The sequence below is a fragment of the Urocampus carinirostris genome, chromosome 5 (assembly GCF_059441175.1).
Source record: "Urocampus carinirostris isolate Australia breed hairy pipefish chromosome 5, RoL_Ucar_1.0, whole genome shotgun sequence".
In the NCBI taxonomy this organism is placed as follows: domain Eukaryota; kingdom Metazoa; phylum Chordata; class Actinopteri; order Syngnathiformes; family Syngnathidae; genus Urocampus; species Urocampus carinirostris.
The window spans coordinates 15,612,148-15,713,526 of record NC_142353.1 but is presented as its reverse complement, the minus strand read 5'-3'; the positions used below and the strand labels follow the sequence as shown (position 1 = coordinate 15,713,526).

The 101,379-nt window shown below is 39.5% G+C and overlaps 6 protein-coding genes and 1 pseudogene across 14 annotated transcripts; 2 read left to right on the top strand and 5 right to left on the bottom strand.

Annotated features, from left to right (window-relative positions):
• The first annotated feature begins 434 nt into the window (after positions 1–434).
• On the top strand, positions 435–13,426 carry cfap73 (cilia and flagella associated protein 73). Of its 4 annotated transcripts, XM_088335051.1 has the most exons (8): positions 435–504; positions 625–759; positions 2,558–2,650; positions 5,201–5,446; positions 6,913–7,014; positions 8,001–8,222; positions 9,930–10,088; positions 13,178–13,426. In XM_088335051.1, the coding sequence occupies exons 2-8, from the start codon at positions 631–633 to the stop codon at positions 13,268–13,270; spliced, it is 1,044 nt and encodes a 347-aa protein (XP_088191177.1). In that variant the 5' UTR covers positions 435–504; positions 625–630; the 3' UTR covers positions 13,271–13,426. The 4 variants fall into 4 exon arrangements, with proteins under 4 accessions (XP_088191177.1, XP_088191176.1, XP_088191178.1 ...); XM_088335050.1 differs by lacking the exon at positions 435–504 and having other exon boundaries at positions 583–759; XM_088335052.1 differs by lacking the exons at positions 435–504; positions 6,913–7,014 and having other exon boundaries at positions 583–759.
• A 3,480-nt stretch (positions 13,427–16,906) lies between these two features.
• drc10 (dynein regulatory complex subunit 10) lies at positions 16,907–20,558 on the bottom strand. 2 transcript variants are annotated; one of them, XM_088335941.1, is made up of 5 exons: positions 20,396–20,558; positions 18,283–18,958; positions 17,982–18,203; positions 17,826–17,897; positions 16,907–17,471 (listed from the first exon to the last, which is right to left on the bottom strand). In XM_088335941.1, the coding sequence occupies exons 1-5, from the start codon at positions 20,410–20,412 to the stop codon at positions 17,175–17,177; spliced, it is 1,284 nt and encodes a 427-aa protein (XP_088192067.1). In that variant the 5' UTR covers positions 20,413–20,558; the 3' UTR covers positions 16,907–17,174. The 2 variants fall into 2 exon arrangements, with proteins under 2 accessions (XP_088192067.1, XP_088192066.1); XM_088335940.1 differs by lacking the exon at positions 20,396–20,558 and adding an exon at positions 19,037–19,192.
• Positions 20,559–20,632: 74 nt separating this feature from the next.
• On the top strand, positions 20,633–46,338 carry tpcn1 (two pore segment channel 1). Its single transcript, XM_088335938.1, has 27 exons — positions 20,633–20,906; positions 21,172–21,266; positions 24,579–24,715; positions 26,101–26,277; positions 28,288–28,401; positions 28,490–28,620; positions 31,168–31,256; positions 31,420–31,454; positions 31,563–31,621; positions 31,701–31,800; positions 34,996–35,112; positions 35,189–35,313; positions 35,384–35,432; positions 35,507–35,570; positions 36,670–36,714; positions 36,777–36,833; positions 36,911–36,964; positions 39,113–39,185; positions 39,251–39,358; positions 39,430–39,591; positions 41,041–41,156; positions 41,230–41,276; positions 41,344–41,412; positions 41,485–41,581; positions 43,916–44,055; positions 44,135–44,224; positions 45,563–46,338. The coding sequence occupies exons 2-27, from the start codon at positions 21,173–21,175 to the stop codon at positions 45,704–45,706; spliced, it is 2,493 nt and encodes an 830-aa protein (XP_088192064.1). The 5' UTR covers positions 20,633–20,906; position 21,172; the 3' UTR covers positions 45,707–46,338.
• On the bottom strand, positions 44,790–44,904 carry LOC148365563 (U2 spliceosomal RNA; annotated as a pseudogene).
• Positions 46,339–46,811: 473 nt separating the features above from the next.
• slc8b1 (solute carrier family 8 member B1) lies at positions 46,812–66,600 on the bottom strand. Of its 2 annotated transcripts, none has more exons than XM_088335937.1 (15): positions 66,171–66,600; positions 63,078–63,230; positions 61,669–61,721; positions 61,353–61,410; positions 57,326–57,431; positions 57,070–57,237; positions 55,499–55,612; positions 55,358–55,429; positions 54,127–54,257; positions 53,922–54,063; positions 50,196–50,317; positions 49,976–50,129; positions 49,818–49,898; positions 48,688–48,752; positions 46,812–47,607 (listed from the first exon to the last, which is right to left on the bottom strand). In XM_088335937.1, exons 1-15 carry the CDS (start codon positions 66,330–66,332, stop codon positions 47,425–47,427), a joined length of 1,764 nt encoding a protein of 587 aa, XP_088192063.1. In that variant the 5' UTR covers positions 66,333–66,600; the 3' UTR covers positions 46,812–47,424. The 2 variants fall into 2 exon arrangements, with proteins under 2 accessions (XP_088192063.1, XP_088192062.1); XM_088335936.1 differs by having other exon boundaries at positions 55,358–55,432; positions 66,171–66,599.
• Positions 66,601–71,061: 4,461 nt separating this feature from the next.
• Positions 71,062–81,180, bottom strand: LOC148365560 (acyl-CoA dehydrogenase family member 11). 3 transcript variants are annotated; one of them, XM_088335945.1, is made up of 15 exons: positions 81,134–81,180; positions 78,815–79,091; positions 78,508–78,731; positions 78,336–78,435; positions 76,092–76,209; positions 75,714–75,856; positions 75,487–75,639; positions 75,317–75,411; positions 75,142–75,241; positions 73,385–73,525; positions 73,218–73,310; positions 71,848–71,955; positions 71,607–71,778; positions 71,474–71,540; positions 71,062–71,399 (listed from the first exon to the last, which is right to left on the bottom strand). In XM_088335945.1, the coding sequence occupies exons 2-15, from the start codon at positions 79,085–79,087 to the stop codon at positions 71,273–71,275; spliced, it is 1,914 nt and encodes a 637-aa protein (XP_088192071.1). In that variant the 5' UTR covers positions 79,088–79,091; positions 81,134–81,180; the 3' UTR covers positions 71,062–71,272. The 3 variants fall into 3 exon arrangements, with proteins under 3 accessions (XP_088192071.1, XP_088192072.1, XP_088192073.1); XM_088335946.1 differs by lacking the exon at positions 81,134–81,180 and adding an exon at positions 79,959–81,084; XM_088335947.1 differs by lacking the exon at positions 81,134–81,180 and having other exon boundaries at positions 78,508–78,746; positions 78,815–78,958.
• A 1,986-nt stretch (positions 81,181–83,166) lies between these two features.
• morc2 (MORC family CW-type zinc finger 2) lies at positions 83,167–97,263 on the bottom strand. Of its 2 annotated transcripts, XM_088335934.1 has the most exons (28): positions 97,202–97,263; positions 96,620–96,742; positions 94,736–94,789; positions 94,619–94,653; positions 94,481–94,549; positions 94,271–94,361; positions 94,074–94,182; positions 93,737–93,896; positions 93,541–93,652; positions 92,906–93,031; positions 92,748–92,827; positions 92,585–92,667; positions 92,415–92,500; positions 92,189–92,329; positions 91,961–92,115; positions 90,258–90,386; positions 90,081–90,186; positions 89,850–89,982; positions 89,698–89,784; positions 89,295–89,528; positions 88,992–89,231; positions 88,687–88,761; positions 88,304–88,409; positions 88,036–88,174; positions 87,794–87,961; positions 87,462–87,555; positions 84,102–84,290; positions 83,167–84,005 (listed from the first exon to the last, which is right to left on the bottom strand). In XM_088335934.1, exons 2-28 carry the CDS (start codon positions 96,685–96,687, stop codon positions 83,937–83,939), a joined length of 3,138 nt encoding a protein of 1,045 aa, XP_088192060.1. In that variant the 5' UTR covers positions 96,688–96,742; positions 97,202–97,263; the 3' UTR covers positions 83,167–83,936. The 2 variants fall into 2 exon arrangements, with proteins under 2 accessions (XP_088192060.1, XP_088192061.1); XM_088335935.1 differs by lacking the exon at positions 88,687–88,761.
• Between the last annotated feature and the right edge of the window lie 4,116 nt (positions 97,264–101,379).

Genomic DNA, 101,379 nt, shown 5'->3' with positions numbered 1-101,379 from the left:
ATTAAAATAACTAACATTTGTTATATATTTAGCCATTGTGATCACAAAAATGTTATACTTTCAGTTTAGGCAACACGATAATTAAGCTTCAAAAAGCAGGAAACTGGTGCCAGGAATTAATTTTAAGATATTTTTGACAGACAGTGCGCCTCAAGATTTTTGTATTAAAAAAACTGTGTGCATTGGCTAAAAGGGTACAAAAAGATGCTTTCCTCATGAATCCTTGACGTACCAATAAGGGGTTAACAATCATGTGATTCGTTTATTTTTAAAGATAACGAACTGTAAATGTTACATTTTCACTAGAAGTCCGTAATTTAGAAATAATACGACTTAAATAAAAGTTGAAATACTGTTTTTTTAATGCACTGTTTATGGAAACACCCTTGCGACTGTCTACAGGTTACCATAGAGACAGCCGGAAATCCTTTGTGGGCTCAATGCTTATCCAAAACTTGAGACCAACGCAAACCAAAAAATCAGAGGTTTAAACTTGTAAACGGTGTGAGTATTTGACATATATAATAAATCATATGTGAGCTTCCCGCGGGATTCTTTTGACTGAAGTCGTGTGAATTACCGATGCTAATTAACGACCAGCAACTTGTGCCTTTATGTGTTAAGCGGAGCATGTCTGCGGTCGAGCGCTGCGTGGTGACAGCGGGGAGGTCTCGAGACAGGAGCGACAATTTTATCGAGTTTATGAAGCATCGCTGGGAGCTTGAACATCTCATGATCGGACTGGAGCAGCGTTTACAGGTCTGGAGCAGAACATTGAAGGAGGCAGGACTGTTGTTGGAATACGATTTTCTCTCATGCACAAGATGTAAAATACAGAACAGCACAACTCAATGTCTTTCACGTTTTGGGGAAAAAAACGTTTGAACGCCCTCAAATAAACGTTTCATTTGATGATCCATCCATCCATCCATTATCTGCACCGCTTATCCTCAGTAGAGTCGCGGGGGTGCTGGAGCCCATCCCAGAAATCATCGGGCAGTGGGCAGGGGACACCCCTGAACTGGTTGCCAGCCAATCGCAGGGCACACAGAGACAGACAAGTCCCTCGTTCATTCACACCTAGGGACAATTTGAACCGGCCAATTAACCTGACATGCATGTTTTTTGGAATGTGAGAGGAAACCGGAGTGCCCAGAGGATACCCATGCAACTACGGGGAGAACAACCAAACTCCACACAGGAGGTTCGATCTCATGACCTCAGAACTGTGCTGTACACGTGCTCACCACTGTTCCGCCGTGCTGCCCTCATTTGTTGATATTCAATTAAAAAATTAAAAAATAGCAACAATGGCATATTTTTGGCATGGACAGAGAGGACGTGTCGACACCGATATCGTGCAATCATTGTTCAGTCCTCACTAGTGGTGGGCCATCAGGGCCTGCAAGGCTTTCTCTGTTGGCCTAAATATCTGACACATCCATCTATCCATTGCCACATATCTTTATAGGGTTGTGGGATTGCTGGAGCCCATCTCAGCTATCTTGGAGCAGTGGGCATGCAGGTGACACCCTGAACTGGTTGCCAGCCAGTTGCAGAGCACACAGGGACATAAAACTCACTCGCTCATTCACACCTAGGGACAGTTTGGGCTGACCAATTAACCTGACATATGGGAGGAAAACCGGAGTGCCTGGAGTGAACCCACGCAAGCACAAGGAGAACATGCAAACTCCACATTGGAAATCTGGTAGCTGGATTTGAACCTATGACCATGAACCCATGAAGCACTAACCACTCAGCTGCCATGCCGCCCTTATCCAGAACATATGATTATGATTATATTTTGTCCATGACTTCTTGTAAATAATTCCAAATTGTCTGCCAGCTTCCTTTTATTGCTTTTCCTCTGGTGGTCCTTATTCGAGATGTGTGCTTTCACATATAAGCATTTAACCAATCACATTTCACCCATGACTTGTTGCCAGGGTCAGAAATCTACTGGGAGCCTTCACAATCAGCACTGCAGGCCGGGAGGCATAACATCAGTGTCACTAAAGCTGTTGGTTTAGCCAATGAGATTCCAAGTTGTTGAGTCAGCGCCTCACTAGCGGTTTTAGTTTCACAAACTATGAAGTATCACAGCAAAGATGAGAAGAAAAATACAGTATCCCCGTGTCCACTGCTTCTGTCAAACAGATATTTTCAACCTTAAATCAAATAAAAACTTATGCCAGAAAAACGACGGGACACGCTTGACTTTAAGCATTAGCTTCCATAGCGATAGAGAAGAACTACTTCATGGAACTGATTTTTTTGCTAGCAAAATATGGTTCTATTCCTAAATAATAAAAAAAATCTTATGAGGTCATTATTGATGTGTTATACATGTGTCACAGCCGTAGCTGCAGTAAATGGTTTATGGCCCTAAAATGATTCAGCCTACAGAAGGCCTAGATATGAATTTCACAGCCTGCCTCCAATATCACGTTTTTACTTTAAAAAATGTGCTACTTCCCCACCGAGACAAACCTACGCCCTTGTATAGCCACAATTCACACAATCACTTGTAATCTTGTGCTGTTTTTTTATCAAGAAGTTGGAGAGTTTGCGTCGATGTGCAGACGATGTACTTCAGGAAGCAAAGAAGACCAAGGAATTATTCTTGAACTTGGATTTTTCTGCAACGGTACAGTTATTTATTTCACAAAAAATCGTATTCTCCAAATAATATGTGTGACGTTCACATCCGACCATTGTCTCATCACCACTAAGAGCATTGCTTGTTGTCATTTTTTTGGCTGTAAAATACGAAAATAATTCAAAGCAGCAACATTATGTGAAAGATTAGTATCAAAGAAAAGTATTAAAATATACTGTACTACTGCATACCCGCCAACAATACCGCTTTATAGGTTCGACTACTGTACCGCGTTTCTCCCGTTGAAAACGCTATTTTAAAAACAAATCTACAGCTTCTTCGAATTTAAACGACAACATTTTTTGACTTCGTCACGGTTACCCATTGCCCTAACTTGGCCCCGCCCGTTTGGCGCCAGCTGCTGCTTGTTGCCTGATTAGCTTCCCTATTATTAAAGCTCAGTGCTCTCACTCACCTCTTGTCAGTCTGTCAACGAACCTCTCCACCCGCAAGACGTGTGGTTTGACTCTGTCCGGTATCCTGCTTGTGAATCCTGTCTGGTATCGATCCCGTCTGTCTTGTTCTGTCTGATATCTGAATCCAGTCTCCAATATCGGGTATCGATTCCCGTCTATCTCTTCCTGTTTGATATCTGACTCCAGTTTCCAGTGTCTGGTATCGATCCCGTCTGTCTCGTTCTGTCTGATATCTGAATCCAGTCTCCAATTTTGGGTATCGATTCCCGTCTATCTCTTCCTGTTTGATATCTGACTCTAGTTTCCAGTGTCCGGTATCGATCCTGTCTGTCTCGTCCTGTCTGATATCTAGCTACTGTCTCCGGTATCCGGTCTACATTCCGCCTGTCTCATCCTGTCCAATATCCTGCGCCAGTCTCCAGTATCCGGTATCGATCCCGTCTGTCTCGTCCTGTCTGATATCTGACTCCATTCTCCAGTATCCAATATCGATCCCGTCACTCTCGTCATGTCGAATATCTGACTCCAGTCTCCAGTATCTGGTATCGATCCTGTCTATCCCGTCCTGTCCGGTATCTGCTCGTGTATCTGGTATCGATCCTGGCTGTCCCGTCCTGTCCGGTATTGACCCGGTCCGTCTGATATCTGCTCATGTATCTGGTATCGATCCTGTCTGTCCCATCCTGTCCGATATCTGGTATCGATCTCGTCAGCCTCTGGCTACCTGTTTTTCCACGCCAGACCTTTGTCTTACTTCTTCCGCCCAGCGATCACCGAATCACTGGCGTTTGTGTTCACGCGCCTGACTGCCCCATTCCCGTAAAATAAAGCTTGTGTAAAAACGTTACGCATCTGGGTCCTCCTCCTGTTCTGGTTCTGACAGACTTGAGACTAATATTTTAGTCTTCGGCTGCTTTATTTTGATGTGAGACTGTCTTTGTGTGTGAATAAACTGCTCCAAGGATCTCATTAGAGTTTGTTTTAGTAAAAAGTACGAAGCACATGTTTTTTTACATTTCTATTTTTGATTTTCTTTGATATTTTGGAAATGGATTGTCAAAAGGTTGGCATTTATGTTACTGTCATACTGTGTATAATAAGCAGATAACTTGTATATACAGTAATAGTAGTTATACGCTGCCACCTACTGATATGAATGAATGTTACAGTTGATTGACCACTGGAAGAAAGCAAAGATGATAAACCATGGCGTGCTATTTTTGCAAAGTTAAAATTAGCAATTTCCTGCAGAATAATAGACTTGGCCTCACTGCTCACTAGTGTTCCCTGGCACACTGGTTGAAAAACACTACGGTATTTTAGTCACTGCTTACACTATTTGCTTGTTTTTCTAGCAAAATCGAAAATATCTGTCTATATTTCTTTGCTTAATATTATTATTACTTTGAATTTTTTTGCCTAACTGACGTCGTAAGTTCCAGCGAAAAGCAAGTGTTAAAATGCTCAAAGAAGAATACAAACTACGGAGACTTCAAGTGACCAAAAAGAACCATTATTCTTCTCATCGTTGCGCGAAGCCGTTCCAACATTTTTTACTTTTCGGACACCCGTAGAAGCAATATGGCACACAATTCTCTAGGTAGGTTCATGTTAAGTCAAATTAATAGAAATTTCTCGAGTTTTTGAAAAAAATCTACATTCATTTTATATTTCATGTATTTTTGCTCAGTATTTAACCCTCCTGTTGCCCTTGGGTCAAAATGACCCACCACTTTATTATTAGAAACACAATAAAAATTCCCTACATGATATTCTTTTTAACTTTAAATTTTATGACGTTTTCTAAGATTGGTCCAAAAAGAAGAATTTTTTTTTTATTATTCACATGTACACGTAAACTTTAAAAAGAAGTAAAAATATGTCCTTTGAAATGACAGCATCGGGAGGGGTAATTCAATATAAATATATTATTCTCAATTAATGACATTTTTACCGCAAGGGAGCACTGAATAATACACACTGTCCCTTTAAGTCCAACCCTAGCAGATAATGGATCTATTTATTATAAATTGATTGATTTTGATTTTCAATGTTTGAAATCTCATTTTTTGAAGGGAATTGAAAAAAAAACGAATATTTTTTGTGGCCCAACCTCACCCAGATCCTAGCTCCAGTGGCCACCAAGTCAATTGAGTTCGAGACCCCCGATGTAAAGGAACAAGATATGGATGAAAACATCCAAAAAACAGAGAACTGGAAAAAGGCAGCTCGTGAGGAAGCAGTTGGGTTGAAGATACTAAAGGAAGAGCACGCCAAACTGCAGCACCGAAAACAGCGGCTCCTCCATAACATGAAAAAAGGCGCTGTATATCAGGACTTCATGCAGGAGGTGCTCAAAGTCACGCAGGTAATATTATATTTCATTATACCAACTCGTTTTATTTGTTATGTTTATTTTATTTGTATTTCAATGTATATTTGCAACAGACCAAATGAGTTGAAATGAGAATTTTAGACACCCCCCTACTTATGACCATTCAACTTACGGAAAACGGTAGATACAAACCTTTTTTTCGGGATGTCGAAAAAAATATCCGGACATTGCTGTCAGATTTTGCACTTTTTTCAAAACATTACTGTAGTGCTTCTTTCCGCCGCTACCGGTGTGTGATGCTGTGAGAGCTCACCCAGCATCCACCCCGGCTTCCTGCTCCTAGTTCGTGTGTAAACATACAATACTGTATCTCCAGCGCGCAAAGAACTTTGACATTTTCAGTATGGTTGGTGTAAAGTGTAAACTGTAAAGAAAAGGCGAGCCGTTTCTTTTGAAATGAAAGAGGAAGAGGAAAGCTTGATGCGGTTAAGAAATGGTTGGATCTCTTTTTTTTCATCCACTCTTTACCATGGTGGAGGACCTCTTGAAGCCCATCTTCCAAGAGTAAGTTAAACTCAACTTTATTTATCTTTATAGAGCATATTGTTTTATGAAATGTTTATTTTTTTAGGACAAAACAATACAGGTTATTTATACAAGCCTTAAACATACTTATACAAACCTTAAACATACAAATTATAGCACTGAAGCAACTTACAAACAAATTCAACTTAGGAACGATCGTCCGGTACCTATCTGGTTCGTAAGTAGGGCAGGGTCTGTTTTTATCTGCCATCAGATAATTTTAATCAATTTATTTGGTATCTAATTTTAATTATCCAAGAAAGATAAATGTAAATATACACGTTTCCTATTGAATCATTTGCTTAGTTGAAGGAGTGATTTCTTATTTCACCAGAAAAAGTATACCCGTAAAAAAGGTTAGAAGAGCTGTGGGCCAACTACAGCCTGCAGGATATGTGCGGCCAACAGGCTTTTTCATCCGGCCAGCCAAACCAAAATATTAAAAAGAATTATTGATAATATGTATATAATGGTAAAAAAATATACTACAATTAAAAATGTGTTGATTTGGTGCCACTCTTGTCCCCAGCCGGAATCTCGAACAATAATATAGCTTGCCACATTTGTCTTTCCTGCTTTTTATTTGGTCATGTATGTATTTCATTGTGTTTCCGCAGTGCAGTGGTTAGCTCATTCGCTTAACATGCGAAAAGTCCCCGGTTTGAGACTGGGTGGAAACATTTGTTGTACTGGAGAGGAATGGGCGCCACCAGGCTGTACTTGCCCAATACACACCACAGGATATGGTGCTCCTACGACCTTAGTGGTTCAGGGATCCACCCACCCATGTATTTCATTATTAAGGCAAATTTAATTTAAAAAAAGCTGTATTTCATTTTGAGATTTTTTAAAGGGACATAATTTATTAATTTGCTTTAATTCTGAGCATTTAAAACCAATTAAATGTGTTATAGACCAGGGGTGTCAAACCGGCGGGCCGGATCAGGCACGCTAAGGGATTGAATCCGGCCCACGAGACAACGCTGAGGGAAGCGCAAGAGAAAAACGAGCTGCAGGTTGATATGTCCACTTGATGTTGTCAAAGCCAGGTGCCTCTCACAAACGCTGTACTTGTATTTCTTTCTCTTTTTCTCTCTCTCTCTCTCACTCTCCCTCACTTTCTCTCTCTTTATCCCTTTTTCTCTGAGTCTCTATCCCTCTCTCTGTATCTCTTTTTCTCTTTTCTTCCCTCTTTGTCTGTTTTTCTCTCTGTGTCTATTTACCTTCTTTTGCTCTCTCATACTCTTTTCCATTTCTCTTTCTTTTCTCTCTCCCACTCTCTCTCTCTTGATTTCCCTTTCTCTCTTTCTCCCCTTCCCTCTTTTTCTCCTTCTGTTTTCTCTCCTCCTCTCTTTCTATTTCTCTTTGGATTTTTTTCTTTCTCTCTCTTTCTTTCGCCCTCTCTCGCTATTTCTCTTTTTATCTCTTGTTTCTCACACACTCTCTCTTTTATCTCTTTCTCTCTCTCTTTTCTCTCTTTCTTTGTCCCACCCTCTCTACCTTTCTCTCCCTCTATTTCTCTTATTTCTTTCTCTCTTTTTTTTCTCTCTAATCTACGAGTCCGGCTTCCGAAAGAATGTTTGTTCCATCATCTGGCTCCCGAGTTAAAATGAGTTGGACACCCCTGTTTTAGACAAAAAAGAAATAAGAAATGTAGTGTAGATGATAGCATTTTATTTATTCATAAAAGCATGTAGTCGCTTCTATTTGAAAAATACTTTCCTCCATTTTATTTTTAATTTTTTTATTTTAGCCTGAAATGGATGTGAAAAGATACCCAAAACATTTCTTAAAATGCCCCAAACAGAGATTATCTTTTTCCTCATGCATTGCCTAAGGAACAGATACTAGACTGTCCAGCCTTTTTGCCAAATTATTTTACCCGATATGGCCAGCAAATCAAAATATTTGGGTACTGTACTTTGTGCTGCACTTACAACAATTTGCAATTTAGCTCATGAAATTCAATTTTCGCCGGTGTTGTGTTCGTGCGTGTTGACAGTTTGAAGACGAAGCATCCCTGGCGGGTCATCTGGAGAACCTTCTCCACGTCAGGGAGAAGCTCTGCCTGAAGCGAAAGTTGGCTGAAGAGCAGGTGGACGTGTGGAGGAAAGCCCTTCTGACCTTTAATAGCCAACATCACTTGCTGCTTCTGCGCCGGGGAAACCAGCTAGCACATCTGCAACAGGAACTGGACCGAGCACAACCTGAAGTGGAGAGCTGGGTAAGAGAAGAAGATCCTAATGGGGGAATGTTTAGGTCAGCCATGTAAAACATGCGGCCCGTGTGCCGTATCTGGCCAGTTGGATGATTCAATCCAGCCCGCAATAGATTTCTGTCAAAAAATAGATGCGACCTCTGGGTCAATGGTCTCCAACTTTTCTTAAGTTCAGAGCTTCTTTTTTTTATTAATCAATGAATTAATTAATTGACGCAAAGGGTAAAGAGCTTGATATGCATTTCTACATAACAATTTTTGTTATCACTGTGTCGTTATGTCATTTACATGGTAATTTTTGGACGTCATGTTAAATAGACTATAGCAGGGGTGGCGAACAAGTATGGCACGAAGAGCCGAAATTTTTAACCGTGAGAGTCAAAGAGCCACACCACGCACTGACCCACATTAGACGTAACCTACGCAGATGATTGGCAGTCAGTTGTGTCTGGACCAGCTTAAAGACAACAAATCTGCCAAATTCATTTCGAAATATTATTTATTATTTGTTATAAAACTCTGATGGATTTAAGTGTGTTTTAGAGGGGAAAAAAACTAAACATGAAACGAGGTAAAGAGCCACAGTACGTAGAAAATTTGATGGGGCAATAAGCCGCATTCTTATTGGCCAAGAGCCGCATTACTACAAAATCACAATGACCCATCACTGGTGGAGTACATAATAGAACAGGTGTCCATGGGCACCATGTTGAAGACCCCTTCTCTAGGTCATTTTTATCAAGAGTTATGATTTTTTTAAATCAATGCAAACCAAATGTTCTCTCCAGCCACTAGAGAACAGTTTTTATAGCGTGGTGAGTTGGTTCAGGTATGAAACTAAATTAGCTCAACAGTAAAAATGTAACACATTTAATGCCAAAGATGAAAATCTTTTACCCCATTTTGAATAAATGTTTAAAAAAGATCCCTCGTCATCTATGATTATGATATGCAGGGTAGGTTACTAATTTAGGCTGAAAGCAGGGTTTGTAGGTGCTTGAAATCCTTGAAAATGCTTGAATTGTGTTTTCCATGATGTACTTGACTTTTGCGTGAAGTACTTGTACATGATTGAAGTTGTTGTCATGTTTCACGAGTCGACTTAAAAATGATGATGACACTGCTCTCTGGTGACTTCCTTTTGCCATTGCATTTCTTACCTCGTCATTAACGGCAGCTGTTATTAGTTTGTATGGGATTGTCCTATAAAGCGTCATCGCCCCCTAGGGGTCGCGTCCAATAGAGCACCGAAAGAGGCACTATGAAAAGTGTAGTAGTGTCAAGATCACTTCCAACTGAAAATGCTAAGCTACATATTACAATGATTTTACTGACTATATAGGGAGAGATTTGTCTCAGAATATTTGCACACTGAATATTTTTGTGATTTACTCAAAGTCTAAAGATTATGTCTTGATAAATGCACAGGCAAGATTAAAAATGGCATATGTAAATTGCAGATATATTTGTTGATCTGCACACTGGATTTTTTTCTTTGAATGGTACTGGAGAAATTTAAAAATTGGCTTGGAAAGTCTTGAAAAAGTGCTTGAATTTGTCCATGAAAAAGGTGTACGAACCCAGTAAATGAGAAAGCTAAAAATTTGGAGTTGACATTCTTTTACCAATTCGGCAGAAAGTCTGGATTCGGCCCCAGAGCCAAACTGAGTTTGACATTCCTGATTTTGGTGGTTCATTGTGATCTTCATATAGGAGACAAAATGGAAACACATTCAGAAGACTGCAGCCAAGGAAACGCTCCTGTTGGGACTGATCAAGATGGCGGCACTCAACCTGTACGAGTTGACGGGCGGGGATGTGGATGGAGAGAAAGGCGTCCCTCTTGAGGACACAGACACACAACTGGATAAGGTTTGGGCCCTGACAAGTGTTAGATAGAGATAGATAGATAGATAGATAGATAGATAGATAGATAGATAGATAGATAGATAGATAGATAGATAGATAGATAGATAGATAGATAGATAGATAGATAGATAGATAGATAGATAGATAGATAGATAGATAGATAGATAGATAGATAGATAGATAGATAGATAGATAGATAGATAGATAGATAGATAGATAGATAGATAGATAGATAGATAGATAGATAGATAGATAGATAGATAGATAGATAGATAGATAGATAGATAGATAGATAGATACTTTATTCATCCTCGAAGGGAAATTCACATTTCCAGCAGCTGAGAACAATACAATAATAAAGCAAAAAGAATACAATATACAATTACCCAGTGTGACGTGCAAATGCCTACTGTAGCGTGTTATATAGAATAACTAAATAGTGCTACACAGAATACATATTGTAATAAGATTCGGTAATATGCAATGTAGGTGGTGTGGTTTACTGTGGGCTTTTACTCTGCCGGGTAGAGTTAAAGAGCCTCATGGCATGAGGAAGAAAAGATCTCTTCAGTCTGTCCGTAGTACAAGACAGTGACAGCAGTCTGTCGCTGAAACTGCTCTTCTGTCTGGAGATAATGCTGTGTAGTGGATGCGATGGATTGTCCATGATTGACCGCAGCTTTTCCAGTGCCTGTCTCTCAGCTACTGTTGTTAGGCTGTCCAGCTCTTTGCCCACAACAGAGCTCGCTTTCCTAGCCAGTTTATTGAGACGAGAGGCATCCTTCTTCTTGACGGTGCCTCCCCAACACGCTGTCGCATAGAAGAGGGCGCTTGCCACCACTACTGTCTCATAGAAGATTTTCAGGAGCTTTTTGCAGATTTTGAAGGAGGCCAGCCTTCTGAGGAAGTAAAGTCGGCTTTGCCCTTTCTTACATAGAGCTTCTGTGTTGGTAGTCCAGTCCAGTTTGTTGTCCAGCTGCACACCCAGGTATTTGTAGGTCTGGACAAATTCTACACATTCTCCTTTGATGGTTACAGGAACCGGGTGAGTTCTGGTTCTCCTGAAGTCCACCACCATCTCCCTGGTCTTGGTGGTGTTCAGGTGCAGGTGGTTTGCGTCGCTCCAACGGACAAAGTCCTGAATCAATTTCCTGTACTCCTCCTCCTGCCCATTTCTGATACATCCCACGATCGCAGTGTCGTCGGCAAACTTTTGCACATGGCAGGACTCAAAATTGTACTTAAAGTCCGATGTATATAGAGTGAATAGGAACGGAGAGAGCACGGTCCCCTGCGGAGATCCTGTGCTGCTAACCACAGTGTCCACGGTCCCCTGCGGAGATCCTGTGCTGCTAACCACAGTGTCCGATGTACAGCCCCCCTGTTTCACATACTGGGGTCTGCCTGTCAGGTAGTCAGTAATCCATTCTATAAGGTGTGAGCTAACTCCCATCTCTGTCAGTTTCCTACTCAGTAGCAGAGGCTGTATGGTATTGAAGGCACTGGAGAAGTCCAAAAATGTAATCCTCACAGCCCCCTTAGCCCTATCCAGGTGAGAGAGGGATCGGTGTAACATGTATACTATAGCATCCTCCACTCCCACCTTCTCCTGGTAAGCAAATTGCAGTGGGTCGATGGCGTGACGGACCTGTAGCCTCAGGGGGTGCAGCAGCAACCGCTCCATGGTTTTCATCACATGTGATGTCAGGGCGACCGGCCTGAAGTCGTTGAGTTCCTCAGGTCTTGATTTTTTTGGGACTGGGATGATGCAGGATGTTTTCCACAGCTGAGGGACCCTCCCCTGTTCAAGGCTCAGGTTGAAGATGCGCTGTAGAGGGTCTCCCAGCTCAGACACACAGGCTTTCAGCAGTCGGGGGGATACTCCATCTGGACCAGCTGCCTTGCTGGTTCGCAGCCTTCTCAGCTCTCCACACACCTGGGCTGCAGTTATTTTTAGTGGGGGGATGTCTTCAATGCTAGTGTCCAGAGGGGGAGGGGGAAGGACAGCTGCAGTACTCAGGGGTGAGGATGAGGCGGAGTGGTCAAACCTGTTGACCACTGTGCCTGTGCCTGTGTCAAACCTGTTGCCTGTGTTAGGCACGTTACTGAAAAAAAGTAATTAGTTACATTTACTAGTTACTTTATTTAAAAGTAATAGCATTACCCCCCTAGTTTAGTGAAGGCCAATTAACTATTTAGTTAGAAATTATCGTATATAATCACATTGGAGCCGCCCTCCTACAACTGCTTAGAAATAGCCACATAGATAACAAAATACAAGAAAATGTGTGCACCCACCTGTGGAGGTGGCGAACCATTCATATTACATGGCTTGTGCAATCTTGAGAGCTTGCAAATGATCACAGCCGAGACACTCCATATCCATTTTGTACCGTCCAACACGTTTTCTTTCTTTTTCTCCAGGCATGGTGTATTGCAAAAATAATTTTACAAATAAAAAGACCCAAATTCAGCACCCTTTTACGTTGATTCTATGCTCACATTTGCCCAGTTGATTTTGTTGTTCCTGTATAAGCCACGCCCATCACCACGTGTTACCTACCATTCACTACTGTTGACACACAACCAAATATGCACATATAAATTGATGCCCTCATTTCAGTTTTTTATTTTATGGTTGAAAATTTGGCTTGCATGTAAGTATAGACGGTAGGGAGGTTATCAGAATATCAGTAGGGAGAAATTACGCATTCACAAATTCTGTGCTTGAGACGTATTTTGTAGGTCATATAAACGTGTTCACTTTCTAATTTTTTATATTCTTTGTTGTGTTGCTGAAAAATTGAGGGTTACATATTACATTATGAGCGAAGGAAGAATCGTTAAAGAACAGATGCCATTTTATTTCATGGTCTCCTTATAAAAAGAAGCGGTGTAACACACCATGTTATGACCACAGTCGAGTTACAATATGTTACTAAAAAAGCGTTACAGTACTCATTACCGAGAATAGTAATTGCGTTCCGGGAACGCGTTTCTTAGTAACGTTTTACACCCAACACAGGCCCTGACAGATGAGCTATGGAACTAGGTGGAAAATCATCTCAACGCATCTGTTTTCTGCTTTGTAGATCAAGATGTTCCTTCAGGACCAAAAGGATTTTGTAAGAATACTGCAAATCGACTCAAACAGATATGATGAAGAAAACACTATTACCACATAACACCACCAGGCTGTACTTGCCCAGGACACACCACAGGAAATGGTGCTCCTTTGACCCTCGTGGTTAAGGGATCCAAACACCCACCCAACCCCCACTATTGGTACCAAAATGTAATGGTGTAAATTGTGCCATTCAATAAATGACTTGTGTGTTAAACTGCCTCAATTTTATTTATATTACTGAAAACATTTTCATTATGGGGCAAGATTTTCAAAGAAAACAAGTTCAATAATATAATTAATGGTGATTATTTTGTTTTTAAAAAAAGAGTTGACATGAGCTCATGTATTCTAAGCAATGTTAGGAAGTAATGAATCACATGACTAATTTTAACTTGATTTAGATAGAACCTTCCTGAGATTTCGATTTCATAAAATAATCCCTTGCTCGTCTCACAATCACATAAGGCGATATTCGCAGTTGACTGATTCCTGGGGGGATTCCCTCCAAGCCTTGGCCAAGCTACACAACCCAAAACATTTTTTTAATCAACATGACATGCGCTGGAAAAAACAGTTCAGTTTGATCAGAGACAAAATTATTATCATAAATTGACGGTAGTCAGAATAAGTTCTAATGAAAGTGTGTGTTTTAGTTGCATCATTATGATTTCTTAACGTTAGTTTTAATAAACAGTTTTATATTTTTGCATATATCCCCTGACCTTTAGTTACCTTTTAAAATTATAAGTGTGCTAAATAATACGTTCATCAAGCTGATCTTGGAAAAAAAAAAATTAAATCAATGCAAACCAAATGTTCTCTCCAGCCACTAAAGAACAGTTTTTATAGCGTGTTGAGTTGGTTCAGGTATAAAACTGAATTCACTCAACAGTAAAAATTTAACACATTTAATGCCAAAGATGAAAATCTTTTTTCCCCATTGTGAATAAATGTGTTTTAAAAAGATCCCTCGTCATCTATGATTATGATATGAAGGGTAGGTTACTAATTTAGGCTGAATTCAGGGTTTGTAGGTGCTTGAGATCCTTGAAAATGCTTGAATTTCAACAGTGTGTTTTCCGTAATGTAGTTGAACTTTGCGTGAAGTACTTGTAAATGCTTGAAGTTGTTGTCATTTTTCATGGGTCGACTTAAAAATGATGATGACACTGCTCTCCGGTGACTTCCTTTTGCCATTGCATTTCTTACCTCGTTATCAACGGCAGCTGTTATTAGTTTGTATGGGATTGCCCTATAAAGCTTCATCGCCCCCTAGGGGTTGCGTCCAATAGAGCACCCAAAAGGGCACTATGAAAAGTGTAGTAGTGTCAAGATCACTTCCAAATGAAAATGTAAGCTACATATTACCATGATTTTACTGACACTATATAGGGAGAAATTTGTCTCAGAATATTTGCACACTGAATATTTTTGCTATTTACTCAAAGTCTAAAGATTATGTCTTGATAAATGAAGATATTAAAACTAATGTGAAGAAATCATAATGATCCAACTAAAACACACACTTTCATTAGAACTTATTTTGACTACCGACAAATTTTGATAATAATTTTGTCTCTGATCAAATGAGCTAAATAATTTGTTCATCGAGCTGATCTTGGAAAAAACATGAATTAGTGCAATGAACGATGAAGATATTTGATAATGTCAAGATTCTGGGTATGTTATGTAAAGTGATTTATTTTCATATGCCTTTTAAGTAGTGTAGTACAGTATATTCGGGGCAGAGCATTACAAAGGTTACATGACACCATTCGCATTCTTGTACTGTCACCATGTGGTCAACAAAAAAACAGCAACGACTGCATGGCCTGATCATTTTCCATCCAGCAAGACAGTCTAAATGGACTATGCAAAGTCAGTAACTGCATGAAACGCGTTATCAGGAATATACAAACGTATTTTTACTGGGTTGTTTTCCCCCAAAACATCCTGGGATTTTCTTTAATCAAATTTTAAAACGGCTTAATGTTTTGACAAGGCTTATTGTGTTTAACATTGTATTTTTGTGGTCTGTATTTAGTCTATAGACTATTAATATTGAAGTAAAATGAATGCAACAATTTTGGGGACATTTTGTTAGCTGACTGATTCATAAATTTTGACAACATATTTCTTAAGAAAGGATTTAAATTCAAATCAGAGGGTTGGGTCAGAAACGGCATTCAGTGGAAAAACACATACAACCCACCGCAGTGACTTTCTGTGGTGAGCTCTAACAAGGAAGTTAGGGCCACGTATTATACTCGGAGAAAAAAAAATATATATATATATTTGTTATACTTATGGATAGTTGTTAACCCAATTTTCGATCAAAATCATGACTTTTGCATTTAAAGAAAATCCCATAATATTAAACACGCAAAATATGAGGAAATAGTGCACGTGTTTTGCTTAAACCTGTATGTATTTTATCTATACTATTATTATTTTACGATGATGACATTCCTGTCTTTGTCATCTGAGCTGTGACATCATCAGAGGAACACCAGGACGCTAGCCGGTCAGGAGCCATATTGTTTATATGTTAATTAGTCATAGACTTAACTAATGATTTAAGCAAAGTTTTGGTAGTTTTTGTGGAGAATGTATAGGTAATGTATATAACGAAATTGTGAATATGCTTGATTGCTGTTAAGATTGTCGAGAAGGGTTGTTCAAACCTCACATTGTTTGTTTGCTGCTATTAGTGTCAATAAATTTGTTCAAACCAAATCGGGACTGGTCAACGGAAGGCGGACAACCAAAAAACACTAAGAAGCCAGGCTATCCTGGAACCAACAGTGAAAGCACCAATAGCTACGGCGATAAACGCACAGCCGCCTGGGACTAAACCAATGGAGACGGCAAAACTGGGGCTAACGCCCGGATAGCCGCCAAACAACACAAAGTGGGCAGCCAATTAGTGCCAACCGAGAGCAAACAAACCAGGAAAGCCCTCGGCAGTCCTGACATCCACTGGGAATTAGCTGAACAAAATTATATTATAAAAACAAAACGAAAGGCCAAAATTGCTTACCCAAAAAGGAGACGAAGACAGGTTAAGTAAAGTTCCAATTTCTCCAAGCAGAAATGAGCAGTATGCAATCGCTGATCACTACAATCCTTGTCTGTTGTGCTAATGGGATTTGCCATTTGGAAATGTTTGTGTTCCTTCAATTATGTCACAGCTAAACACCAAACAAGCCAGATAGGTCAACTTTGAGACTATTTCTCGAGTACTCGACGCGTGGAATATTTTGCAACATATTTTCATAATTGTGGGGAGGAAGACTACACATTTCCATGCCTTATTGAAAAAAAATCTATTTGATAATACCTGGTCAGGCCAAGTCATGTTTATTTGTGATGCCCTTAATCACAAGGAGTCTCAATCGGCTGCACAGACAACAAATTATTGCAAACTACAGACTACACCATTCCCTGAAAACCTACATGAGGGCAAGGAAAAACTAAAAATCTCAACATAAGGAAAATGAAGAAACCTTGAGAAGGGACAGCACATGAGGTAATCCCCCTTCCAGGATGACCAGGCTGCAATGGATGTTGCAATAACAAATAATACACAGATATTGTCAACATGGAATATAGGTCATTCATATGCTATAGAATAGAAGTGTGTTTTAAGCCTGGATTTAAATACCTTTAAGAAATACCCATTTAGAATAGAATATAGAGTAGAATATACCTTTATTAACATTGAAACAAAATGGGTTGAACATATTGTGACAACGAAATCGAACACTGCACTCCAGGTCCACATTTGGTTCCCGGACTAAATTTGCAATTTGTGTTAAGTTTGCAGTTTGACACAAATTGGGTCACTTCTGACCCAGCAATTTGAAGGTGTATGATTAAAATGTGACAACATGAGTCTCTACAAATGCAAGTGAAACCTTGAAAAAAATCCTTTACAGAATGTTTTGATTTCAAAAGTTAGTCTACTTCTTTTTCTTGCCTTTACCCTTGCCTTTACCTTTACCCTTGCCCTTTTTACCCTTCTTAGGAGGCACAATAGGGTTCTCCAACAACATCTTGCGGGTGCAGTAGCCCCTCCACCATGACTGACAATGAAGAGCAACCTTAAGCTTCAATCTAGCGACTCGTTTCTCTTCCTCCACACGACGCTTCTCCATGATGCGGTTGTACTCCTGCTCTAGGTCAGCGTAAGGCTTTTCCAGTTGTTCACGTTCCCCTTCCTCCCTCTCAAGATCCATTTGGCATAGTTCCAGATCAGTCTGAGAGAAGAAGACAGTTTGTCAAGCAGATTTGATACATTTATGGATTTTTTTTGAACATGTTGATGTTGTCTACTCATGAAAAACCTCACGACTTGAGTTTTTTTTAAACACAGGTTAAAAGCTATCCATGTATGTTTACTGTTCTTAAGCATAACGTTAATGTCTGAAATTAATTTCAGTGAATAAAGATGGCTTGAAATACAATAGGTTTATAAAACAAGCAATGCAATGGAACTTTATTTTAAAGCACCACTATTTTAATTTTCGGGTACTGTGACCAATACAGATAATACTCCTTGGATACAGTTTAAAGAAGTTACATGAAACAACAAACGTTTTGATAGTTTGTACCTGGTGCTCTTGGATTTCATCATCAAATTTCTGGAGCAAGTACTCAATTTCCATCTCTACGTTTTCATTTATCTGCAAAAAGGGAAAAAAACATTGGATTTTATTTCATCACTGCCACATACGCAATGTCATTAAATGATCTTCAAGAGGTTGTACCTCTTGGAGCGTTTTCTCCCCCTCTCTGAATTTCAGTGTAGAAGTGACGAGGCGGATGTTGAGTCGGTCTAATTCCTGCTGGATGGTTGTTTGCTTCACCTGGGAGGTCTTAATAAGGGCCTGGCACTTTTCGTCAGCCAGAACCTCCCAGTCCACCACTTCTATCTGGTTCTCCTTAAGACGACGCTCCAGAACTTCGATTTCATCTTTCTTCTCGGAAATCTAAAAGAAAAAGTTGAGTTATTTTAATGAATCCTTAATGACTACTTTGGACACGCCACGTGGTAACTGAAGTGCTCACCTCAACATCTTTTTGTATAATAGCTACAGCCGTTTCTTCTAGTTTGACAATGAGTTCGGTGTCAGGTGCCACCGTCTCAAGTGCTAAAAGTATTTCCTCTTCTGGGGTGGTCTGCAACCTCTCTATCATATGCACTTGAAATTTCTTCAGGCCTTCAATGAGCGTGTATTCAGTCTCTCCGATTTCCACGCCAACCTCCGGTTTGAAACCTGAAATAACATCGGGGTGGGCACGGAACAAACGGAACAAATCTCTGACAGAGTATTTGTAATCTCTCTCTAGCTGTGCCTTCCTCTTTCTTCTGGCGCTTTCTTCTCCTGCCTGTCCATCTTTTATTACCTTGAAGTCACTTGAGGTTTCCACCTTTTCGGTTAATGTATAATGCACTTCAAGAATTTTATTGAGCTCCTCTTGCACGTCAACACACGGGGAGAAGAATTGTCGAACGGTGTTCAGCGATGCAGCTATCTCTAATTGACCAATGCAGGCTTCCAGAATGTTCGCGACGGTTTGAGCTTCAGGGGAGAGGAGCCTCTGCTGTGGCACCTCATTGGCAAGAGCAGCCTCCCAATCCTCATCTTGCTGTTGACTGGGGGATAAGAGTGGAGGGGAGCCTCCCTCTATCAGCTGAACATCAGATGTCAAGTTCTCAAAGGTTTCGCTGGCAAAAGTGTCACTGGTGAGAAAAAACAAGAGGATTTGAGGGCATTGCTTACGGATAGATTGAAATGACAGCGCCTGCTGGTTCGATTACGTCACATAATCCATGTTGAAATGCATTTTTCTCAGAGGTAAGATCGGGCCTAGAAAATCCAGCCCGACCTTATCCAGGCCCGCGGGTATTAAAGCCCGACCAAGCCCGAGCCTGACCAATAAACTTCATTTGCAGGACTGAGCCTAAAGCAGACCAGAAATTTCATTTGTGAGGACTTAAGAAGAGGAGAGATGATTTATGATAACTTATTAAAACTTGTCTTTAGTAAAGAAATCCAAGTTAAACAAGACTGTATAAATATTTACTCCGTTTACATTCATGTGTCTGTAAAGTTTACATTAACCTACAATTTTCCATCATTCACAGATTTTTTATTAAAGTTGATGGGAAATTTTAAAAACATTTTTAAGGCCGTTTGTCATTTTGACGGGTTGAAAATTGGGCCATAAACCACAGCAGAAGTATGTCTTTAAGAATATAGCGCAGCACTTTAAGATAGAGAGAGAGGCAGAGAAACAATTAGGAACAATGACGGCTGGATAATTTAAAAGAAAGGCAGAGAGAGATAAGTCCAGCCCAACCCGAACAAAATGACATTTTAACCCTGGGCTTAAGAGCTCACCTTCGACTCAGAACCGCTCATGGCGACGTCACTTAATCAATTCTCAAATATATTTTTCTGCATGTGTTCAACAATGTTTATTGCATTGTGCTCAAGCACCCCCAAAAATTATAGCATTTTTGAAACATGTTTTTCCCCTTAATAAAGGACTAATCAGTTAGCCACATTCTTATCATATTTTGATGTATTATCAATAAACTATTTACCATTTAAAAAGTTAGTAATCAATACTGATTTTTATGATACTGAATTCTTATCTTCTTGGGAATAAAATAGCTGGTGTTTGAGAATAGAGAAGTAGATTCTTTATTTATTATTTTATTATGTATTACTTATTTAAATGAGTGAATTAATATTTTCAATGACTGAAAGTTGTTTGTTAGTGGAAAGGGAGAGAGATAAATAACTTATTAGACTCTAATAAGTCCCATGCTTCTTCTTCTGCATGTGTATGTGTGTACTCTATTAGAAATAAATGATATAAAACTGGGCATGGCATTGTAATAATCTTAATGCTAACCACAAAGTGCCATGTGATGTTAAAAAAGTATTATTATTGTTATTATTATCATTATTATTATATTTATTACTACTACATATTCCATTGATTGTATTCTTTAACCCATGCCCGTTTGTTAGGTCTTTTACTTTCATGTCGTGCAGAATTTACCCCCTGGTTCGCAATTTAGATAAATAAATCCATACTGACAACATTTACCCAACAAAAAGCACCGGAATATGATTTCTCCATGACTGAAAATGAGAAATGCACTTACTTCGCGTCCCCAAACATGTTTACTGTTGCTAGGTAACAATCAACAACGGCAGCCGAATGGAATTTAAGATTTTTTGTTTGTTTGTTTTATAAAAAAATAAAATACGCCATTATTGATTATATGTATCTTAAATTGCAAATTGCATAAAAAATATGGGGGAAACTGTTTCTGTTTCGTATTGAATACAGGTACTGTACTTTGTAAGCTTTTATTTTGAAAAATGCAGCAACCTGCCGTCAAATGTTAAAATTGTCGTAAAATGCGACGCCCCAATTCGGATGCTGAGCTCGGAAATATCATCATAGCCTTTTAAAAAACATAGTCTAAAAAGCTTGTTTTGTTCGACGGACTTGCATTACTCTTTTGCAGGTGGTGTAATATTTTTCTAAGTGTTCCAGAATTTGAAGATGCCGCGATGTACTCAGACGGACACCTTGTGACGGATTGTGGCATTCTTGGCCAATTGATCGGGTCACGGATGTCCCCTACATTCTAGGACTTCACCAGAGCTGTAAACAAGCCTTATCCTCCACATTAATATGACTAATATGTTGGTGCTTTGTCTACAATTATTTTACTTTCTTTAATTTTTCATTGTTTGTTTTAACACAGAACGAAAAGTACTCTATTTCTTAGCTAACAAGTTTAGCGTTAGCTTGTTGTATTGTGTCCAGGGCATTTTAATGTTTCATTGTTAAGAACTTGCTTGCGACAGTTTTAAATTTGATATTTTCCCCACCACGCCTCGAAATCCGTAACAGACCGTTTTTTTTAAGAATGGAAGTCGACGACGATGACGTGCCTCTCATCCTCACTTGGGACGACGCAAACAGCGGTTTACTCAATGAGGATCCTGACAGAGGAGACGAAAGTAAGGAGAGTTTCAGATTAATTCTTTGTACATGTGTCGTGCAGTCAGGGGAGGCAGGGGAGGCCGTGCCTCACTTGTCACTAAGGTTAAAAATGTATTCAATATTATACTAATTCTGTGTGAAAGGCCTTCTTCATTTAACTTTATATTTTTATATACATTTCTTTAAAATGTTTGAATGTTCGCATTATATTATGAATAATATTAATTCTATTAGTATGTGATGTATTAGGGCTGCATGGCGGCGCAGTGGTTAGCGCTTGTGCGGCAAAGTTCAGAGGTCATGATATTTTACCTCCTGTGTGTAGTTTGCATGTTCTCCCTGTGCTTGTGACGGTTTCCTCCGGGCACTCCGGTTACCTCCCACATTCCAAAAACATGCATGTCAGGTTAATTGGCTGGTCCAAATTGTCCCTAGGTGTGAATGAGCGAGCAAATTTTCTGTCCCTGTGGGCCCTGCGACTGGCTGGCAACCAGTTCAGGGTGTCCCCTGCCCACTGCCCGAAGATAGCTGGGATGGGCTCCGGCACCCCCGCGACCTTACTGAGGATCAGTGATGCAGATAATGGGTGGATGGAATGTATTACTGTGCAGATGCAGAGATAGGCAACCAACTCTCGTGCCTCATGGCATTGGGTGAATGATTATTAAATGGTAAAACACAATTTACACAATTACAGTGTGCGCTATTGACTCCAGCTGCCGTTTATCCGCCGCAATTTGAGTGCTTGGGAGAATGCATGTTTGCTGGAGGTCCAAATGTCTTTTAATGAGCAAAATAAAGAACAACTTTACGCGATCAGAAATCTTAGCTGTTCACATTCGCTTGAGGTCGGATATGGTACCATCCAAGTGGGAGAAATCCAACTTCCCCCTTTTCTGAAATGCAGCGTTAACCCCATACAATAGATTTTTTTAGGTTTCGCGTTACGTCACACGCATCCTCAAATGTAAACATCCGACCATATTGAACAGATCCACCAGACCTAATTTTGTTAGACGATTTAATGAAAGAGGAATGTGTAAAGCATTGTTTTTTGTAACTTCGGGGTTTATTTCTAAGTACTGTTACCTGGTGAGTGGAGGCCAGAACGACAACTTCACTTGCAATGCGCCCTTCGGACAAATTGGGTGCATGCCATAAACCCTAGGTGAAAATATTGCGCTTGTTTCCTGGCCAAAATTAGCTCCAAAGAAAGCCTCGAGTATCTCTAATAATTCTTGCCGAAAAGAATCCCTATTCCACACGCTTTTCTCTAACGTGTGTGGGTCTTGTTTGTACATCAGTGAACATTTAATGTCATAACTTAGCCTGCAACGTTTAACGAAAGACAAACTAGAGATTCAATCGTCATATTTCAAATGTCAATCACAATAATAAGTAGTGAGTCAAATCCAGCATGGTCGCTCTTACTCTGGATGCCCGGATCTTGTTCACGTAGTTAAGAACTATCTATTAGTGATAGTGTTAGCAGTCTAACAACAAGCCATCCAGTAATTTTCCAGTAATTAAGTTTCATTAATTAAATTATTACGATAAAATGTGGCAGCATGGCGGATAGGTGGTTAGCTCGCCGCCGCATGGTGCGGAGATCCAGGGTTCAATTCTCAGCCTCCCCATGCGGAGTTTGCATGTCCTCCCTATGCCTGTGTGGGTTTCCTCCGGGTACTCCGGTTTCCTCCAACGATCTTACTGGCTGGTCCAAAATGTCCCTAGGTGTGACTGGGTGGTGTAGTGTCCCACAAATGATTCCTGACAGTATTGTCATAATTTTTGGCCTGATTTGGAACGATTTCTAAGTCTGATCTCATTGGATTGTACTCAATTGGCCTGTTAGCAAAAGCACATTACTTTGTGTGTCCGTTGTTTTTTATGTGAACGGTTGTTTTTGCTTCCCTTCTGAGTAAGGCTGAGATGAGCTCAAACTGGCCGCAGTGTCAATTATAGATGGATGTGTGTCATCAAAAACTGAGCGTTAACTCAATGCTTGTCATTGTGACTATTGCATCACGTTTATAGGACATGGAAGCATCAACTCATTGGTCTATGTCATGAAAGTTACTCAAGTGCTGCTTCAGCAGAACTCCGAGCTCTGCCTTGAGAGTCATGTGTAGAATGTGTGTGAATGTTTTGCTTATTCAGACCGAGCCTGGAAATGAACAGGAAAAGGAGCGGTTGTTTTTTGGGATGTCCGGGAGTGTTGGATAAGAAAGAAACATTCTGTTACTAAAGAATACATTTGTGACTCTTAACCTAGACTGTCGGAGCGCTTCAAAGTGGATTGCTTGAATTGCTAAATGTAATTCACCCTGGTCATCCTGGAAGGGGGATACCACTTGTGGGGTCCCTTCTCAGGGTTTCTCTTTTTTCCTCACGCTGAGGTTTTGAGTTGTTCCTTGTCCGCATGTTGGTTTGAGATCAGGTAATTGTGTCATTGTAATCCTGTGCAGTCCTTTGAGACATTTTTGTGATTAAGGGATATATAAATAAATTTGACCTGACTTTGACTTGACACTGCAGTTGTTACAAATCATGTGACAGGTCACATGATGAGATAGACATGATGATCCTAATGTTTTTTGAATCGGTAGAAGCGGTCGGTGAGTGTGACAAAGCTCAAACAGGCTGTTTTTGCTCCAAATGCGATCGTTCCAAGACAAAAAATTGATTGCGATAGCTGGAGGTAGACACTATGTGTACTTCAGCCCGTCAAACTGCAGCAATGGAATTCGAGCTTCACACTGTTACATCACAAGACTGTAAACAGCTGTGGCTGCCTTTCTTTCAGATTCACTTACCTTTTTGAATTGTGCAACGCATTTGGGGAAATTCACTGTCAATGCGTAATGAGGTATTTTAGAATGTAAGGCATATTTTTTCTTGTCCTTGTTGTTGCTTTGGATGGATACACACTGTTCTTCTGTTGCTTGTCCTACACAAATTAAAGCACTGAAGTGTCTCTGGCGTTCACATTGGTGTTTTGGAATGTTGGGCCATCTGTAGTGCCATGTGTGAGGGAGCTGAAACACGACCATAACACTAAAATGATATGTTCTGGTTCTGTACAACTGGACCACAAGCAAACCCACACACATACCTCTTGAAAGACCTATGGTGCTTTCAAACTGCCACATAGCTGCTTCACGTCCAGATCTCAGAAGAGAGATGCCTTTAGTGGTGTCCTCCTATTGCTTGCAGAAACCATTAGACTGCTATGGTTGGAACAGCTGTTTTCTGTGTCTGACCCATTTTAAACCCATCCCAGCACCTCCTTTTTTGAAACTCGGGATTCAACTTGTTTGTTCTTCCAGATGGAGGCGCTGGAAACTATGACGTAGTAAATAACTCGGTTGTGTCGACACCTGGGCCTCAAACCCACCGAGCACACAACGCGTCTTTACGGCAAAGCTGGGAGATGAACTACCAGGAAGCGGCCATCTACTTGCAGGTACATAGTGCCGTACAGTATTGTATAGGTTATATGACTTATTTTTTTTAAACTATCAACAACAAAGCACAATTTTGGGGGGCACCTGAGCCAGGAATCACATTCCCAATGTGTGTTGTTGTATGACCGGTGTGATTCAAGTCAAGTCAAATTTATTTATATAGCCCTTAATCACAAAAATGTCTCAAAGGACTGCACAGGATTACAGTTACAAAATTACACAATATACTCTCTATAAGCCTTTGCAAGACAACCAATCAACAACCAAGTCATTATTCAATTAATTTTCTAGTGGTTATTTAAATGTTTAATCATTTAAGTGCATGTTAAAAATTCTCAAAACTTCAGCTTCTCAACAGTAACTTTTGGCTAAATTGTATTTGGTCAATTATGGAAACATTCGTTTAAGAGTTAGTTGAATTAAATGAAATATTTTGTAGTTGACAAAACAAAATCTCGGGTATCCTTTTAGTAGTGAATATTTTTCAAGAATTCTATGATATTGTTCAACCTACATGTGTGGGTGGGATTATTCAAAAAAGGTTCATTCCATTACTTTTTTTAGAGTATAATGACAATTTTTGGTTATAGCTTGTATTGCCCCGTAATTGAATAATATATGCTTTCTACATTGTTACATTGAATTTCAATATACATGGTTTGAAATAAAAACAAGTCTTCGTTTACCTGACTATTGGACGAAATAATTTCCAGAATAATCAAATATCAGAATAATTGCTAGTTGTCATCCTGGGATTCTAATATTTTGGTGTTTTTGAAAAACAAAGTTTTTTTAATGATGTAAGATATAATTTGTTTATATGATTGATACAATAAGCTTCCAAAGTTATTTTGGGGATGGTCTCTGATAAGCTGTTAGGTTTATTGCCGTACATCTTCGAAAAAAAAACCCTCAATAAGAGACAAGAATCATTCATTTCAGCTCATGAGGAGATGTAATCAGTTCAGGGCCTGATTCTCATCTGACTAAAATTTCAAGAACTCCCCGTTTTTATTACAGCCCAATCACAGGATTGTTGGGGGAATGGACAAACGGATACTCCATTGTATACAGGGGAACATAAAACAGAAGAATGCAGCTTTACTCTACATGAAAATAGTTGATTGGGTTGAGTAGATCTTTACTCAACTCTAAAGATAGTATTGCTCAATAATTGTAGTGAATGCAGTGTAAATTCACAATAATCCTGTAATAAGCCTTTGGCTTCAACCTGTCATCCATTTATTTTTCAGGTGAATTGTTCATTTTCTGATTTTATGTTTATTTGAACATGATTGAAAATAAGAATAAACAAGAAATACACACAGCTTTTATTTGCAACAAGTGCTACAGTTTTTACCTGTTCATTAATACTAACTTCTAGGAGGGGGCGAACAATGACAAGTTCTTCACCCACCCTCGAAATCCAAAGGCCCTTGCGGCGTACCTCTTTGCCCACAACCACCTCTTCTACATGATGGAGCTGCTCACAGGCCTCCTGCTCATGACACTGTCGCTTTGTGAGGCTCCCGCAGTGCCTTCACTGCGTCTGGACGTCTACGTGAGTGAAGCAGAGTATGAAAGACTGTTTAAGAAGTACTGTAAATCATACTTGCTCTCACTTATAACATCATACTCTCACACATGGACAACGAGACTCTCATACTGACAGTCATACCCATGTACAAACACTACTATGCTTTCTCATACACATCACTATACTCTCACATACATACTATTATATTTTCATACAAACTACTATACTCTCTCACAGGTACCGTATTTTCCGCACTATAAGGCGCACCGGGTTATAGGGCGCACCCCGAAAAAATAGTTTTTGGTCCTATTTTTGACATACATAAGACGCACCGGATTATAAGGCGCTACAATGGGAACGTTGACAAATCAGTCAGATAGTTCAGTCAAACTTATTACCCCCTTAACATTCCCAAAGCTTGCAGAGACGCAAATACGTGTCGAGAACACGTGCGGATGCGGTGTCCGTACGATGTCACTCAAATGCATCATTTCAAATATCATTCGGAAGGTTAAAGTCTTGGGTCCTCTTATATCCGTGAGTTTTAGTAAATCCAGGAGAATAAAATACTTACAAATACAAAATAGTAAAAAAAATGCTTTCTGTATGCCGTCAGCCACGTGCTATACGCATTCATCTTTTTCGGCCAATTGCAGGCTTTGTTTTGCCGTTTAAGCCAATGCCATCCTGTAAATGACAAAAAGGATCCGCCTCTTGACCTCCGAATAACTTTAGCCAATAGTGATCGATTCAACTGATGATTGACACGTCTTTTTGGGTCAATTGCACGCTTTGTTTTGCCGTTCAAGCCAATGCCAGCCTGTAAATGATAAAAAGGATCCTCCCCTTGACCTCCGAATAACTTTAGCCAATAGTAATCCATTCAAATGATGATTGACACATTGGTTAGCCAATGAAACGCCGGTAAATAAATCCCAGCATACACTGCGGACTACTTGGCGTTCGGGGGGAAATCTAGTCGGCGGCGGCAAGTTAGTTGCAAGACTTTGCGAATTAATATTGATCCATAAATAAGGCGCACTGTATTATAAGGCGCATGGTCAGCTTTTGAAAAAAATAAAGGCTTTTAGGTGCGCCTTATAGTGCGGAAAATACGGTACTCTTCTACTCTCACACACACTACTATGCTTTCAAACACATACTACTGTACTCACACACATGCTACCATACTCACACACAGTATTATATTCTTTCACACACGCTACTATACAGCCACGCGCACACTACTATAGACTCTCACACTTCGTATTATACTCTTTCACTCACACTTCTATACTCCCACACTTTGACTACTATAGACTTTCACTTGTAATATTATACTTTCTCACACACATTATTATCCTTTCTCACACACCATTAAAATTACTGATACTAATGGGGTTCTTCATCTTGAGTGTAATGATCACCTCTTCCCTCAGTGTTGTTTCAATTTGGGTACTTTTGGTAACCAAGGTGTTGCACACTGATCTGTGTTAATATGTTGTACTGTTTGACTTCAAACTGGAGTTGCTTACAGTATAGTAGTATGTTTGAGAGACTATAGAAGGATTTGTGAGAGAGTATAGTAGTAATTAAAGTATAGAAGTGTGTATGCGAGTATAGTAAAATTTGTGAGAGTATAGTAGTGTGTTTCTCTGAGAATAGTAATATGTGTGAGAGGGTATAGTAATGTGTGTATGAGAGTATAGTACTAAGTGTGAGAGAGTAGTAATATGAAAGAGAGTATAGTAGTGTGGGTATAAGAGTATAGTAATATGTGTGAGAGAGTATAGTAGTGTGTATTTGAAAGTATAGTAATATGTGTGAAACAGTATAGTGGTTTGACTATGAGAGTATAGTAGTATGTTTGAGAGCATATAGTAGTATGTGTGCTAGTATAATAGTGTTTGTGCATGTGTACGACTGCCTGTTGAATGTGAGAGCAAGTATGATTTACTTTTCAAACGGCCTCTCATAAACAAGCACATTGTGACTTATTTGAAAAATGTTCTCGGAGCCTTTTGGATCCTGCAGATCCACGCCACTCTGGAGCTACTCGCTTTGGTTATAGTGGCCTTTGAACTGTGCATGAAGCTCCGCTGGTTGGGGTTCAACACCTTCATACGACACAAGAGGACCATGGTGAAGGTAACTTATTGCGACGGTTAGTGGTACCCTGACAGGACTTGTTTACTTTTAGTTATGGCTCACATCGGCATCTCCTGTTTTTTTGCAGGCTTGTGTGTTGCTGCTGCAGTTTGTGGAGGCCATAGTGGTTTTGGTTAGACAGACATCTCACATGCGAGTGACCCGAGCACTCCGACCTATATTCTTGGTGGACTGTAGATACTGCGGTGCTGTGCGCAGGTACACTGAGTCTGTCTTTCATAAATATGGTTACAATACATCAGCATGATTGAAGAAGCTGTACAAAATTTTGAACTTTTTTACTCGCTGCTGCCATCTCCTAGCTCAGGGGTCGGGAACCTTTTTGACTCAAAGAGCCATAAAAGCAAAAAATATCAATTTTATTTTGGGAAAGAGCCACACCATATATTATGAGACAAATTTACTAAATTGCTAAACCCGCGCCCCAGACAAAAGCTTAGTCTTCAGCACATTTATTTTTGATGATTTGATAAAAATTATGAAAAGAGAATAATGCCAGAGCCCCTGTCCCAAATTCAACAAACAGACCACTTTAAACTTGTCTCTTTCTTGCAATTACTCAAGATCGGTTAAACTCCTTTTGACCCTTTTTTTCATACATATTGGTTTCAAAACCAGATGCAAGCATTTATTTTGTAAAAACGTCACAACATTCTGAGAATAGGGAGCCTTATGTGCTTACCTTTGGGGAGAGATGGGAGGGAATGCTTGTACTTTTTGCATAGCTCCACCCATCCCTCCCACTCACCCAATCAAATGACTAAGTTCTCTTCCGGTGTTTTGGCGTATTTACAGTTCTGTGGATTCATCATAAAGTATCTGAACACTGAACACAGATTATATAGTGAACTTTTAAATAAAGGATTCTTTAGCGTTGTACAGCCAAAACAAGTTTTTTTTCCCCCCTTTTTTTGTGTGACACCTTGACTGTAAATTGTAGTGAAAAACGTGCCCTATATATACTGCGAAGTGTTTCCTTTGCATTTAGCTTTGGTTTGGCTTTACGTGTACCTGAATAGCATAGACGTTCCCGGTTTTGAACAAAATGGAGAAATTTTGCATGCAATCAAATTGGTCTCTGAGCCATAGGTACTCATAGAAAGAGCCATATATGGCTCGCGAGCCATAGGTTCCCGACCCCTGTCCTAGCTCATTGCAGCCTCTGTCCAGCTCCTTTTGATGTGCATGCAAGTACTGTACATTTCTTCGACACTCTCAAATAAACCTTTTTCATCTTTCTCATGGTTTGGGTCTGCATTTGGACTTCTCTTGAGGCAGGCATTTTCTTACTTTCGCCATTTTCATGCTACAATAACAAATAGAAACAACAACAAAAAATGCAGGGGCAAGCAAGAAGTCACTTTGCACCACTGCCACCTTCCCCCATCCCTCCTTTTTCTTGTGTTCCGCCCTTAAAGTAAGATAAAATTGTGGATAGTTTGGTGGAAGAAAAAGCATAAGAGCTCAGTTGGGAATTGTTGACAGATGCCTAATAGAGAACATATTTTACTTTCAACTTTTAGGACACCTCATTTTACCTTTAAGTGCTGCAACAATTAATTCATTACTCATTCATTAACTAGTTCACAGACAGAACTGATGTATATGGCCATGCATGGCGGTGAATAAGTTAATATTTGGTTCATTGATGACAATAGACGTCAATCTTTTTTAGTTGGCTGGCAGTGAATGAGTTAATTTCAGATTTATTTATTTTTTGTTTGTTTGTTTTATTACTGAAATATGTCTCTACATATATTTTCATAATTGTATGATCTGTTAATTCATAATTATTTTATTATTTTAGTCATTTATGACTCCTTCGCTTATTTATTCTTAATTAATTCACCGGTATAAAAGTGATAGTCAGCCATGTTGGACTTTGCGCTTGTGAATCAAACAGCTTTGTTATGCACCTCATTTTCGCCGGAATATTCTGAATTAAAACTTAAACAAAACTACGCGACTCTGGCGCTTGTAATGCTCGTTCCACAGCTTGGGTGTAAACGAAAAACGATAACGAAATTACCATTAGGTTTTATTTTGTTGTTGTCATCATTGTTTAAACTCTGCGGCTCGCTAGCAACTGGTTGAGGGTGTCCCACTACCTAAAGAGAGCTGGGTTGGACTCCAGCACCACTTTGACCCTAGTGAGGATAATCAGCGCAGATAATGGAAGAATCTTGTTAAAATGCTCAGAATTGCAATATGTCATCAGTGAATAATTGGGGGTGAGTGACAACTGATACCAGTTACCAATTTTAAGTTGGCCTCGTCTTTTTCCGAGATACTCACTCAGATACTCAGCTTATTTGGTATTAACCATTTTGTAACGTTACTTTTTCAGAAAATACAAATTTAAAAAGGTGAGGAAATCGTCACCATTTGTTGCCATTTATGGTAAAGACACTTGAAAGAAACTCAGGCGATCTGTTTGAGTGTTAGTAAAATTCAACTGTTCTCAACAAAGTCAACTGACAGTATACAATTGGGCGGCATTAGTTCAGGATGTGGAGCGCTCGTCTTGGGATCAAGAGGTCGTAGGTTTGATTCCCAACTCCTCTGTGTTATATGTCGAAGGGCAAGACACTGAATCCCTAATGCCCCTGATAGCAGGCTGACGCTTCTATCAGTTAGTTAGTGTGTAAAAGGGAAAAGCACATTGTAAAGGGCCCTGGGAGGTCTTCATCGACTTGAAAAGCGTTTTATAAATCCACATTTACTATGTTTTTGTTTTTAAAACAGAAATTTGCGTCAGATCTTCCAGTCCCTCCCACCATTTATCGACATCCTCCTTCTGCTGCTGTTCTTCATGGTTATATTCGCTATCTTGGGTAAGAGTCGTTTAAAGTCTTATTAAAATTAGAATTATAAAAAGTTTTGGCGCTATGCTTTTTTCCTGAATAGTTTATTACATATTCCTTTTTTATTTTGTAATAAGTTGATGTATTTGTATTTTTAACTGCTTCCATATTTTTTGTTATTTTTTCTCTTCAGGTTTCTGCCTCTTCTCTACAAACAAATCTGATCCAGTGAGTTGGAACTTCAATTTAGTGTTATTATTTTGTAAACTTCTCCTTTTTGTGTATTGGTGCGTCTTGTGAGACATTTCCTCCTATGAGCTTTTGTTTTCATCTCAGTACTTCAACACGTTGGAGAACAGCATGGTTAGCCTCTTTGTGCTGCTGACTACGGCAAAGTAAGCACAGCAGCCTTCCGGCGCCGGCACGTCATGCACACAGAAGCAAAGGACGACATTCATATGCCTTTTCTTGTAGTTTCCCTGATGTGATGATGCCAGCCTACGCCAAAAATCGCTGGTCCTGCGTGTTCTTCATTGTGTACCTCTCTATTGAGCTCTACTTCATCATGAACTTGGTAACAAGCTGTTTTAGAGGCGCAACATGACTTTAAATTGGGGTTGGTTGTTTTTAATCCGATTGGTTTTCTGGTACACAAGTCAACCTTGTATTTTTTTCTCAATTGGAAACCAAAATTTGTGTACTAGCGACTCCATGGTAAACTCATTCAGTGCCAGACGTTTCTCTTAAATGGGAAGTACAGGTGCCAGTCAATTATTTGCCATTTTGACTCATTATTGAAGGCTAACAAAAATTTATTTCTGTAGCTATATAGGCATAAGACATCAAAAAAAAAAGCTTCAATCCTCATCTTTCTTTTGACAAAAATGTTTCCTCTAGCTTTTTCTTTAGTGTAGTAAACAGAAATTAAACATTGAAAAGTTTACTGAAAATTATGATTTCCAAAAAAAACTGCTTTTTGTGAAAAGATGAATTTCGAGGAGAATTTTCCCTTTGTGACTTATTTTGTATTTGTGATACCACAGATATCTGAACAATGCTTTCCATAAACACAAAGGCACTTTGCTTGCAAAGACGGAACTTATTTATAAGTGATGTTTGAATTTTGCAAGAACTTTTCAGCACCCAATGTTTCTGGTGACGCGATCACACAAATTTGGTCACCACGGCGATCGCGTTCCTGCGGATGTGCACGAGACGTCATCCTTCTCTGCCCCGACAATGACCATGGGACTTTAGTCATCTTTTTTAAAAATAATATAGCTTATCCTTATATACTTATCCTTGTATTCAATCCACTAAGAAGCAGTGTAACTACCTACTGCTCAAAGCCATTCCTGCCATATGATGGTGACTTTTCATACTGAAACCATTCCCAGAGGCTTCAACTTACTGATAAGCTCTGCCAAACCTTTAATAATAGTTTTTGGGGGATAAAATATGAAATACGTATTTTTACGTTTTGGCACCCTGTGGTAATGCTTCTGGAAACTCAATTTTTTTTGTTAGGGCACTGAATGAGTTAATGTTGAGTTAATACCACAACCCCACTACACAAATATATGGCAATATATCCTTGCAGGGATCATGCCAAGAAATATGTAAAAACTACTTATAGTAATAGAATCAGATTTGAATTTGCTGAATGGCAATGGTTAGTAATGCAGATGTGCGTTTCCCTTTTAGAATATAATACTGGTGTCTTTACTAGTATGAAGAACTTGAGTGTCAACATTTTAGAAATACATTAATTGAATGAATGAATAAATACATACATATATGACTGTCTCCGGTAATAAAAATATTACAAGAAGTTCTTTATTTTCTGTTACGCAATTAAGAAATTAAGAAAATATGTCGTGCATTCTGGATTCATTGCAAATCAACAAAAATATTGCAAGCCATTTTTTATATTGCTAATACTGTCTAACGGCCTACGAGTATACATTTTCATTATCTCATCTCATCTCATTAGCCGTACCGCTTATCCTCATTAGGGTCGCGGGGGGGCTGGAGCCCATCCCAGCCATCTCCGGGCAGTGGGCAGGGGACACCCTGAACTGGTTGCCAGCCAATCGCAGCATTTTCATTATATTTGTAGCAAATTTAAAGGTCAATGAATTATTTGAATAAGTAATCAATGGAAAAATCAATCTGAAGAGGCGAATTTGATAATTCTATAACGATAGTCTCACCTTTCTAAACGCCACATACGTTTTCTGAAAGTATTATCAGGAGAACGGAGGAAAACCTCATCTTCACACTCATAATGTGAAGTTTGGCTAGTGGCTACAAGACAAGAGACTTCTTTGTACCCTTATTTAGGGTCGTGATATTTTAATCAAATCAAATCAACCTCAAGTGCTCAAAATTGGAAATAGGTGAACGTTTAACACAAAATTAACAATAAGAAATACTGTACATGGATACACTGCATTGTGACTAAGTAAGAATAATAAGTGAAAGAAAGGATTTGAACGTGGGGTTGCTCTAACAGAAAAAAAAAAGAAAAACACAGTTGCATTAACTTTCCTATGAGGTTTCAATTAAAGCAATGTGACTTGTTATTTCATTTAAATCACTAGGTCCCTTTTCTTCCCACACCAATGTATCCAGCCTGGTACCACAGAGGTGCTTTTTTTGGCGCTGGTTTGGTGGAAGCGCTGTGTCTGCTTATCGTCTGGTAGAAAGTTAATAGACTATTGGATAAGGGTGGGAGGAAATTCAGCGCATTTTACTTAATAATGGCCCGTTTATTCATTAAATGTTTTATTTTCAGATTGATATGAAGAACATTCAATTACTTCATGCAGGCATGAAGCTCTCTCACCTTTAGGAGCAATTCATTATTTTGAAGTCAAAAAAGGTGACCTACGTTAATTGTATAGATCCGAGGAGAAAATGTTTTAAAAGTTTGGGAGGATTGTGAGATTTCCCAGGGTGAATTGGGCGTTTGAGGTGGTGCATTTGAATTCAAATCAGTGGAGTTCGCGTGGGCAGAAATAATGTAATTATTCGTGTGTAACAAGCATTTAATTTTGATTATGAGACGGTACCTGAGACGAGTGTTATAGAATAGAGAAAACAGGAAATCATCCTGAAAGAATAAAAAAGAACCACACAAGTAAATATTTTTTGGTGTATCTGATGATGAATCGAACTTTGAAGGACATTATATAATTGTAAATTGTATCTAGGTTTAGTGTGTCATATATTGTTTGAATCATGGACGCATGTATACAATGTTTGTCACTCTCGATGCTCAGTTTGAGTTGAGGAACAAAATTTTACTCCGATTTTTTTTTTTTTTTTTAAATAAGGGGTGCGTGTTCTACACAAATCAATTTGATATTTCCTCCACACCTTTTCTCACCTTTTTTAAAAAAATCCATATTCATCACACATTTATGTCACAGTGTATAGATTTCATTTCATCACCTTCTTTCATCCATATCCCAAAAAAGAACTATTATTAATAAATGATGCAAGCCATGCTTTCTGCCCTGCTAAGGCAAAAATCCACTCACTTATTTGTGTGCCACACACAGAATAACATCAGCATTCCAGAGGATGGCGCCAAAGTAATACGTTTTATCACTTGCCTTGATCACATATCACAAAAAAAATAACGGCTACTTTTCAATATAAAATCTACAAACATTTTGGGATTTATTATTTGTTTGTGTTTCATTCAAGCAACTGTGAAGACTTCTACTAGACAATTCTCTTTACACGCCTTTCTGCCCTGTAGCTCCTGGCGGTGGTGTTTGACACGTTTAACGACGTGGAGAAGATGAAGTTCAAGTCCCTGTTGCTTCACAAGCGCTCTGCCGTCGATCATGCTTTCCAGCTTTTAGTCAGCCGGCAGGTATCAAATCAATAACGCATTCAGAATTCCTCCTTGCCTGTGCTCTTTCTTACACGGATGTTACGCTTCTTTTCAGAGACCGACGGGAGTCTCGCTGAAACAGTTTGACGGCCTCATGCGCTTTTATAGACCGAGGATGTCGGCCCGAGACCGCTTCCTCACCTATAAAGCCCTTAACACCTCTGGGGCACCGATGCTAAAGTCAGTACCTCCTTTCTATCACTCCTAATCATATTTTGCATCTTTTAATGCCTTTTTTTGACCTCTGTAGTCTGCAAGACTTTTATAAATTTTACGAAGTGACTGGCCTGAAATGGAAGGTACTGTGTTAACAGGTTGTGTCAGATTTCTGTAGACTTTGCTAATATAGTACCGTGCTGTATTTGTGGTGTAGGCACGGCGTAGCGGGGAACACTGGTTTGATGACCTCCCACACACCGCCTACATTATTTTAAAAGGCAAGTGCTATCTTACAAAATATCACTTTTTTATTCACGTATTTTCCACACTCAAACCTCTTATAATATGTATTAGGTAAAATAATTTGACAATAAAGACAATTCTATTCAATAATTCAATTCTATAATATTTAGTTAGGGGCTTTCTGTTTCTGTCTTTCTCAACATTATTGACCCATAGGCAAAGAAGTGGAGAGACTGAAGAATGCACTATACAATCAGTGTTTAAAATAGTAATAGTAAAAGTAGTGTAATAATGAGATACCCTCAAATGCCTTTTCAATTGTAGCTGTACCCTTGGTGATCTAGGGGTAAATTGTTGGCGCTCTCGACACCACAACGCCGGGACTGAATCCCGTTGCATACAGTTTATTGCGATTTGAGTCTACTGTGTAATCACTGCTCAAATGAGGAACCATGTCCTTAAACCTTGTGTCGTAACGCACACCCATAAGTAATGTGTCAAGAACCGGAACAGGGGAAGAACCCAAATGCGTGACGTTTCTCACACAAGCCTTTTATTTTAGGGGAAATGGGTAGTCATGCACGTTAGGTAGCAGTCTTGTGTGGAATGGCAGGAAACCAGAGACCGACGAGATGGATACCAATTGCCCAAGCAGATATCAGACAGATGGGGTCGATACAGGACAGGAGGGGACAGACAGTATTAATATCGAAACAGGATATCGAAATTAAACAGGACAAAGTAGACGGGAACGAAAACTGAAGAGAATAATAAACTGGACAAAAATAGACGGGAACAATACAGGGGAGGAAACGCAGGCAGGAAACGTGACCGAGTCAAAACCCACGTCTTGAGGGGCAGAGGTTCGTTGACGGACTGACAAAGGGAGAGTGAGAGTACTGAGCTTAAATAGAAGGGAAGCCAATCTGTCAACAAGCCGCAGCTGGTGCAACATGGGCAACCGTGACATAATGTAGGCACTTCCAATCGTATCCACTGAATTCTGCGGTATATAACCGGATTATACAGTGCACTTTCATACTTTTCGACAATTTGGGATATTTATTTGCGCTTTATAGTGTGGAAAATACGGTATACTACTGTATATGTTTTCAATATCACTGCCTTTTACAGGCATCAATCTGATGGTGAAGTCGAAGGCCTTCCAGTACACCATGTGTAAGTATTTATGCTAAAATGTCTACTGTAAACGCCCCTAATTTTTATTTTCCACACTCCAGATGTGGTGGTGGCCATCAACGGTGTTTGGATCCTCGTGGAGACGTACACTCTTGACAGTAGGAGGTTTATCTTGTGAGGCCAACGCATTGGATCAAATGAGGACAATTGGACTAAATGATAATGTCTTTTGCAGGTGGTTTTCCTCAATCCCGATTGGTGCCCTGGAGTTACATTGTCTTCCTTACAAGTGAGCCGGCTCTACACTCTTTTGATAGCACATGAATGAAACCTTTGGGCATGTTGTTGAAATATGACTGAATGATTTTAGTACATTTGATTATATTAGTACATAGCAGGCATGACTTAATCTGACCGTATGTTTTTGATTATGTCAAAAGAAGAAACAAGTCTTTAGCTCAATTCTATCAAAAGTTATGATTGTTTTAAATACAGTAAACACAAACCAAGAGCTCATTCTCACGGCTAGAGGGCGATAAAGAGTTAAAAGAATGGATGTTCAGCAAAGGTTCTATCTATGTTTGGGACTACTTATCTTGTCAACAGGTGTTTTCTGCGATGAACAATAATAAAACATAGCAGCGCTCAAGGTTAACAAACAAACATTGTTAAATGTGCTACTACCTAATATTGATGCACTCGTAAGGGCAAGTTTCAGAAGCCAGCAGCAGTAAGTACACTGCACGGGTGCCATGAGAGATGGTGGATAAGGTGTGATGGCACAACATTTGTTTCCACGGATCGTTAAAAATAAGATTAAACTCATTTCATGTTAAAGAGAATATTACTGAGTATTTTCTCAGCTTCAGTAGACCCAGCCTGGTAATTCTATGTAGTGTTATAGCATGTTCACTGCTAAAACTCTTCTTTTTCCTTTTTCTTTTGAACTAGTATGACAAGTGAGGCAATCGTATTTTTAATCCTAGCTCCCCCTTGAGTTTGTTTATTGGGGTGAGTTTTTTCAGATTTAAATGTGCATTTATTCAACTGATTACAATATTTTTTTACATCTCATCTCATTAGCTGCACCGCTTATCCTCAGTAGGGTCGCAGGGGTGCTGGAGCCCATCCCAGCAATCAGTGGGCAGGGGACACCCTGAACTGGTTGCCAGCCAATCGCAGGGCACACGGGGACAGACAACTCACTCGCTCATTCACACCTAGGGACAATTTGGACCGGCCAATCCACCTGAAATGCATGTCTTTGGAATGTGGGAGGAAACCGGAGTGGAAACCCACGCAAGCACAGGGAGAACATACAAACTCCGCACAGTTAGGCTGGGAGCTGGATTTGAACCCACGCAGGAGGTTCCCACGACCTCAGAACTGTGCCGCACACGCGCTAACCACTGCGCCGCTGTGCTGCTATTTTTTTACATATTCAATACTAAACATTAGAAACATGTTTTCTATTGTTTGTGAATACATTTGTTGTGCATAGAAAAGATCTGTTTTCATTTGTGATCTTAATTTGTCGGGTAGGCTACAACTTTAGACTGAATGATAAAGCATAGTACTGAAAAGCATAGCTAAATTTTTGACGTTGACATTATTTTACTGATCCAGCCCATCTGAGAACACACTGAGTTTTTACCTTTGCATTAATGATTAACCAACAAATACACAAATGCAAATTATATAATCCAAATTTTACGTTCAATGTTAAAAGTAGCCGAAAATGCAAAATCTTTACAAACAAAAACATATCAATGTCCAAGATGACGTGTTCTGAGTAATCCAGCTGAGTTTATAGTGCAAGGTACAATGTCGAGTGAGAAATCCAGTTAGTGATCAATCTTAGCTGCGTGGTATGGATTGTCCGACACTTGCAGCCTGAACAGAAGCATTCATTGATTCGTTGGCAAAAATTAAGAAATACACCGGTTTAACATAAATTATTACTGATCATGCTCGTTAGAACAGGTCTGAGTAAAAACTGCATTTAGAGAAATCAACTGGTTCAATATATTGTGTGACTGTTATATTTGACCATGAGATGTCACTCTATTGTGTAGTGCAACCAAAAACAAGTGCTACAAAGCACAAGAGAGAATACAAACTCTAGAGTCTCAAAATCAGAAAACTGTTCCATTTTTCTTCTAATTGTTTTGCCTAGCCTTTACAAGGTTTTAAGGTTTGATGGTGCCCTTAGCATGATGCAAAGATGTTCGTTTCTCTTGATAACCTCACCTGCGGTCCCTTATCAAGGTTTTTTCATTTTTGCTCATGTTGAGGTTTTTGAGTTTTTGCTTGCCCTCATGTAGGTTTTAGATCAGGGGATGGTGTCATAATAGTCTGTGGTCTGTGCAGCCCTTTGAAGACTCTTTGTGATTAAGGGCGTCACAAATAAACATGACTTGACTTGTTTCATTTTCAGTATATGGCGTGGAGGTGCTGTTGAAATTATCAGGCTTGGGACCGTCGGCTTATTTCAGCTCTGGATGGAACCTGTGAGTTCTCATGAGAATCTGCATTTAAATCTCCTTTTTGCATGATCTACTTTTTTTGCTTTCAGGTTTGACTTGTCTGTGACAGTCTTTGCCTTTCTTGGTCTGATTGCGCTGGCCTTCAACATGGAACCTTTCTACTTCATTGTGGTGCTCCGACCGCTCCAGCTGCTCCGGTACTCCTTCCTCTCCGTTTTTAGCAGCCGTTGGATGAATTTGTCCAGAAACATGATGGCTGTGGTTGCAGGTTGTTTAAAATCAAGAAGCGGTACCGCAACGTGCTGGACACCATGTTTGAGCTCTTCCCCAGGATGGCCAGTCTGGGTTTGACCTTGATCATCTTCTACTACTCTTTTGCCATTGTTGGCATGGAATTCTTTGCTGACGTGGTTTACCCCAACTGCTGCAAGTGAGTCAGTGGAATTGTCTTGAGCAGTGTTGGGTGTGTTACTGAAAAAAAGTAATTAGTTACAGCTAAATGTAAGTCAGTTTCCCCCCCCCCCTTTCTCCAGATTATTGAAAGTTGCGTGTTACTTCGAAAATAGCTAACAAATTACTGCGTATATTCGCATAGAAGCCTGCCCCCTAAAATGTCTTTAAAATGGCCACATAACAAAAGAAATAGAAGAAAACTTCATATTTGTTGGCTTATGCACTCTTGATAGTTTGCAAACAAACACTTTGCCGAGACAACCCATATCCATTTTGTCTTTGAATCAAATCAAAATACTGTATTCTTGTGTGGCACTTTTTAGACTGAAATTCAACTCAAAGTGATATGTAAAAAAATAAATATAGAATAATAAAATCAACACAACCTACCCAACATAACATAACGTAATGTCAAACAAACACACACAGTGGGTAAAAATGTAATCAAATTTAAAAAAAATGAATAAAATAAAAACCCCAAAACACTCCAATAGATTTACAGGAATGCTTACTTTAAAAAAAAAAAAAATAATCAATAAAAGTAAAAATGTGATTTTTTTTTTTTGTTTGTTTGGTTTTTTTTTTTTTGTAATTTCTTACAAACTATATTTCACTTAGAGCTTGGGAGAAGAATGGAATATTTTTGTGAGAAATGAGCTAAAAAAATGTTTGATATTGAATATTTTAAATATTATTATGCTATTCATTTTCATGAATTGTTTGAACCACTAAAAGATCTCCTTCTTCATTTCTGGGTACTGTCCAAAACGTTTAATTTTTTCTCCAGCCAAGGTGTATTGCAAAAATAATTTTAAAAATAAAAAGACAAAAATTCAGTATGCTTTTACCATAAATATGGTGCTTATGTTTGCCCTGTTAATTTCCCGTTTTTCTTGTTGTTCCCCTTCCCTGGCGCTGCCTACCCTGGTCCACTGGTAACTAACAACCAAATACGCGCAAAAAAACGGACACCCTAATTTTGGTATTTCATTTTTTTTAGTTTTAACTCCTGCTTGGATGCGAGTATTACGATAGGAAGAATATCTCCATGAGGAGAAATTCAACAGCCTCTTGCTCTGTGCTTGAGACGGCGCCAACATAACTACTTAGTTGTACTTTATTGTAGATATAAATACGCCAACCCTTCATAAGTTGTTGCTGGCAGACTGAGGCTTGTATGTGACAACTAGATGCAAGGATATTGAGCTGTCATCCATGATCTGCATTTAATGAGCAGTGGAACAACGCAGTAAACACACCATGTAGTAACGGCAGTTGAGTTACTAAATTGTGTTGGTAACATGTTACTGTAATTTTGCGTTCCAGGAACGCATTTCTCTGTAACTGTTTGATCCCAACACTAGTCTTGAGCATCGAGTAGGAGGATTTTAACAGTCTATATTTTCCACGTTTTATGTTTCATCAGCACCAGCACAGTTGCCGACTCGTACAGGCAGATTAACGTCACCCACGGCAACAAAACTGTGTTGGAAGGAGGCTACTATTATCTCAACAACTTTAACGATATTCTCAGCAGCTTTGGTAAGATCAGTTCTTATTTCAATTTAAAAAATTGATGAAGAAGTAGATTGCTTGTGGTTATCCGCCCCTTCAGTGACTCTCTTTGAGCTGACGGTGGTCAACAACTGGTACATCACAATGGTGAGCTGATGTTAAGAGACAATCTCATTTCCTGCTTGACCGCTGCTGTCTTTTCCCGCTTCCGTAGGAAGGAGTGACCTCCATGACCAGCCACTGGAGTCGTCTCTACTTCATGACCTTCTACATCGTCACCATGGTAATGCTCGGGGTTTGACGCTTTTGCCTAGGTTCACTTTTCACGCGTAACTTTGCTTTGAACCCTCTTCAGGTGGTTATGACCATCATCGTGGCATTCATCTTGGACGCTTTCGTCTTCCGGATGAACTACAGCCGAAAGAACCGGGAAATGTTGGAGAACGCAGAGGGTGGGATGTGCATCTTGACAAAGTTTCAATATTTCCAGTGGTACCTCTACATACGAGCTTAATTTATTCCAGGATAATGCTCGCATCTCAAATTTCTGGTGTAACGGGCCAATTCTCCCAATATGAAATTATCAAAAACTAATTGATATGTTCATGACCGCCTAAAAGCATCCAAGTTACCCTAAATAGCGATAAAAAATATCTTCCTGATCAAGTAAAACACATTTAAATAGTAATTAAACATGAAAAATACAGTAATAAGATAATTAAGATGACATTACCGGAATAAAATCCAAGTTTATTATGAGCGCCGTAACAAATGTGGAGAGCTGAGAAGGCTACGAACCAGCAAGGCAGCTGGTCCGGATGGAGTATCCCCCCGACTGCTGAAAGCCTGTGCGTCTGAGCTGGGAGACCCTCTACAGCGCATCTTCAACCTGAGTCTTGAACAGGGGAGGGTCCCTCAGCTGTGGAAAACATCCTGCATCATCCCAGTCCCAAAGAAATCAAGACCTGAGGAACTCAACGACTTCAGGCCAGTCGCCCTGACATCACATGTGATGAAGACCATGGAGCGGCTGCTGCTGCACCACCTGAGGCTACAGGTCCGTCACGCCATCGACCCACTGCAATTTGCTTACCAGGAGAAGGTGGGAGTGGAGGATGCTATAAAATATTCTATGAGACAGTAGTGGCAAGCGCCCTCTTCTATGCGGCAGCGTGTTGAGGAGGCAGCGTCAAGAAGAAGGATGCCTCTCGTCTCAATAAACTGGCTAGGAAAGCGAGCTCTGTTGTGGGCAAAGAGCTGGACAGCCTAACAACAGTAGCTGAGAGACGAGCACTGAAAAAGCTGAGGTCAATCATGGACAATCCATCGCATCCACTACACAGCATTATCTCCAGACAGAAGAGCAGTTTCAGCGACAGACTGCTGTCACTGTCTTGTACTACGGACAGACTGAAGAGATCTTTTCTTCCTCGTGCCATGAGGCTCTTTAACTCCACCCGGCAGAGTAAAGGCCCACATTAAACCTCACCACCTACATTGGATATTACCGAATCTTACTGAAATATGTATTCTGTGTAGCACTATTTAGTTACTCTATATATAACACGCTACAGTGGGCATTTGCATGTCACACTGGGTATTTGTATATTGTATTCTTTTGACTTTATTATTGTACTGTTCTCAGCTCAGGGATGCTGCTGGAAATGTGAATTTCCCTTCGGGGATGAATAAAGTATCTATCTATCTAAATGTGTGCACTCGTGCTGAGGTAGGGGGCAGGGGGTGTTCGCGGGTACAAGGACTGAAGGAAAACACATCCCTGTCCACTTTCCCATCTCCCCGATATTTTATACATTTTTGATCATTTCAAATAGTGTACACCGTGTAAAGTTATTCTTAAAAAAGACCGATCTCATCTTGCCCATTTCGGCTCTAATCCAAATCGTCTCAGTCACTCGAAGTAGACGACAATATCATCATAGATCGGTAATACTGATGCGGTATTTTACAAAGTCTTTCTTTCTGTAAGTAAAAATGTGTTTGTAAGGTTTATTATTACTAGGATTTGCAATCATTAAATGTTGGGTTCTTAGTTTTAGGTGTCCTTAAAAAGTTTAAAATTAAATATTTTCTTTATTAAGTATGTGTTAACAATGCCCAACTGAGTTCAAAGAGCCCTTATGCTTTATTTTCCATTGTGCCTGTCTGCTTTCATCTTACTTTTATCAGGCCTGTTCGGGAACAAACCCCCAAAAAGATGAAAAAAGAAGAGTTTATTTGAAAGTGTCTAAAGAAATTCCATGCGTTACCCTGCTACTGTCTCCTGGCTTAAAGTTCCGATTGCAGCCTTACATTTTCAAATGCTGAACCTCCCCTTTTAATAAGGGCAGCAGCTGGCAAAGGTTGACAGGTATGAGATGGAGACTGTTGATGATAGGTAAGCACACACTGTACACGTGAAATCAAAGTTACTGTAACTTGAAGTGAATGTACACACACACAAATTACAACACCATTTTTTCATTCTACTTTTTTGCCTGTAGTTTGCATGCGCAAACTGGACCAGCTGATGCTGGTACTTACCATTCTCGAGCGCTGTTTAGTGGTAGCCTCTGAGACTACTTGTGAATTGGATTTTCTTTTGCATAGCAAGCAAGATTTTATTTTCAAAAAACTCGTACAACCAAAATTCTCGTATTTCGAGGTGCTCGTATAGAGGTACCACAGTACTTAAGCATATGAGAATTTTTTTGGCGGCAATGTCTTGAAAAAATGTCTTGGTTTGCTGTTGCCCAAACTAATGTGTTGATGTACGTATGTTTCAGATGAAAACGGAATCGTGTTTGAAGTGGAAGTGAGTCGTGACGAAGCTCTTTCCACTTTGGAGTTGTACAAGCAGACGTGTCCCGCTCAGTCGTCCCTCAGCTCTTTGCTCGCAGTTGTGCAAGCCATGGACCGCACAAGGGTAAAAACAAACCCACCTTCAATCATTCTGGGCTTTCTTTCCTTTCACATAAAACAGCAGCCTCTCTCTTTCACTTCAGAATGAGCAGCAACTGTCTCTGTTATATCAAGGCAGAAGGTCAAGGACCAAGGGTGACCTAAGTATGAAAATGTATGAGGAAGAGATGCAGGTAAGAAAACCGTAAAATCAAGTCAATTCATGTTTATTTTTTATAGCCCTTAATCACAAAAAGAGTCTCAAAGGGCTGCAAACCACAGACTATTATTACACCATCCCCTGATCTAAAACTTACATGGGGGCAAGGAAAAACTCAAAAACCTCAACATTAGGAAAATGAAGAAACCTTGAGAAGGGACCTCATATGAGGTAATCCCCCTTCCAGGATGACCAGGCTGCAAACTCCAGCATTAACAAAAACTAAGTATTAAATAGACATGCTGGGCCAAAACAAAAAATTTGAAAAGCTAGCCCGAAAAACCAAACGGAAACACAGAAAATTAAAGTCCTGTTGGTAAATCTTCCCGCTTTGGCATGTGCTCCATCTCTCTCCGTGTGCAAAAATGCGTGCGGGGGGGAAGGATTTTGTAAGGTTTATTGTTCTATATTCTTTATCAATTATCCATTATCCGTTTTTGGTCAAATCATAATACGCTACAAAGCCGAGGGGCCGAGACACTTGCTCTCAGCCAAGAGGCCGAGTCAAGGTCCTAGCCACAGAGCCAAGCAGCGATCAGTGCGAATGCACCGTTCCCGGAGGTACTGCAATACTGGGCTGATGCGTGGAGTGGACAGAGCAAGCTCTTATTCCATCTCCCGTTTGCAAAAATCAAACTTACAGCATTTAACAATTACGATATGCTGAGTGTCAATAGTGCACAACTCTGCACTCAAATAAAGAAGGCTGATTCCTAACCACTAGGTCACATTGAATTCAACAATCTAAAATGCATTAGATAGATCGTCATCAAACTATTTTTACTCATGGTGCCACGTTATAATAGAGCACTATGGGAAAGAGTTAAGCCAAAACTGTGATTAAAAATAGTGTGATTTTGAGATCAAATCTAATGCCTTTTCTTATGTCGCCCTGATCTCTAGAGGTCTAGCAATTACACAGTGAATATGGGACTATTATTATTATTTTTGTTATTCGTAAAGTGATCATTGGGTCAGGCTGCGAGAATAGTCATACATTCAACCGATCCCAAGTAAAGATTGCGGAGGACCGATGTATTATTTGCATAATGTTGGGAAAAACATGAACTCATTTCTCTTGAAGGGGCGTCATAAATGTTTCCAGACATCTCTGCTGCATTTTGAATTTAGAGTGCAGGCGTTATGAGCAGTTCGCTACCACAAAAAGAAAAGAATAAGCCATTAAGTATTCAAATACCCAGTGTAGAAAAAAAAGTCTCATCTTGTAGTCCAGGATTTACATATAGGAGCTGTTACGAATGCCTCTCATGACATGTGGCCCATTCACCTCTTATCATCTTTTGTTTCCCAGGAGTGGTATCTAGAGTATTCAAGGGAAAACCTGCCTCATCCAAACCAAAGCCACGAGCACAATTCGGACAGTCCCTCCTCCAATCCGCCTTTTGTGCCTGCTCCTGAGCTCTACTCGCATGCCGGACGTTACAGCATTAACTGACAAACTCCCGCAGCAGTCATCTTGAAGACGACTGCAGTATTTCTAAACCGCACACAAACAATCTGTGTCTTTTCAACTGATGAGAGTTCTTTGAACCGATGGACACGTGGCATCATTTCCAGAACCGTTGAACATTACGGAAGGAACTTGTTAGTATTCGTGAGACAGTTGCTACTGTACTGTATATAAAGTGCCGACTCCTTCAGAAGGCAACCAAAGTCGGGTCCTGGTGAAGAATATAAGCAATTATTTTATTTTTATTATTATTTGAACAACCGTTAACTAACAACATTTGTCCCAAGTCAGACAAATTAGCGACACACATGGAATGAGTTTAATTTCACACTCAATATTGCTAATTTCCGTTTGACTAAATTCTCATAGATCCATCAGCAGTTTTTCTTTGTACTGTATTAAGTTATATTCTCTCTGTGTAACACAGCACTTCTTGGGTGTGTGGTATTTGTATGTTAAGTATTTCAACCTGATGCCTTAAATTAGTACCCGATTGGCTTTGAAATAACTTAAAGCTCACAAACTAATTCAAGTACAAAAACACGTACTTAAAATCTTTGTGTACACATATGCTGTCATTGACTTAGTGAAGGGTTTTAATAAACAATTCAAAGGAATTCTTCAGGATCTTTATTTGTTTTCTGTGTATCATAGCACTTTTGGGGGGGGTTGGTTTTTGTATGTCAGATATTTCAACCTGGTGCCTTAAACAAGAACCCAATTGACATAAGATAAAACTCGCAATAAATTTAAGTATAAAAGCTCCTAAAAAATTGTGACTACCATACTCCTATGCTGTAAGTGACTTCATATTGTCAGGACCAGAACGGAAACAGGACCCAATTGCGTAGCGTTTAACCACAAGTTTTGTTGAAGGAAAGAGGAAGGGCTGCGCCCACGATCTGGTGTTCGCTGGACGCGGGAAGCAAGTCGCTCTCGTACTCTGATTGTGATCTGAACACAAAAGTGGATCTTCCGTAGCGAGGGATGGAAAAACTGGTCGGTAGCCAGGGATTGGGAGAGACAGGCGTGGTCGAAATTGAGTCGTAAGCCAGAACGGGAGAGTAGACGTAGTCGGGACGAAAAGAGGATGTAAGCCGGGACAGGAGAGCAGACGTGGTCAGGATTAAAATAGGTCGGAGCCGGAGACAGACGGGAGCAAAAACGGAACAGGTGGGAGTCAGGGTCAAAAAGGCTTTCCTAGTAAACACTGAGGTTCGCAGAGGGACTGACAACAGGAGGACTGACGGGACAGGGTTCAAATAGTAACAGGGAGCCAATCAGAACCCGCGGCGGTTGGCACCAAATGAGCGGGTACAGCTGAGTCACATCAGTAATCATGACAAATATGGCGGTTTAATAATCAATATAAAGGCATTCTTTAGAATATTTAATGTAGGGAGGGTAAAAATGACCATTATGATGTAACAGTATGCAAAAGGAAAATTTACCTCCAAATCAGCTTGATTGTCTAGTACAGTGCATTTAGTAATTAGTTTCTTCTTTTCAAGAACCCACATTGTCTCAGAAGGGTTGATCACACGATTAAAAAAATAATTAGAGCACCTTTATATTACATGTCCTTGAGTACAAATTGCCCAACAACAAAATAGAGGTCAAGATGAATATAAAAGCAGTTCTTTGGTGCTTCTAGTGTATCAGTTTGACATCCAGGTTGGGAGGCAGAGCGGCGTCCGGGCTCACTAGATGATGCTAAACTCTGCGAGTAGAGCAACCAGGAGGAAAACGCAGTAGAAGACGAGGAGGAAAATCCCGTAGGGACGACCCAAGTGGAAGCGGCTCAGTGGGACGATGACAAAAGACAGAACCAGAGACAAGCCCAGAGAACCGGCCAGAATCCATGTCAGCAGACCTTCGGGATCCAGCTGGGGAGAAAACGATGTAAATACTTGAGATTTGTGTCAAGTGCGAGGCTGTCCTGTGTAAAATGTGATCAATCACCCTTAATTATTGATGGATCGTTCATGTGCAGTCAGGGGAGGCATCGTGGAAATGTAAAACATTAAATGGTCATATATATATATATATATATATTTAGTGTTCTTTCTTTATTAATATGTATGTTACGTATTACTGAACTGGGCATCTCCAGATGCAGAGTGAGGCGTGCAATTCTCTTGCCTCATGGCAGAGGGCGTGAGTGAGACCAAAGATTCTGATTTGTGGTACACCTCATCCCCAAACAATAGAATGACTGATAGTTTTAGCAATCTAACAGCGAGTCAACCCTTCCAGTATTTTATTTTATTTATTTATTTTACATAATTAAGGTTTGTCTATCAATACTTTAATTTAATTCAAAGGAACAACGCATAGACTTCATTTAAGGCAATGAAATGTTTTTCCTATACTACATGATGTTTTGAATTTAACTTATTATTTTAATTTCTTTACAAGTAGAACTCATTAACTGCTGTTTTTGAAAAAAAAAAAAAAACAAAAACACACAATGTGTTTCTCCTCTATATGACTTAAAGAAGACACTGCACAGCACCAGAAGCTTGACTGGTCAAAACCTTTTTCTACAGTGAACCCTCGTTTATTGCGGGGCTACGTTCCAAAATAAACCTGTAGGCAAATCCTGGGAAGTAGAAACCTTTATTATCATTATTTTTATTTTATTTTTACAATTCTTAAGTTAAATGCTCTAAAATGCCTTAAATCAATAACAAAACCTTTGTACAGGCCTGAACGTTTGTTTAACAGAAGTACTGTACAGCATACTGTAACCATTGTGTTTAGGACCAATAACTACTAAGAATGCAGAACACAATACACAATGCAAATTCATTAAATTGTCGTCAGTGCAACACAAGGAAAACTTATGTAGCACATAATGAATGGCGGGGCAGGTTATTGTAGAGTAGCGCAGAAATGCAATCCACAAATCGGAATAATTAATTTTCAGATTATAACATAATCTCAGAGAGTCTAAGCGAACCCACCTGCACTTCCGAGTGTGTTTTGATCCTTTGCAGAAGACAGCCAAAACCTACCCCAAATAACATATCTGGTGGAAATGAAGTTAAAGTACTTGACGTGACTTTGTGGCATCTGATTTTTTTAATTCATTTTACAATATCACCTTAACACCCATGGAATAACTTTCCCGAGCGTTATAAGGTCGTGCATTTGCATATCATTTTCCAAAGTAGATGCACAGAAAACACAAGAAAAACCTCAGCCCCAGAAGAAATATTCAAAAGAAGCTAACAAAATTGATGACGCTACAAAACGTAAACATACATTAAAAACATCGTGGAAAGAGGAGTTCACGTGGCTTGTAGCGGACCACACAGCGCAAACATTGCATGAATGAAGATGGGTTAATACAGGTACATACTGATGGCAGACGGAAAACAGCGATGTCATATACATTAAATGAATGGTATAAGTATATTTATAATAAACTTAATTTTAAAGTGTTGTTCTGTTATATATTCTGATTATCAACCCTTAATACTTTGCAACAATGTTGTTTTTTTTTTTTTTTTACGATTAGTCGTCCTATTGTGTTTCAAGTTGGGAAAAATGGGGCAGGCAACTTTATAGAGTTGTCTACTCTGCTGTCCGGTAACTTTGTCATGAGTTTCAGACGCTGGTTAAAGCCTGTCTTTTATAACAGAATCTAAGTTGAACAAGTCTGTATAAACATTTATATCTTATACAATTCGGTGTCTGCAGAGGTTACTTCAACCGACAATTTTTCATCATTGAAAGGAAATTTTTTAAGGCCAGCCGTCATTTCCACTGGTTTGAAATTGGGCCATAAATTGCAACTGCAGTATGTCCTTGAGAATCTAGCGCAGCACTTTAAGAGAGCGAGAGGCAGGGAGACAAAGAAGAACAATGACGTTTGGTTGATAGACAGAGACAGGAAGGATGTCTATGAATTGACATTGCAAGAGTTAAGTAGAGTACCTGTTGTGATGACAGGACATTTTTTGAGCAAAAATATGTATTTTTTTTAAAGTCAGAGGGAGGGAAGCCCAGATGTATTGATTAACATTTTATCACCGACCTAGGCAGAAATCCGAGTCAGGCTTGGGTTAAGATATTAAACTAATAAGGATACTAAAAATAATTCCACCGAAGCAGGCTGAAATGGCCATCCTGGGATAACCCTGCCGTGCCAGAGTGATGTCCGAGAAACAGTCTGGGGGGAAAAAAAACTATCATCATGATTTTCTTGTTCAATGGCATCAAAAGCGGACCTCGTTTGAGAGAGCTCACCTCCGATGCTGTTGCCCCAGGCTAGCAAAGTCAGGCCGAGGACGGTGTGGCTGAGGCGGAGAACCACGCCCAACATGTGCAGGATGCTTACCACTTCCGATGCCGCCGCACTGATCAGCACCGCACTCGCCATGAAGCCCAAAAGTGCAAAGATCTGCCCAAACGACATCCGAGGTTGGGTCATGGCGAAAGGCGGGGGGGAGTGGGGTTCGGCTCTTACTGGGTGGTATCTTGGCGGCCGTTCATTTGTGGTGCTGCAAAAGACGATGGCGCACAGGAAGAGGCCCAGGAGAAGAGTCAAAAGCCACAGAGGGAACTGGCCCTCGATCAGGTATTCTCCAACTGGGCGGAAACAAAGATTCGGAAAATGGCTCGTGATTCACTGAGTGTTTCTGTGGGAAACACCTTCACATATGGTCCAGCCCACTGAACAATACAGCAGAGCATTTTGACGTCCATTATTTTTTTAACCTAAAAAACAACACAAAGTCTGGGTGCGCATTTTTGGTTGTAAATGGATTTGAACTCTTTTATCAATTGACTCTCAAAATATGACAAATAAAAGGCATTGGGTTTTTATAATTATCCTTCCGATCTCCTCTTTCTTCCGCTCAGTCGTTTTACTTCCACATCCTCTCACATTTAGTGACCCTATAACTAGGGTTTGCGAGACCTTTCGGTCTCCCGACCCCCTTTCTTTGCCTTGCTGTCTCTTAGGGAGTAGAGATAGAGAGGAGAGGATCCCCAGTCCCCTCGCTCCCTCCACTTTAGTCTCCTTTTACGACACGCAGCGGACCACGGTGGAAGAATTCTCACACCGCCCAGAGGGCCCCTCACCACAGGTTTTTACCTCATCATCACATTATCGTTAGTCAGTAGGAGAGACAAATGTTGTCACTTACGATGCTTAGACTAGAAGAATAGAATTTATTGTCATTGTAAATAGTGAAACACAACAAAATTAATATTTGTTTCTAGGACCTTGACTAAAAAGAGTTTGAAAATGAGATGAAATCTACTGCCCTTTTTACAAGTCATCTATACCACTGGTGGTCCAGTGCTCAGACAACTAAGCTGATCTTTGACCTGTTAAGAATTTATTTCATAAGTAGTGTTATTATTTAATTTCAGACTTTTGTTCTGTGAAGAATCCAAAAAGTGTTTTTTATTTAATATTTATTTCAATATTTGGGTTTTTATTCATTTGGTTCAGTGAGGAATTCTTGAGGGTTATTTGATTGTGGCTTACTGGAAAACAATGCATTTTCACCTTTAGTCACCATTGTAGTAAGTTTGATTCCTAACTGACAGAATGTTTTAGTGGTTAACTTCTAATATTAACAACCTTGAAAGAACATAGTAACAACATACCGTAAATTCCGGACTATAAGCCGCTACTTTTTTCCCAAACGTTCAACCCTGCGGCTTATTCAGTGATGCGGCCAATTTATGTAATTTTTCTAACAGCCGCCAGCGGCGCTCGAGTACAAAAGGTAAGATTTAGACCGGTGGAATATATGCGCTGAGGAAGACTGCAACTTCTTAGCTTGTGCACAATTTAAATTAGCGAAGACATATCCTCACCATGTAAATTGCAATAAGAAAAGCACATGACGCAGCTTTCAAGCTAAAAGCAATCGAGCAGTCCCATAAAGAAGGAAACAGAGCTACTGTACGTAAATTTTTCTTTGCGAGTGTGTTGCTTGCGTGTTTTTGAATAAGGGAGCGTGGGACGACGTCTATATGACAAAGTCTCTTTCCCATACTGGGGAAGACAACTTTGATAACGTCAGTTATAAGGAGGAAGATGAGGACGGCTTACCGTGATTTTTACAAGAACCGTATATTTTTTTTACCAGCCCCGTTTGCTGTGTTGCGAGCGTGTTGCTAGTAGCGTTACGCTACCCTTCCCAGGCACGGTTTGGGATGAAAGTTATATTATTATTAAAGCTTTGAAAACTCTCTTGGTGTACCGTCTTTCTTTGTAAATATGTGAAACCATGTATAATATGTATTTGCAACTGTATATTTTTGTAATGTATTTATTTTAGAGACTTATTCTGATATGTTTTCCACAGGCGAATCAAAAAGAAGGGGCGAAAACAACGGGGGCTGATGGGAAGTGGAGTAAAGGTGAGACGTGTTTGTGGACGCAGTGGACAATAGTGGATATATATTTTTCCCACCCTTACCATTGGAAATATACATTTTTTTTCCTTGGATTATTTTCAACGGGACCCGGACTCTGCAGGTCTGCATCAAACCTTAAGTACCGGTATCATTTTCCGTTGATTTTGCTGGCTGTGGTTTTTGGACTGTGAACTTATTGTTCAAACCTCGCTCTGTCCGCTCCACGCATCGGCCCGGTATTGCAGTACCTCCGGGAACGGTGCATTCGCAATGATCGCAGCAAGGCTTTAGGGCTAGGACCTTAGCTTGGCCTTTTGGCTAAGAGTAAGTGTCCCGGCTCCTAGGCTTTGTAGCGTATTACGAACTGACCGATAACGGATAATGGATAATGAATAACGAAGATAGAACAATAACCCTTAAAAACCCCAAACCCCCTCACATTGTTTATTTGCTAAAAAACAAAAAAAACTAACCAAGAAGTATTTAATTGCTGTTAAAAGTGTCGATAAAAACTCATATTGTCGGGATATGATATAATGAAATTGTGTTAAAAATGTCGAAAAAATTGTTAAAACGTCATTTTGTCAGATATAACGAAATTGAGAATAACGAAATTGTGAATATGCTTATTTGCTGTTAAGATTGTCGAGAAAAATTGTTCAAACCTCACATTGTTTATTTGCTGTTAATAGTGTCAATAAAATTGTTCAAACCAAAAACCAGTTACAATCGCGGGACTCAAAGTCGGGTTTGGGTTAATTTTGTGATTGTGTTAGATGTTTAAGTGTGGGCGCATGCGGCTTATGTACAGGTGCGGCTTGTGTAAGTACAAAAGCGGTTATCCTCTTAAAATGTGGTGGGTGCGGCTTATAATCGGGTGCGCTTTATAGTTTGGAATTTACGGTAGTATGTCAAAAGTTATTATTTAAGGCCTACGCTCATTTGATTCCCCTTAATGCACATGACAGTAGAAATCCATCTCTATTAATGTCAATAGTGTATGTTTTAATTCAGCCCACCATGGTTATATAACTTTGTCAGACAGGGGATGACATCAATGTACAATGGACAATACATCGATACTTGCCCATTCCTTCAAAAGATTAAACATTTATGGGTAAAATTATTATTTCAGATTGGTATCAGACTAAGAAGTTAACAGAACAGGCTCAGAGACAATTTCTTCACCAGGGCCATCACCACCCTGAACAAGCCTGCAAGACTGTGAAATATATATATCTTGCCAGTTGCCTTGAGGAATGGGAACTCATATTTTACGTACCAATTTATTTGGGATTTTTTTTGTTGCTGCTAATTGTTATTGCGCTACTTTTCATTGCGATATTATTACAACTTAGGCCAGCCTCCAAGCACTGCTTTGTAAATATGTTTTGCCTATTTATCCTGATATTCTTGTATTCCATTTTTCCCTTTTAAGTCTTTGTTAAGGGTTTATCCTGGAGTGCCATGTTTAATCTCGTTGCAAACCATGTTCACTACGTTGTTCAATTCCCCAAGAGTAGCAAAGAAGAATCTATGCTGGAAAAAGGACTCAAGCTCAAAAATATGAATGAAGTTTAGCTATGCACGCCCAACTAATAAAGGAGAGGAGACATAAACTATGATTTCAAAAACAACACTGATTGTCCGTTTAGTGAGAAATTGGCATTTCAAAATAAATTCAAAAAGATGATTTCACTGGATATGTCCCCTTTAACTTTGATATTTAGGAAGGTGCAAAAATTAAATCTGGACAGTGGCAGCAGATGATCAAGTCCTCTATAAATTCTTTACGTACTTTCCGATCTGCACTTACAAATTCCCGACTGGAACGCGAGCAGACACATGAGTGGCGCCGTGACCAAATGGATGCAGTTGAGAGGCCGTCTCCAGTTCTTGTCCTCTTTGTCCAGGTCCACCACGGGGATGCATAGCAGCAGAAGAACCTCCACGGGGCTCTGAAAGCAAGTTTAGGGAAACTTTGAGGTGGCCGTTCGCTTTGCGCACGTATGTGAAGGCACCTTAAGGACTTTCACGACTCTCCACTTCCAGCTGTTTCTCCTCCACTGCCTGCTGTCCACCGGATTGAGCGAGCTCAGCAAGATCTTGCTTGTGGTTTCGGGGTACTGCAGGAGGGGCCTGTACTCAGATTCTGAAAGACCAGACATGCTCCTGAATACCCAATTGACAACAAATGATGGTTTTTGGGGCATGATTTAAAAAATGGCCTTCATTTTGTTCCCTGCTCTACTTGTCACGGCAGTCGATCCTTCCAGTCAGCCATTTTAAGCAAAGAAAAATCAAATTGGTATCTTAAAGAGCAGATATGGAACATGTGTAATCTGATTTTTTGGGGGGGGGGGCAATTTTATGTTGATATCTGGGCAGTGGTCATGTGCGGCACAGTTCTGAAGTCATGAGATCGAAGCTTCCTAGGTGGAGTTTGCATGTTCTCCCTGTGTTTGCATTGGTTTCCTCCGGGCACTCTGGTTTCCTCCCACGTTCCAAAAACATGCATGTCAGGTTAATTGGCCGGTCCAAATTGTCCCTAAGTGTGAATGAGTGAGTTGTCTGTCTCTGTGTGCCCTGTGTCTGGCTGGCAACAAGTTCAGGGTGTCCCCTGCCCACTGCCCGAAGTCAGCTGGGATGGGCTCCAGCACCCCCGCGACCCTACTGAGGATAAGCGGTGCAGATAATGAATGGATGGATGTTGATATCTTTGTTAAGCAAGTCAAAAGAATTGCCTGTGATTTAAACATATACTGTTCACGCCCAAAAAAACAATTTTGGGTACAAGTGGCTCCCCCCAAATTAAAAGCTTTATCCATTCTTTTTTACAGTATGCAGTAAAATATTTTACTCTTAATAATGTAGCAATCTAAATTGTCTTAGAATTTCTTACAATAATATTCATAATTACACATGTTCTGTGTCTTTTTGTAATTTCAGTCTGCTTTTATTCTCAATTTGTTTTTGTTTTTTTGTTTACTTTGTCTTTTTTACTTGTGTGCGGTACAGTTTAATACATATAAAAGCATGACAAAGCATGAAAATCAGGGTGCTAGATAGCAAATCCGCAGACTACATGACTTTCAGTTTATTTGTGGGTGTGAGTTTCCTCAGAATATGATTGATTTTGTGTCTGTTTTTCATGCTATAAATCTGGTTTTACATCAATTACATCAAAATGTCATCTCAAAAGTAGAATCACCCAGAATCAAGGTGAAAAGTGTATGCTGTAATCCTACCCACCATATTCCTGTTGGTCTGTCTCAGCGAGCAGGCACGGAACGTCGTCATCATACAAGGCGCGTGACTCGAAGCCTGCTGCAGAGGAAGCAAAATTTTGAGTGATTTTTTTTTTCCTAGTTTGTGCGTGCGTCCATGTCAAACCTTGAAGACTACGAACGCCATCGACTGTCACGCTTTGCAAACGTTTTTGCCTGCTGTAAACATAGGCGCTGATGACTACTGTCAAAACGTACACCACATAGAAGCCCAAGTATCCTGCAAATGAGAAACATTCATCAAAATACAGCAGTGAGACTTTTGACTAGGACAAGAAATTTTGATCATATCACTCCAATTTTGCTGACTTGCACTGGCTCAATTTAAGATGTGTCTTTAAGGTTCTGTTAATAATATGTCAAAACTTTTCCCCGCTAATCTTTTTGATTTAGCCATGTTGAAAATGCTGAAAATGCTACATGTGCCTCCCAAGAGCCAAGAAGAAATCGGCAGGCTTGAGAGCATTTTTCATTCAGGCCCTGGTACTGCGGAATGCTCTGCCCCCTGATATAAGGTCTGTAACTTTAGTAGAAGTGTTAAAATCTAGATTTAAGTAACTCTATTATTCAAAGGCTCAAAATGGCTTCCGACCTCATATTACTGTCACTTCCACCTGCCTGGCTGGTGACGGAGTGAGGGTGAAGGATGCACTTGGATGAGTCAGTGGACCAGCACCTGAACCTGAGACCTGTCATCATCGGTATTGACGAGCTGGCTGAGATGGGAAGCTACATTGATGCTGTCTTGGACCTCTTTAAAAAAGTGGTTATTCCCCATGTTTACTGTTGATTTAGACCAGACCTGGGCACTCCGGTCCTGGAGGGCCGCATGTTCTGCATGATTTTTGAGGTTTCTCTGATCCAATACAGGTGATTCCAATCACCAGTATCGTTAACGAGCACTTGCTAGCTTGCTAACGAGGTTATAATTTGTATCACCTGAGTTAAAGAAGAGCAAACTTCAAAATCTGGCAGGACGTGCGGCCCTCCAGGACCGGAGTGCCCAGGTCTGATTTAGACTGTGTTTTGTGAATTTTTGCATTCTAGAAGCGGGGATTAGATCCCCTCTCAAGGTTTTTTATTTATCACCCGTGAGCAAAGCAAGGGTGGTGATATCTGTTTGTTTGTCTGTATCTGTCCACCAAATAAAAGGGGGAAGCCGTTTTTACCAACATCTTCCACTGGCAGTCCGGTAGGTTACCCTAGATGTGAAAAGTACAAAAGTAAAAAAAAAACGTAGTATTTTTCAGCAAAAAAAAGCATAGAATGACTTCCAGTTTCAAGTTTTCTTTTGTTTTCTCCTTGGATTCTTTGCCATCTTGAGGTTAATCTTTTCCAAATTATGTATGTGGACAATTTCACATTTGGGCTGTTTGAACCCCCATTTCAGGATTTGAGTCTCCATCTGGTCTCAGTCTGACTCTGGGTTTTCCATTCTCATGCGATCCCAAAATAGTTTTGCGTCTCAAAACAGGTGATGATCAATTGGCGCACACCTATTCTAGTTTCCCAGTGTTGAGGTTGCCAGCATGCAAATTTCAGATCAGGGGATATTTTAAATGAGGCCTGTGCAATCTCCTGAGCCTTTTTGTGATTAAGGGCTATACAAATAAATGTGACATTAAAAAATAAGTTGTGTAAGATATGACTCCTGGGGAATGGAGTCTTGGCAGGTACCCAACGTTTCCCCCAACGTAGTGGTGCCTCTGTACAGGATGAGGAAAGTCCAGAACACGGCCACCATGTAGAAGATGACGTCTCGCAGAAAAGGACGAGATGCCACGGCGAAGGGTTTGACCAATGCCACGCTGCCGGCCACCACCGTGGTGACGAAGACGCCGGCACCTGGCGAGTTTATCAGAAGAGGCCAATCATTTCACAAGCTTCGGGTAGAAGCCCCCCGCCCACGAAAAAAATCACACGCCCCATCTACCGAACAGTGCCCCCACCGCCAGGCCAGCAGTGTGTGGGTGGGAGAACGCCGCCATGGCGCTGAAGATGTCTGGAGCTCCATTACCAAGAGCTAGGAAGGTCACGCCCTCCACGTAAATGTTAGTCAAGGAGGGTGGGAAGAAGAATAGGGTGTAAATACTTGATAAAAGTAGTTAGACTGGATAATGTACTCCCTTTTGTATGCAAAAGAGAAAAGTAATGAAGGTGCTATAAGCAGCAAACATGGTTGCCTCTTAAAAGAAAACTGTATTATTCGTCTACTAGATGTTGCTGTATTGTGTCGTGCAACTGAAAATGAGTGCTAAAAAGCACAAGGAATAATACAAATTGTGGAGAGTAAAAGTTACCAAAACTGGTCTAATTTTCTTCTAATCACTTTTGCCCGGCCTTCTATAAGGTTTTTGGACTTTGAGGGTACCCGTAGCACCAAGATGACAGACAATGATGTCAGCTCCCCAAGGTGAGGCTCATGATATGTTAAATAAATGCAAATTTCACAACCTACAAATATTTAAAAATAAATTCACGTTTATTTAAGAGTTCATGTATTTTTGCTTAAAACTTAAAGGAACAATATGTAATATTAGGTGCCTCCTAGAGGTAAAAAAAAACTTTCATTCAGTAGAAAAGACAAAACATTGTCACAGGCCAGAAACGGAGACAGGACCCAGTAGCGTTCTTTTACTCAGTTTTATTGATAAAGAGAGAGAGCAGTGCTTGCGTCCACAATCCAATGATCGACGGACACGGGTAGCAGGTGGCTGGATCGCGGAAGTGGCACTTCCGTGTCGAGCGAGGATAATCATAGGCAGCAGGAATAATGGTCACTAGCCGGGACGGGAGGGCAAGAGCGGTATCGAGTTCAGAAAAGAGGTCAGCAACAGGTTTTAGGCAGGAAACAGGGCAAAACAGGTCGGTGGTCAGGATGGCAGATCAGGGCAGAAACGGGTCCAGAAAGAGGTCGGCAACAGGTATCAGGCAGGAGAAAACAGGGCTGGAAAATGTTGGAAGGTATGAGCTTGCCTAGTTGGAAGCATAGGTTCGCAAACGGTCTGACGCCGGTAACAGGGAACCGGGGGGTTTAAAAAGTGGCAAGGAGCCAATCAGCGACCAGGGCTGTTGGGGCCAACGGGGCAGCCACAGGTGCCCTGAATCAGTTCTCATGACAAACATTGATTTAAAAACTAGAAAAATAAATATAAACTATCATACAAATTATATCTCATCTCATCTCATTAGCTGCACCGCTTATCCTCAGTAGGGTCGCAGGGGTGCTGGAGCCCATCCCAGCAATCATTGAGCAGTGGGCAGGGGACACACTGAACTGGTTGCCAGCCAATCGCAGGGCACATACAAATTATATGTGTAAAAAAAAATCATAGGTTAAGAAATTTTAATTTCTTTTACATAAGTGGAATCCCTACTAAAGTTGACGCCAAATTTATCTGCATTGTTGTTGCATATTGTGGCACTGTTTTTTGTTCGCATTAGACAGTGCCATCCAGTGGTCAAATGTTTTACACTTGGGCTCTTAGTTTATATCGTTTTTGGTTTTAATGAATGAAGTTTGTTTTACCCAGTAGTGGGTTGTCAGGACCTAATGGGCTAAAAATATCTGAATGATGTGATGTTAATTATATTTCATCTATCAATACTTATTAAATAATTCAAAATTGTCTTTCAGCTTTCTTTCATTGCTTTTCCCCGGTTGCACTTCTTCGTGGTTGTTTGGTTTTATATTTAAGTATTTAACCGATAACGTTTCAGCCATTACTTGTTGCCAGGGTCAGAAATCTACCCAGAGGACTTCAGAATCAGCTCTGCAGGCCTTGAGGCATAACATCAGTGTCGATAAAGCTGTCAAAGTAGCCAATCAGATTTATAGTTTGCGACACCAAGACCTTCTAGTAGGCATAAGGAAACATCAGAAGTACTATGATTGGCAGGAATTATCACAACGAAAAAGATGAAGAAAAGTTCCCTCTAAGCTACACGTCAGCGCAATTAATAGATCCGATAGCGCTGCTTTTAGCCAATCAGAGCGCGAGACTCTGACCCTTTTTGTATCACACATAATGCATGGCATGCTAGCAGCTTCATCTTCTCATCGTGCATAGGATCGATGGGAACTAAAACAAAGGTACTTGTTCTACAGTAAGTGTTTTTTTCTATTACACTGCTGTTGGGTTGGTCAGTTGTAGGCTTGGGTTGGGTTACTTTAACTTGATTACTTTCAATTACTTTTGGATTACTCCAATACCATATATGCTAATAAAAGACAAGAAAGTAAATATGAATAAAATTATGACTCACAACACGTGGTAATCTTTCTCTCCTGGCTTTGATCTCTTTGATCTCCGGCAAAACTAACATAAAATGCGACAAAAATAAAATGAAAATAAATCCAAACAGCTTGCCAACATAATTTTTGCTGTTCCATGTATTCCGTTACTCCCCAAGCCTGCACAAAATTTAGTAATTTTATTCATAATTAGTTTCTTTTGTCTTTTATTGGCATATTTAGTATTGGAGTAATCCAAAAGTAATTGAAAGTAATCAAGTTAAAGTAACCCTACCCAACCCTGGTTAGTTGTCAGTGAGAGAAGTTTGTAACTGCTTTAATTGCACTTTTTGGAGTATATTACTGCGCCCTCGTTAGCAAAGCTTGTTAGCATATGACAAAAACAAATACTAGCGAAGGTGGCGTTACATAAATAAAGTAAAACTAGTAAATTATGTGATAGATAGGATGTGCGGTCCGCGGTTGCCAACATTTTGCATCCAGCCTTAGAAGGTTATTAGCGTCTTTGGACAACTTGATGCCATGAATATGTATGTATGTAATAGATGAGATAAGTTTGCATATTAAGGAATGAATAAAACGGCTATGCTATCAGCAATAGTGACTAAAGAGTCGCTCGTTGTTATTTCTCCGTGTCATGATTGACAAAATGAAGACACCTGGGGCAATCGTTTGGCGCGTAGGAGCGCGCTCTCTGAATGGCTGGCACTCTCCTCTTAAGCTGTCAGACCCAAAGGAGAAGTGTCAGACCGTACTTGTGTCTCTCTGTGTGTTTTGCCAGATTCCAGTACCAAAGACCTTTCCTGTTTGATTCCTGCCTGCCTTCGGTATCGACCTGCCCGCTAAGCCGTATCGATTCTGCCTACCTGTCACGGAGCTGCCATTCCGTCCAACAATGTTAGCGACCGACAACCATCGGCTTCCAAAGCAAGCTCTGTCAGCTCAATCCAATAAAGATTCCTTTAAAACAAACGCAATTGGGTCCGAGATTCCGTCCTGGTGCCTGACAGGCCACTCTATTTTCTCCGCTTGTGATACATGGATCCCGTAACTATGGTGGTCGTGGCTTAGCGCTCTCTGTCGGATCTATCAATTGCGCAGAGGTCTCACATCTTTGCACTCAAGAAAGTCTTTGCGGTGGAAGAAAAATAAATAAATAAAATAAACATGTTTATTGCGTTATAGCTTGATGTGGCAGGTGTCCAGCCAATGATAGATATGGTTAACTTGCACTGTGCAGCCAATAATAGCATTGACATGGTTTTTGTATTGCGCCGTGCATGCATGCAGGTTAGAAAACTAAGAGGTGCAAATGAAAACCTCTTAAAATGGCGAAACAAACGGACAGCGAAATATCAGCACATCCACTCACCAAGCAAAAGTAACAAGGAAATGTGGTTTCTGAAACAGAGCCATAATTGGTTTATAGCTGAAGCCTGAGCAGCTGTGCTGTCATCATCCTTTGACATAACTCTCAAAATGGCCGCCCACAGAGATCGATTAAAACAGGTGCATATTGCTTTTTACGCTCATTCTTTAATATAAAAAGACATTTTTAGACTAGTAGGGGCCCATACAATGATATTGTTTAAGTTGACTTGTACTCATACAGTAACTGTCATTTTATATTTGTTGTGTCCTACTGTTGAACTGGTGTTCTAATTTAATCAGTTTCACACATTGAGGGCTGGAAGATGAAGGATACAGCTACGTTGTGAGTCAGATGCAGACTCGTGGAAATGGCAGACAGGTTGGGACAAAAACTGTAAAGAAAACAAAACAAACATTTATAAATATTCTCCCCACTGCTATCACTCCACCTCGCACGTTGCCAGTCAGCAAGAAGTAGAAAAGCAGAACAAAGTCCACTTGTAAAGTTCAGTGAAGTGAAACAAATGAAAACATTTTCGGTTTAATGTGCACGTGACCAATGTGGAGGTCACGCAACATACATAGTTCAATTTACGTGCTTTGTGGCACATAATCAATGAAAACTAACAGGACACAGAGAAAAGACTTACAACTTGGATGCTATGAGGCCAAGGATGGTGAACAAAAAGAAGAGCCACAAGATCTGTAAGAATCAGGAAAAAACAGACAAACACAAAATTTCAGGGTCTTAACATGCACGTCCTGTACAACCAAAACATTTTCATTTTGAATTACCGTGGTGAGTTTGTGTTGTAACGTGCGATGTCGAGAATGACAAAACACCCTCCTTTTTTACTTCCTCAAATAATGCACACACACAGGTGCGAACCCTTTTAAAAAGCGAGTTATGAAATAAAAAATAAAATGCAAATTTTGTATTCAGATAAAATATTTTTTAAAATTAAAATTTGATAGTAAATATAATGAAGTAAATGTTCGATCATATACCTAAATTATCAAATGGAATGAATTATTCTAATTTGTGAACATTATTAGTTATTCCCTGTTCGAATAAAGTTGCGTGAAAATAAGATATGATAGACATCATAGACGTCAAGCATGAACCGCATGTGACGCATGTCATTCGTCATAGCTCGCTGTGGGCAGATCACGCACGCCAGCAGATGACATACAGGACCTACGATTATCTTAGCAATTGTTAGCAAGACATTGCTCAGAATTGGAAATCTAAAACTCTCCTTTGCTTCATTTTAACTTGACCCGGTGTGATTCACAAAGGATGAAAAACCCGATCTATACAAGTTTTGTCAGGGTTTCTTTTCCCTCTCTGGAAAATTCTTTGATACTTTAGACGATTGGAAATCACTATGATCTGAGTGGCAAACTATCCAGACCAGAAATCCAACGAGGATTTGATTCATCGTAAACCTTCACATCAAGGACCTGGTAGTAATTGGGTTATTCCTTTGCTTTTGACTGTGGACTGCTGAACCTTAAGAATCAATGTGTGCTCATAGCACATACCCATGGATTTGGAATTCCCTGAATTGGATAACGTCAACCTTGTGTTTTATTTGCTTAGTTGATGAACCTTCTTGACATTCATTTGAATTATCATTAAAATTTGAAGTGTATCAATGTGTAACTCTTCTGACTTCGAAACAAATTTAGGTTGATTCAAAACTCCTATTGGGGCGCATAGACACAGATTTTTGGACTAATAATAGGTTTATTGACCGGAATTACAGTAGATGACCTGTCATTCAACTGAAATAGAAATAAAATAGGTTTAATAAAAGATGATTACACTTAGAACTTCGTATTCAACACCTCAAACCAAGTAAGAATGTTTGTTTACTATAACTGAAGTTAAATGTTATCTATTGATCTAGTCCATTGTTCATTAAATTGACAGCTTCTGTTCAATATTATTTGACTCTGGTGTTTCTTCTATTAATTTTATCACTCATCAAACCTTGAACTAGTCCATTAGCTTTTCTTCCCTCTGCCTAAAAGCAGCACAAAGCTCAAAGCTTACACAGAGTGTGACGGTAAGGAATGCGAGGTCTGGGCGGAGCAGGCAGAAAACCACTTTCAGATAGTCGATGAACGCATCTTCCACGCTGCAATCCGGCGTATTCTTTATGAACGCACAGCGGTCTGCGGCACTGACGTTCATCACATGATCGCACTGGACACACAAATCAACTGTATCAATTTCTATTCATTCTTAATAGTTTGCATTTCTTAATTGTCATTTCGTAGTTCACCAATCGATCAGGGCCAATGTACAATTTTAATCTTCAATACCAAAATTGAAGTCGGTTTTATTTCTTTGTGGGCGCAATTGTAAATGTTTTGTGTACATTTTTGCAAAAGTCAAGTCAAGTCATGTTTATTTGTGACGCCCTTAATCACAAGGAGTCTCAAAGGGCTGCACAGACCACAGCTTATTGCAAACTACAGACTATTATTACACCATCCCCTGATCTAAAACCTACTTGGATAGGGTAATAATGTTATGTCATGGGATAGCACATTTTCTTTTCAATCATGTTGCTACCATATCACAACACATAATGAACAAATCACTTGAAAAGAAAAAAAGGATGACAGGTTGAAGGCAAAGAGACCCATCCGTAAAATAACTTTTTGCTTTTTCTAACAATCATACAAACAAATTATTATATCTCACCGCATTATAACAATCATTTGTGAATTCATTTAAAAATCATCACATAGTTCGAATCACGATATATAAAGTATTCTGCGATTTCTGAGAAGTGTTTCTATTTCCATCCATGTCCTTACCCTCTAACAAACAAAAACCCAAAGCGCAACGAAGTAAAGAAGGAAAAATGCCGGAGCAAGTTATAGAAGCGTCCTTTCCTAGACTCTATTTTTTGTTAAAGAACCAGATATTCCAGTCTATAAGGCGCACCTGATTATAAGGTACACCCCCCAGAAAGTATTTTGTGAAATATGTTTTTATATATAAGGCACACTGGAATGACTAAAAGGCGCATGAAATTACAACTACTGTACAGTAAGAGCAAGGGTTGCATGTTAGAAAATAAAAATGGGTATTTCATAAGAAATAAATATAATGAAAATCTGGTCACACTGCTAACATTATTTGATTAATCCTTTCATGGTTATCGTATGTAAAAGAATTGCATTGTAATATTTTGTTTCGGATTTTATTCATTGGATTTTCTGGTCTATAAGGCACACTGGCACATTCCAATTTCTGGCAATTTTCTGGCTTTTAGATAAGCCTCATAGTCTGGAAAATACGGTAACAATTTATTTATAATAATAACTTAAATATTTTTCCATTTATCCTGACTTTTTTTTTATCTCATCTTTCTCCTTGCAGTCTTTTTTTAAAATTTCATCCTGGCGTGCAAAGTATAATCATCTAAACAACTATGTTATTATTCATGACAATAAAGAATTATATTCTTATAATATGTCCATCCATTATCTGCACCGCTTATCCTCACTAGGGTCGCGAGGGTGCTGGAGCCCATCCCAGCCATCTTCGGGCAGTGGGCAGGGGACACCCTGAACTGGTTGCCAGCCAGTCGCAGGGCACAAAGGGACAGACAATTTGTTCGTTCATTCACACCTAGGGACAATTTGGAGCAGCCAATCAACCTGACATACATGTTTTTGGATTGTGGGAGGAAACCAGAGTGCGCGGAGAAAACCCACGCAAGCACGGGGAGAACATGCAAACTCCACACAGGAGGTTTGATCTCATAACCTCAGAACTGTGCCGCACAAGCGCTAACCACTGCACCGCCGTGCTTCCCTCTTATAATACGTGTGTATTACGGAAAAAAAACATACAGAATTTATATTACGATCATCATCATTTGCATAAAATATGTGTTATTTTGTGGAGTGTCCTGATCTGTAAAGATATCCTTAGACAGACCTGTTCTGAAAATAATTCACCAGTGCTGGGTGATTTTGATTTTGTGGTAAAAAAAATGTTTGCGGTTGGCTAAGTCTTTTTAACCCAACTTGCAATAATCAACCTGGTAATAACAAAATAGTAAAAACAGGAAATGTTATCATTTTTGAAATGCATCTCAAACTGGGTGCCCTTTTCGATTAGTAGTAACAGAAAGTAGTTCTCAGTTTGAAAAAAAGGTAGGAGACCCCTGCCTTAGAGGGAGAAGGTGTATGAGTCAAACACTGGATGTAACTTTATTATGTAGTGTGAGCGAAAAAAGTTACTAAAAAGCACAAGAAGGATTATACACTACAGAGACTCAAAGTAACCAAAGCGCACCATTTTTTCTTCAAATTTTTTTCATGAGGTTTTTGTTTTTGGGGAACCCATAGCAGCAAGATTGCAGTTCAATATGTCAGCTATCTATGAGTGAGGCTCCTGTGACATACCTGTCAACTTCTATATTTCCACTGTACTTTATACATATTTTTGATCAGTTCAATGTGTGTACGCAGTTTTGTTCGAGGGATTAAAACAAATACATATAACTGCTACGTATGATAAGAAACACTGAATTTACTGCAAGTGGAGCAAGAACTAAGAGATGCTGATATAATTGTGTATGTTGTTTGTTTGGTTTATAGAATAAACTTGTTTGGGCATATTACCCTTGTTTTTATTTCTGTGAGTTAATAGGTGCCAGGTTGTGTTTGTAAGGTTTATTATTGCTTAATAATGGGAATTGCTATCATTAATAAGGACAACAATTGGCTGAGGTCGTCAAGTATGCTCTTATGTAAAATAAATGGTAACTTTTACACCTGCGAGTATTTTAAAAGTTTATAAGTTAATTCATGTATTATTGCTTGTTATTTAAATCAACATTAATGTTCTTTATTTTTGAATTATCAACGAGGGTCTTTGTACGACCGGGAAGCACTAAATAACACTCACTGTCCCTTTACAATTCAACAATTTCACCGCACAGGTGAAAACACGATTTCAACAGTCGTGCCTATGTCATTACTCATGTGACCCATATCCGCTGAAAACATGCTACATTCAACCTATGGAGAGCACATGTTTTGCAGACAAACAAAACGTTATTGTTGTGAACGTAATCATTACAATATGAGGAGGAAAGTTCATGTTCATTTCTTATCTCACCTTGTCGTCGTTGTTTATCCGAGACTTGACGGCCGGTGAGGCGTTCAAGGACCCACCGTTTACCTGCACACCTGTCCGTGTCGGAAGTACAGAGAAGTCTGAGGTAGCCTGTTGGGACAAAAATGTCCCGACTAAGACACATAGAAGAGCAGCTCCAGACATTCTTTTCGCCGTTTTATTTTCGTTTCTTTATCCAGGAGCCACGTCCATGCTGTTGACAGCTACAAGCAAGACGACGGGGGAGGCTTCATTCCCGCAGCCCTATTTTGTGTCCAAGAACAGAACTAAAAATATTGTCGATGGACATTAAAAATATAAAAGTCCAGAGTCTGTAAAGCTGTTATGTTAAAGTGTTGTCTGAATAGCAAAACACGTCCTGGAATTCTTGATACTTCGAGGGAAGCTCCGCCCACGACAACACCAAGGTTGGGTTGCGTTCAAAGACTTGTCGTAAATTAAATGATTTTCAATCGGTAGCACACCAACAGGATATACTGTACTACAGGTATATTCCAGTAACGTGTAGTCAGGGGAGGCAGTTGAGACTGTGCCTCACCTGTCATCACGGAAATACAACATTAAAATATATTGAGCGGTTACATTTATTCTGTGTTCTAGTACTTTCTCATGTAATTTCACAATTTGGGGATTTTCTTTTACAAACGTTCACATTGTACTATTAATATTATTAATAGAATTAGAATGTATTGTATTACTGAGGGGCAGCACGGCAGGGCAGTGGTTAGCGCGTGTGCGGCACAGTTCTAAGGTCGTGAGTTAAAAGCTCCTGAGTGGAGTTTGCATGTTCTCCCCGTGCTTGCATGGGTTTCCTCCGGGCACTCCGGTTTCCTCCCACATTCCAAAAACATGCATGTTGGGTTAATTGGCCGGTCCAAATGGTCTCTAGGTGTGAATGGGCGAGTGAGTTGTCTGTCCCTGTGTGCTATGCGACTGGCTGGCAACCAGTTCAGGGTGTCCCCTGCCCACTGCCCGAAGACAGTTGGGATGGGCTCCAGCACCCCCTTCGACCCTACTGAGGATAAGCCGTACAGATAATGGATGGATGGATGGATGTATTACTGTGCTGAACGTATGCAGAGTGAAGCAGGCAAATCTCTTGCCTCATGGCAGAGGAAGATAGTGAGACAAGGGATTCTGATTTGGCACACACCTCAGCCTCAAACAATGGAATCAGACAAAAGAAGCAAACTAACACAAAATTAAGCTATACAGTCATTTTTGTAATTGTTGCATCGACTTTCTTCTTTATGGTGGATTACCTATTGGTGAAAATATTCAAATGGAGCAGCACGTTTCAAGTCAAGTCAAGTCAAATTTATTTATATAGCCCTTAATCACAAAAATGTCTCAAAGGACTGCACAGGATTACAGTTACAAAATTACACAATTACCTGATCTTAAACTAGCAAACCAGCATGCGGGCAAGGAAAAACTCAAAAACCTCAGTGTGAGGAGAAAAGAGAAACCTTGAGAAAGGACCTCACATGTGGTAATCCCCCTTCCAGGATTGAACAGGGTGAATTACAATTAGCATTACTGTACACAGAATAGTAAACACTAGGTAAGATGTTGAAAATGTCCGGAAAGAGCATGACATCAACGACGACGCCAGCTGGTAAATGCAGGGGTTGACATGCTGCAGGTCAGACCCCGGTCCGCTGACCCATCCCAAATCATCCTTCTCCTTCGTATCAGCCAGGCAGGCCTCAGAAAAAGACAGGACAAAACAGAATAAGAGGTGGGCATCAATCATATGCTTTGGAATAGAAGTGTGTCTTAAGCCTCAATTTAAAAACTTCCGTTGTGGTTGCAGATCTAATCTCCAGAGGCAGGGCATTCCACAACACCGGGGCCCGGATGGAGAACGCTCTCGAGCCCGCAGACTTCTTGGCTCTCGGAATCACAAGTAGACCGGCATTTTCCGAGCGCAGACTCCGTGCAGGAACATAGGGGGAAATCAAATCAGAGAGATAAGAGGGTGCAAGCCCATGCAAACATTTATATGTTAATAAGAGAACCTTAAAGTCACATCTTAAGTGGACTGGGAGCCAGTGCAAGTTGGCCAATACAGGTGTAATATGCTCAAACTTTTTAGTCTTAGTCAAAAGTCTAGCTGCCGCATTCTGAACCAGCTGCAAACTTTTAATGCTAGACATCGGGAGACCAGAAAGCAATACATTACAGTAATCAAGCCGAGAAGTAATAAACGCATGAATTAAAATCTCTGCATCTGATTGGGACAGCATTGAACGAATCTTCGCAATATTACGGAGGTGGTAGAAAGCTATTCTAGTAATATTTTTCACATGTAACTGAAACGACAGATTAGGATCAAATATAACACCTAGATTTTTGACCGAGTCACTATGGGTGATATTACATTTGTCTAGGTTCAGGGTAATGTTTGAAAACAAATGACGACAGTGAGCTGGACCAATAATCAACATTTCAGTTTTTTCTGGGTTAAGGCGTAAAAAATTATTTGACATCCATCTTTGAATCTCAGTAAGGCAATCCTCCAGATTTCTAAAACTTAAATGTCCAGTTTTTTCCAGTGGCACATACAGTTGAGTGTCATCTGCATAGCAATGGAAACTAATATTATACTTGCGGATAATGTCACCAAGCGGGATCATATAAATACTAAAAAGAAGGGGGCCAAGTACAGAGCCTTGAGGAACACCACAAGGGACATTAGATTGTTTAGAGGTCATATTGCCATAGTTAACACATTGCATCCTGTCTGACAGGTAGGACCTAAACCACGAGAGTACAGTTCCTGAGATACCAATGCGTACTAGACGAATCAATAATATGTTGTGGTCGACCGTATCAAAAGCAGCGCTGAGATCCAGCAGCAGTAACATTGATGAGGCACCAGAATCTATTGTTAAAAGGAGATCATTGGTTACTTTTGCAAGGGCTGTCTCAGTAGAATGATTTGCTCTAAATGCTGACTGGACAGTTTCAAAAAGGTTATTTTCTGACATGAAGTCATTTAGCTGCTGTGCAACGACCTTTTCAAGTAATTTCGCAAGAAATGGCAGATTTGACACTGGCCTATAATTACCTAGGCTTTCTGGGTCAAGGTTAGGTCGCTTAAGCGTGGGTTTAATGACGGCAGACTTGAAGGCTACAGGAACAATACCCGAGGATAGCGATATATTAATAATATTTAAAACTGATGGTCCTAAGATCTCAAACAGATCCTTCACCAGTGAAGCTGGAAACGGATCAAGCAGGCACGTAGTTTGTTTGGCCCTACTGACCATCTGTGTTAGATTATCAAGGGACAATTCATTGAAACTGGAGAATGTTTCTAAACAACCGCTGACACTGTACGTTGGGACAAAAAAGTCCATGTTAGTTATCACCCGACGGCAAACGAGAGTGGTAATATTGGTTTGTGTTTAAATCTAAGTGTGTGTGTGTATATATATATATATATATATATATATATATATATATATATATATATATATATATATCATCTCATTAGCTACACCGCTTATCCTCAGTAGGGTCGCGGGGGTGCTGGAGCCCATCTCAGCAATCATCGGGCAGTGGGCAGGGGACACCCTGAACTGGTTGCCAGCAAATCGCAGGGCACACGGGGACAGACAACTCACTCGCTCATTTACACTTAGGGACAATTTGGACCGACCAATTCACCTGAAATGCATGTTTTTGGAACGTGGGAGGAAACCGGAGTGCCCGGAGGAAACCCACGCAAGCACGGGGAGAAGATACAAACTCCGCACAGGAAGTCTGGAGCTGGATTTTAACCCACGCAGGAGGTTCCCAAGACATGAACTGTGCCGCACATGCGCTATATATATATATATATATATATATATATATATATATATATATATATATATCACAGTTTGTTTGTTTTTCTGTCCACTCAGAAGTTTAGATATGACCACAATCTATCACAGGCAATCGGGTAAGTTTCCTTAGATGTGAAAAATGTTCCAAAAAGTTGGACATTGAATATCTACGCCATCCTTTACGGGCAGTCAGTCGGGTAGGTTACCCTGAATATGAAAAATGCCAAACAAGCAGACTCAACACTTTTGGTTTTGTTGACTCATATTTTTTTCCCAGAAAGACATTCTACTCTTGCAGGGCAGAACGACATTGAATATCAACACAATCTTTACAGGCAAAAAGTTAGATTACCTTAGATGAGAAAAAAATACCAACTAAGATGACTCAACACATTTGTTTTGTTGACTCCAAATTTTTGGCCAGAAAGACTCGCCAAGGCCATAACATCATTGAATATCTACACCATCCTTTATGGGCAGTCAGGTAGGTTACCCTAGATGTGAAAAATGCCAAACAAGCTGACACAGCACTTTTGGTTTTGTTGACTGATCATTTTATTGCCAGAAAGACATTCTACTTTCACAGGCCAGAATGGCATTGAATATAAACATCATATTTTGACTCAGGATTTTTAGTTTAGCTGATTCAGCAGCTAACCCATGCTATTATGGCGCACATCCATTCTAGTTGATATGTTGCTTTCATGCCATGCTAATCAATAATAAGATGTAGGTTAATTTTTTTGTAAATCTTATTGTGTCTCACCAGACACAAACCTCATTACACGTCACTGCATTGTATTCACTGCATTTGATTTGACACGAGAGTGTGGGCAAGGACTAAAAGAATCAGTGGATAAAAAAACATTTCAATTCAAGGAGTACTGTGTCACCTACAATAGATGTATGTGCCTTTTAATGTTCAAAATATTATTTTGAATATATTTTAATCTTTCCAAATTTTCCAAGTTAATAAAGGCACCCAAGCAATTGCACTTATTTAATCAACTTTGATTATTAAAAAATGGACAAACTCCTGAATGTTGTAAACATTTACTTCAAAGGACACAAGGTGAAATGCCATTTCATCTACATATACAGAAGAACATTATGTACAATGCATTTCATGTAAGACAATCAATGCAAAATTCATTCTTCTGATTATTTGTATTCTAAAATAAGGGATAAAATACATAATTATCGATCCCTGCGAAAGGCAAAAAGCAGAATCATTAAAAAAGTACAGTTTCAGTTTTCCACAGTTACAGTATCAGTCTGGTCAAAAACAAGTACAGAATGAAGTTGTGGGGAATTGGGGTCGTAGCTTCCTCTCGCCTTGTTAGTTGCCGCGATGCATAAGTCTTTTTCACACCACCTGAAGACACAAAATACAAAACATTGACACATTAGTTGGTTTGTTCTTGTATCGTTTGCCTTTTTCTGTTCAACCTGAGAGCTGCATGGACATCAGCTTGAGATGCTCCTTTCCAACTCGCATGGTCAATAAGAAGGGCACCTGAAGGAAAATAAAGAAAAATTAGCGGACATGAACTCTATTCAAACATATTTGCATTTCAGGTACCCGTATAAATACGAGCGAGGCTGTATGCCAAATCTCTGGCGGCTAGTTCCAGATAGCCGGGCACTTGAGTGGCTGCTTCCTGGATGAAGACTTTCAGTTTTGAGAGAGCCTCATCTACTGCTCTTGCAGCCGGATCCAGAGAGGGGACACTTGAAGCTCCTGAAAGCAGGGACTACAGACACACAATTTTATTCAATGGGTGTCCTGGACTTGGTTGATGAATTTTCCAACGAGCTTTTACTTTGGCATGTGCAAAATAAGCATGGAGAACCATTCCTGAACTTCGATTCACGCATCGCAGCACATCCAGGGACAAAACGTTAGTAGTGCCTTCCCAAATGCTCAGCACCTAACGTGCACAAAAAAATCAGAAAAATGACTCATGACGTGTTTATAGTGGTACCTTTTTACACGAGCTAAAAACACATTCAAATAGTATTTAAACATTAAAAATAGTTTTTTTTAAAGAAGTTTTCAAAAAAGAGGGTAATTGCATATTTGTCAACTTATAATGTACATTTCCCCCTTATTTTATGTTTTTTTTTTAATTTTATTTTCCCACGTCAACGTAGATTGCTAATATTATTGCGTATTCTACATATTCTGTCTTGCTGCGAGAAAATGGATGGCACCTTGTGTTTGTAAGGTTTATTATTGCTTAAAAAGGAGGATTTTCAATATTAATAAGGGGAGCCATTGGCAGAGGTTGACAGGTATGACACTGTGGGAGTCCCGGCAGCAACGGCCTGGGTTGGGGAACCCAGAAGGGAGAGGACCCACACAGAAGGGAGAGGACCCACACAGAGGACTGGAAGATTGCTGCTTGGGAGGGTGGGATGGCAGAGCTATGCCCTTGCACAATAGTATTGCCTTTTACACGCTGGTTAACTACTGTTAAAAGAAAATAACTCTGAAATTGTTTAATGTTGAAAATGTCAGGAAAAAATGTTAAAACGTCATATCGTCACGTCATATTGTCAGATATAAAAAAATTGTGAATATGCTTGATGGCTGTTGAGATTGTCGTGTTTGTTTTGCTGCTGTTGGTGTCGGTGGATTTGTTCAGACCGAGGACAATCGACTTTGGCCTGGACGGATCTATTGACACTAACAAAGATGTTATATAATGAAATTGTGAATATACTTGATTGCTAATAAGATTTTCGAGAAGGGTTGTTCAAACCTCACTTTGTGTTTGCTGTTAAAAACGTCATATTGGAATATAATATTGTGAATGTGCTTGATTTCTGTTGAGATTGTCATGATTGTTTTCTGTTATTAGTGTCAATAAATTTGTTCAAACCAAAAAAAAAAACTTACTGTAAACTTAAAATTAACGTTACTGTAACTTTAAATGAACATAAACACACAAACATTCTACAGCACAATTGTTTATTTTTTGACTGTAGTGGTTTGCATGCGCTAACTGGAAGAGCTGATGTTGGCGTAAACATTAATGAGCGTGAAGCGGTCTCTAGTGGTAGCCTCAGGGACTGCTCGTAAACTGAATTTTTCCACTTAAGGACAGGTAGATTTTAATTTTTTCAAAAAAAAAAAAAAAAAAAAAACTTATTTGCCGAAATCCTGGTGTTTAGAGGTGCTTGTATTCACCTGGGCATCCCGAAGTAGTCCAGGCAGCCCTGTGTCCTCCATGTAGCCCTGTCCACCAAAGCTCTCCAAACCCTCGGACACGACAGCGACAGCCTGAAATTCAACACCAGCGCAGAGTCTAGACTGCGTTGATCTACCGTCAGCTAGAACAAAGTAGGCTCGCTCGCCTGTTTGCCGGTGTAGAGTTTGACAACAGGCGTGAGCAAACGTAAGAGGTGCGCCTCCAACTGCGAAGCCAGGCCGCTCTCCTCACGTCCCAAAAGGCGACAGACGTCCATCACCAGGAGGAACGCGCCACGAGTCTCAACCTGTGTACCACACAGGCATATTGAACAATTGACTTGACCCCGACTAAAAATGTGAAATCACGCCAATATTGTGATCACACTCGATGTAAAACAGAGCAATGATGTTGTGCTTCATTCATTTGTCACTTGGGCAGATCGACCAAGATTCTCTCGGACTGACGGATACGTAGCACGAATACACAGCATAAGTGTTTGCATTCAAACATTTTGTATGGGTGGTGAGCCTTGAGATTTTGTTCAATGAAAAGTAAGAGAAACCCTTGCTTCGCTCATATTTTGCATACTTGCTATTGGCGTAAAAACTAAAAGGCTGATAAAGCATTTGTAGGTTTTTCTTTATTTTGTGGTGGCCAAAATTAACTAAATTTTGAAGTCACTGAATATAAAAAACAGTGGTGAGCAGACATACACAATAAGTGTTGCTAGAGTTCCTGTCCATCAGCCCTCTAATAAGTGTGCCCTTTTCAAAGGTTTTCAAAAAAACGAGTATTAAAAGAAATAATGAAACAGTATTAGAGAAAAGTTGCACCACACAACACATATGCATATTAGTTTTTAATGTACACTTTAGGTAGGCGCCTTGCATGGCTGCCTCTGGCCATCGGCGTGTGAGTGTGAATGGGTAAGTGTGAAGAACATTGTAAACTGCTTTGAAAGGTCGTCAGTGACTTGCAACGCACGGATCATTTACCATTTAATAAGAAAATGCGCATATGTAAGAATTGCCTTCGTGTAGGTATTCAAATGCACCCCGCTGCGTTTGTAACCTAAACCCAACCCCTAAGTATGATACACCTTGACCACTCCTGTGGAGCGGGGCTTTAAAGTCATTTTATCATCATATTATTTATCTTATTAAAGTATTTTTTTTAATAAATTACTATTTTAGTGATCTTTTATAGCTTTTTAGGGTAACTTGGACACTTTTGAGAGGCCAGGAAGCATTGATTGGTTTTCAGTTATTTCGTATCGCTAGCATGATCAGGGAATAAATTAATCTTGTATATAAAGGTATCATATTTATATATGTGTGCTGGTATCTATTAGTAAAAACATTATTTTAAAACAAACGTACTGCATTTATGCTTCTAATGATAGTGTCTGTGTTCATAACTTCACACAAATGATACCTTTGGTTAAAGCAATATGTAGTTAAATATGTATAATTATAGGTATAAATAGTAAGAACATTGTGTTTAAGTGTCTGTGGATACATGCGCACATGTATGTTAAGTCGATTCAGTGATTAAGTTGAAAAAATTGAAGTGGTTCTTTAATCTAATTAGCTAGTTTGTTGTTTGGCCGAGATTGTGAACAAATTGGTTACAATTCTGATCCCTGCCTAATGATTTGGCATGGAGGTCAAATTCATATCAAACTTTAGTGAGCCAAACTAACATTAAACTTTTTTTAAGGTGGGGGCTCACACTATTCTCTTGGGACCCCTGGTTTAGTGAAAAGAGCTGCTACATCGAATATGGCAGTTGCATTGATGTATCACAGCTATAGGCAAACCTTCTGAAGTTGTTTTGTTACCCAAGACATGTACTACAATAGGTTATGTTCCTGAGTACAAAATCATGATGAAAACATTTCAGAATGGGGCATTTTCTTACCTCCATTCTAGCAAGTGTCTGCATGTGCAGAGGATGGTCTTTAAGAAGCTTTCCGAAAGCAATCCGGCGTGTGGCATAGTCACGTGCTAACTGGACGACCCTGCATGAGTGCACACATTCGCGAATGAGTAATCTGTTCAAATGGTGTACAAGTAAAAGCTTGAGAAGATTGTGCCTTCTCATTGCTGCTGCTGCAGAAATGCTGTTGTGGATCCTGGTTATTGTTAGCATATTTGCTATAGAGGCCACACCTCTTCCTTCTTCAGACATCTGATAAAAAAAGCATGTTAAATACAAATTGTACTTGCAATTCATTCACAAAGGTAAAATGAAGATGGTACCAACCCTATGAGCTTGGAGGCCGCTCAGCAGTAGCTCAGCTGTGGGCATCTGTCGGGTGCCTAGCTTGTCTTTTAGCCTTTGGACCTCGATCCCTCTCAGACGGCCATCTTGATCTCGATTCACCTCAGCATAGAACAGGGACAAACCTTTGCTGCCCTTAAGCAACACAAGTAAACTACTATCAGGCAAATGTGATAGTCACACACTCAACCCCACAGTTGAAGTGATACCGATGTTGTTGCTCCTTCTCTGTCACACACTCTGGCCAGTGTTAGGGTCATGTCTGCATCAGTGGCTGAGGTGAACCATTTGAAACCATAAAGTTTATACCAACCGTTTGCTTGGGGAACAGCCACTGTTTCTGTGCCACTGGCTGAAAAGACACGAACAGAAATTAAAGATAAGCGACAACTTGGGTGTTACTTTTCGGCCAAGGGAACAGGACCCAAACAAGGTCCGGCTTTTTCCTGTCAGCCCTTTTTTTCCTTCTGTTTTGACAATTGTTTATCAGAGCTGTTGATTTCAAACACGTTATAACCTAGCATATTATAATCAGTGGAAAAAAAAGAAAAATGTCAATCAATCAACATATTTTAATAACAACTCACCAACATCTGAGCCACCCTGTCTTTCTGTCATCCACTGTCCTGAAGTCCAGAAATGTTCCGGCTGACGGCTTGTTAGTCGATTGTAGGCTTCTTCTACAGGCCAACAAATGCCAATGGACTTTGCATTGGGACACACACATTAATGTTAACTTTCCTTAAGGTAAAAGTTCTTTATTAAGTTGAGGCACATTATTGTGCCTTATTATTATTATTATTATTATGCATTATTATTATCCATTATAATACAGAATCCTCTCATGGTGGAACACTGCCAAATAATGCAGCAAAATATATGGACATTATTTTGACATTTATGAATGGTACCAGGTTCTGACACCTAGTGGCTGGGTACTTCATTGTTTTCCCAGTCATTCTTTGGTAAGGAATAGCTCATGATCAAGGATTATATACAGTAAAACAATTTAAAGGTGCTATTGGTAGTTTTTAAATGATTTTACTGTCTGGGACCATCTTATTTGTCTGATCTGCTTTCAATATAATCACGATCCCTGAGGTCCTCAAGCAGTAGTTTGTTTACCTTTCCTCGGGCGTTGACCAAAACCAATACAGAGGCAGCATTTAGCCACTTGCCTATGGAGCAGTCATCTGGAGAACATCAGGTCTGCGGGGACTTCATTTTTTTGATTAAAATAATTAACGAATGGCCTTTATTGTCATAATACCAGTATAATGAAATAGGAGGGCTTCTTCTATAAGTGAAAGTCAAACAAATGAAAAATATGTACAAAAGTAAAAACTGGTATGGGTTGGTTCGATGGATGAAAGTCCTTTCCCAAGGCCATCTGTTGCCATTCCTATCAGTGTGGAAGGTCCCTTTCCTCACACTTTTTTGCATTATCTGTACCTTACCATAATTGTATTTATTTTATGTATGTATTTGTATTATCATATATTTTGTGTGTTTTTTTATTTGGTGTTCCAGGTTGTTGGGTGAGGAAAAAGGAATGGATTTTATTTTTTTTATTGTATAATGAACGTTTTTATAAAGCATTTGGAGTGGCAATTCACTGGCTGAAATTTCATTTAAAATACGTTTTGGTTTGGTTTTCTATTAATTATCTATGGCCAATTATCTAAGTTACCTGAAAAAGTAAACTCACCTAATTTGAATGTAATTCATTATAGTTGTTTTTTTCTGACGAGTAAGCTAAATAAAAATGAACATACATACTACAGAATTAAAAAAAAACCCTAAAATGCTACTATAATTCATTTTTGGGTTACAACTTTACCTAAGAAAGGAGGCAAGGGAAGGACAACTACAGCTCCACCAAATAATACTTTTCCAATCACAAGAAAAAGTGGATTTAATGTTTTTCCCCTTAATTCATTGGTTGATTTAGCTAGACCGATCTAAAGGAAATTATGATTTCCAGTTCAAAACAATAAGGCAGTACAAGCTTCAGAAAATGTTATAAACCGGCTAAACAAACTCTAAGGGGTAAATCATTTCCTTAAAATTGTCTTATATACTCCTCTGACTAGTCATTAAAAAGGCCCAGACTTTTTTAATGAAAGTGAAAACACTTCCTGAGAGTCACCAGGAGGAACAACCTAGACAGGAAACTGCTGCTTGTCTTCAACGAGAGCTTGTTGAAATAAAGCATTTCGTCTGGTTCAGGAAATGGAGTGGACAGAAGTAGGGTACAGAGGTCAGTGAAAAGAGCACAGTGCATCATTGCCTGCCCTCTCCCTTTCCTAATGGACATCTACTCCACTCAGTGCCTCAGCAGACCCCAAAGCATCATCAAAGAGAGCTTACATTCAGGTGTGCAGATCTTTGGCCTGCTGCCTTCTGGAAGGTGCTATAGGTGCATCAAAGCAAAAACAAACGGAGGAATAAGGAACAGCTGAACTATTTACAGCATCCATGAGCACAATGTGCTGTATAACTGCCACTGTAAATAGGCACAAATTATATTATAAATGTATCGTTTTGTAACATTTTTATGCTTTTGCACGTTTTTACTTTTTTAAATTTGTTTTACTTGCACTGAAAAGAGAAGCCCTCCATTTTGGTTATACTTAAATAATGACATTAAAGGCCATGCTTTCATTATTTATTCTTAGGGGTCTACCAGGTGCCTGTGGGCACCACTTTGGAGACCCCTGATCCAAATGGTTTGAAAATATATATTCTATGTTCTTCCATAGCTGGGTCTTACACATTTATATAAACATTTGTTGTTGTTGAAAATATGGTTTAAGAGAGCTGTTATTTACCTGAAGGACTTTAGCAGCCCCGTCAGTCATGGCCAGAGGACAAGTGTAGAGTCCAGAGGAGGGGGAGAAAATGTACAACTTGCTCATTTGATAAACCCGACTGGAAAAACACAAATGGTAAATGCTCAAATTAAAAAAAAACACATATAGCTAAACAAAACCAAAAAGCAACCTCCACTCTCCAAATGGCTTTTCGTAGGCGATGGCGACCAGCCCCTCCTGCGCGGACAGCTTTTTCATTCGTTTCCAAGCTGTGGAAGTCAGAATGTGGTCTACTCGGCGCCCCCATGGATCAAAATGCACCAACCGGGGGGGATTGACCTCACACTCTCTCCCCCAGCCGTCCACCTCCTTTGACACACGCTCACCAAATGCACAAAAGTCTGTAAACACCGTCTAAGAAAAAAACACCTGTGGTGTTAATCTTTCAGTTAGTCGCTTTTATGCATCACATTAAAATCTCCATGTTCTTCGCTCACTTCTTGAGGCAGATGTCTCCTCAAGTATCCGCTCAACAAAGCATCCTCTAGGAATGGGTTCTTAAGTACTGGTTTGTCCTGAAAGAAGGATCCGAGCCTGGCTGCAGAAAAAGGCAGCACTGCAGACGATTCAAAGAGTTGCTCATCTTGGGCTGATCTTGAACCCACTTCAATGTTACTGACGCTTCTGATGTGAATGGGGACCCGAATGACGCTACACAGCACCTTCTGGGTTCTAGAACCAGCAGCCCAGCAGTGGCTCAAGGCCGACATTGCTCTGTGTTTTGAAAATCATCGTTACATTTGTTAGGGAAAAACACTCATCACAGCAGTTCAGATAAAAACTAACTTTTTTTCACACTATAAAGCGCACCTACAAAACCCAAATTATAATCTGGTATGTCTTAAAGATGGGAAAATTCCGAATTCTGAAACCATATTTGTGCATTTATTGCTGAACCCAATTGCATAACAATAGCGGCAACGGGGATCAGACCCGAATAGCGACTGTGACAGCACCCAAAGCCTAACCATCAGGCCACTAGGGAACAGGCATTTGGTCTTATCTCATTATCACACTATTTTTAGTCACCGTACTAGATACGAATATTCGTGAATAAACCTTATTCATTCATGAATTCAATCGAGAAAACTGAAAGTGATTAAAATTTGTATAAAATTAGTGCATCGACTTGTAGCTCAAACTAAGCATTATAGGTGAATGTTAAATACATGTGCCAATGATTTAAATATTTTAAGGACAACGTAAACTCAATTCCAAAATTAAATTTACAATGTATTTATTTAATGTCCTTCAGTCTGATTCATTATCAGATACACCAAAGAATTGTTTCCCTCGTCGTATTTCTTTGAGATTATTCAAGAACGACTTTGTTTTCTCCATTCTCTAACATCGTACCGTGACTAGAAATAGTGTGATGATGAGATAAAACTAATGCTCTGTTGTGTTTCGTCTGTACTCATAGAGATGTCGTGGATTGGAGTTGGCGCCCTAGCTTGGCCTTATGGCTGACAGTAAGAGTCCCGGCTCCTAGGCTTTGTAGCGTATTAAGAACTGACTGATAACAGATAATGGATAATGAATAAAGAAGATAGAACAATAACCCTTAAAAAATTCAATTACCATTGCTTCCATCCATCCATTATCTGCATCACTTATCCTCAGTAAGGTCGCGGGGTGCTGGAGCCCATCCCAGATATCTTTAGGCAGTGGGCAGGGGACACCTTGAAATGGTTGTCAGCCAGTCGCAGGGCACACAGAGACAGACAACTATCCACTCAACCATTCACACCGAGGGACAATTTGTACCGGCCAATAAATCTGAAATGCATGTTTTTGGAATGTGGCAGGAAACCGGAGTGCCCGGAGGAAACCCACGCAAGAACGGGGAGAACATGCAAACTCCACACAGGAAGGTTCGGTCTCATGACCTCAGAGCTGTGCCGCAAATACACAAACCACTGCTCCATCGTGCTTCCCTTTCTTTTACAGTTATTTCACTCTTATTTAAATGTATTTTCCGAGTCATAAACGCCAAGTTTAAGTATTATTTTCGTATTTATGCTATTCAAATGAAACATTTCAAGTAAAATGCGGAAAAAAATATTTAAAATTAAACTAGATTTTTTTTTTTAAAGATCGTTAGGTAAACCTAAAATGGCCAAAATTATCTGCTAATATTGGGAATCTGAATCATAGTTTTTGTCGGACTTTTTTACGTATATAGTAAATGGGTAAACCTGGTGAATGGAATATTGAAACAAAGCGACACTTTATCAGACAAAAAAGGTATTGTGAAAAAAACTTGAACGTCGTCAAATGCAACAGGCCATATTAAACTACACATGTGTTGTGCTAGTTCTTGCTAACTACTTATCTTCCGTAAGACAGTCTTTGAGTTGAGATATCTCAGTAAACCCTGCAACAAATTCTACAAAACAGGAACATCATAATCACTGTTTAAAAGAAGATCCGAAACACGCGTCTCTATTGGAGTTATTTTATTCCGTTTATTTCCTTTAAAAAATAGCAAAACATGTCCCGTTCAAAATATATAAAAGTCGTGTCGTTCAAAGTTTAATTACTGACGTTCTTGCTGTAAATAACAGACATGTTTGTTTTTATGCTAGGATATATTATCCAATATTAGCTTCAACGATGACCTCAGGTTGCCGAATTCTCCACTAAGTAGTACACTGTAAGCATTAAGACCTCGAGCTACTTTATGGTGAACTTATAATGAGACAAGTACAAAGTATCATGTAAATGTAAAAAGTACACTGAAGAGCCAAGCTTACCGAACACCGGGAAAGCTTTGTTTTGATTTTCTAAGGCGGCTTTCAAAATAAAAGTATAGCATACATTCATCACGATTCTCAAACTTTTATACGCCAAGTAATGTATAAAAATCAATGTCTGCTTCTATGACCTACAACCGATATATAATAACCACTGTCCATAAATATTTATTGAGCAATGCAAGAAAAAAGAACAATATGAAGTAAATATTACATAAACCTTTTCAAAGAAAATCCATCCATCATTCCATCCGTTATCTGCACCGCTTATCTTCAGTAGAGTTGCAAGGGTGCTGGAGCCTATCCTAGCAATCTTTGGGCAGTGGGCAGGGGACACCCTGAACTGGTTGCCAGCCAGTCCAAGGGCACGCCGAAACAAACAACTCATTCCCTCATTCACACCTCGGTACAATTTAGACCGGCCAATTAACCTGACATGCATGTTTATGGAATTTGGGAGGAAACTGGAGTGGCCGGAGGAAACCCACGCACCCACAGGGAGAACATGCAAACTCCACACTAAGCGGCTGCAGTAGCTGGCTTTGAACCCTGAACTTCTGCCCCATGGGTATGTGCGGTAACAATCCAGCCGCCTATCAAAGAACAATTCATTTCATATGCAAGATGAGTATAATTTTATTTTACTTTTAAAAAAGAATGTGAAAGTTCCAACGCAAATGCATTATCAACTTCAACAAAGGTCCTGTATTGAAATTTAATATTTATTGCGTCACGGGTTAGAATGACTGCCTTGCAGTTTGGAGGTCCATAGTTTGCTTTCAGTTACAGGCTGCCCTTTTTTGCATGTTCTCTCTGTGTTTGCGTGAGTTTCACCAGGCACTCCATTTTCTCCCCACATCCCAGAAAATGCATGGCAGGTAGTTTGGTGGAGTCCAAAATTTCCATGTGTAATTGGTAAGGATGCATGAGGGATTTGTTGTATGTCGGTTGGACATGTGATTGGCTGGGAATCAGTCCAGTGTCCCTTGCAATCCTGAAGGATAAGCAGTTGGGAAGATGAAATCTTTGTTTTCTGCGTTCAAGGTCTGATTTATGCCTAAGCAATTTCTCATATTAAAAGACTTGAGTTAACCACCTGGACTCTTACTATTAAACATCATTTTTGCACACATACTTTGAACCAGTTTATACAATTGGGTCTTACATTGGCAAGGCTGCTACATACAGTGAAATCAAATGCACTGCAGAATTAGATGTTGTCTGGAAATTCAAATACATGATGAGGCTCTCACTGGAAAAAAATAACAATCTACTCATACTTTATTTTGCTTTCGTAGCTCTTTGAGTCGTAAATGGTTCCCGATCCCTGGACTACAGTATTCTAGAGAAGACACATCTTCCACGTCATGCTGGAAAAGGCTCCACAGCTGTGCATTTAATTTACCTGGCATCCGGAGTTAAGTTAAACGAAAATATGCAAACACCTGTTTCTTGTTTTCTAATATAGCGAGCAATCGAGAATTTAAAGGGACAGTGTAAAATGCATTGCTTGCTAATAGTTCAAAAAAACCTTAAGATTCAGTAATACTGTATATTTTTTATTTTTGAATAAATAAAACATTTGATTTAAATTCTAGGCAAAAAGATTTGATTTTTTTTATATATAAAGAAAAAATACACGTCAAGAAATATGTATTTCTTTTACATAGTGGGATGCCTACCAAAGGTCGCCGCCATGTTTGTCTTACAACTTGCTGCTAAGCTGTGTGGCACTGTTTTTAGTTCGCATGAGACAGTACAGTGCGGTCTAGTGGTCAAATATTACACACTGCAGCTTTAAGATAATAATAGAAAAAAACGGGTTTAGGCTCAGGTCGAACATTACAAGCACATATGAAAACAAATCAATTATTTTCTTTGAATAAACACTTCAAATTTGCATGCCCTTGCCAACCTAGAAATTAAAACATAATGCATATGTACTGTCTAATAACCATCATCACATTTTGTTAGTACTGAGCGAAATTTGCACTTTTCCCACCCTTTATTTTAGCATCAAGAATTGACGCATGTAGTGTGGAACCAGTTTTATTGTTTAAGCTTTTTGAAAAATATTAAACTGTGTGACTGAGTCATGCAGTTGAATGAAAATTGTCTTGACAAGATAAAGTAGGTTCACACAGAAAAGGTAAAGAGCACTAGTACTCTAGTGTCTACCAGATTTTTTTTTTCTTTAAAAAAACAAAACACAGAAAAACAAACAAGCAGAACAGTCATTGCATTGCAGTTTACAGATAAAATCTAGTGTGGATTTCTTAGCGTTTTGAACAACGTTTGCAGGTCTAGACGGTCAGGAATGGACCCAAGACCAAGCGAGATGCTTGTGTATACAAAAATAATACCAACACACAGCAACACTAAGGAGTACGGCCTGGTAAAACTAAACTCTTAACACTTGGTATTTTACCACCGGACAGTGGCACAAAAAAAGACCTACTGTTTCTCACTGCCTTAGTTGAATGAATAGGGACAGAAAACAAATTTGAACCTGTAAAGTATAAATCAAGATAGCTTGGCTTTTACAATTTATTAACAAGTACGGTATAGTTTAATAAAAAGACTAAAACAAAATCCACATGCTAGATGAATGCAAATAATATAAAACAGAAATAAAAAGAAAATGCCAGTACTGAGTAATCTTACTGCAAATTTAAGTTGTTTTTTTTTAAAAAAGGGGGAGATTTTTTTACCCATGACATTCCCCTAATATTGATTTGACACTCAATTCGGAAAACCCGAGGAGGTCGTTTGATGTGCATGTTCTTTTTGTGTAGATATCAGCTTAATCTCCTTTGGTGAGAAGGTCCTCAATGTACGCATCAAGTTCATCATCTGTGTTGATATCAATATCCTAAGTTTGTGGATAGAAATAAATACTGCTTTAGATTGATGCTCATTTTCAAGACAAAATGAAATTAATACATAATCCATCAATGAGCTTTCCAACCTCTTGGACTTTTTGCAGAAGTGAAACAATGTTGGTTCGCAGTTTTTGAAGTTTCTCATCTGCTTCCTTCAGTTTCATCTCTGTGCTGTTACTTTTTTCTTCCACAGCTTTGGCCTTGGCATCTGCTCTGCTTTGGTAAGAGTTGCACAGCGACTGGAGACCTGATTCGTATTGCTGGAAATACTCTTTCTGAAGTATGTAGGAGAAACACAAGAACACCATTTGGGTTATTACTGGAGCATCACAACGTACAGTACAGTTTTAATATTTGAAGTCTTTGAAGGCCAATAAAAATGGACTGTTGATTTAGGAATTCACTGCCACTGGCCATATGATGTATTAGGGCCAGTGATTCTCAACATGTGTTCCCTTTTAAACAGAAAATAGAGACATAAAATCAGGAAATACTGAGAATAACATTTATAGCATCTACATTAAGATGCATTCTTTTTGTGGTTTTTCGTTTTCTCTCTCAAATACACCACTTTGAGTCACAAATTTGTAAAAACATTTCTCAGAAATTTGTATTTTTTATGGTTCAATTTTAAAAGACAGTCGTACCTCTACACACGATCTTAATTTGTTCTGCGATCATGCCCATAGCTTCAATTGCTTGAGTAACGAGCAAATATTTCCGTTACGAAATAATAAAACACTAATATTCCCGCTCCCAAACTGGGAGTGGGGGGTGTGAGGAGTGATGGTGCACGACTTTTGATGATACGTGAGCACTTACTACACACACTTATAATTAAAGTTTCTGTAACTTTAAATAAAATTAAACATACAATTTTATTTATACATCACTTTAATTTTTTTTTTTTTTTTTTAACTTTTTCAGTTTTCATGTATTACTTTCTTTTGCCCCTTTAGCTGGACTTGCAATGCTATCACTTTCTACTTGTCTTTGGAAACTAAACTTGATTTGTCTCTGGCACCCATTCAAAATCTTAGGCAAGGGTCATTCTGAAACTCGTCGCATACAATGTTTCAAAACGTTCATATCATTGACAAAAACAATCCAATTCAATTCTATTTAATTAAAGAGAGCTGTCACATAATCAGTTGCCACTTTTTCTGGATGTTTTTCCCCACTGAAAGCAGCAGCTCCTTTCCACTTAGCCAGCACCTGTCTGATCTAATTTGTAGAAACCAGCATGTCATTTTTTTCAGTCTTAGCTGCTTTTTTGCAACGAAAATATAACCTCCCTCGGAAATTATTGCAGCACAGCATTGCGTAAATTCTTCTGCGACTTTGTGATCAGCACTTGCTGCTTCCCGATTATACTTCTTGGCTTAATGACTCACACGGACACCAAGCTTCTAATTTTCAATTATTTCTTTCTTCATTTCAATTGTCATCATTGTCCTCTTTTTCAGACTCCTTGCTGGGTTCCTTTCCGGAACGCATGGCTAAGGTCACAAAAAGCCGATGCTATAAAATGTGATGAAAGAGATGCAATGAAAACAAACTTGCTGTGGAATACAGGTACTCTACAGGTATAACCAAGGGTGTGGAATCAGGTGCATGATGGCGAGAGGCGCATGCGCAAACTGGACAGGGCTGATGGGATCTAGCAATCTGGAGCGGTCTCTAATGGCAGACTATTGAACTGGATTTTTGTGATTAAAAAATGTTTTTTAAAAACTTGTGTACTGAGATTTCTGTGTGTAGAGGTGCTTGTATAAAGAGGTACCACTATAGTTCATTCTCATATGTTTAGATTTGGTTTTGTTTGACCCTCGTGGCATGCACTTTTTTTCTTTTGGTGACTCAATGTCAGTGTGCATTATTTGGATGTGAACTTGTGAACATTTATGAATATTTTTTTACATTTTAACCACGCAACATGTTCGATGGCATCCGACCTATCTACACGTATGTGGATCTCAATTTATTTATTTACGCCCTAAACGTGTAAACAGCGAACATCGGACGACCAAGTTTTTTTTCCCGCAGATTCTTTGTAGACTCATCTTTTGACTTGTTCATTCCAGCTAAAATGAGAAGCCCTCATATACACAGAGTTGCTGTGCGATGATCGTGGTCCATCACACTATCGCTCTCTTCCATTGTGAATAAGACATTGCTACTATGTGGTCCATAATTGAATGCGGTAACGGGGCTGCTGATATAGGCAATGGCATACAAAGTTGGGCCAGGGTCCAGCAGTATCGGAGGCACAAAGTGACCAGACACTTCATGTGATGGAGACGAGACTTTTTTTCCATTTTTGGATCGCCAAATGGTTTGTCACGTCTTCTCCACATCATCTTGCACTATCGGGTCACCCGGATTCTCCTTCATGTCTTCTTCCCCCATATCGTCGTCAGAAACCTCTTATGTTTGTCCCCCTTCTATCAAACAATCAGGTTCAAAATCCTCAATGGATTAGAGCCGTCAGAGGGAAAAAAAATACTCTGCTTCAGATTTTCCCTTAATAACCAAATGCAGTGCTTCATCAGATGAGTATTTCCTTTGCATCCTGCCCAAGTCAGTTTTGGTAGGTAATTGTAACTAGGTTGAGTTAGCCCCCTAGGTCACTATCCAATTGGATTCAAACAGCTGGTCAATAATAGTTGATAGTCGAAAAAGTTTTCATTTGAATGTTTTTTCCCACCAATCAATCAGTTGTTTATCTTTGAAGCAGTGCAGGGTGAACACACCCAGAAGTTATTTGGCTGTGCCAAGACGCACACAAGCAATTCAAGGTTACAACACTTGATTTTGCAACCACAAGGTAGAAAGCATGACAATTGTTTTGCATTGCAAAAGAATTGTCGCACCATGATGCGCCACTGTGTGCAATATTAGCGTCATGGGACCTGCAATCAGTGGTTTGCAGGCACAATTATTATTATATTAGGGATTTGGCACCACTCAATGAAAACTTTACTTTGCATATGATTGACTACACAGCACTAAAGAGAAAAATACCAAAATCCCGGAAAATGCGTTGCAATACTGTACACCATGATAGGTCAAAAGATTATAAATTATAATGGATGTCTAAACGTCCAAATAATGTACATAGCACGATTTGTGTATAGTATGTGGTTGGCTCCCAAATGCAATAACAAATCTATCACAGCACAATTCATTTTGAATTCCACATTTTCTTCCAACCCATGGGAAATTTGAGCTCCCAAGTGCACTCTTTTTGTGCTATCTCTTTGATTGAAAATATAAAAGGCATGAAAATGAACGTGTGTACCTGCATGCCGCAAGGGTTAATTTAACCCACATATGAAAAACAATCCTCATAACATATGGCTGTAATACACAGTTGTAAGCATATACGGTTCAAGTTTGTAATGTTTTATGGTGCCACAATGCTGTGCACTGCAGTTTTATCTCACCAGAGGAAAAGCCACTAACTCCTCTGCCGTCATGCCGTTGACATCATCTTTAGGAATCCGGAAAGCAGGTGGGAAGAAGTACCGCAGCATAGTCCTAAAAAAAGCGCATCATACTATTATTTTACACACTAATCAAACACACAATAAATATACAAAGTTGGCTTTAGACTGGCATTAAACGATGTCTTTATGCTCAGTAATTGGTAAAGCCAAAACAAATGATCCTAGAAATTCTTTATATGCATGTTTTTAATTGTAACACATGAGAATTACAAATGAACACAACTACATAAAGCTATGTTGCAATCATTTTCATGATTGATGGGACTTACCTCAACATTGTGACAAGGCTATCGGTCACCTCTCTCCTGGTGCCGGGTTGTGTGGTATCTGGCTCCATTGCTGCAGACACTCTTTCCGTTTCCTGCTGAGTGTCAGGTGTTTGGGAGATGGGAGACGGTGGTCGCATCAGCCGGACTTCATCACTGCCCTTAAACACCCTTTGTAGACAGACACAATCCATCAATCCCATAAAATTAAAAATAAATGCAGTAATTTGGGATAGAAATTTCACCATCTGTCCTTTGGGGTGGATCGAGGCACATAGTCAAACTTGATTTTCCAGCGAACTTTCTGTCTGCTGGTCTCAACCGCAATCACTTTTCCTGTAAACCACTCCTTATTCACACGGACTTCAACTTGCAGTCCCTTATCTTCGAAAAACAAAAATAACAACACATTTTTAAGCCAACACATATGAATTGGACTAGACATTAGTATCTCTAATCCCTTGCCCCAACGATGAGCATTCATAGAGAAAGGTTATCTACTCAATTTGATACCTTTCTGGGCATTCTTTATTTCATACTCCGGGTCCTGCTCTTGCGTTTTCACTGTAGCCTTTTCTGGCACTTTATCAAATGCTTTTTCAGGTGTCTTCTCTGGTGCCTGCAGAAACAAAAGTCTCAAAACTGTCAACTTTCGAACAACGCAATTGAATGGAAAGAAAAGGGTTCAAATCCCTTTTAGTGAAAGCCGTAAAGGTGATAAGAAGGCAAGTTATTGGCTAAACAAATTTTCAGTACGGAGCAAAGATGACAATATTTTCTCCATTTTGAGAGGATAAAAGAATAAGATTTCACTGTTAAATCACACCAGAGATTGAAAAAACAGACACAAGCCATCTTTAAAAGCAGCAGGAAGACAGCAAGGTGAGCAAAGCTACCTTAGATTTAGCAACAGGGATCTGGCGGGGAGGAGTAGCAACTCCTTTCTTTCCGGGTTGTGATTGTGTGTTAACCTGTTCGGTCAACAGCAGATAGGCTTTGTGAGATTCTGTGACTTAAACAATTTTTTTTTTTACTTTGCTACTCTTCAGGAAGAAAATAATACTGAGGGAGACTAAGCAGTAAGCAATAGATCCATGAAACAAAAAATGGTATGATAAGACAGTTGGTGCAGTTAAGCAAGCATGTGCAGGCACGTCTGATTTGGCCACTTCTCATTCTTGTAACATTTACTGACGTTTACCTCGTCTAATTTGCCGCGTTTGGTAACTGGTGGTTTCTCCATCACTTTGCCCCGGCTTGTAGATGCAGTGGCCATCTTTGACTTTTTGGTCTGGGGTTCTTCATCTTCACTGTCCCCACTTTCTTTTTCTTCTTCTTCTTCTTCATCCTCCTCATCATCTTCCTCCTCCTCACTGTCTTCCTCAATTATTCTCTTACGTTGTCCAACAGCTGCAGATTTGGCTGATGCCTTAGTGAGTGACTACAAAAAAATAAATGTTTCTTTCCAGTTCAGAATTTTCCACCAGTATGACGAGTCTCTTACCCTTGAAGTGCGGGTTGGTGTTGGTGTTTTGGAAGAAGCCTTGGCTGTGGATTTGAGTGCAGGTGATTTTACCGTCGCTTTTGATCTGGTTTCCTTAGGTGGAGGGGGGGCGGGAGTTCGGGTGGGCCGCTGAGGGTAAGTGCGAGGTGGTGGGGCGCTTTGTGGAGTTTTGAGGTGAGCTGGAAGCGGGGGCGAGCGGGGGCGTGTCAGAAACCTCTCTGAAGACCGACTCGGCTTTGTTGGTGGGGAGAAAAAAGCAAAATTGAAGAAAAAAGCAACAGTGCCAAATAATGAAAAGTAATCGTTACTGGAGTAAAAAAATAAAATAATAGACATGTCTGTTTGTGTGTGCACCTGGCAGCCATTTGACAATAATAAGAAAAAAATAATTAAGGACATGCACCTTTGTGGGGCTCTCTGTTGAAGGCTTTGTGCTCACATCCATGGGCAGCTTTTTTATATCCGCCGCAGATTTGATTGTAGTGGTTTTCTGAGGAGTTTGAAACTTGTGTTAGGCTGGAAAGTTTGAGATATTAATAGTAATTAATAAGTAACCTGCAACGCCTCCAATTTATCCTGTTGCTGTTTGATTTTTTCCGCAAGTTCTTTTTGTTTGTCCTCAGCACTCTGCTTCTCTTTTTTCAGTACTCCACAAGGTAAATTGGGTTTCTTTTCAGCGGCGTTACATCTGTTGATGACAATTTATCTTTTGTTATTGGACCTCTTAGACTTGTACATGATGTACTTCCTGTGTTGATTAACTATAATATGTTTGCATATTTATACCTATCCTGTGTGCTATCAGGGTTCATAAGACAAACCCAACTATCCGGGTAGCGTTTGTCAACAGCATCCATCTGGAATGGCAACGTTCTCCATTTTAAGCATTTATCTAGAAGCACAACCCATAAAATCACCACAAGTAAATGTTTGGATGTATTAATTTACATGTGTGGGACTTACCACACTGAATGGTAGTTGGGATCTCCATGGCTCGACGTCGTTTATACCTCGTCTCTGATGATGGAGGTGCAGCCCAACTAGCAGACAAGTAGCCAAATTCATCCCAGAACTTCACTATGCCTTTCTGAGCTGAATCACACAAAACACACTCAGCATTTAAGATGGTATACAGGAACAATCAAAACACTTGTTTTCCAGACCGTTTCAAGTAAGAAACATGTTACCTAGTGTTTATTATGTTTGTGTATTGTAATGCTAAATGTAATTCACCCTGGTCATCCTGAAAGGGGGATTACCCCTTGTGAGGTCCTTTCTCAAGGTTTCTCCCTTCCTCACGCTAAGGTTTTGAGTTGTTCCTTGCCCGCATGTTGTTTTAAAATCAGGTAATTGTGTCATTGTAATCCAGTGCAGTCCTTTAATATATAAATAAATGTGACTTGACGTGACTTGAATACTCAACTCTTGAGTAGTCATCGATACCATTAGTATGAATTAAAAACTTATACACAAGTGGGGCTTAAAGGGAGAGCCAATTTTGCAAGCTTTGTGGAGAAAAGGGCGCCATGGTGCACATTCTGTCAGGGTGTAAGGTAGCTATCACCCAAGGAAGATACAGGTGGCACCACTGTAAAGTGCTCATGACCCTTGCTTACAACTTCGAGCAGGAGCAATACATGAAACGGTACCTACAAGGGAAAATAACGCCATCTATCATTTTCCCCCCCGAGAATGACAAAAGCCAACGACCACTATTACAAAAAGAAGCAACCTATTACCGGAGGCCCTATCATGGGAATGGAAGGTAGACCCGGAGAGAAGACTGCAATTTCTTCAGGTTTCCAGATGTCCCTAGGGCTAGTTGTGGTAACGTGGTCCGAAGAGGCAAAGAAAATCATCCTCATAAAACTGAGAGAACCATGGGAAGAGGGTTGGAAGGAAGGATTATAAAGAAAGAGAGTCAAATATAAGGACCTCTTGCATGGCTGTAGTGGATAGGATGGCAAGTGTGGTTGTTCCCAGTGTGGTGGATGCTCACAGTCATGGGAGTGAAAGGAAAATAGCAGCTTGCAGGATGAAGGAGGCAGCAAAAAGAACCTCTTGCTGGTTATGGAGCAGGCCAAATTGTGAATTTCCCTGCGGGATGAATAAAGTATCTATCTATCTGTTTATCTATCTATCTAGGAAGGAGCTTAGCTAGAAGCCAGGAGAAGGAGATCAGCAGGGATTTGGCCATCACCGGCCCAACAATAGGAATGGGTTGTGGTTCAGGGTAGAAACACCTGATGATCTTGGTAGCCAGCTGAAGATATCAAATCGTCCTGACCAAAGCTAAATACACCAAAAGTGAATAGAGTATAGGCATCTTTCCTGCATGAACTGGCACTTAACTTTTAGCTAAAAGGGGGGAAAAAATATCATTGTTTGAATATTTAGAAATGTGTTTTTAATTAAAGATTCTTTAAAAATATATATTGGTTTAGATGTATTCGTAATCTCCCAGAGTGAATGATAAAAAAATATTATTTTTTTTAAATGTTTTTTTTTTTACATTTTACAGTTTTGAAAGGATTATTTTAATATAAATTGGTCATCGATTACAGCCCCAATTCCTATATGACATAGAATAAACCGTCTTACAATGGGTAATATATGTTACATTATAGTAATCATTTTTAAGATTATAACTGTCGGCTGTTCCTTACCTATGTTTGTATCCTTCCAATACTGAGCGAGATGTTCCCCCATGGACTTCAGCAAGTGTCGATATTCCTTTGCATCTGCAAAGTCTTGCTTGTTGTGTGTAGGCTCGAGAACTAAATATGGGACATCCACCACGCCAACAACACCACCACAAGCCCTATTTTAGAAATAAAACAAACAACTCTTTCATCATAATTTCCTTGATCATCATCAGTGAGCACAATACTTACATGCCTCCATCCAGCTGAGGACCAGTCTTTTCGTACATCTTGATGAGACGGGAGCAGTTGTAAACAAACATCCCATCCAAGTCTCTCTGTTCAATGTTGACTCCAAATATAAAATTCAGCTCCTTGGGCTCCTTTAATGCTCTGATAAATGTGGAAGATGAATGTATATTCTTAATCCCATAGAGGAACCTTCTGTTTATACACATATACGGATTGTGTATTATACTTCTGTTTTGACTCTAGAATTATTTTCTTCATGTCAGCATCCCGTCTGAGCATCATGGCGGAATCCTGGACCTTCCTCAGCATCGTCTGAAAATCAGGAAGGGGCGACAGGGATTTCTATCAGCTTCTTACTCAAAATGAACTGAATGAGTGACCTACTGTTTAACTTACTCGAGAATCTTTTGAAAGATCATCTCCAAGTCTTGACTCCATTTCTATACGCTTACTTTCTGCTTCTCTGGCTTTCTCCTCGGCTTAAATTAGTGATAAAAAATAAACCAAGTCAATTCCAGAGGTGATGGAGCAAAAACAAGGACCCGAATCATCAATTTACCAATCTTAGCAAGGTGATCTGCTTTCTTGACTTCCTGTTCAGCGCGGGTTTTAAAACGGGTTGATGAGTACTTATAAACTCTATAAACATGGTCAATAAAACAGTAAGACAAACATGTTTTGTGGCACAGGGTTTTAAAAGTGTGTGCGTAACATTACCGTGGCTTATAAAGGCAGCAGGATAACCTTTTGGTTCTCACTTTATGCCCTTGGATAAAAATCCTCATGCGGGGGTCAATGTACAGTACAGCAGCGTATGCTCGAAACGATCTCCTCTCTGGTTTCCTGTAAGCAAAAGAAAGTTGACATTTACTCATCAGATTTATTATGTTGGGCATGATCTACATTCTCAATAATATTAGTGATGTTTCAATCAAATATAGGTTAAACACTCATTAAAACATCTTACATTAGTACTCGGTACATTTCTTCTTGTACCTACTGAAGTGAGTTATATTTTGAATGCAATTATATAATGCACAGAAAATTATTTTGCAAATTGTTGAGAAGCCAGTTATAAAACAATAGCATTTTTATATACATCACTGAATTGATTATTTATCTTATTTGTAATTCAAGTGCCTACCTAGCTAATTTGGAAAAAAAAAAAGAAAAAAAAAAAATCAAGACAACTTATCATGATTCTACCTGGAAAGTAGGGGGCAGCCAGAGTATTTGGACCAAAATGTTGATGAACGACCAAAGCCAAAATGCAAACCACCCAAAGGCGGGACCATTGTGGAGTCACCAACTTGCTTTCAGTTTTGATCAAGCGAAAATCACAATTGACTCACACTCCTTCACCAAACCCTCCAGCCATCAAGATGTCCTGGTGATCGGTTTCTACATCCAGCTCGGGTTCGGAGTTGTCCATCAGCTTTAGATTATAGATAACCACCAGGGTACCTTATCAGATCAAGAATGAGACCATCAAGACACATCTGATGTGTTAGGTACTCAGAAATACAGTATTTACTAACACCTACTTACCACTTGTACTTTCAATTTTTTTGAACTGCTCCATCAACTCTTGAACACTTTTAAAAGGGGAGTATTTGAATATCAACTCTGTCTCAGTGGTGTATTTCTCTGGGTCGGACGTCAGTGGCTCTTTAGTTAACAAATCCCAGGACGGAAGAGGCACAATAACCTAAGGATTTATCAACAGTTCAGAATCAACAGATATGTCGCATCATCTTAAGATCTCATAATACAAAGTAGGGAAATATAGCAAACTAATCATATATGAATATTATCTCACGCTTACGACTCTGGCAGAAAAAATATTGCAGTCACCGAATAAAATACAATTTTTCGTTGATCTTACCTCATCAAGACCTTCCTCTTCATGGAATGTCCTCGATAAAAAAAGGCAAGTTAGACTGTTGCCTTTTTTTGTAAAAAGGATAAAGTCTTTACCAATCCGCATGGATCCCCTAACAGAAGACACGTCCAATAAAAAGATCAAAATAAAAAACAACAATCACACATAAAACTTGTTTGCGAAAGATTTTTGGATCTTACGATTTCAGTCCATTTCCGTATTGGCCAATTTGTGTTGAATCTGGAGATCTTTTACTTGACTTTCCAAACTGAATGACATGGGTTGCCTCGTCTAACAAAATAACACAACTTATAATGTAAAAACTTGTTTGGGATGCAAATAAAAAAAACTACATATAAAATACTTAACTAAAAACAATTGTCAAAGTCAGTGAGTAAAGTATTTCTTACTTGGTTCCATTCCAGTGCCATCATCAAGAAAACACAGCATGTAGCCGCCCCGCAGCTCTTGTCTTTTTTCTGTCGACAATTTATAAAAGGTGTTTAGTGAAAACATTGACATTTCAGTAAAATCAATGTTAAAAGTACCTGTGTAAATGTCAATTCGTGTGGCATTGGCATCTCTGTGCAATGAAAAAAATCACTTGATTACAAAATAGACACCTGTATTTTTGTAATGACTATGAAATAATGTAACATAAATACCTGGAATTGTCCACAAGTTCTGCCAAAGCTCCAAATAAGAACTCGTGTGTTGTCCTACAAAATATCATTCGAATTAGTTTATATAAAAATTGAGGCAAACGATTAGTCATTGAATTTTGGTCGTAAGTACTGGACGCCCCAAAAATATTCTATTTTTCTATGAAAACAAATATTTTTTGTTGTCATACAAAAGCGAGAATGCTTCAATGGAATTGTGAAATTTGGATAAATATGGAAGAAAAAATATACTATGAAAGGAATTGAAAAATGTTCAATTTTAAACTATTCAGAAAGTCCCATGTATTAAAAGACTTCCGATGTCATGAACAAAACATGAAAATGAATGGAACTCAAATTATCATTTTTTTAGGAACATACCACTAGAACCTGTCTTTAAATTTAATGCAGTTGTCCAATTAAGTATATAGAGATGCATGCAATTACTTTTACGAAAAACAAACCTGAACTTAACTAAAAAACACCTAAAACATAGTTGCTTAAAAAGTTAAAGGTGGTGTTCGTAGCTTCAAAATAGTGTACGGGCTGATGCCATCTTCTGGCTGAAATCATAGACGCTCCTTTGGATGCACGTGCAAGTATGCGAAATTCTTAGACGCACTCAAGTAAATTCTTCTGTTTTCATTATTTTGGGAGTTTTGTTTGGTATTTTTACTGTATTTAAAAGTCCTTTCCCTATTTTCAGCACTTTCATGCTAGAACAAAAGAAAACTGCCATTACGCGAGTGTAATCACTCTTTTTACCCCAAAACCCCCTGTCTACTTTACTCTAACAAAATGCACTTTGATAGAAGATAGAAGCAGATAGGCGGGGTGGGAAAAATTTTGAACTCGGCTGGGCATTGTTCAAATGTACTTAGTGGAGAAAATAATTACTTTTAAACTTTGAAAGGACACCTCGAATTACGCACCCCGCCTATGATTTTCAAAAGAACTAACATTAATTAAAACTGCTAATCTGGTTAAAATTGATGGTCGCATGGATTCCAGTCTGATTTAACAGATAATTACAAAAAAATTTCAAGAATCAGTTACCAAGTTAAAGTTGCGCTAGGGCTAGATCCAACAAGACAACCACCCAAAACTCAAATTTTAATAGATAAACCTGCATGTAGAGTAGCAAGTACAATGTTCTGGAATGGACATATCAGTCCCCAGACCAGAATATTATTGACAATCTAGTGTGGTTTGATCTGAAGTGAGCTTTCCATGATGGGAAAATATTAAACCGTGCTGAATTGGCAGAGTTTGATTAAGAGAAATGGTCGAAATACCTTCAACCATAATCCAGACCCTCATTGGAAGTTATAAGAACAATTTAGGGAATGCCTTTTAGTGCAAAAGAGGAATCCATTTAATGATTTGTTTTTCTGTTGGGGTGCACACTTTTTTACATCTGCCTACTTTTGTTTGAGTAATTATTGCACAGAGTTAATCCTATAAATCTTATTTCACTACTCAAATATGACAGTGTTTGTCTGCCTTACTGAAAATTCAAACTGGAAAAGCTGATGATTATAAAAGGAAAACCTTGACAATGATCAGAGATTCCCAAAGTTTGTCACATGACTGATGTAGGATTTGTTTACAACTTAAAACGAGAGTATGTTTTGTCCAAAAATGACTGACAAAAATTATGTTGCATTTTCATGATGTATTGGAGATATGTTGGAAAAGTAAAAAGCTGCATAGTTTAGTAAAAAAAAGAATGGGCTCAATTGTAGGGAGTCTTTCATTTTTAAGTAAAGAAATTTGAAGATATAGAGCTGTTTTTATTCTACTACACAGGGCCCAGTAATGCATTATGTAATTACCGCGTCTCTGTTCTGGAAAACAACTGTGAACTGCCATTGTAACTACACTTACGAATTTGTATGCAGATATTCGAAGGTAAGTTGCGCCCTGCTCAAGTTGCTGTAGCTCGAGTAGGCCATGACCTCCCAACTAGCCTCTCGGTGACCACAGATAAATACTCCACAGGTATATGTCCTGTAGTAAAAAAAGAAGTACAATAAGAAATGATTATTCACTGACATGACTAAATTCCCTTAATAAAAAGAGTTAAACACATTTGACCATTCAGTATAAAATGGAGGGAGATTATCGTTATGGTTATGGGACACTGCATGATTGGTACACATTTTTATAAGCTTAGTGAACAGAAGACGTCGCCATGTAATTATCTTAGACATCAAAGGAGCGTACACTAAAACAAACGCATGTAATGTTAGCTTGCATGTGAGATGGGGCTAACACAGTTCTACATTGTTTTTGAAGTGGCTGTAGCGTTGCAGCTAATCTTAGCTTTAATGGCGGCCTGTATCAACACGATTATACATCACTGCCACTTTTGACCTGTCGTGTCAACATATTCATGGACAACAAATAATTTTTTGAAACAATTAATTTATTTTTGATAAAGCGTTCTGTAGGCAAGTTCGTGCTTACCGGACAATTCCAGGTTAGCTTCCTCCTGGCCTGCAAAGCCACGCCTCTATTCTTCTTCGTCAATTTCCTTACGAAAGGTTAAGAGATTGAGAAATTTGCTTCCCCTTCAGTTTTGGAGTTGAAAAACTTTCATAATGCACAAATGCTTATTTGCCAGATTATCCCAGTTACGTGTTTATTTTTTCAGGGATTTATTTCCGTAACTCCCTCTCCTTTGTGAGTCAAGTCAAGTCATGTTTATTTGTATAGCCCTTAATCACAAAGAGTCTCAAAGGGCTGTACAGATTATTGCAAACCACGGACTATTATTACACCACCTGATCTAAAACCTACATGAGGGCAAGGGAAAAACTCAAAAAACCTCAACATGAGGAAAACGAAAAAATCTTGAGAAGGGACCGCACATGAGGTAATCCCCCTTCCAGGATGACCAGGCTGCAATGGATGTTGAAATAACAAATAATACGCAGATATTGTCAACATGGTTCGCGCCCCGGCCGAGTCATTCCTAAGACTTAAAAAGTGGTCGGCGGCGCCCTCTGTTGGCTGCGGCTGCATCGGCTCGCTACAACGGGTCAGGTGCAATCGACATTTCGTTCTGTGTACATTGTTACACAGAATGACAATACAAGGAAATTATTATTATTATTATTATTATAAAATATAGGTTATTCATATCCTATACTACAGCAGCTGTAGAATTGAAGTGTGTTTTAAGCTTAGATTAAAACATTTCCACTAAGGCTGAAGATCGAATCTCAGGGGGAAGAGCATTCCACAGCACTGGGGCCTGAATGGCCAAGGCTCTCGAATCTGCGGATCTCTTCTTGGTTCTTGGGATCACTAGTAGACCAGCATTTTCAGAGCGAAGGCTCCGGACAGGATCATCGGGGAAATCAAATCTGAAAGATATGAGGTACCAAGTCCATGCATGATTTTGTATACTACCAAAAGAACCTTAAAATCACATCTTAAGCTAACAGGGAGGCAATGCAGGTTAGCTAAAATCGAGGTAATGTAATCAAACTTTCTTGTCTTTGTTAAAAGCCTCACTGCAGCATTTTGTACTAGCTGAAGGCTCTTGATTTTGGACTTTGGTAGACCGGAGAGTAGTGCATTACAGTAATCGAGACGGGAGGTAACAAACGCATGAATTATAATTTTAGCAATGTTGCGAAGATGGAAAAAAGCTGTTCTAGTAACATTCTTTACTTGTGTTTGAAAGGACAGATTGGGGTAAAATATGACACCTACATTTTTGACTGAGTCACTCTGGGTGATATTACGTTTGTCAATGTTCAGAGCAGTTTGTGAGAACAAGTCACGGCATTTAGATGGACCAATAACTAACATTTTGGTCTTTTCAGAGTTAAGGCCTCCAAATTTCCACAGTTCAGTGTGGCAGATTCCTCCATCGGAAGATATAGTTGAGTATCATCTGATATCAAACTGATATTATACTTGCGAATAATATCACCTAATGGAAGCATGCAAATGCTGAAAAGAAGGGGGCCAAGTACAGAACAAGTACAAGAACTGAGCTGTGGCTTTGTGCTACTTTCCCGTTAGTAAAGGTGGGGTGTGTTGTTTGAGGTCTCCTTAAAATGGTTGAAAGTTAATATGTTCTCCAATCAAGTGTGTGATTACAATGGCCAACTGTGTTAAAAGAGCCTTTATGTTTTAAGTTTCATTTATTGTTCTTTAAGCAAAGCTGTTTGGGTCAAAACACATTAGGTAGGGGGAACGGGGGTGGAGGGAGTGACTTCATGCTCAGATCTTTATTTTATCCATCCATCAATTATCAGAGCTGCTTATCCTTAGTGTCACATCCCAATCAGAGGAAAACCACTCACGCACAGGGAGAACATGCAAACTCCACACAGGAAGTTAGTCGCTGGATTTGAACACATGACCTCAGAACTGTGCTGCAAAAAAACGCTAACCACTCAGTTGCCGTGCCGCCCTCTATATTTTGTTTTTATTTGTTACTCTAGCATAAAATTGGTAAAAATAAGAAAAGGCCTGCTTCAGGTAGAGTTCAAACGCCAACTCAAACCCCAAAAAAGCTAATAAAAGAAGGGTTTATTTAAGCACATCGTAGAAATTCACGTACTTGCATGCAGTGTTCCTTCTAATCTGTGCGCGTGCACTGCTCGCACATTCTCAGTGCACAAGAAAATCTTGCCAGCGCCCAAAAATGAGGGCTCAAAATTACTAATTAAGAAGCGACTCAAGTCAAAGTTACAGTGCATGAAGGTATAAATTCACGGGTGTCCTAAATGCGGTATTTTGAAGTCAAGTCGAAGGAGAACGAAGTTGAGTAAAGTTAGTAGTTTGTCAGGGAACCGGCTTCTTCGGCTCAGCTCACTAAAAGGAACTTTCGGGTCCTAAACGGCTCTTTGGGTTGTTTTTGCTTGTTTAATCCCAACATGACCAAATATTATGTAAAATTATGCACAAAATGACTTAAAGGAAGGGGGGAATAGAACAAAAAAGAAAAAAAATAACAAAATGGAAAAGTAGTGAAAAGATGAGAAAAAAGAAAAAAAGGAAGAGAAAAAAGAAGGAAAAATTTAGAAAAAAGCCAGAAAAAAAGAAAAGAAAGAAATGTAGGAAAAAAGTAAATAGAGAAGAAAAAGAAAAAAGTAACAGCTTGGAAAAAATATACACAATAAGATTTTTTTTAAAAGGAATTTAAAAAAAGGTAGAAAAAAACACGGAAAAAAGAAGAAAAAGTTTGTGTTGCATTCAAATAATTTCCAATTATAGCAAGTGAATCTTGTTGCCAACATTGTACTTCCACTAAAAATTAGTCAATTCATTCAAAAGAGAAAAATGATTTTGTATTGCCGGAAACTCAGCAAAATGTAACTTGATGTCAAGTTTTGGACATGATTGATAATAAATTATCTTGCCACACTTGGGATTATAGTTGCTCACTGTTGTTTCAAGCGCTGCTCACCAACTTTGTGTGAAGGCTCAGACCCGTGGAAAATTAGAGGGAACATTGCTTGCATGCATATCATGAAAAGGCTGACAGAGGCTGCAATAATGACACAAGACAAGAAATGGTGGCAACGAGACAAAAAAAACTCCATAAAACTCCTTTAAATTCCAGTCAAAGCTGGTTTGAATGTGGAATCTCATTGACCTAAACAAGTTCTGTTGGACCAGTCTCAGGATTCCCATTGATAATCTGGGAAATGTGAGCCAGGAGACGGATTTATGTCTATTCCATATATACTGCTGCCCCTGCGACATGTCCCATAATAAGCTGAAGAGGATGGAGGATTTTTGTCAGGTCTATAACGTCTACAGGACATAATTAGTATAACCAATTGAAAATAACTGCACACTAAGTATGTATGGAGTAAAAAAGGCATTCTCAGAAAAATGTTCCTTGTGTGTGAACCAAAAAGATACGTGTTGAAAACTACTAGTCTGTCTATCTACCCTGGTCATATCCCTCAAGGAGGGGTGACCGACAGCAAGACGAACACATATAAAGGGAAAAAATAGCAAAAAACACACAAAATTTTGGGGGACCATGGCTAACCCAAATGCCCAAACAAGTTATGCACCTTGCCACCCAAGTTGGTCATGCTTTCGTCCCTCCAGATGAAACGGGACACAAGAAAGCAGCCATGTCACTCGAAAACTACGAGTATAAAACAAAAACCGATGGGCATTAAAAAAAGCCAAATTGTCAAAAAACATCGAGGGTGAATCCGGTTACAGGTACAAGACAAAATTCCACAGGCAGATTTATGAGTACAAAACACATTGGTATGCAAATTACGATGACGCCATGGGTACCTCCGGAAGACGGTAGGAGAAACTAGTTGCGCTCGGTTTCCTCTGAAATGCATGTTTTGTACATTTTGTAAAGATAATTGTGGCGCGTGTGCAGCACAGTTCTGAGGTCATAAGATCAAACCTTCCTGTGTGGAGTTTGCATGTTCTCCCCATGCTTGCGTGGGTTTCCTCCCACATTCCAAAAACATGCATATCAGGTTAATTGTCCGGTCCAAATTGTCCCTAGGTGTGAATGAGCGAGTGAGTCATCTGTCCCTGTGTGCCCTGCGACTGGTTGGCCACTAGTTCAGGGTGTCCCCTGCCCGATGATAGCTGGGATAGGCTCCAGCACCCCCGCGACCCTACTGAGGATAAGCGGTGCA

What these genes read in the sequence shown, in the direction of transcription:
- cfap73 (XM_088335050.1), top strand. Translation starts at nt 583, where the DNA reads ATGCTAATTAACGACCAGCAACTTGTGCCTTTATGTGTTAAGCGGAGC. An exon ending in GACTGGAGCAGCGTTTACAG is followed by an intron (nt 760 to 2,557) that starts GTCTGGAGCAGA and finishes TTTTTTATCAAG; the next exon opens with AAGTTGGAGAGTTTGCGTCG. An exon ending in AGGTGCTCAAAGTCACGCAG is followed by an intron (nt 5,447 to 6,912) that starts GTAATATTATAT and finishes AATGTGTTATAG; the next exon opens with ACCAGGGGTGTCAAACCGGC.
- drc10 (XM_088335940.1), bottom strand. Translation starts at nt 19,062, where the DNA reads ATGCATTTCAACATGGATTATGTGAC. An exon ending in TTATACAAAAAGATGTTGAG is followed by an intron (nt 18,204 to 18,282) that starts GTGAGCACTTCA and finishes TTTTTCTTTTAG; the next exon opens with ATTTCCGAGAAGAAAGATGA. An exon ending in ATGAAATCCAAGAGCACCAG is followed by an intron (nt 17,472 to 17,825) that starts GTACAAACTATC and finishes TTCTTCTCTCAG; the next exon opens with ACTGATCTGGAACTATGCCA.
- tpcn1 (XM_088335938.1), top strand. Translation starts at nt 21,173, where the DNA reads ATGGAAGTCGACGACGATGACGTGCCTCTCATCCTCACTTGGGACGAC. An exon ending in AGCTTTTAGTCAGCCGGCAG is followed by an intron (nt 35,113 to 35,188) that starts GTATCAAATCAA and finishes GCTTCTTTTCAG; the next exon opens with AGACCGACGGGAGTCTCGCT. An exon ending in AAGCCATGGACCGCACAAGG is followed by an intron (nt 44,056 to 44,134) that starts GTAAAAACAAAC and finishes CTTTCACTTCAG; the next exon opens with AATGAGCAGCAACTGTCTCT.
- slc8b1 (XM_088335936.1), bottom strand. Translation starts at nt 66,332, where the DNA reads ATGTCTGGAGCTGCTCTTCTATGTGTCTTAGTCGGGACATTTTTGTCC. An exon ending in TACGTTGGGGGAAACGTTGG is followed by an intron (nt 55,613 to 57,069) that starts GTACCTGCCAAG and finishes TCTCATTTGCAG; the next exon opens with GATACTTGGGCTTCTATGTG. An exon ending in AAACACACTCGGAAGTGCAG is followed by an intron (nt 47,608 to 48,687) that starts GTGGGTTCGCTT and finishes TTTTCTCCCCAG; the next exon opens with CTGGATCCCGAAGGTCTGCT.
- LOC148365560 (XM_088335945.1), bottom strand. Translation starts at nt 79,087, where the DNA reads ATGTCGGCCTTGAGCCACTGCTGGGCTGCTGGTTCTAGAACCCAGAAG. An exon ending in GGGCTGCTAAAGTCCTTCAG is followed by an intron (nt 76,210 to 78,335) that starts GTAAATAACAGC and finishes CCCAATGCAAAG; the next exon opens with TCCATTGGCATTTGTTGGCC. An exon ending in GAGAAGGAGCAACAACATCG is followed by an intron (nt 75,640 to 75,713) that starts GTATCACTTCAA and finishes GTGTTGCTTAAG; the next exon opens with GGCAGCAAAGGTTTGTCCCT.
- morc2 (XM_088335934.1), bottom strand. Translation starts at nt 96,687, where the DNA reads ATGGCCTACTCGAGCTACAGCAACTTGAGCAGGGCGCAACTTACCTTC. An exon ending in TGGCACTGGAATGGAACCAA is followed by an intron (nt 94,362 to 94,480) that starts GTAAGAAATACT and finishes TTATTTTGTTAG; the next exon opens with ACGAGGCAACCCATGTCATT. An exon ending in CACCAACCCGCACTTCAAGG is followed by an intron (nt 89,232 to 89,294) that starts GTAAGAGACTCG and finishes ATTTTTTTGTAG; the next exon opens with TCACTCACTAAGGCATCAGC.